Raw genomic sequence first — 139,108 nt, forward strand, 5'->3', positions numbered from 1 at the left:
ACACGGTTTGCTCAGTCCTCATCCTTCATTTCAAAACCCATCACACATGGTGCAAAGGCAACTCCAAGACTATTTCTCGGGCAAAAGGCTCAATTGCACACAATCCCTCTCTCCTCGTTTTATTCTCCCTCTTTCTTCTTCTTTTTATAGATGTGTTTTATGACATAGCGTCAAGGACAGGCCCCTCTCACAGATTTTAGCGCAGTATTGGGAATGGAGGGATATTCCTTATCATGCCAGGCTTCCCTGATGGTGGCAAAGAGATACTTTAAGGGGGAAGCAAGACCATGTGTGGGAGAACCCAAGCCTCCATCCCCAGGAACAGGCTGCACTGGAACAGAGACCAGGCTTCCCCGGCCCTTGTGGGTGATGACTCTGCCCCTCAGGTTGGTGTCACCTCATTCCCTGTGCTGAAGCCACAGTCATATGTAAAACTGCTAAAATTTACTGGAGGTCTCCTTTATATCAACCCCACAGCCTTTTCCTTTTCATTGTGTTGTCATTGCTGACCTTTCACATTTGGGATTAGGCAGAATGAAAGATAAAATCTTCATTCAGCTCAGATAAATTTTAATTTTCTTTTTACTACATGCTCTCTCTCTTTACTTTCTTTTTTTTTTTTTTTTTTTTAAATACACATATCCGCCAGAGCCATCCAAGCAGCAGCAATGCCATGAAGCAAATGCTCTCAGCAGTCATCATAGTTGTTCTGGAATGTGAAATTGTGAAATACTCACAGCTTCACACTGGAAATATCACCACAGCATTTATGGACAGATACTGCCAAGAGAGCTGGGCCAGATTTTGTCTGGGTTAGTCTCTAACCTGACTGAAGCCAGTGAAGAAAAGCCAAATTAAACCAGTGAGCACCTGAGCTGTAACTTGGTTGCTGTTTCCTCCATATTAACATTGCTACTAAGTCAGTAAATACCTATTAATTAGAAAACTAAGAAAAAGTTTCACATCCTTTTCAGACAGGCAAAGTGAATCACCAGAATGAAACAAAGTGAGTTTTTTTCTGTTGCCTAAACATCATCCTCTTCCTGGCACATACAGAGTGGATTTTGTGGCTGCTGTTCTTAGGACAGAAAATAGGGTGTCTTTAAAATGGAGATAGAGCTGCAAAGCTGTTAACCTGCAAAGCACAGATTGATACACAATAACTACATATAATGACTTCTATTCTATTCTATTCTATTCTATTCTATTCACCACCCTTGGCAGTGCTCCTTGCTATGTGTGCACTAAGTGGTGCAGCTCACATCTGTCATGCATGGCAGGTTTTCTCTCTTGCCTCCTCTCCCCAGGCCTGGAGCTGGGTTTGTGGCTCAGTGCTTTGCATTGCTAATGATCAGCTTGTTAGATTTCTAGATGCCTACACTGTTCTGCCTGTACAGGAGAGAAGAAGTTGTCTGTGACTGTGGGCTGCAGGGTGTTGAACGCTGGGGTGGTCTTGGAGAGGGTCCCTCTCACAGTGCTCTGAGAAGTGCATGAAACAGCTCACACCAAACAGATGAGCCTGTCCCTAGCTCTTAGGGGTTGCTCAGACCTTGCCAAAGCAAAGGGTGACTGGTGGTTTTAACAAAGCATTAGGGTTAAGAATGGTTATAGCTACAGAGGTTCTACAACTGGGAGTCTCAAACAGGCTGATGCAATTAAGATAAGATTCACCAGTGCAGAAAAAAAGCAGAGCTCAACTTAAGGTTTGCATGCCAGAAAAGCTTCAGCTTGGTTTTTCTTGCCTGTTTTCATATGCTGCAGTAGCTCTTGGAAGGGACCTTGAGGAAGTGGTGGGGTGACCCCAGTGCAGGCAGTGCAGCTGGCACAGGGGCTGGAGTGATGCTCAGAGTGCACAGGACAGTGTTCACCTCCTTGCAGTGTCCCCCTCCACACAGTACTCATCTCCATGTGTCACCTGACTCCTTCTGGGAGCAAGGGCTCTCCACGAATCCCCAGTTAACTGGGAGTCAGGCTGGGGAGTCTTGGCTGTCCTGGGCTCCTGCACCCCACAGCACCGGTATGAGGGGTGGCATTTTGCAAGAGAGGGTCAGAAGAAGCTCCTTGAGTTCCCTGAAGTGCCCATGGCAAGGTATAGGCCCCAGTGTTTGCTCCTTAGTACATCTCCAGCAGGGCATACCATCTCCACTATCAAGGCTGCCTTCACTGTAGTGGAATTTAGGGAGCTGGTCAATAAAATGGAGCCTGGCCAGACGTTTAGCTGTAGATGAAACTCCCTTCTCCTCTCTGCTCCTTGGAAAATACTCTTTTTTTTTTTTTCCCTTCATTTGAAGCACTTCCTGTAAACCAGAAGATATATGACTGTTTCAAAGAGTTTTAATACTTTTACCAGTAACTCCGCGGCGCTGCTATGAAGTGAGGCACTGTGGGTGAAGAAGTGCATGGCAATTTAGAAGATTTAATAGAAGTCGATTTTACACTTACACACATTAACATTCACACGGACTTGATAAGAAAAAAAGCACCGTCCAGTGTTCTCACAGCTACATGATGCTGTTTGCCAAAGTCTTTAGTTATAATTAGTCAGATTAAACTCCATCCATAGATAGCTTCAACTCCATCCAGAAAAGCTACCTCACCTTCTATTTTTACAAGCCATGCTGACAATAAGTACTCTCACATCTGACAGGATATATTGTCTTTGCCCATTGCCTCTTATAACCTGACAGTGAAAAATGTACACTTCAGCATCCAGGGAGTCGTTTGTTACCTCTCCACTTCCTTCTAATTAATGAAAACATAAGGGAAGAAACAATAACTGGGTCTACTGTTCAGGCAGAAAATGATTATTGCTCGGATGAAATAAAAAAAAAATATTTTTGGCACCTGATTGCCTCAGCAATGACATAATCAGCAGAGAATTTTACTGACTATGCAATAAAGCTGCATATAACTATAAATGCAAAATGCTTAAAGGGTTTGCCCCCTCCTTCCTTTGCATGTAGTTACACCTACCATAAAGGCTATCTTAAAGATGATAAAAATGAGGTGCTTTATAGACAAATGGTCTTTTTACAGAAAAGTGAGAGATTGGACCCAAAAAGCAGTTCAGCCTGGCTTTGCTAACAGAGATGTGTGGTTTGGCATGGAGCACTTAGATTGCTGTATTTGGGCCAGGTAGCATATTTTTCGTGTTGGTACATGGGAAAATGATTGATACAGATGAAACCTGGAATTCAGCAGAGCACTTCCCAGGCTTTTACTCCAGCATGAGTCAGTGGAGGGGCTGGGGGGCCATGGGGACTGGGGAATGCATACTCACCAACACAAAATTAGTTTCCCCAGTGGTTCTGGCATTTCTGCTGGGAAAAGTGGGGGATTCCCCAGCCTTTTTTAGAATTTTTCTGCTTTCCATGAGCATTAAAACTGGCCGGGGCATTTCTGCCTGAGATCCACCTGTAAAACATCTCTGGGATATCCGAACTTGTTTCAGAACTCTGATTTTCCCATTCATCGTCCATTCCTTGAGCTTTCTCATAGAAATGTCCTGAATATAATGACTGTCCTGACCTCCATAAATACAGGGCAGTATTTTCTCAGATGATCAAAGTTGCTGAAATACTGCTATTCCATTTCCCAGAAAGCAAGTTGCAGAGAGCTGTTGGGATGAGAACAGATGTCTTCATTACCCACCAGAAGCAAATGGAAAACCAGTGCAACTGAGGGGAAAAAAGGAGAACAGCAGTGATATGTTGATATTGCAGTTGTTGCCAAGTGGTACTTTATTGCCTGGTCTTGAATGAGGCTATGAACAGTGTAAGATGCTTTAGGACACCCAGGCACTAAACCCAAGCCTCAAGTAACCTGTGACTGTGTTTCATCTTCTCTGTAAATCCAATGTTTGGCTTGCACCAAAGTTTAAATGGCAAAGTGTCATTATTGGCTGGAGACAGTGACTTGCAAGGACAGATACATGGCTACCCAAAAGAGGATGAATGTCTTTTATCCTGTTAAGAAAAGGGTGGATACTCAAGTTAATAATTGTGATACACAGCCAGAAATAATTAGAGACTGCAAGACTGGCAATCATAAATTACTTTTCTTTTAATAACATAACGAAGGCAGAGTTGCAGAGGTAATAGAAAAGTGCAGCTCAAGCAGAGAAGTTCAAATGAAAAAATCAAGGCCAAATCCATTTCTTTAATTCCTTTCTCACACAAAGGACAATAAAATATTCACAGTTTCCAATGGACTAACTTTAACTATAGCTGATTTTTTCCGCAGCTAACTCATCTAGGGGAAAGGAAGAAATAAAATCTTAAAGGGGAGCTCTGCTGCCTATTTAAATCTGTGAAATGTGGCAATGGAAGGACTTCCTCCACATCTGCAGATGATGGTGGTTGTAGGTAGGAGTAGCCCTGGTCTAACAAGCTGGTTTTTGTTTGAAATTCCAGGAGAAATCCTGGATACCAGCCAGGGATTCTAATAGGAGCACCAAAAGCTTTATTCTCCAGTGGGATTTCCTTGGGATACATCAAAGTGATAGTTTTTCTGTTGCTGGAGTCACATTGTCAGCCTCCTGCCCAGTTTGCTGCCAGAGCTAACGCAGGAGACATCAGTAGGCTGAACACAGGTGGCTAAGCTGGCATGGGTCAAATTATCCTGCAGTGAGGCTCTGACTGACTCAGTGCCCATCTTTAGAAGCTGAATTTGGGGGAGATGGACCCTGAGAACAGCTTGTGCTGTTTTAGTTCAGTATGCAAGGGGCAGCGGAGTTTGGAGTGCTGAAAGCAAGATCATTGAAATCTGCTGAGTTGATGTTATCCATTGCAGTGATTTTCTTTAATTGCAGCAGAAGCTGAACGTCCTTTTGTCTGTACAGTGTGACAGACTTATGAAAATATAATGTAAAACTTGAAATGTAACAAAAGGAGGTGAAATGATTCCTAAATCACTGTGATTCTTTTGGAAAAGAGGAAAGGCTTTGCTTTCATGCCCAGACCTATCTTGCAGAGATAATATCAGTATGTGAATTACAGGAGTATCTTTAAGTCCTGAACTCAAGGTTTGGTTGTCTTGGGTGGCATCAAGCAAAAGAAATTATACAGCCTTTCACATGAATATAATTAAATACAGTTTAATATATTTTCCAATAAGAATGTAAACATGTCTGAGCCAAAACCAGCCTCAGTTTGAATTTTACAAATAATGTAGGCTGGAGGTTCCAGTGTGACTTTTAAGTAGGAGTCTGCAATTTGTTCTACTTTAATTTGACCCATCCATCTTGATGGGTAGTCTCATTAATGCAGCACAGTTTTACATCAGAAATATCCCCTTTGAATGATATGAAGCCTAATGCATTCCTCCCACGCTGGAATAAACATAATATGTGGTAAATATTAACACCTGATGATCCTTAACACAACTGATCGATCATCAATTTTCAAAAAGGGAAACCATCACTGGGTAGAAAACAGATCAGCTGTTGAGCCAGACAATTATCTCTCTCCTGAATGAGATACTCCCTGCCAAACCAGAAAGAAATAGATATCTGGCAGACCAGTAAATGTAACTAATACCTTTAGGACATGTTGGACAAAATTCTGTGTTCATAGTGCTCCAAGGACTGGAAAAGGCTCCAGTACCAAGGTACACGTCCCATCACTGACGTGAAAATCACTGCATGGTGGTGCAAGGCCCTGCTCTGAATAAAGAGCTGTCACTGCTAACAGTGGTACCTGTTGACTTCAAGACTTCTGGAAGGATCAGTGATGTCCTCCGGTCTTCTTTGCCTCCATCTCCGCATCTTCCTCATGGGGAAGACACCAAGACACGTTGCTCACAGTGGCTCTGGGAAGAGAGATGGGGTGGGAGGATCATGCAGAAGTGAGGCTGGGCTTGCCATCAGAAGCTTATTCCGTCTTGGCCACCTAAAGCACCAACACCACCCCACCAGGGCTGGTGCACCTCTCACACTGCCTGGATGGAGCTGTGGTGCAGGGAAATGGTGTTTTACCTCCCTGGGTCTCTTTGACCTTGCAGGAAAAACTAACCAAGTCTTCCCCGAGTTGCCTGTGACTGGCTCCAGGTGCTGTTCTCACCACTAAGAGGAGAATTAAGCAATGTTGGGTTAAATGAGCTCTGAACTGAGTGACTGGTTGACTCTCTCTGCAGGGATTTCAAAAGCAGTGATCTGCTCTGCTGCCCCATGAGATGTGGCTGGTGGGCTTGGCAACCTGCTGCTGTCTCCAGCTCCTGCTGGAGACCTCAGCCTCTAGCTAAAGGTAACATGAGAGAAGTCCTTCAACAAAATGAGATTATCAGCTGTTGCAATTCAGTTTGCTCTTTTAAAAGATGTATGTCAGTTTACATCAAACCCTTTGTTGGCTAACAAAATGTATCAAAGGGACACACATGTCAAGGGTTTTCAGGCCACAGGTTAGACCTATCCTAAAATAGCTGTTTTTAAATGGTGCAGTTCTTTAAAATCTGGAATTATTTTCTTTTTTTTGGTAAATTCAGAGTAAATTTGCCCTTGTGAATTTGGTGTCTGCAATTAAAGAAAAATGAAAAAAATAAATTCTGATTAAAAGAGAAAGAAGAGCGTTATTTACTTTGTTAGGGGACAGAAAAATAGAATAATTTCTCCTTTAGCTGCTCCCAAGCCTGGATGGCTGAAGCAGCCTGTTGCTGGAGCTGCACTGTCATTGCTGCTGAGGCTGATACACAGGCAGAGAGATTCTGGCATGAAGCTCGCTTCCATTAACATATTTTTTCTATGAATGGCACTGTTTGTCCTGCGGAGTGGAAAATCCCTCTGCTTGAAAAAATGGTCTCGAGGGACCACCTCTAAAAGGGAAGGAAGAAATTTATTCATCCAGGCTCACACGGTCTTGGTCCCTCTGCTGAGAATGACAACCAGCGTGACTCCATGTGTCAGCAGAGGTCCTGGCGCAGGAACTGGGCTGAGAAATATGGGGTAATTTGAAGTTGACATTAAAACCTGTCACCATCTAAAACAGCAGGGAGAAAAAAAAATAACAATATTTGCTAAAAGGCAGAAGATAAAATCACTAGATGAAATTACTGCTTCAGAATGACCTTCTAAAAATACCTGCGGTGATCAGTCTGGGTGGATGGAGAGCTACGAACCGGAGAGGTGGTGACTCCACTCTGAAGCCAGGTCCTCCCTAGAGAAATGTAATTTGCACCTTGCAAAAACACTGTCCCCAGATAAATTATGGCCACAATGAACCACAAATACAACAGACAAAAGGAGCCCTTTCCTTGTAAACAAAGTAGGAGGAGGGAAAGCTCCAGTTCCAGCTTCAGCCAAGAGTCTGGTCGTTATCTCTCAGCACAAAGAAGAATCCTAGACTGGGGCTGCAATTTGGGCAGACCCAGGCAGTTTGTCTTCGTTCACACTGCCAGTGTGTCTCCCACAGTCACCTTCCCCTATAAAACAGGCAATTATTCAATTGCTGCTCTACTTTTCCTGCATCCAGTGACACCTACTTGAGTTTCCTGGGGAGCTCTGTGGAGCAGGAACCTGTTTGCATTTCCCATTGCCTCCCAACAAGGGTGACATTCCTGATGGAGCCATGGCAGGGCTACACTTCCTGTTCCTTGCCTAAATCCCTTTTGATTTCACAGTCTCTTTGTTATAGGCAGGAACACTAATATGTGGCTGGGTACAGATCACCCCACGGGCCCACGTACACTCTTAATTTCCAATGCATTAACAGCACACTCCAAAACTCCATTCCAAGACACAGACAATAAAAATGAATTAACTGAACAGTCATTAGGATATAATGTTGTAGCGTTAAGGTGAGTCACAATATAATTACCATTATTTCTAATGGAGTTACCACGCCATTACAGCAGAACAACACACCTCACCCCTACCTTGGAATGGGCACACACCTCATTGCACATGCACTGTGGGGCACGCTCGATTCCAGCACAAAAATCAAGGAGAGATCCAGGGCTGGCTTGGAAAATTGCAGCCCCAAGTCAGATGTGTGCAAAAACCACACCCCAGGATCCTGGATCCGAATCTCACTGAATTAGTGATACGGGTCGGAACCAACTCACTGGGTGTGTGCATGTGGGGAAGGGCTGGGCCTGGACCTTCTCTCTTTCTTTTACCCCTTTTAATCTGTTTTCTTCTTTTACTCTTTTCCTTTTCTTCTGGATAACTTAAAACCAATGAATTGTGTTTTACTAAAGCTGGTATAGGGATTGTTTTAGTGTGTGTTTCCTGTGGAATGGGTCTTTGTGCTGAATATTTTAGTGAAATGCTTTTTTTTTGGTTGTATTTTACTCCCGTAAAAACCTTTTTCCAAAATATCTTATTTTTCTCACAAAATTAAAAAGAATTTCTCTTAGAGAAGAGTGTGTGACTCTTTCTCTGGACGTTAATTAGAGGTTATTGCATAATCCAGAGTGTAACTCACAGGTGCTCTTAGAGGCTGGACTTAGAAAATCTGGGTCTGTGTCACTGGCATCAAAATGAGCCTTTTATTGACTGCAGTGAGTTTTAGATCAGCACCCTCAGGCTTCTTGGCACGGGTTCCTAAAGAAAGGTAGATTAGGCATGCACGACCTGTGGACATTTCATTAAGTTTTGAACTTAAAAGTCAAATTCAACTGCATTCATGGGAGGAATTGCAGACAAAAGGTCTTTGACTTCTATGTATGCAGGAAAATGTGTGGCTGAGGCAAAGGCATGGATTTCTGGTGGTCCCAGGAAGGAGAAGGTTGAGGCATCTGCTCCCCACATCAACCTCCAAGGAAATATTTGTCTTTAGCAGTATCCTCCACAGGTTTTGGGTTTGCTTTTCTAGGACTCCTGGTTTACAAGGTGGTCAGTGAACTCTTCACAGCAATCATTTCGCTTCCAGTTTTGAGGCATGTTGGCTGTTTCGTGAGATATTCTCCATAAGGAGCCTGCAAAAGCAGGGAATATGGGATGTGACATAAATGTATTCTGCTAATGCTCTAAATTAGTCATCTCAAATATGTATTTAATATAATAAATTTGGAATACAGCTACTGTAGGTTAAGTGGCAAGTGGCAGCACTTATAATGAGGATTAATATACATACAGGTCCTACAGATTTGTTAAAATTCAATAAATATTTATTATAATCCACTGGTTCTTAACTTACACTTGAATAAATTGGCTAATGCTAAATAAATAGAGGAGCATGACCAAAAGGAATGGGCAAAAGCCTGTTGCCACTGTAAGCTAATGACTCACAAGATGTTTGTTCTAACAAAACCTGGTTTATTTAGGTTTGGCTCCAATGCCAGTGAGTTTGGCAAGATTTGCATTAGAGCATTTATCTCCAGATGTGTTGCAGAAGGAAATTTCTTTAGAATTTTAGATGAGATAGTCTTTTTCAATCAGAACATGTCTGAGGGTTACTTGTGTTCTTCCTAGAGAGCAGCCTTTGCTCCAATTCAAACAATCCTGAAAGGAAATTAGTTATTCTTGACTATAGAGCATCTTGATGCAGTCTGACTATGAAAAACTAACCTGACTTTTTCAGCTTCAGGAAAGAATACCATTTATGTTCCCTTATATTGGCTCCATATTTTTTTAGGGAAAAGGAACGCAGGGTATGGCTGTAAGTTTGAAATGTAGCAGGCATGAAATCGAGCTCCCATCAGGCTGTTGTGTCCCAATAGTCTGGGAAAGCTCCAGTTGGAGATATCTGACCAGGGTATAGGTGTGGTCAAGATGCCATCTAGCCATCTTTCAACCTGATATCTCTGACGTGGGTCTTCCAGAACTGGTTTGGTCACAACTATTCCAGATCCATCGTGCTTAGCTGGAGGCACATCAGTGTGCCTGGAGAGACCAGATTTCCAAAGGTACTTGGGTCTCTTATAGTGTGTGAGGAAGTTCAGTTGAATTTCAGAAGCCCTTTGCCATAAATGAGCATCTAATTCACTGCTTGTGCTTTTGGAAATCTTACCAACCACCTCTCTGTCTTCATGGGTTGGTGCCTAATCGTTGTTGAACGTTTGGCAGGGGCAGGGACTGCCTTAAAAGCTCCTCAGACATTTCAGACCAGTGTGGAAGGCTTTGCACAAGGCAGGGATGAAGAAGAGAAAATTTTTGAATTGCCTATAATGATGAATACAGAGCACCTTGTTTTGCTAAATTATTTTTGCTCATTGCTTCACCTACTTTTTTTTTAAAGTTGATCTTTTTCCTAGCTTATTAAAGAATTCTTGGATCTTTCAGGAGAACTTTTCCCCATATCTGATGATAAATTACCTTCTCCTGTAAGTGCAACATGGTGCACACTCTGCTGTCTGGCACTGCTGTTCATTACCATCTTTCATGGTTCATCCTCTTGGCTTCCTCTCCCATCATTATGTCTTTGCCCACGATAACCTCCTTGACACTGTCTCACTGATATTTTCTTAGCCTTCCTGGACCCTTTTCCTACTGCTGTCATGCACAGGTTTGCAATGAATATTTCCTCATTCCCTTGTGACAGATAATAATATTTTTCTTAATTGATAATCACGTCTATTAGTGAGTTACTTGCAGGAGAATAGTTAATTCCAGATTGCTTAGAAATTCTGCAGAAGGGCTGAGGGTACGTGCGGTGCTTCCCAGGTGACTCTCAAGCCTTGAGCCCCATGAGCTGGTGATCTCTGCACCACTGATGCTTGTCTAGAAGTTATGTGGTTTCATTCCCAGCCCTGGACAGAAGAGGAGAAGCTATTACCTGTGTGGATGAGGTTGACCCCATCCGTAACCATGCATCCAAGTCCTGTATAATGCATTTTGGGTGAGAACAGAGACCCTGTGGGAAAGGAGAACTTGTAGAGGGTTTGATCTGAGCAAGGGCTTGGCTTAGCAGAGCACCAGGCACAAAGCTGCTGGCACAGGTCCCTCAAAGAGCCTCACTGATGACCCCAGCTGTGAATGGCTTGTTTTTAACTCCCTCCACACGGTGTTGCAGGAGTTCCTTGGCTCACACATTGAGAGGAACTCAGAAACAGTCTCCTAGATTAGATAAAGGTAGTAGGGTGACCCTCAGAGCCAGGCAGTCCCAAGAACTTCAGGGAATTGAAGGGAAGGCAGAAGTAAGAGCTGAGTGAGAGCCTGAGGCATCTGCACAGCACAGGCTGACGGCGAGATAACCGCAGGGAAGAGAGAGGAAGGGAGGGGGTAAAATGAAGCAGTGAGCATTTGTAAATGGGACTCCTCGGGAACTGAACATGATTGCCTAAAAACTCCTGCACTGCCTCTGAACAGCTGCTTTCCCTGTGCTAAATAAATCATGCATCTTGTTACCTTATCCTGTACGCACGGAAAAGATGTGTTTGAGCAATAAAGCGCGGAGCCCTTCCAGCACTTTGTTTTTCCCACCAGCCTGTGCCTCTCTCGTGTCAGCTCCTGATCTGGTTTCTCTCCCATCCTTCCCCAGTTTCTCAGCTCCCAAACCAGTTTGTAAAGCCCGGGCTCTGGCCAGCCATCAGCAGAGACCCCAGGCACTCCTGGACTGAGATTTGCAGTGGAGGAGCTTGATAAGAAACCTGAGAGCAGGTTTGTGCTCAGTGGGTGGTGTCGAGGTGCTCAAAGGGACTTAGGCCATCTCCACTGGTGTGTGGTGATGTGGGCTGCAGCCCTCATCCCTCCAAGGAGGCTCTTTTTGTTCCTCACAACCCCTGTGAGGACAGTGCCCTGCATCAGGCTGCACTTGGGTTGCAAAGGACAGTGCTGCATTTTGGGAATGAGTTATTCAAGGAAGTGGGTCTCCTCAGACAAATTTTGCAGAGCTCCATGATCATCAGAAGACATTTCTGTAGCATGCACCAAGCCACAAGTGTTCTTTTTTGCTGTTAAGCACCACCAGTGTTAATCTGTGAGGGAGCGGGAGGCGTGCTCGCTCAAGAAAGATGCGGGAAACAAATTACAAGTTCTTATATAAATCCAAATGTGTCTTCCTAAATACGCCGCCTCTCAAAATGAGGCTGAGATTTAGCTTTCACAATAAGCCTGAACTGTGAACTTTTTAATTTGCACATGGTTTCAGGAAATCTAACTCATCCTATCAGAAAAAAAGCCACTTTAAAAAAAAAAAAGCAACAGTGCTCTTTTGCTTGTTTCTTTATTCCAGGAGCAGAGTAATTTATGTACTCATTTAATTTTGTTCTGCCACAAACAAAACCACAGTATATAATGCAATCCCTGTTGCTGGAACACTTATTGTTGGAAGGACACTGGAGAAGACATAAATGTCCCTGACACAAAAGAAGATCCCAGGTTTCAGAGAGATCAGACAGATTGGAAAATATGGGGGGTTTGGTTAAATTTATGAGTGGTCCTTTGTTCTTTCTTTTCGAGTATGATGGCATAATCTTTTAAAACAACAGTAAGAGCCAAATACCTGAGAGATAGGTGCTTTAAAAACAGAGCACTTCCAACAATGAAGGCAAAAACTCTCAAATAATTGAAAAAATATTTGTGTTGGGAGGTAAGGTGGTTAGTGCCTTCAGAGAAACACCTTCCAAAACAAGAGTATTGTATTCCACACCCAAACTGGAAACACAACACGCCGGGTTTGCAGAGATACCCAAAACCTCCCAGCCAGCCCGTGAAACGGCCGTATTTCATCTTTATGAGAGCGTCCGACAGCTGTATTTCACAACTTCTGAAAAGTCAAAGAAAGAACCCGACCCTTACATCTTGCTGAACAAAAAAAAAGCCCACAACATGCGAATGAACTCAAGTCAGCTGGTGGGTAATTGGCTCAGTTATCTCCCATGTCACCGTTTCATCCGCCAACAGTGAGATGCTGATAAACCCAGAGGTGTCTGAGCTCACTGGGAGGATGGAGGGAAGCAGCCCTGGCACCCCCCAGTTGTTTCCTTGCTCGTCAGGCAAAGCAATCCCTTCTCCTGCCTCAGTTTCCCAGTTAAATGAGGGAGAGCATCACACTGCTGTCTCCCACATGAGGATTTTGAGAAGAAAGGCTGCTACTACTGTGCTGTCAAGGAACATAATTTCTGTTTGCCACTGGTTTTGAAAACAATTTCATTTTCTTTTTCTTGCCAGAAATACCAAATGAAAAAAACCCAACCCATCTTTTCCTTCATACCACATGAAATGTGTGTGTCCCACAGATGTGTTATATCCATGTGCAGCAGAAAAGGCTGGAGTTGGCCTCTGGGAGAAGTTAGGAGACATGTTTTTAAGCATGGTTATGTTGTGAAATGGTGATGAAATTGCTGCTTTCATCTGGTGGGAGAGCTGCAGGCAGCATCTTCCCTCCATCCTTCCTCACCAGTGGGGCTGAGATTTTTTAATTAATGGGAAAATTTGCAATGTGCTCCATTAGTGGAGAGGTGGGACACTGCACTGCAACAAAAAAAAGGTGTTTTTAATTAAAAAAAAAAAGAACTTAAATGACCAAAGGAAAGCATTTTGCCTCAGGAAGATGAAATTGAAATAAACACTCTTCTTTACAGTCAAAATGTATATCTTAGGGTGTAATAGCCCGATCTCATGACGACTTGGGGGACTTCACAGGCAGCTCCAAAGCTCAGAATTGGTTTTTCCAATTATTAATAAAAGATAAAGCCAAGAAAAAAAGACTGTTTTTATAAAATAAAGAATAACTCATTCTTCACTAAGTGTTTGGGGTGTTTTTTGGTAGGGACATGCCAATTTGTCAAGACCTCAATTTCTTGAAAGAATTTATCTGTATTGAGACAACTGCCATTGGCAAAAGCTAATTCTACCTACTGATGGAATTTCGGGTCAAAGCAAGAAAAAAAAAGACAAAAGAGAGAGAAAGCACATCCCCAGCAACCTTATCAGCTAGGAACAGGACAGAGCCACATTCGAGTCTGTGCCAATAATAAATTAATTATTCATACAAGTTCTTACAGAGAACAGAGGAAGACCAACCACTGGGTGACCAAGCGCCTCCTCACCACCAGTGAGGTGGGAAGGTGGCTGGTCCAGCAGGTTGCCAGGAGATGCCCAGCTTTTCCAGAAGCTCCCTCAAGCTGGAGGTGTTAGGGGGTGCTGGAAAAGTGAGTGGGGTGCATGGTTCAGTCAGTTTGGCTTCATCCCAGGACAGTGCAGCATCTTCTGCAGGATGTGAAAACCTGATTGACCTGACTCATATCACAGGGTGTTGGCCAGTCTTTGGTTTGAGATCAGATTTTGGCCCAAAGAAAACCAGAAATCAATTAAAAAATTGCTCTAATTGGGCCAATAATCTGCATTTTTAGTTTTTTATTATTGGAAATAATTATATTACAGTAGCTTGGTATTTTAGAAGGTTATAAATGCATTTTTATATAATCAGCATTTTTAAAAGTCTATAAACATCCACTATATTTGCCTAATGTACTATAAAAACTTCCAAAGGAGCTGTTATTATCCAACTTGTCACCTCACACAGGCTCTGAGGAAGAATTTTTTTTCTTGTCTGCTGTTAATAAAATGAAGCAAACCATTAACAGCTTTGGAGCCGGAGGGAGAGGCAAAGGGGCTTGTAATCTTGGACTCCAAAGGAAAAGTCTGCAGCTTTGCTCCTCACCTCTTTGAGATTCCCAACACGCAACAACAATTTCAAACAGACAAAATCAGTTTAGGTTACATAAATTCAAAAGCCCGAGCCTGGTTCTTTTAAAGTAACAACTTGCATTTTGTTTGGAGTGTTGCAATCTCTCACATATCATTTTGAACTGGTTCAGTTTTACAGTCTGCTGTGCGGCTTCCTCAGGTTCCTTTGGTTAAAGGAGCTTAAATGCAGAATTATTATGTGCACACATGAATACATTATTATTAGGCATATATGTATATGCATGTGCAAATATATATATATAAAGCCTGTCAGGCTGTGGTGGTTGCACATTCAGGCCCCATCTCTCCTGGCAGTCTCTGCATGCCAAACTCCCAGTGTTATCGGTGTATGGAGCAAGCTCCAAACCAAGTCCTGATAAAAAGATGCCACACATTTTGGAGAGGAATGCAGATATTTTAGTCCCTGAGAGCTCAAGGGCGAGTGTGGTTGTAGAGCAATTAGTGAGGGGAAGAAATCAGTGTGCAAAAAGCAGGTTTGGGTTTTAAATGATCTCTTAATTCGCGTCTCAGAGGTTTGCTTTTGGTTCATCTCCGTTTATAGTTTGCTCCTGTTCCCAACATATCTTGGTGCCGGGATGGATTCTCAACCCTGGGGAACCTGTCAGGGATGTGATAACAACTCAATCCAAACAAGGGCACGACTGTGCCTGTGATAGTGAGTGGTTCTTAACAGCTCCCCTGCCGCCGGGGCAGGGTCCCGCTGGGGCACAGGCAGCTGCACACCCCGGGGACTTTGTGATTTCAGATGGGCCCCAAACCAGCATGAGAGCCTGTCGCTTCTGGCACTTGGGTTCTCAAAACCCCAAGTGTTCCCCAGAGGGTCATAGGCAATGTTATTCTGTGCTGGCTGGGCTGGTATTTTGGGTAAAGGTGTTCTCAGATGAATTTGTGGTGATCCTGGGTTGAGTCAGAGTGGAGAAGGGCTTCCACGGCTTCAGTTGTAGAAAGGGCATGGGCTGGGAAAGCATTGACAGTCCTGTCTGATATCTGAGCGGGAGCAGCTTGGACATCCCTGTAGTGATGGAAAACAGAAGGAAAAAACCCAACAGCGGTTTATGTCATTGCAGGGAAATTCCCATCTGTTCCAGAGGGAAATGAGCTGAAGGTACAGAGGGGACACTGGTGGTCACAAAGACTATGTTGGGGTAGAGAAGAGAGGAAGAGGGGTAGAGGGTTTCCTACAGGTTCTGTCGCCACTGCCAGTCCTGTGGGGAGTGGTGGGTTTGGTCCCTGGCGTCAGACAGAGCTCTGCTCTATGTTGTCAGCTGGCACCTCAGGGACACCAGATTTCATGGTTTTGCTGCCACACACCCTGTCCTGGGCTATCCGAACAGTGACAGTGGGGTACAGCCTGTCTTTGGGACCAGGAGGCGGCAGAGGGAAATCCAGGTTTCCAGAGTGGGTTCAGGAGACCCGTCGTCTGAGACAGAGAAAGAGCCAAGGCAGCCCAGGACAGAGAGCAGACGTGTCATCCGTAGTGGCTATTTCTGGCATCGTCCTCAGAGCTGGGGACCTCAGACATGAGGGCACGGGAAGCACCGCTGGGATCTCCTGGGAGCCCTCCCCACCTCGTGGCACTATGGGGTGGTTCCTGCAGGCATTTCCCATCCTTAGATGACTTGCTATCAGCTCCCAGCAAGTACAACACCCTCAGACGAGTGTTGCCTGACAGGCTCACACGGATGTCCTAAGTGGAGGTATCCGTTGGGATCACAGTGCAGCAGCGCACAGACCCTGTGGGTGGGCGTCTCTGTCACACACCACTCCACGCTCATGGGTCACTGATGGGAGCAGAGGGTCTTGGGAACCTCACTGGGGTTCATGTGAACTTCCCACTCCAATCCCACATCCAACCACCACCACCCAAACATCCATTGGCAGATGCCAGTCTCTCCAGCCCTGATCCCCCAAAGCCTGCCCACAGGAGTGGTCTGCCAGCAGCATGAGGTGCTCTTGGGGTCTGGGGAGGTGTCATGGTCCCTCTGGGTGAGCCTTGATGAGGTGCAGAGACCTGGGGTGAGCAGGGCAATGCTCCATTGGATTCAGGAGGTTGTCCTGAACAGGGATCTGCTGCAAGCAAGCAGGACGGGTTGGCTGAACGCAGCCAATGCCATGTCTGTCATCATTTATCTGCTCTCCCCGAGTGACCTCCCCAGGTCTCTGGACATCTTTATTTTGAAGCTGGGTCTAACTCAAGTTTCTATAGTTGTTCACCTGCTTCTCTGGATGCCAGCCAAGGGCAGTGCCTCCACTGCCAAAATTTTCCCTCGTTGCTGTACTGCTGGATGAAACTTTGGAGGCTGGAAAGATCCCATGACCTCAAGACCCAGGAGACACCACTGTGTTGGTGACCCACATTAACCCACTGTGACAGAGGGGTTTCCCTGGCTGGCAACGAGGCTCCCTAGTGCTCTCCATGTAGGGCAGAAAATCCAACGCCTTCCCAACCTTCAGCACCTTTGGAGACACGGAAGGACAGACGTGGCCAGACAATGAGGTGCCCAGGACCTTGTGGTGAAGGACTTGGCCCCAGCGTGAGGTCTTTTAAAGCCAGTTCTTCCCTCTGTAACATGAAAATCAGGATCCGTTGAGCTTCTTCCCCACCTTCTCACCCAGAATCCTTTCTACCATGAAGGAAGAAATACAAATGAAAGAAAGAAAAGGAGAGGAAAAGAACAAATACAGGAGAGAGCCAAAGGTTCTCCGGCATGGACAAGGTCTCCGCTCTGTGTCTCTCAACACCGGCGCTTACCAAACATAGCCAGGGCCCCGAGAAACCTCGGGCCGGTGGAGAATAGTAAGATGAGCTCCCTCTTTATTTGGCCTAGCTAAAAATAGCGGAGGGGAAAAAAAAGGCAGAGTCAGGACCCTGCAGGACCAGTAGTCAATGGGCTGCGAGGAGCGATTGAACTCCGAGCCCTGCTCGGCAGGCTCCAGCTGACGGGCTATTTTTTGCCGTGGTTGACTAAATATGGTCAGGGAGGGAAGAGCAGGAGCAGGGGCCGCTCGCCCGGGGGTGCGTGTTTGGGATGCTTCGCTGGGTATATAAGCACTGGAAAGGTGGACTCGCGTCCTGACCAGAGCTTCCCCCTCCCTCAGCCAGCCCCCCCCAGCCCTGTGTATCCCCCCGCAGCCTGACCCCCAGCCCGGGCTGACCCCCGGGGGGGGGGGGAATGTGAAAAGGAGGAGGAGGAGGAGAAGGGGTGGGGGGGGCGCAGGCACTTGTGCCGGCGCAGCCTCTCGCATCAAGGTGTGCTGCAATCCAGGCGGGCACCGTGGCTGCTCCTTAACCCCCGGCTGGCCGCGGAGCTGCCCGAGCGCGCTCCCCGCCCGCCCCGCGCAGCCCCCGCGGCACCGCGCTGCCTCCCCGCACCCCGCGGCACCGCGCTGCGATGCGGTGCAGCGGCGGGGATGGAGGGATGGAGTTGTGGCGGTGCCGGGCGGCGGGGGCGAGGTAAGGGTGGGTGGGAGGGGAGGGTTTGCCTGGCGATTTTTTTTTTTAATTTTTTTTTTTTTTCTCTCCAAGTGAGGACTAATCCCATCCCTGGGCCTGCTCTCTGTTCCCTTCCTGCATTAGAGATTGGCTATAAGGAGAAGGCTGACGGCTGCAGCATGAAGCGCATTATTACCTTGTGATTCCATGACCCTCCTCTATGCATCCCTAACTCTCGAAAGCTGATTCAGCTTTCAGCTAGTGCTCTGGTGAGTCCTCTGCTGCAACAGAAGCTCCTAACTGGTATGTCTTTTTTTTTTTTTCCCCCCTCTCTTCTGCTCCCTGCCTTGCCTTTAACTGCTACCAGCTCAGCTTGGTTTAAACACTTTTCCTGGCCAATGCAGGACTGAGTGCCCATCCAACTTACCCGGGGACTTAAATGTGGGCTTCTGCATCCGGCAAATGTATGTGTGTGTGTGTATCTGTGTGGGGTGTGCTGGATGTGTGTTTAATCTGTGGATCGGTTAGGAAACCTCCTCCCCCCCTTTTTTTTTTTGTTCTGCTGTGGCATACTCCGCATTTAAAAAAAAAAAACACCTAACAAACTGCAGAGCAAGCAGTGCACTAGAATAATCTGAGCTGAAATGTTAGAACTTTGACATGCAACCGTTCTGCAAGGTTAAACCGGCCTTTAAATGCCTAATTCAGACACAGGCTGGCTAATGACACCTGGGGGGATTGGGGCGTTATTTATTTATTTGCAACAAACTAGTGCTATGAGCTGATACCAGGCAGAGCAAAAGGGTGAAATGTGGTTAAACTTAGCCTAACTTGCAATAATCTCAATGCTGTGGTGATTAACTGTTAAAATGCCGAGAAATGAGTATTAATTACAGGCGCGTGGCTTGTGGACGATCAGAAAGGGAATATGGGGAGGAGGAGAAGTTAGGCTTTCCTGCAAGGGTTTGGAATTCAGGTTACATGAAGTGTAGCATCAATTGACTGTTATTGCTTCTGCAGCTCAGAGTTGACTGTGGTCATTATATTTTATATGATAGTGGTGATACCTAGTCACATGAATATATAGACATCAGTTTTGTGAGATGGATACTGTGGTGCATACACACATAGATTTAGGTTTGTTTTATAGCGCGCATATGGATATTTTACGCATCTTTATGCATAGGTATATAAATCCTATACATAAGCAGGTGTAACATATCATCCAGGTACAACACATCTCCAGGCTGTGTGTGGAGTATGGATACAGGTATATATGTCTGTGCCAGAGGGAGCGTGCACTCAGCAATCGTGTGTAATTGTCTAGGCAGAAATCTGTGATTTGTGCTGTCAGTTTAATTGCTGGGATCCTCTCGAGCGGGTGGTTGTGTCTGTGGCTCCCAAGGTCTGAGCTCAGCCTCTCTGCCACAGGCTGCAATGGGGCCAGCGCATGCCTCCACCTCGGCCCCGCTTGTGTCTCCCTTCTCCGGTGCCCAGCCCTAGATACAGGCTGTCCCCAAACTTTTGTGCTGCACATCTTCCATTTGACTTTGCCACTTGGACCTGAGCAGCGCCTGGAGCCTGGGGCAGTGCATGAATATAATATACAGGACCTTGCTTTCCATGCTTCTCACCAAGCTCCTTCCCCTTCCGTCTCCAGGCAATACCTCAGGCCCTTCCCTCCCCTTTTATTTGCCCCTTTGCCTCTGCATGATTCAGGTCTCCATCCATTTTTCTCCCCAGAACAGCCACAGTTTTACTGCGCATGTTTTTTGGCCAAGAGCAAGCACAGGAGCTCAGAGAACCCAGGTGGGTTGAGTATGGTGGATTATGTTCACCCACCACCACTTACTCCTGGTGGTAGCTGGAAGATGGGATCCACAGGGTGCCTCTGATGTCACATTAAAAACACCATCACACCATTTACTTGCTTCTCGACCAAAAGGCACAACCCTGGAAAGCATGAGCTTACACCCAGAACCTCAAAGCAAGTTTAAATCTCCAGGACGAACTTTGCTGCTGTGGTTGTGTCATTGTCTTCAGTTCTAGTAAGGATCTAAAAGGTCATTTTTTTAGCTCTTACATAGTACTTGCTTTAGTGGCTGGCAGTCGCTGTCCCTCTTGTCCGTAGAAGTTGGGGACTGTTCAGGACAGCCCATGTCAAATGCATTTGAAGAAATCAAATAGGGTATGAGGTGCAGGTGTTTAGTGCTCCAAGAATCCAGTAGCTGTTCTACTGCTGTTGGTCTGAAGGAAATTCAATACCATGGAGTGCCTTGGCTGGGCAACACCTCACCACGAGCACTTTGATTTTTGCTGGTTTTTTTGGGCTTCTTTTTTTTTTTAATCTGAGACACTCAGACTTTCCCTCACACTCCTCAGCTCTCCCTTTGCTTTAATTTCACTGCAGTCATGCATTACACCAGTGCCACAGCTCCATCTCTCTTCCCCTTAATCCAAACTAAAGGTTGAAATTTGCCTTTAAATGAGACAAATAATGATGGTTAAAACGGCCAACAAAGTCAGGGAATGAGGGGGAAGCTGCACAGAGCCAGGACCAAGGCATGTGCCAGTATTGCATGAGGGGTGTAAAGCCATTTTGGGGGTTGGGGCTGAGCACAGAGGATTTACACCCCGGCACCATGCGGCCTTTGCTTTTCAGTGGTGCTGGAAGTCGATGGGCAGCAGGGAAGTATTTACTCCCCAGCTGGCAGTGATATTTTAAAAAAAGCAGTGAAAAGCATCGATGCAATTAGGTATTCCAAAGTGCTTAGTTTGCCACTTGCTAAGTTTACTTAAACCCTCTTTAAAGGGTTCATTAGAAGACTGTGAGAAACGGTAAAATTCATTAACACGGAGGCAGCCATTCCCCATTTGCCTGTAAATTGGTATCGATCGTGGGCAGCGGCGGGCGAGGGGCGGCGGGCGCTGGTGAGGGACCCTGCCCGCCCTGCTGAGCGAGCAGGCAGCGCCCGGCGTGACCTCCGCCGCGCTCCTGCCTAAATCCTGCCCATTATAGTCTCCCATTCAGCCCGGGCGGCGATCGCAGCCCTGCCACTCGGCCCACATTGTTCAGGGAGCTTTAAAGCTCAGCACGGTTGCGAGGAGGCGAGGGAGAGGGGGAGAGCCAGGGCTGCGTGCGGGACCGAGCCCCACGGGTGCACAGTGCGGCGGCGTGCGGGGAGCGCAGCCCACGGGGGCTGCGGGAAGAACTCGGGAAGAACTTGGCCCGAGCTCCCAGAACCTCGCTTTGGCTGCCTTTTATGTCTGCAGGTCTTCCCAAAGCCCCTTAGCTGGCGTGGAGCTCAACCGGATGAATTATTAGGAGCAATTTTTAATTATTTTTTGTTTTTTAACGCCCTGATCTCCCCAAAAGGCATGTGATATCTTTTGGGGGTTGGTTGTCTGCGGGTAGTGTCTCACTTCCAGTGACCAGAAGAGGAAAAATCATTGGATTCACTAGGTAAGATGCTTTCTTCTTCCTATGCTTTAATTTCTACTTACTGATAAAGCAATTGCTTGTCTGGGGCTGATGAGTTCTCTTACTCTGGCAAATGGAACAGTCCTTCCCGGTGTCAGTTTGTAAATCAGTAGATGGCCATTTGATTTTGGGCTTTCTGAAAACGAACTGGCTTTTTGCTTCCAAATTATAGGATGTAGGCAACTGGGAATTCATCTGTATGTAACTTTCTCCCACATGGCTTTGTCTGAAATTATACCTGTATGCATATACAGGAAAGCCTTTCCTCTAAACCACATTTTGGTCTTTTTTAAATGCTGAAAGTTTATGATTTTGAATGAAACACCTACTTTTTAGGTGGAGTGGGAGGCTGGCTTGTACCCTGTGTCTTTTACGTTTCAAAGAGCCCCTGCCAGGGCAGCAACTGGACCTTTGCTGCTTGGTGTCCAGTGAATTACGCAGTTCCCCTTTCCCAGGATCCAAAATCCATCATCTGCTGAGGGCTCAGCCCAGCATTACCGGCCAGGATCAGGAGCTGGTGTGTGTGTGTGTGTCTGCACATGGGCTGGGCAGGAGGAAAGTCTGCTGGTTTGAACTGAGCCGTAACTCACTCTCAGGATGTAAATTGTAAATCAGCGCTATTTTTCCTCCTGTGACCATATAAATGCGCATATTGAAACTACCTGCTTGAGAGACATACTTCTTTATATGCCCATATGAACCTGGCAAGCTATGGAATGTAAAGAAGTATGTATTTCAGGTGGGAATCCTTCTCAGAGGAGCAGTGTGTGACCCCGGCCAAGGCGGGGGAGAAAGACAGACAGATTATTTTATATTATTATTTTTTTTAACTGCCTGACCCGGCAGACCGACTGGGGAGTCAATTGATGATCTTGTTCCAGCGCGTGTATTGTTCTGTCACTTTGCCTGTGTCAGCAGGTGGAAATGCTCATCAGGACATTAAATATTCAATATGCTGACTGCGGCATGGGCTTTGAAAGGCGATGCCAGAGGAAAGCTGGCTGTCCGCTCCTGGGTTTTAACAGGGATGCAGGCCAACCTCTCCTTTTTCCTGCTTCCCCATCGACCCTTTTTACCCCAGATATTAAGGCTAGATAACAAATAGAGCTGGCTGATCTTTAAATCTAGGAACAACAAAAGGAGAGGGAGGGTGGGGGGAGAAGAAGAGAGAGGAAAAGAATACAACAGTTGTGACTCGGGCGTGCGGTATTTTAGCTTTAAATTGGTGTGCAAACTCCGTTTTTCAAACCTTTCCCACATTACAACTTTTTGTGCTTAAAACTGGCGAGAAGGAGATATTCCTTTTTGTGCGATGAGCCATCCAGTCAGTGGATCACAGCTAAAGCCAAAGGAGTGCTCTGAATATAGGGATCTTATTTTCCCCAGGGAAAACAAGAAAATTAGATCCTTTCATTCTGGAAGCCTTTTCCATTTAACCTTTTCCAATGTAAAACAGTTGGCTATTTTTCCGAGATAGTACAATAATATGACAAGATGAAAGAAATTTGGTTTAACGACCAGTTTAACGTTCTGCCTAGATGGGAGCCGCATCTGAGGGTTTAAAGCTTTCATCCCCAAATTTCCTTGCGTTTCTACGATGTTCTAACGATGTACAAAGTTGAACTCCTCAGAAAGCCGCTCCCCAGCTGCCCAAAGTCCTTTTTCCATGTCCATGGGGCCGCTGAGGGCAGCGTTTTTCTTTGGAGTGGTTTCCCTGCAATTGCAACCTTGTCTTCATCTTGCTCATGGGCTCCTACGGCATCATTTGGCAGGTGTGGTGCCATGGCATGGCAGCAGAGGTTAATTAGGTCTTTCCGATCGCAGCATCCTCCCCCTGAGCACGGGGAGCAGGCAAGACTTTGAACTTGGATTTTGGGGAGTCTTTATCCATCTCCGTTCACCGTGAGCACCGTCATCACTTGTTACAGGTACGCCAAAGGGGATTTAACTGTAGTCAGATTCTCGTGAGGAGTGGGTGAGAAAAGGCAGGTTGGGCTGTGGGGGAGATTTCCTACCTGTAGGATTTGGTGGGGTTTATTGTGGCTGGTTTTTGTTTAAATTAAATACCATGGCTGATGGGGGCGTGGGCAGCGCTGACCCCTTCCCAGCAGAGGAGGAGCCTTTGCTTTGGCAGTTGGCTTTGGGAAGGCCGAGTTTGTACTGGAGAATGGCTGGTTTGCATATCATCCTATTTGCATTTTCGGATGCGCTGGTTATGCTGGGCCCTGGAAAGCTGGGGTGTTCCTGACTGGCTGCGGTGAAGTCCCTCAGGACCTGGCTGCAGCGATGCAGCAATCCCTGGGCTCGGTCCCACCAGCAGTCACCCTGAATGGGGACAATCCCTGGCCCCCATGTCCCCTCAAGGATGGGATCCTGTGGGTGTCCTGCCCCATTTTGGGGTCAGATTTAAATATGAAGCTGGTGAATGATGGGAAATCAGCTGAGCCCAAGCAGGAAAGCACCGGTGTCCAAGGAGGACTGCAGTTTCACTCCCTTCTAAATCACCAATGTTACCTTGACTCTCTGGATAAAAAAAGAGGACAATTGTCACCATTCTGGATATAACATAGCATTACAAATTATACATATTATATATAATTTATATATAAAATTTCCCTCTTTTCCTTGCTGACCCTTTGCCCCACCTCTTCTCCTTTCCTTTTCTTTCTTCTTTCCTTTTCTACCTTTTCTCTTTTTTCTCTTTTTTCCTTTTGGGTTTTTTTTCCTTTTTTTTTTTTTAAATTTTCTTTTTTCTTCTTTTTGCTTCCTTTTTTTTTCTTTCTCAGTGCAGGTTTTACTAAAACCCCTGTGGCACTGTGCATTCCTCTTGCAAAGGTGCTCGCGGTCTGATTTACAGTAGATACCTGCATTTGTAATGCAATTTTTATCTCCTTCCCCCCGCCTCTCTGAATTAATACGCTTGTTAATCACATGGAATTGCTAACTTTAGGAAGTCACTAAGTGCTCAGATTTATTTTTTATGTAAATATTTTCAAAGCTATAACTCTGAGCGCTGTCTCGCAGCATGGGAGCGGAGGTAGCAGGGGAGGCTTTGCCATGGCCTGTGTCAGCTGGGCTTGGGCAATGCTAAAAATGACTTGGGGTGTGTGTGGCCCCCCAAGAGCCATGGTAGCCCACTGCTGTTGGCATTGATGGCAGCAGGTGATGGCTGCAGGCCTTTGTCAACCAGTTTGCGCCGTTCTTCCGCTTCATGGCAGCTCTTCATCCGTTTAACGCCTTTCGGATTAAAACTGTGGCTGTTACGTTGCACTAGGTCCGCTCTATTTGATAGCTAAAAAAAAAACCACTTCTCTTACACTCTTCCTAAACTGGTGAGCATCTCCTGGCCTTGAGTGTCATGGTGGGCATGCTGCAAGGAGCATCTGTGCTGGACCCGCAGCGCTGGGATGCTCAGGTGCGCCCATCCATCCTGCAAGCCGAGGACTGCGCGGTGCCAGGCATGGAAACAGGAGCTCTGAGAATTGTAAAAGCCATAAATCCAGTGGACCAAATTAGTTAAATTTTTCTATTCTATGCCTCACAAAATCCAGCCGTTCTCGAGATGAATTCTCCGCATGTAAGCGGAACTACCGGCAGGTATAAGATGGATATTTTGCACGTGCACATGAGAGCACAGGGACAAATTTGTGCCATGCGGATTTCCCAGGCGGGTTTTTCTTTTTTTTTTTTTTTTTACTTTTGTGTGTTTGTTACATTGATGATCTATTATTACCGTTGTTACTATTACTTAATGTTGGAAGACAGGTGGTCCCATAAATTCTAGCACCCTCTTTTTTTTTAAAAAAAAAAAGGGGGGGGCATGTTTGCAATTCAAGTTTAATAGTGCATTCATCAAGAGCAATAAAGCATTTTATTGCACAAGTATTTCAAGGGATGTGCTGGCCCTGGTAAAAGCATTAGTAAAGGGGTGCATCAGCAATCTCATTTAAAACTGTCTACCCGACGTGAAAAATGTTGCGTTGAAGAATAAACTGCTATTAAGCATGATTAGATTGACCTGCAGGACAGATATTTTAGCTGCAGCAGCACAAGTCGATCAAAGTGAGCATCGCTTAGATTGCAAATTTTTTTTTTTTAATGCCCTAAATTAAAAATGAAAGAGCCTCAGAATATTTAGGACCAGAGAGTGACTTTGGGGGTGAGATTTGTGTATTCGATTCGAAGTGGTTTGGAAAAGTGGGGAAAGGGGGAAAAGGTATTAATTGCTGCCCCTTTAGCATACATTGAAAATATGTTACTCAGATCAACCAATCAAAAAAGAAATTGTGCTGACTCAGCATTCGGGCTAGTCTGCACGTCCGATTGCAGAAGAGATCAGCACTGCACTGCAGTATCTTTCCCTGCCTTTGACACCAGCTTAGCTGGGCAGGGCTTCCCTTGTGTTTCCCAGGACTAGTTTAGGCCAAGAACAAGAGAAGGCCCTGAAGAAAGGAAGAGAGTCAAGGTTGCACGAGCCTCGAGCTGCTAACGATCCTTTTTAGTCAGTAAGAAAGAGCTTCCATGCTAGGTTTGCCCTGCCAGATGCAAGCGGCATGAATTGCTTGGGAATATATCTATTTTTAAAGACTTTCACCACATCTTGCACTTAGCAGTGACTGTGGGCGAGGGGGTGGTGTGTTCCTAGCAAGAGAAATATCCTCGGCTCGGATCCCTCCCCGGAAAGCCCAGGGCTGATTTAAGTGCCGCACTGGCGATTGCCTCCCAGAGAAGATGCTGGGTTAAATGTTTGCCGCTTGACGCTGAAGTTGCTCTTGACCTCGGCCAAGCGGGCAGTGATGCTGCCAGCTGCTTTCCCGTTGGGATGCAGCGGGTCACGGTGAGAGCAGCCCGGTGTTCCAAGGATGGGAGCCGAGGACATGGGCTCTGCTGCCGGCTCGCTGGGCCTGCAGACAAGTCGTTTGGCTTGCCTGCCTCAGTTTCCCTCAGAGGCAAAGTAGGTGCTTGCTGTGGAGTCGCTGAAGCTGTACCTGCACTGCAAGGCTGAAGCTGGAGACAGCCGAGGCAGGTTGATGAAACTACCTGAGGACAAGGGGTTTGGATTTGTAAGGACTTTCCTGCTTTGGTGTTGGCTTGCACAGTGGTGCCTAGCATGTGTTTTGGGGAGATGGCACAGCTTGTCTGGACCGTGCCCCTCTGCCCTTGTGCTGTAATGAAGACTTGTCTGGGCTCCCCACACCTCTGAGCAGGCTCAAGGCACAAGGTGCAGAGGCTGGACCTCAACCAGGACCTCATGGGGCTGTGACTGCCTGGGGGATGTCCCAGCAGGAGTGAGCTGGTTGATGGGGTCTGTGGGGTGCTCCATCACTGCAGGGCTGCTCACTGGTTGCCAGTCTGGGCACAATGCTGTGCGGTGTTGCTGGGTGACTCTGCCAGCACCAGGAAGGTTGTGTGATGCCAGCCTGGCCCCTGAGCTTACCCAGCTGTGCACATGCCCAACTTTGTACACCCCGGTGGGCACTTGTATGTGCAGGTGGAGCGGTGTCCCTGTGGGCTGTCTCCTCCCCACCACTGCAGATCCCCGTGATGCTCTGAAGACATTTTTGTTTGCATTGTGTAACCAGCACCATCCCTGGGTTAGTCTGTATTTTTCCAGAGTGGTCTGTATGGAGGAGCAGAGCTGGTGGATGACACCCTTGTGTGCAAGGGGAAGGCTTTCAGGCACAGATATGTCTTGAATAAAGCAGAATTTGATAGTCAAAGATTTTAGCACTTGGAGCAGTTGCTGGTGGTGCTCAGGAGGCTCAGGGGAAGCAGGCGACTGACATCTCCAACAGATGCGGGGTTTTCCTTTTTTTTTCCTCCTTTTTCTTTTTTTTCCTGAAGCACAGGGCCGTGCCTGTAAATGCCTTGCCATGCCCAGATATGGCCTGTGCTGGGACCTGTGCCGCTATCTAAAAAAGCCCTGGGCAGACTGATGAGCCTGGGGGAACTGGGGAACAACTGCTATAAATAGTGCTCATTCTCAGCTGCCCTTCTGGGGGGACAGGATTAGGTGGCATCTGGGCAGCCAAGAGGCGTGGGACTCGTGACCACCAACCACAGAAGTCACCCAGCAGCTGTAAGGACAGGAACCATCCCTGCAAAGCCCTTACATAGGCAAGTCAACCCTGGCATTTGGGGAGTCGGATAAAGCCATGGGAGCAGGAATCCAGTGACCTAAGAGCAATCAAGAATAAAGTTCACCACAACAGTCTGGGTAATGCTTCCAATCTGAGTAGTGACCTGGCATGGGAGGCAGGACTTGGCTTTTGGCTCTTCAAGCTGCTTGGTTTAAGCAAAAGAAGGCGTCAGGAGGGAGTTGGTGACATGGGAAGTAATGTGTCACGAGGACTTGCTGAGATGAAGAGATTGGTGTCCCCTTCTGGGACACCATGGGTTAATTTGCTTGTTAATTTGCTGGCAGTGAGATTATTGGAAGCTCTGATTTAATATTTGTGTTTACTTTGGGTAAACAAATTAACAAAAAACCCTCAAGTCTTAATAATTTAAGGCACAAACTTGATTGAAGCCAGGAGAAGATAATGAATCTCATGCGGTGATTTCACTCCTAACCTTGCAGAGGGTGGGCAGTGTGTGTAGCTCATGCACATGCAGGATGACTGTTCCCTATATGTGAGGGTTGCTTTTAGCTATAGGTTGCAGGAGTGTGAACCAGCAGAGGAAAAGGACTGTGTTGTGCTTGAATTAAGCTCAGCCTTGAGTATTTGAAGGGAAAAGATGGAGCAAGGAGTGGGGATGGTTTGGCCAAGCAGAGGAGATGGCTGTGCATATGATATCTGGAGGGGAAGTCTTGAAATGTATGCAATGGGAGATTGGGGATAAAAAATATGGAGCGACACTGCAGCTTGTCCCTTAATGGGTTGGCTGCGGGAAGGGGACTGGGATGTGCAGGCAGCAAGTGCAACACAGGGTTTTATACCCAGGCTTTGTCTCTTCCACCCCTCACAGTGTCGGGGCTGTGCTGCACAGGGAGCTAAACCACGTTACTTTCTTTAAATTAAGCCAGCTTTGTCCTAAAGCCTTGTCTTTGAGACAATAAGACGCACCCACTAAAATCTATTGTGCCATTTTTGCAAAGACCAGCAAAAGTCTCCCGTGTGCCGTCCCCTCCCTGTCCTCCACGCTCATTTGGCCTATTTGAAACTGAATTTATTCCTGGGAAGGTCCCCATCAATTTGCCTTGCTCTTTTGTTGACAAGTTTATTAAAAACCTCGGCAACTACATATTAAACTTTTATCAGTGTCGAGGAAGAATACGTCCTTTGAGCGGCCACAGAAGTTATGGATTGGGGCTTAACGTTTCTTGTTCCACTGTTCGGCTGAGTCAGCGTAACAAATAAAAGCTGCCACTTCTTCTTTTTTTCCCTTTCTTGAGAGACAGTTCCCTTAACAGTGTAAGTAACTGTGTCCAATAATGTAAAAAGGTTTCAGGTCTGGGTAAACATCAGCCTTGATTTTTTTTTTTTTTTTTGTGGCCATAAGTCTGTAATAATTTGAATTATTAGTTTAAAACAAGAATAAAATATGAACCCTGGAGAAAGTTATTGCTCCTTAGCTCTGAACTGATGGTTTTGGTAAAATAACTGTTACTTTACAGGGTTTATATGAAAAAAATCACTGCAAATTAATAATTGTTGTACTGCAAGTGATGTGCTTTCATCCAGTGTGAGAGCATGAAGGGGTTGGAGCGATGCTTGGTTGGGGATGTACCTTCTGTGCTGCTGTGATAGAGGATCTTCACTCATTTTCTTTAGTCATAAGATGAAACAAAGAGGAGGCCAATATGTTGCACCAAAGATGTTAAAAATAAAGCGTTAGAATTGCATAACCTAGTTCCCGTTTCGCCGCACAGCTGAGTTTTTAGGAGTTGAAAGAAGCCTGGAAAATAATTGGTGAGAAGGAGTTTGAACTGATATAACAACAGGCAGGCAGGGAAAAAAGTGAGTATTGGTGGGACTGAGCCACAATTCTTGAACTCCGCCGGATAAATAAATAAATAACACAGCATCTTTCTCTGCCTGTCACCACGTCCAAGGATTTTTTAGTCCTTAAACAGGTTTGCTGGCATAATTTGTCAAGTCCAACAGGGAGGTTTCCATGTGACAACCGATCGTTTCTCACCACGCACAGTGGTGCACCAAAGCCGTCCTGCCAGCTCGGAGCAACTCCATAATTAGATAACAGTTAACACACGTATATGAGATGGCTCATCACTCATGCCCAGGGTATGGCAGAGCCCGCCATGGCCGATCCTGCACCGTGCTGGCAGCAGGCAGGGAGCATTCCGGACAAATACATCTTCCTCCAGGAGTTTATCTGCATCACCATTTGCTCCAATTATAACTAATTGGACACATATTGCATTTTCATAGCATCTAATTTTCTATTGATTTTAACGGGACTGCTGGTGTTTTGTACTATTAAGTGGTATCTGGTATCAGTTGCTGTTTAAAAACGCTGAGTGCACTCCCCTGTATGGAATTATGCAGTCAGCACATGTTTTAAAACCTATTTAATTGTTAGGTCCATAAAATGCACAAACTGTATTAGGGAGCGGCTTTGTTCTCTTTTGAGAGTGTGAGTAGTAGAAAAAAAAAAATCCAACTCCACAACTATTTCCATGTCCGGTTTCAGGAGCTGCAGCTCCCAGAGACCTGCTTAGAGCCTTGTGCTTCAGGAAAACAGCTTTGGAGGGACCACCTTTATCCCACAAGGAGCCAGCTCCCTCCAGGTAACGATACTCTTCATTGGCAGAACCGAGCAGGTCTGTGCTTGAAATGGGACCATTAGTTTTACAAGAGGCCTAGGACCAAAATTTGGATTAAGACGGAGATAAGGTCACTTTAGATGTTCTGTATAACTAAGGAATAAGGTGATAACTGTAGTGTTTGGGACTTCACTCCCTGTCATAGATATTGTCGTGTACCTTGGCAATATATCCAGATAAAACCAGGCTATCAAATTAGCCATTTCATTTCAGCAAGTACTCAGTGAAGCAGGGTGAAAGCAACAGTCCTTTGTTCAGCATCATTTAAAGGAGAAAAGATTTTAGAAGAGAGATTTAGGGGAGAAAGGGAGAGGTGGCCTGGTAAAGAGCATTTCCAGCAATGCGCGGTGAATCGCTGGCTTGTGGAGGTTGGATAGTGGCATTAATGGTAGAGAAGGCAGATTAAAGGAGATGGAAATAATGTTTTGGGGCAGCTGAGTTACCCCAGGGTGCTGGTGAGTTTGCCGTCAAGTTGCTGCCTTCGCTGCTCATTAGCAGGAACCACATTGTGTTTGTGGGAGACAGGTGAGTTCATGAGGGTGTATAAATTAAATAGACACTTTATTAAGTTCAGGTAATAGTTGGGGTTTGAAAGACTGAGTGGCTACTGCGATGTCAGCAACTACTTTAGTGCACAAAGGAACTGAGTGCTTTTTAATTAAGTCAAATAAAATCCAAGCGGAAGGCTCTCGAGCCTTGTCTGGAGTCTACTTTTTGGGTTGAATATCTATAATTTTAGAAATGTTAATAAAACACAGTCCACTTTTTCCCTGTAATAATATAAGTTCAATTAATATTTGATGTCTGTAAGGAAAAGGATAAAAGCAGCAAGCTTGTATTTTCTGGTTTACAAATGGCACATTGTGCAGAATCCCGTGACTGTGGCATTGATTTAAACATCCTCGCAAAGACACCATGCAATAAAGTTGAATCATCTGCAGTATAAGTATGGCTGTTTGGGGGGAAAAAATAGCAATGTGAGAGAGTAGATGTTTTCCTGTATTATCAAAAGCCACTTCATTTTGAGGAAATTTCCTCCAATTTAGTAATGTTTGGATGGAAATCAAATAACACATTAGCTGCAGGAAAGGGGAAAAAAAACCCTTGCAAAGCTAATTACGAAGGGAATGTGCACTTCATTAAGATAAAGCTGTAGGAAATCAATGTTCTGTATTGTTGTTTTTTCCTTTTGATTGGATTTTAGAATGATAAATTGTTAATGCATTTGATCTAAAAATGATTTGTTTATTCAGATGAAGAGCAACAGTACTTTGTCTCATTTGGCCTTTTAGCTTATAATGATAATGGCTTGGAGGGCTGCTCATTTTTCAAAAGGGTATCGGACTGGAATAGGCAGGAGATTTCTGGACTCGGAAGGATGGGCCCTATGCAAGGGTTCGTTGTAGGCTAATTCTATTGCATGTTGAATCTTCTGCTTCATTAGGAATATCGACAAATGCTGATAAATTCTTTGGCTTTTCTGTACTGTCTATAACACGTCTTTATTAGAATATTGAGGCTAAAGTAGAAAGATCCACAAAAGAGCAGATTCTCTTGCGTTGCCTACTACTGATCCTCCTTGCCATAGCAATGGGGCTTTTGCTCCTTTTCCTGCCTGCAATCATTGCCAACGTAGCCAAAAGCCAAGCAGAGGCACTGCACAAGGGTGGTCAGAGAGGGAAAAGTGATGCATGGGTTTGTTTTAGTAATTTGGTTTTGATTCACCTCTGGCCCATGTCTCTCACTCAGGGTGCCCATGGCTCCCCAGTGCCATCCCACAGTGCCTGTAGGCTTTTCCCAGCTCGGGATGTGCTGGAGCATTGAGCAGGGGCAGGAGCATCTGCTCCTGGCCCTGGGGGCCTTTCCAGTGCAAGACCCTATTTCACGAGGAGAAGACTAGACCTGGCTTCTCTTTGGACTGAAGCCTGAACTTGCTGGTGTTGAGTGGTTGAGGTTTTGGACCTGGATGTGGTGCTGTTGCAGACTGCACTTGCAACATTGGCACAGGCAGGAATGGAAAGCAGCACCCTGCCAGATTCTGCCTGTGGAATCTGGCAGCACTCAGCAGGCAGAGGTGAACCCTCTACCTCCTATTTCATAGAAGTGAGGGCTCACAGGCATTTGGGAATGGGCACTGCCTCACTGCAGAGATCAGGGGCTTCAACACAGCACACACCTCTATCTACACCTGTAATCCATCTTGCTTGGGTGCCTAGTGGCTGGTACAGCCCCAGAGACAAGTCTGGTAGTGCCTGCCTGTGCCCTTCCTGTTGGGAGGCTATTGCAGCTCTCTCCAGCTTGTAGCATGGGCTGCTCTTTCTCAGCTGCTGGGAAAGCCTCACCACCAGAGAGACATCATTAGTTTTGATTAATGGCATCCAGAAGAGAAAACCTAATTTTCTAAAAAGGAAAACCTCACCCATAACTCACTGCAGAGAATTTAAACAAAATGTTATAGAACATCCACGCCGACTCACATTGATTTCAAATATGTTCCAAGGCACTCCCTGAAGCAAAGCGAGGGGGGAGTGGGGACAGCACTGGTCCCCAGCAGAAGATGCTCAGTGTAACCCCACACCACTCTCCCACAGCAGTGCTTTCAAATGACTGACCCCAAATCAACGGGGCTGTAACAGAACGAGAGTACCTGAGGAGCAGAGTGTGTTTTAAGTGGTGGTGCTAAGGCAGCTTGGTGCATTCTAAACAAAAACCCATGTGCCCATCAGGGTTTAGCTCAGTACAGCCTCAGTCGCTGATGGCACTTCCACCTCCACCCAATCACCAGTAAATAATTACTTTCCTTTGCCTCCTGTAAGTCACCAATGGATGAATTTAATACTTCCAGGTCTTCACTGTCTAAGTTTCCACTTAGTTCCTTGGCTTGATTGTCTCTTGAAAAGGTACCTAGAGATAACTTGATTAAATTAATTGTGGAGCTCTTTTTAAAAGCTATTCTCTCTCTCTTTCTCCCTCCATCTCTCCCTCCATTTATTTATAGGCAGCTTAGAGTAACGGGTTTGGGCAGTTAAGTGATCTGCAGTGCTTACCGTGACAATGCGAAGCCTGTAATTCTTGGGGAGATGTAATGCTGGCCCACTTGCAGTATTTCTGTGTGCAGTGGTTCTAAGCACAGGTGCTTTTCCCCAGTATCATCTTGCAGCGTGGTGGGCTGTGAGGAAGAGGGGGGAAAAGTCACCTTTGCCTTATGACGCATATAAATTCTTTAAATAGGTTATGCACATGGCAATGTGCAATATCTGCGCGTGGCTCTGGGTTAAGAAGGAAAGGCCTGACTTTATTGGCTCCCACTGCAGAAATGATCGGAGCCGCTGTGATTTTTAAATTTGATTTACTGAGTTATTTTTAGCAGTGGGGTGTTCGTGCTGCAGGGCTCTCCAGGAGAAATCAGCTCCCCAGCTCTGCGACATGAACCGTCACGCAAGTGACTTGGACAGCGGCGACGTAGCAGGGACTTGCTTTCCTCATTTGGGGACAAATTGTCTGAGTATGGGATTGCAAGAAAGAAAAGGTTTTTTTTTCTTTTTTTTTTCCCGTTTTACCCCACCTTTCACTTCCTTTCCTTCGTTTCCCCGTTGGTTTCTGGTGATGTCAAATACAACCGTTGCTTGTCTTGAGCAGATCTTAAACCTCCTGAAAATGCTGATTTTAATGCCAGATAAGAAGACATGGGAGGCTGCATGGTAGGGAAGCAAAGTTTGCTAACCTCTAAAAAAGGATTTCAGGTGTTTCAGCCTTTTCCCTCCTGTTTGCCAAGGAGAACCCCGAGGGGAGAAGAGTTCTGCAGTTCCGAGTTCCTTGGCTGTAGGCTGGGCTGGTTGTAGGAAAGGACATCTCTGCTGCTGTGTGTCAGGTGTCATTTCAGATAACAAAACACAGGGCATGAAGGATGACAGCAGACCATAAAACACTGAGAGGAATAAGTCAGGAAATGATAATTAAAGTATCTGGATTAAAACAATAGCCTTTACTTCTGTCACGCTGTAATAGCAGCGTGGCTCTCAAGACAGACAGAGCCAAATATCAGGTTTAAAAATGCTCCAGGCTGATGGTTACTGCTGTAGATTATTCCACTGCTGTTAAACTTGCCTCTTTAATTCAGACCCGCTCTTCAGCCGTAGCCTCTAAGAAGCTTAAATAAATCCTGACTGCCTGAAAGTGAAGCCATTTGAACCAGTGCAGCATCAGGCAGCAAGTTCAGAAGAGGTCCAGGCAGCTGGGAAAGAAAAGACTCTGAAGAATTCCCCTCTCTGCTGCCACAGCCCATGAGGCCAAATGCTTTGCTAAAGCTGGTAAAATGGAACCAAATCAACTGTTCAATGGATTTGGTCCCCTTCAACCAGCTGTAGCTGTGCATTGATCTCTCAGATGCACCTTGGAGGCTGAAACACTTGAACCCGACCAGGGCGACTCAGGTAGAAGACGTGAATGCTGCTGATAAGGAAATGATGATGACTGGCATCTGCAGATCTATCACTCAGGCTCTAAACTGGTGGGCTGAGCCTGAGTCATTATGTGGTTGCCAGTCAATTCTGCCTAACGGAGACCACTCAAGATTGATAATCTCTATCATCCTCCTAATATTGATCTCAGCTGTAACTCAGGACCATGTATTTCCACTGCAAATGCTGTGCGTTTTCATATGTATTTGCTCACACCCACCCAGGAGCCCTGTGCCTCAGTGTTTCATCTGCTGCATCGAAGAATAAAGGTTTTGATCTGAAGTTCCCTCCTTGTGTTTTGTACCACGCGCCAAGCTGCTCCTTCAACAGCTCTAGTGAAGAAATGGGTTGTTACAGGGATACCAGAGCTGGGAAGGAGTTGGGAATACCAGCTTCATCGCCCCAAATGGCAAATATCCACAGCCTGTACTAGCTAACAATGGGTTTTTTTTGTTAATGAGATAAAAGATGTGCTCCTAAAAAAAGGTCCCCAGTTTGATTTTGTTGACCTAAAAGGCTTGTAAAGTCTCTATCCCGTCTGGTCCTTATAAGCACTAATGTTATGCTAATGGACTTAAAGAAAATCGCTCCCTTTCTCATGTAATAATGATTGGTGGGAAAGTAAGCTGGGAGTCATCCTTTCCTAGCCATCGTAAATCTATAGGACTCTCACAAGCTACGAATATTGCGGGCATAATGAGCCATTTGGATGCAAAAGTCTGATGGGAGATTATTCATGTCTTTACTTCTTAACGACACCTGGCCCAAGTTAACCCCTGGCATGAGAGTGTGCAGAGATTTGTCTCTTTTCACACGCCAGGAATTTGGTTCACTTGATTCCACATCTCTGTTCCTTTAGGTACCATTTACATGTTCTTACTAGGGCCAAGAGTATTCATGTGCTTCAAGAGAAGGAGTTGTTAGATGGATCTGAGGCTTAACATGCATCTAATATTTATGTCACTGGGTATTTGAAAGGCAAAGACATGAGAAGCAATGTTACTGCAGCAGCACCTTTCCTCAGCTAAAAGGAAAGCAGTGCTTACTCAATCCTGCTAGCCCTTTTTTCTGCCCCTTAACAGTGCCTAAACATCTATGTGGAAATCCTACTGAAATCTACATGTGGTTTTTTTCCCATACACTTCAAACAGATCAGGCACTTTTTCCTTCATGCCACCAGCTGATTTCTTGAAAACATGTAAAAGAAATTACTGGTTCTATTTATTCATTTATTTATCTTCACAAATGCAGCATCTTTCCAAACACTCAACAATGCATCCAAAAGGGCTTTGACCCGGCCTGATAGAAGAGACTCGAGCCTTTGCAAAATGCATTTGCTGACATTTGTGCCTGCAAATAGAGGAAAATGAGCAGCTCCAACAAATCCCTGTATTAGCACGGGGCCAGTTTGCAGTGGGTAGAGAGGGTGCTCATGGCTTTCCAGTCCCAGTCACACAGCACAGCTGTGCCCTTGGCAAAACAGCCAAGTGGCCACCACCTCTGTAGCTCCAAGTCACTTCTTGACACAGTGTCTTTCGAGGCTGATTAATTGCTTTGCAGTTGGTCCTGATGGTTTCTGAGCACTACTCAATCCCACTTCCTAATTCCCATCTCAGAAACACCGGGCAAAGGCATCTGCTGAGACAGGAATCACTGTGTGAGCAGAGCAGCAGTCGCTGAGCAAACATCAACTGAACGGTGTCGCTGCCAGTCCTGAGATTCCTGAACAAGGAAGGAAGGGGATGAAAGCACAAGGGAAGGGGAATCCTCAGCACAAGTCCCTAATTGCTGGCAGTCTGGGCTGTGAATGATGTTGGGACTCTAGAGGAAAAGGCTGAGTAAAAACAGATGCTGCCAGCAGGTTGTGGCCTGGGTTTCCAAAATACCACTCTCCTCCCGCCTGCTCCCACAATCTGGGTTGTTTTCTCTTGTTCCCCAGGGCCGCATCCAATGTAAACCACACCATTATTAAAATTCTTCCTTGGTAATGATAATTAAGTTACTAAAAAATGTCAAATGGGAAAGCTGGAGGCATTGCAACTTGAACAAAACCATGGAATATAAATGAAAATGTTTTCTCCTTAAAGAAATGTGGTCCGTATTTAAGTTCCCCCAAAGCCACCTGAGCCTCAAATATCAGGAAATCCTCCAGTTCTCTTGTAGCAAGAGAAGACACAAATGCACAAGGATCCCAAAAGTTGGGCCATGTATTTAGGTGCTTAAATGTGGATCCCACTTTCAGGCAGCCATGCTTGAAGATTGCTGCCAGTGTTTTTATTGCCTAATTATATCTTTATGGAATGAGAAATTCAATTCACTTAGCATGGAATTCCTATAACAGTACAGCCATTATGGTCTAGTCAAGGAAATATGAGGCCCAACAGAAGGCAGCAGGTAGACTTCAGGGGAGCTCTCTAGGGACTGCTACTGTATAGGGACAAACCTAAGGCGTGGGCCAAAAAGTTGTAAATATCCCTCCTAACAGCTTGTGTTTCAGCCCTGCTCATCCCCAAATACCTGTCGATGCAACAGCAGGGATTTGGAGCAAATGGAGCTCACTGATGTCTGCCCTTTGCAGCCCGGAGCTGCTCAGATCATGAACCCACCCATGGTCTGAAAATTGGATCTGCTTCAGTCGATTTCCCTTAAAGCACAGCTCTGAGGGGAAGTCTTACTGCTGACTTTGAAAACCCCAGGACCAGATCCTGGCTAAGTAATTAGAAACCTTTAGCCAACCATCCTTAACTACCTCAAATCTAATTGTCCTCCATATCCTCTAAGAGGCTGCTCTGATGGCTCACCAGACACCGCTGGTTTCCCGGAAACCCTATTAGCTTCTCAAACAAGGCAATCCTGAGGACTCAGTCCCGCAAACCTCTTGTGCAAATATTAAATAACAGGGAATAATTAGCAGGAGTAACCCTTTTTGCTTGACCCTCTTCTGTAATAAAGATCTTTGTCGGAGAACGCAAACGTTATGTTGAGGAGCAATTCATAATCTAGAGCTGCTGAACACATCAGCCTAAATACACTAATACTCTAATATCCATATTTGTACAGGACTTAAGACAGATAAAAACAGACACGTTATCTGTCCCAAATACCTGAGAGCATTCACCAGTCAAGCTTAGGAAGAGAAGGGGGCAAAAGAGTGGTAAGGAAGGGATCACTTCTGCCTTTGATACATCTGCAAGCACATCTTGAGTGGTGCGATCAGATCAGCCGGATTCTGCCATGGAGTTTTTCTGTGGATCCTTTTCCTTCATGTGCTTTTTTTTTTTTTTTTCCTGAGAGAAGAGAAAAGAAAGGACAAGCAAGCCAACAGGCAGATAATTGCTCTGTGCTGACGGTTTGTCAAGTGAAGGAAGCACAATTTTAGTCAAGAGATCAGCGCTACAGCAGCGCTTGAGCAGAAGTCCCTTCTTTTCCTCCCAGATGGCATTGACATGTAGCCTGAAGGGGCTATCAGGATACAAAGCTAAAGATGGTTAAAGACATTAAAAACTCTACCATATGAGCACTATCTACACCAGGACCATCATCTGGGAGGAAGATTCATCCTGACTTATCAGGCAGAAGTCAGACCTTCTACTGGTGTTATGTAAAGCTGTTGAGACAAAGGTATATTTGAGGTAGATGAAAAATATATATTACTGCTACTATCCATGGCTTTTCTAGTAGATCTTCATTAACTCCTGAAAAACTATGACCAATAAATGTAATGATCTGCCTTCCCTTTTCTTTCTGGGTGAAAGACAGCTCCTGTAGAGTGTTTATCAATGCAGGCAAGGAGTGGCTTGAGCCTTTCCTGTCTAACTCCACTTCCCAGCAAGGTACTGAATGCATCCTCTTCCTCACAGGGCCACCAGTGTTTCCCTGATCCTGACAGGGCTCCTGTTAATGATAAACATTGCAGTCAGGCTAGGATTATAAATCTTGCCACAGGATGGAGGGAATTTGAATTTCTGCATTCCTTGGATTTGGTATTGTGTAAGTTGCTGTAATTAACTTGCACAGAGAATGGGCTTAATAACATTTCATTATTTAATAAGCTGGACAGCCTTTTCGTAACATGGGTGCAGCTGGAGGGATAGAAAACCACAAAGAGAGGAGTCCACCTGCAGGAAAATATCCTCTGCTTCCCCCAAAAGCGATAAAAATATCAATACTATTGACACAACCCCTAATTAAAAATGACTGCCATAATCACACATATCATAGCCGTCGGACATTAGTTTGGATTAAACATATACAGTGAGATGTGCTGCATGTGTTTTCCAAGGGAAGACAGGGCTGGATGATGGTATCTCCTGTACATCCAAGCAAGAGCAGAAGAAGGATGCTTCAGCTCCTACACACGGGCTGCTTATTTGCCACCCTTCCTGGTGAACGGCGACCGCCTGCACAGCCTGAGCTATTTGCAACCACGAGATAAAACGTGTCCACGTGAACTTCTTTGGCTGAGGTTTAAAGCAGACGTCCTTTCCTTTGTGTCTGACGTGGCCAGACAGCAGGCGCGTGGCTGGTCGTAGCAGCTTGGCGGGTTCATGCATTACCTCAGCTACTGCAGCAGTGCTGAGGTGTAGTAGCACCCAGCCTGGGGTGTGGATAAGTCCTCCTTTCTCTCACAAGGAATAAAAGCCTTCGTTTTGGGGTATTCAGCAAACAGAACTACAACAGAAAACAGCTTGTCACTGCTCCATGTAAATTAACTTATGCAGTTGGTCTGCCTGGATTGGACATGGATTTAATGGTTGGACTCGATGATCTTAGAGGTCTTTTCCAACCTAAATGACTCTACAATTCTGTGACAGGCTCCCTATTTTAATGTTCAACTGCTCTTACCTTATGCTTGTTCTACCAGTGTATGCCCAGGAATCTCAGCTGGCTTATAGGCACTTGTCTTTTATTCTACAACACCAAAAATAAACACTGTGATCTTCCATATAGTCCTGGGGCTGAAAGGTAGGATTGCACCACAGAGCTGGGGCTGAGCCCACAAGCACCATCTGCTACAGGAAGGCTACAATGAGCTGAGTAACCCAGTGATGGGAGCAGAGCATGGCCAGTCTTCTCTTGAAGGTACCAGAGACTCAGCACCAAGGGCTTCTTTTCCACATCCATGTGGGATAGGTATTTCACATCTCTTAGCACCTCCCTCAGACAACATCTGCCTCCAGTTCTTTCTGCCCACCCCTCCTGTAAATTATTTTGTGCAGTACCTTACAGGTGGCTTCTGCTTTCTCCTGCATAGTGGGAGAGGGAGAGGGAAAAGAGTGAGAGTGAGAGGGGAAGAGATTTGAAACTATTTCCCAAATATGCAAGTGTCCAGCCACGAGCTGATATCCTGTCAGGGGTAAGAGATGGCCCTGTGCCACACTTGCTTCTCAGTGCTGGGAAAGCAGTTGTTTTCTATTGCCCTTTTGTGGATCACCTGGAAAGTAAAGGCATAATCCATCTTTCCATGGTGAGGACCATGGTCCTGTGAGCCAAAAAAAGCCTATGAAGGATAAAACCTGGGATAACCCTTTGTGCTGGGATATCTGTCAGTCATAGAAAGAAGCAGGAGAAGAAACAGAAAAACCAAAACTGTGCCATTTGTTCCATAGGGCAGTGTTCAACAGCCAGCACTTGCCAAATTTAATAATCCTGATCTCAAACCCATCATTGTGTAGGCTTAAGTGTTGTATCCTTTAAAGCAGATGATAGAGTGTGAAAAAAAAAAAAAGGGATTTGGAGATACCAGGAAACAGCCAGAAATTAGCCAACAGCCTGGCAGAGACTAAAAGCAACTCCAGACACTGTATCTCTTATACCTGGGAGAAAAGTTCAATCTGGAACCAGAACTTCTGCATCATGGCTCAGGTCCATTGCCGGCAACTGCAGAGGATTTATCTGGTGATTACACTCAGCCTGACTTTGCAGATTCTCCCTTGACACCCCAGGAAGCCTCACCTGCGTTGGGGCTGCTGGGGAGCCAGTGCTTGATGAAACCTCCCCGTCGATCTGCCGGCAATTCCTCCAGGATTCAGCCAATGTCCACTGCAGCAACACTGCCAGGTCTTGGGGCTGGTAATGGGGTGTCAGACCATGTAGTGCAGTTAGGAAGGTGTCTTGTCCCTTGTTTTAGACACTGTTGGTCTCCAGGACTCTCCTGCTTGCGGTTGTGAGTGCTGTTCGGAATTTCAAGTAGGGTGAGGCTGGAAGAACTCAGTGGTTTGCTGCTTATGCTGATGCTGATGGATTCAAGTACATGACTTTATGAGAAAGCTTCATCTCCTGCAAGGGAATCTGGAGCTAAGTCTGGTGTAACACCTTCACTTCACTTTGGGGATGAGCATTTCATTCTCAACCGCTTTGGAAGTGCTAAAGACTTCACAATAATACCTTTTCATCATTTTAAAACTTCAATTGTTACACGCTGTTTGCAGTGTCACACTGGAAAATTTACCGTGGGGTGTGAGGAGGTTTTTAAGTGTGGACAAGATTGATTCATAGGTGGATTAATCTGATGCATCTTTTAAATGGAAAACTGACATAATTTTCCATCAGAGACCCACTAATAAAACGCATTTACTTGGTTAATCCATTTTTTTCCTGTACTAAGTGCACTATATAAGGTATAAAAATATCAAATCAATAGCCAATGAGTATATAAAAATGAGACTGAAATTTCAGAAACCATGTGTGAACCATCCTCTCCTGGGCTTCTTGGAGGACTCTGAGTTCTGTTTCTGCTGCTGAAAGCTCCATTCCCAAAGTCTCCCTGGGACAGCGAGGCTGCAAAACCCCAAGTGTCCTTGTAAGTCCCAGAGGAGATTGGGTGCATCGAGCCATCTGCTTCCAGGGGTCTGGTGGCATCAGTTCTCTTGCAACCTTCTCTATTTTTAGAAGTTAATAGTTTGAGGGGGTTGGGTTCTTCTTTATTAGTTTTTTTATTATTATGGCAGAAGGAACTGGATAGGAGAAATGTGTTTAAAAGACAAAGGCATCTTCCAGTACATTTGTGCAAGGAGCCTGTCCCAGCCTGCCAGGGAATCTGCACAAACTCTCCATTTTTATTCTTAGGCTGGAGTAGAGCAGTGTTATTTCAAAGGAAATGCCTGCACAGTCTTCTCTCTGCAAACACTGCAACCATCATTCGATCAGTGCAATTCTCCTGTGTGAGCTAATTTAACAAGCGGTTGCTTTGCAGGCTGTGGAGAATTGCCTCTTACCTAATAATTCTGCTAATTTGCTTAACTTTCCCAGATTGCAAATGGCCCTGCTCTGTGCAAGCAGCTTTCTAAATGAACCCCCAGACAAGTTCTTGACAAGAGCCAAAGGAAAGGTGGATGGCTCAGGAGGTTGAAGCTCAGAGTCTTTTATTTTGACCTTTGGGCCAGCATTCAAATTTGCTTGTTGGGAAAACTGCATTCAGCATGTATTTTCTTCAGGGATTTATGCTACCCTTTTTCTTGTAATTATTCTCACTTGATGTCTTCCATAAATTAAAGATGCTTCTATTAGCGAGCTCCAGTCCTCTCAATTATCTTGCAAAAGTCTCCTTATTTGTGGCTGGGAGCTACACCACCAGGACTGCCATCCCTGCAAAGCTCCTGGTCGGTGGCTACAGGCAGAGAAATAAGGAATGTACATGGGTAATACAAATGTCTGAGCAATCCCAGAAAGAAATGAAAACTGCAGTAAAGGTAAATGTCAGACTATTTAAAGACAATGTTAACTATTGATTTTTTAGAGGAGACTACCTCTTCAAAGGATGGCAAGCATGCCTTCAGATACAGACGAGGCAACCTGGATGGATGGCGGAGTGAGGGAGGCGAGTGATCTGGGAAGACAGAGATTTTCTGGGAGAGCAAAATGAACCCTTGATGAAGCCTTTGGGATTAAAGAGGTGGCTTAGTTCTTTCACAGCATCCACCCTTCAACCCATTTAAGCACCATGCCTTTTCCAAGAAATGAAGGGCAAAGAAGCACTGATAAGCAATAAAGAGATAAGCAGCAAAGTACTCGTTTCACCGGTGTTTCCCAATGAAAAATGAACCCTCAAGCACACCCAGTGATTTGTTGTCTAAGTAGCAAAGCTCACCCAAGTTCCTGATTTTGCTTCCAGCAGAGATGCTCATTGCTCATTCTCACACCCTGGAGCAACTCGGACTCATTATACGGCACTCGCTCTTCCCACCTGCACCTGCCTGGGTGCAGCAAGGACCAGGTTATATATGTACATATACATTTTATATATGTATGTATATATGCTTGCCTTATGGCCCATGCTGTGATATCCCTGCCAAAGCATCCCGGAGCAGATATTCCTGGCCGCGGGCGCCTGCATCTGCAGGGAATTGTTCCTTTCAAGCTGCAGTGCAGAGATGATGCTACACACGGTGCTTTGGGGAAATAGCACGATAAGAATTTAGTGAGGGGATTTAAAGGTCTTCCAAACCTGCATTTTCAAAAAGGGGAACTTCTTAAATCGCAATGGGTGTTTTGGAACAGAAGGAATGAAAGATCTAATCCGGGGAAGTGTAATGTCAGTGAGGGCAAATTAAGTTTGCATTTGGGTACAAACCCTCTTTTAGAGGCTAATTTGGGTGTTAAAAAAAAAAAATTATGCATATCTACAAAGCAAAGGGAATTGGTGATGCTGGGGGGTCACTAATGGCTTTGGCAGGTTTTGACAGGGTACAGGAGAGGAAAAGACCCTCCCAGTGCCTTCTGTCTCTATGAATCTTTTGGGTGCTTCAGTTTGAAGATCCCCACAGGACTTGTAACTCCAGCTCCCCTTCTTTGGCAGCCGCTCGAGGTGCAGAAAACCCTGGTTCCTGGTAGATCCTAAGCACAGCACAATATTGTATTACTGCTTGGGGTAACCTTTGGTTTAGATGTATTATTTCAGTAAGGAGGTCTTCAGACAGTGTTAAATGACAGATGATACAATTTTTTGAATGCGAGATTCATCTGAATTTTATTTTCTGATGTTTTGACTCATTGACTTGATGTCTCTCTATTATGCACACACCTCTGGAGATGTTGCTGGCAATGATTATGCATAGCATTGAGTTAGTGAATAAAACCACTCCAGGAACTGTTTTACAGATCACAGTATTGTTTTCCCTATAATTGTCCCACAAATGGTGGAAGTTATATGGAGAGAGCAGCATGCTCTGACAGAGTGCATATTTTTGCAGTGTGTATCAGATCTCACTTTGGCTTCTGAGACTTATTTCTGATGGTTCTTGGGGATTTAACTTTAAGACCAATATATTTTAGTATCCATATACGCTCCACTGTTCATGTCATCCGGCAGCAACTGAGGATGAGCTGTCTCCTTAATATGGATGAGACACCAATTTATCTAAGTTATCACCACCCAATCTCTCATACATCTCTGCTGTTAACTGCTGTGTTTCTGACATCCATACCCAAACTATCTGCAACTTCTCCTTCAACTGAAACCATAAGTAATTTTTTGGCTGGAAGTTCTTCTTGTGTATATAATGGCTTCTTCATCTCCCAGCTTGAATTCAACCATGAGGTGACAGAATCAGGCTCTGGATACTGCATTTTAAACCCACAAGTCTGCATATGTCCACTCAGCACACTAAAGCACAAGTCAGAGTGTTTTTCCAGCATCTGAAAATATATGACTGAATTAACATGTCCCAGGCTCACTTTGAACAGCGCTGCAGTCCCGTTGTGTACAGCCCCAGCATTTGACTGCAGAGTCAGCAATACTTTCCCCCTTCCTGATGCATTCCCAAACCAGCAAAACTTAGCCCTACTCGTGGTATTCTCTTTATAGAAGGTCCCAGTGGTATTATGTATCAAATAAAGGTCTCATTACTTACATTCTGGTTCCTCCATGCCATTGCTCTCATTAATCATCCTGCTCTTCAAGCCAGTGCTACAAGCAATTAGAACTGTCTCCCTCCACACCCCTAAATTAGAGATTCCCTCCCCTGCAGTCCCCTGGCCCTCTGTGCTGCAGGGGCCACCAACTCACTGGGAACCACTGCTGCTGGCTGGGCCAGTGCTGGATGGCTGGGGGCCTCTTGGCCATGGACTCTGGGCTTGAGTCTTATTGTAAAGAGATGGTCTCCCTTTTCTGCCCAGCCTCATTTTGGGGCACATGGGGGTGCTCTTAGTGCTAAATACCCCAGCACTGCCAGCTTTGTGCCTTGTAGCATCTCTAGATGCAGTCTCCTCCACCAGGTGAAAAGCAAAACTCTGTGGCTGTGCCCCAAATCTGTTGATTTAATCCTTGATTTCCCTGCAAAAAATTGCTGTAAACAATTGAGACCAGGGAATCATCTCCTTCTCCCCCCTTCAAGTTCCCATTGGATTTTATTTCCAGGGAGCTCCAAGGTCAGGCACAGAGATCACCCCAAAGAGTCACACTCTGCATTTCCTGCAGACAGAAGTGCTGCAGCCCCTGCCACCCACCCCTGCTTTCACCACCCACCCCTGCCCTCGCCATGTGGCCACACTGCTCTTTGCAGGGTGGGACCCAGGGAATTTGCTACTTTCTCTGGGTAATATGTTTTTTAGGATCACAAATGACTTACTGAAAGCACTGGGATGTGATTCTCTTTGTGCTGAGGGTGAAATGCAAAAAGGCAGAAGAGCAGGGGAGAGCAGACCCCCCCCTTCCCCTCAGCTCTATGAATTCACCAAATCTGATGGTTTATTCATTTTAATTAGCCTCAGAATTCATATATAAGTGTATATATTTATACATATGAATTCATATAATGACACATAATTAATTTAGAGTTTGGCATTTCCGAACAGGTAATTAAAATAGTTCATTGTTGATTAATCACTTGCAAAATAAATTATTAGCAATATCACTGTTAGCATTATGTTTATTACTACAATTTAGAGAAATTAAGGCAGTTCACTTACATTAAATTAAACATGAAAGCACAGATGTAATATACCCTAGGCAATATCTACTTACTTGGAGAACAAATGTGATGTGTGCATTACAGTACATTTGCTAGGTCATACATCTTGGATGGCCTCTTCATGTCACCACCAGAAACCTAATACCGACACAGAGACGATTCCCATCCCTTTCTGTAAATATAAAAATAGGACCTGCTGGACTTTAGCACTGGCTCTGCACTGCAGTGTGCTCCAGGCAGCTCAGGCAGAACTGGGGATGCTGAAGGCAGCTCGGACCTGCGTGGGATGGAGGGAGACTCTGCAGGAACCTCTGGACCAGGGGAGTGGGGAGATAATGGGGGGCATAAAGAGCCACATCAAATTCATAGAAACACAGAAATGGTTTGTGTTGGAAGAGACCTTAAAGATCATCTAGTCCAATCCCACCCCAAAACCACTAGTGGGAAAGAAAATCAAATTCTTCGTTCCTCAGCAGGACCCTGGGCCACAATTATGAGCCAGATTATAGCCAAACTGCACAGAAATGGGATAAATCTCAGCCTGACTCTATGAGGTGCTAAAGGCTTTAACAGATCATTTCAGTAAAAGTTGAATTTCATTTTAAGCAGCTCTCTGCTGGGGCGAGGAGACATTTCCCTTTCCTGTAGGGAAATAGGTAACCCTAGCTTTTGACAAGTGTTTTGTCTGGAGGGCATTCAGCTTGGACTTTAAGGAAGCAATAGGGAGAAGCCAGTAGAGATGAAGAGGACACAGATCACCTCATGACATATTTTCTGGATCTGTCTCTCTGTGGTTTTATAGCTATGGGAAATAATCTATAATTAGGTGTATAAAATAGCTCTCTGATCTCTTTGCTTCTGGCCCAAAAGAGCACAAAATTGATAACTCAATTATCGCTGCTGGAAATACAAATAAATTAAAAGCACCTGGTGGGGGGAACTCTAAGGGAGGGACACCCGTGCAGCAGAGAGGATGCTGCTCTTTAATTTGAGCTCAGAGGCAATTAAAGCCCTGGGGCTGGAGCAGGGGTGGGGGAGACTGAGCTCTTAGTTCTCAGATACACGGGATAGTCACAGCCAGTGTGAGGGTGATACCACCTTCTCAACCCAGGGGCAAAGTCAGGGGGAAGCTTTGGAAGTGGTGACATTCTTCTGGAAGAGAGTGACTTGTTGAATGACCAGTGAGCTTAACAAAGTTATGGGGTGAGGAAAAGCAGGGTTGGGTTTTAACAGCTTTCGGCATAAGAAAATAATTAGTCCCTAATCCTGTCGCCAGCAAATTCCTGGCAGTTTTTGTTCTGAATTTACAAGCTGAGCAATGTAGGATATTGAGGGTCTTCTTCACTTTTTGCCAAGTCATCTAGCATTGACAAAAACTCCTCTCTCCACTGAGGCTTGTTTTTAATGACTCCTGTGCTGAATTAACAGTCTACACCGGTGTGACAATGACAACAGTCACTAATGACCATTCTGTTTGTCTAAGCCACATGCTGAGCACTGATTTCAGTCCCTGCCACAGACTCTTTTTGCAAAAAGGCTTCTGGGTCTTTTTAAGCAATTTAAAATGTGTAGGATGAGCTGGCCTGTCCATCCCTGCTCTGTTGATATTCTGCTGCCTGGAAGTGTCCTTGAGTCAACAATGAGCACCTGTAGGGAGGTGTGACCTGGAATGATGTGAGGAGCAGGAAGAGAAAAACCTTTGAAATTACATATATCCAGTTCTGATGACCCACACAGTAACCAGTGAAATTATATTTAAACAATCTGCCCTTTGATGCATCCTCTGCCAGACCAGAAGGGCAAGTGCAGTTTTGCGGAAAGGTCTGGTTTTATTAGGCAACACACTTTGTGACCCCATGGAGAGTGTGTGATGGTGCTGACACATGGAATACGTGCAGGTACTATTTTAAAAAGAAAAGGAAAAGGACTCCAGACGATTCCCAAACTTTGTGTCAAAATCATTCCACTGTATTACATTGAATGGGACGTTTTTATCCATGAAATTGTTTCTTCGATGAGGGAGGACATTGTTTAGCTTTGTGTAGTGCTATTGCACGGTCCAAATGATGCAAACCCCAGCTCTTCTCATCCCAGGCACTGTTCCTTCTGCTCACCCTCCCCATAGGCATGTGCTGCTTTTCTGCCAGAGCAAACCAGGGCACCAGAATAATATTCACTTTGTGAATGTGACAGGTTTTTATTTAGGCAGCAGTGCAGCCCCCGAAGAAGCCGGGTGCACATCATCCTTCCTGTGCCCGTTGCATGAGGCAGGTGTTAGAGTAATTCCATCTGAAAGCTTTTAGTTCCCGTAACTGATGATTTATATTTGTGCTGTAATGACCAGATACGGCAATAATAGTAAGGATTTAATTGTTTTAATGAAAGTAGCTTTTTCTGCGTTCAAATCAATTTGCTAAGTTTGGATGATGGAATATAAGGCTGCATTTGGCTGTGCTTTTCGTGTGCCCTGAACAAAAAGGTGCAAGCCATTTCAAAAGAGCTAGCTTGGCATAGTGAAACTTTTAATATCTGCAAAACGGCAATAGGAACAGCCCAACCTGAAGAAAACAGATTTTACAGGAATTACAGTCTCACTGTCACATTTGTAAAAGGGACACATGCATTTTTCAGATCTTTGCACATTAATGGCTGTATTTGATTCAAAATACAGTCAGTGAACCCTCAGTAAATGGAATTAAATGGTATGTGTCTGATTTGAGGGTGACAATCCAGCAATTGTTTCTTGTTTGAATTACTACCTGCGTGGCTGGGCACAGCGGTAATTGAAACTATAATGTTTCATTCCTCTTTAGGTATAATTTATCTGAAAAGTTCATTCACTGCTATTCTATTCCCCTTCCTGAAACCTCTCCCCTTAACATTACTGTGCTCTTGGGGTCTGCATCCTTGCTGTGTGCCCAGATTTTGATCTGTTTTGGGCTTGACAATTCAAGCACGTGAGATATCCGTGTTTCCCTGGACCAGCCCCATCTGCCCCCTCTTGCTTTGGCCATGAGTGACTGACTGGGGGCTTGGCTGCTGCACAGGGCTCCACTTATCCAGCCCCAGATCTCTGCTTTGCCTTTGGCTCAGAGTTCAGGTCAGCATATCCTTACAGGGTTCTTCAAATTCCCCTTCAAAGCCAAGAATTTGCAGTGGCTTTGAGAACATCTTATTTTGTGTGACCACGATTATTGGCTGCAGGATCTGGACCTGCTTGTACAGTGATAGCTGTAAATGGAGAGGTAGCAAGGGCTGCTCTTCCTTCCATCTGTGCCTGGTTTTATGGCTTTATGTGGTTCTTACACACTGTACTGAGGTGGCTGTGGCAGTGCTGTGCATCTGCAAGGGGTAACAAATAGATTGCCTTTCTCTCGACACTCCCCATTTATAAGCAATTTCTAGTCTGTTTTCATCCAATATTGATAAACAGAAGAAAGTGGAACGTATTTGATTCATCCATAAAGTCTGACATTTCCAAAGATGGAATCAAATTATCCTCCTCATCTGTCTGCAGATCTCTGGATTACTCGCTAGGTACAACTTTATGCCCGCAGAGTAATGACACCCAGTAATGACATCTGATTTCAGAGATTCCACAACGAGCCGGTCTAAGACAAACGGGGTTATTTTGCTCAGAAATAATACGTAACACAAAGCCAGAGTCTGTGTCCCAGGATGATAGCACTTCTTTCTTCCATGGGAAACCTCTGGGAAGCCCTTGTCAGGACTGGGGCATGTTCTTGGCATAGGCACTTCTACAAAGGCATTTGCATCTTCTTGAGTTGCTGTCACTGCCTGTAGTCTGGTTGTGATTCAGGGTGGCGAACCTTGGATTTTATCCTAGATTTTGGGGTGATTTAGATGAAAATTCCATGTGCATATTGTCTGGGAACATGATGGTGCTGTGAGGAATTGCAGGGAGAGGCAGAGCTCTCCACTGCCCGCAGACACAGAGGGGTGGAAGGAAGAACAAAGAAGAGATCATAGGAAAGAAGATAATGAGGTTTAAAGGATAATTAAGGCTGCTGGTTCCCAAACACCACAGTGCTCATAGCTGGGCTGGTGAGCCCAGGGGAAAACCAAGTGCTGGAGCAAAGCTGGCTGCTGGGGGGAGGCTGCAAACCTGTAAATGCCACTGCAGGGAGGGTCCTCAGCTCCTCCAAGCCCCAGAGCTGCTCCCTGTCTCTGGGCACAAGATGCACAGAGATGCTCATCCTCTGGGATGCATTCATGGCATTGATCTGCCAACCTTCACCTCCACCAGGGAATCCTGGCACCTTGACAAAGTATTTGTGTTTGAAACTAGGCTGAGCTAAGATGGGTGGGGAATAGCAATGAGCAAGGACAGACTGGCATCTAAATGTGAAAGGAGCCTGGCAGCCCACAAAGAGAAAGATGGGGAAGGGAAGGGGTGGGGATGGAATGAGATGAAGCACCTGGAGGACAAGAGAAGGGAACATGTCACCCAAAGGTAGAGGAGGACAGGTCCTCCCTGAGGAATTCTCTTGAGTTTCCATACCAGCACCAGGAGGACTCCTTGGTCCCTGTGGTGATGGCAGATCAGCAGAAGGAAAGTTTTCTTCCATCCTCTTCTGGACCCAAAGGCTCTTGAGTTTCCCCTTCCTAAGTCAGTGATGTCACATCCACCAGCACAGGGAATCACAGGGCTCTCAGTGGGCTGGAATGTAGTAACTGTGTTGGGCAGAGGGAGAAATTCCCACCCTGGCTCTGGCACTATTTTCTCTGTCCAAACCCCCAGCAGCAAAAGCAATACCAGCCGCCTCCAATGGGAATTTCACCCAAAATGAGACCTCCAGAGTCAGTCTACAATGCTCTCCCACTCCTTCCATACTTTCCTACACAAACATACAGACTTTGTTAGGGGTTTTACTTCCCCAGGCCCAGAGTCACAACCATGCCAATTAAAACCAACCCCTTGCATTTTCAAGTTTACCTACTAAATTTTTTTTTTTTTTTGCTTGCCTTAGAGTACAGGACAAATAATTAGAGCTAGTGGCTTCATTTCTCAAAATAAAACTAGGATTTGTGAGTGCCAGGGGACGTTAGCAGTGCTGGAAGGGAAAGTAATTGACATTCTCTTAGGGAAACCTCTTCAAAAATTTGGACCCTGGTTGCTTTGAATTTATTGTCAGTGGTACAATACAAGCAGGGAAGATGATAATCCCTGCAAGCAAACAAACAGCACAACCAAAAGCAGCCAAAGCAGAAGTTCATCCCTGTGTGTCTGATGGCTGTGACCTGCTGATCTTCCAGCTCTTTTATACAAACCATGATGTTAAAGGCATTACAATTCAAAAAGAAAAAGCCAATAAAATTCTTCTAAATGGAACTGGAAGGTCTCATCAGCAAACCCAGGACCCTCAGGTGAAGCCCAGGAGGGGTTGAGTGCTCGGCCATCCCTGGGGTGCTGTGGGGGACGTAGTTGCCTGAGTGAAGGCTGCCCCAGGGTGTCCCAAAACACTGCAGAGAACTCCCTCAGTGGTACACAGTGCTGATCAACTGCAGGCTCCCCTGGGCTTGCCAGGATTTCCAGAGAAATGATAAAGAGAATTTGTGTGGCATTCCACACCCCAGCATGGTGAGAGGAGAGCCTGTCTGCTCCCCAGCCCGCATGCCATAGATAAATAAATATCTATATATGATATATATAGATAGATATGCACCCACTCTGCTGCAAATGTGGTGTATATGTGCCAGGTGCACAGCACAGCCTTGATTAACCCTTGCCTGGGTCACCCTCTTCTTGCAACAAAATGTGCATTAAATGATACCCTCAGGAGAGGATTTTGCACCAGCCTCTCGGCAGCTCCTGCTTAAAGGGCAGCTCTCATGTCCTGCAGTTGGGATATTTCCAAAAGGGAATAAATTGTTGTTTCTTATTCCAGTTCCCCTGTTACAAACTGCCCAGTTTTTCTGAGATGGACATTCAGTGTCAGCTCTTGCACCAGGGCTTTGCAGTCCCTGCAGTCCAGCCTTCCTGGGATGTTCTGCTGCTAGTTGGGTTGAAGCAAAGACTCAACCCAACTAGCTCATTCATCTGGATTTACAGAAGCACTTGCAGTGCCCTGAGGACCAAACTGTTGCAAAATTAATAAAAAAAAAATTAAAAAAAAATCTAGATCAAAACAGGGCAGCCCACAATAACACAGCCCCCAAACCCCTGTGGTATCAGATCCTCCAATCCCGCAGCAGCAGGGGCTGGGGAAGGCATTTGCTGAGTCCTGGGGCGCAGTGACCTTCGGACAGGCTGGGCAGGGAGCAGTGCTCAGGGCTGTGAGACCTTGTAACAACTCTAGCTCCCCCTTCCCCACCTACAAAGGCTTTTGGGGAGCTTTCCAGTGACTCCCCTTCATCTGCTCATTTACGAGGGGCAGAGAACAGCCTCTTCCCTGTCCTGCTCCCTGCCCCAGACTGCACAAGCCTTTTGACATTGCCACGTCTTCACCACTCACAACCTGAAGGACCACACACTTCTTTTCCACCCCGCAGCTCTCTTTTCCCTTCCGGTGATTCTGTAAAAGGACGTCTCCTACCCTCCCCTCGTTGTACCTCCTGCTTCCAAATCGCAATTGTGTGTCTTGTGGTTTAGCTGCCGCCCAGAGCGCAGCGGCTATGGTGCATTTAAATAGCTGATTTTTTCAGGATCTGATTCAGGTCTTGCCTCCAGTGATATCAGCCTGGCTGCTGCAGTGGGAACACTGTGTTAAATGTGTTGAAGTGAAGGAGAAGAACACTTGGGAGCATCAGGTGCGGCACAGGGACGGGGCTGGCAGGCGGCACCTTGGTTCCCTTCCACCCGCGCTGCCCTGGCCTGCCTAAATTTGGTGCGTGCCCTGAACCCAAAGCAATGTCTGCCCTCCTGGGCTGCCGAGCTTCTCCCTGGAGAGAAGGAGTTCGTCTCATCCCCGGTGGTGTCACGAACACCCCCTTCTGCCTCCGGCTCAAATGCCAAGGTGCTGCCGTGATATCGTGCCCATAATCCCTGGATGTTTTTTCCTGCTCCCAAGGCACACATGCACTTGTGACCTCTCCATGCCCTGTCCCCTTGGCCTGAGGATATGAAGCGCTAAGAATTTTGGGTGTAGTTAAATGTCTCCACAAGGCTTAGCAGGGGAGGGCAGACAGAGGGGTTATCCATGGCTATCAGTGCCAAGGAGCTGGTTGTATCCTGATGCTTTCCACTGACCTGAGAGGGAGACATGGAAGAGAGGGGGAGCCTGGCATTTCAGATGCAGCTGGTCCCCGTGACCCTGCACAACGTGCACACTGGGGAGAGGGTGTACCACCATTCTCCATCTGACTGGAGCTCCAGGTGTGCTTTGGAAATTCAGTGAAATTATGATTCAGAAAGTAAATTAAAATCTAAACTAAAATTGGAAATTTTGAATTTTAAATGAAAAAAAATCTAGAAAGAGCCTGGGAGGCACTTTATTTCTGGTTATCTGAAGCTCTTATGCCATGGAAAAGTGTCTGTGGGGAGCCAGGCATAGGGCAGGACGTCTCCAGCAACATTTAGCTCCAGTTACAAAGATTGCTTGAGACCCTCAGCATGCTGCTGGCACCACAGGCTCCTGCTCCAGGCTGTGAGCAGGAAGGGGCTGATCCTGCAGTGCAAACCCTGTCGAAATCATTGGGAAGGTCATGCTGTGGAGCTGGGCTGTGCCCAGGGAAGGAGCAGAGCATCCCGTGATGGGGCAGAGCTACGGTGCCCCTTGCCCACCTGCAGCCAGGACACGCAGGGCACAGCTGCCCGTGGAGCCACCACTGCTGTCACCAGAGGCCACACAGGTCCCGTGGTGGCTGTGCTGGCTGGGGTCTGGCCACCACATGCTCACACATAATTCCCGACCCCAAGTCGAAAGTATAATTCTTTCTGCCACATCTGACATTTAGCTGTGCACAGATCCTTGCCAGGAAATTGCCATCGTTTCAGTTCTGCTCCCAGCTACCTTTCTGATTTATATTTTTGTTTTTATCCAATTTTTCTGACTTGTTTTGGTAGGGTGGACAAAATGTTCTCACTCAAGACAGATGACAGTTTGCCGATAAGAGGAGCAACTTATCACCAACAGCTCCAATTCTTTCTCAAATGCTTAGTCTGTTGGAACAGCTTTAAAGTCTAATGTGATATCACAGGTTAGCCCCAAATCTGCTTCCCCTTCTGTATTTCATACTATATGTCTCAGAGCATCACTCCTTTTAAAACAAAACATTTCAATCTTTTTCAGATCATTTTTGGTTTCTTCACTTTTTTTTCCCTCTTCTTAATTTAACTATTTCAAAAATTCTTTTGGTATGGCAAATAAAATAAACACCATAGATGAGTGACCTCTTGGAAGCTTGGTGTCCTTGAGTCTAACTTTAGAAATCATTTGTCACAGGCACAGAAATGTGCACTGCAATCAGAATTAGCTGCCAGAATTTTTTTTTCAAACAATGATATTGTAATTTGAGTGGCATTCTTGATAATAGTTCAGGTACTCCATCCTTCTCCTCATCCCCAGCAAACCATACACTAAAAAAATAAAATTTCGTTCTTATTCTGATTTTAATTTTTTTTTTTTTTTTTTTTTTTTTTTTTTTTTTTTTTTTTGTTATTTATCATCTGGAAAATAAATGAGAGGGAAAAGAGAGACAAGGAAGTTTAACAGCTTTCAGATCTGGAGATAAGCCCAGTAGGCTAAGAGGGTATTATACAGCTGGGTTTAGTTCAGCAAAAAGAGGACATTCTATGAGAACTGGGTGAATAATTTGCAATTAGTAATTTGGAACAGAAATATCCAGGTTATTTTGACACTTTTAGCTTTATGGAGTGAAATGCCCTCTTCTGCTCGTGGTTTGTATGCTACCAAAATACAACATGCTCTGATCGGTGCTTTCACTGCTTGAAATTGTAGATTTTGTAGCAGAATTACTTTTGATCTGCAGATGTTTTATTTCCATCTGACCATTTATGGCTGATGCTCAGGATGCATTGGTGCTTTGCACGGGACACAGGATGCACTGGAGTCTGTGAAGGGATAAGCCCCTGGGCACAGGTCCTGTATCGATCCGTGAGGAGCTCCATTGGATTGCTCCCTCTGCCCTCCATTAAATAGATACTTTCAATTTTTATACATCAGCACAACCCCCAGTCACTGAAACCGCCCTGTGAGTCTGCAAGTACCAGAGTGACGGAGTAACCACGCTCCAGAGATCCCAGCTGGGTGCACATCAGCTGCAGGACAGCACAGGGGGATGGGGAACATCATCTTCCGTGGGTGCAGGGTCAGTCATTGCACCGCAGAAAGATCCTGAAATCCTTTTGGGAGCTCCTCCCCTTGTTCAGAGTGACTGTGGGTGGGTTTGCATCACCCCAGGGTACAGGGGTGGGAAGAGCACATTCCTGAACACTGGATTTGGATCATGGGTGAGAACTGTACAGAGAACTCACTTGAATTGATACATCTTTTCTGAAAAGCCTCTGGATTTGTAGTATATCTGAGAGCAGGAGAGAGAGTTGCTGAAATTAGGGTTGCTGAAGCAGCTGCACGGTGGTTGCTCAGGGGTCAGGTCTCTTGGAGGATTTTGGCAGCCCATTTTGAAATCTTGAAAGATCTTTTTGGGACTCAAAATACAACTGCCAGCCTTCCTGGATAATCAGATCACTGCAGACACCTCTCATATGTATTTGGAAGGAAGGTGTTCAGTGAAAAGCAAAGCTGCCTGACCCCACTGGCCGCACAGGGCCAGGGGAGGGTTCATTTCTCAGACGTGTCAGGGCATTGCTCCAAGGTGTGTCTGGAAAGCAGCTGCTCCTGAGCAGTACTAACCTCTCCCAGAGGGGATTCCACAGCTGCTCCCTGGATGATGCAAAGGGGGGCTGAGCATCCTGGAAGGCACAAAATCTGTGGATCCTGCCATGGCAGGGACCTTGTGAGCCCCAGCCCACAGCTGTCCTGCACAGCATCACAAACCTCTCCCAAGGTCAAATCCCCTCGGGCAGCATGATGGAGCCTCCTGGGACTCCTAAGACTAACAAAGCTTGAAATTCAGGTCTAAACACGTGTATAGCCAACAAGGTGCCTCTTTCACACCCGACTTGGACCCAGAAATGGGGCACATGATGTCTTGTAAGAGCACAAGCTTCATTTTCCCTGTGATTGAAACCCCCCCCAGCACTGGCAGCTCCCCCTGTGACTTCCCAGGCCCCATGTGTGCAGAGGGAATTGAAGGAGACACTTTCACATCTCTGTGTGATGGAGTTATCCTCCTTCCAGTAAATAAATGTCTGTGTGTGCACTTCTAGCCTGTATCTGAAGAGGAGATACCATGTGCCTGGCTCTTACAATATTTCATCCTCCTGGAGGGAAAATATGATAGGAAAAGCCTAAAAATTAAAAAAAGACAAAGTGAACAGCCATACCTAACATCTTTTTCAGCACAATCCACCCAATTATTTTTCTTTCTCTAGCTATTTTAATTTTAAAGCTTCCTCCCAATGTAGGTCCCAGGTCACTGGGGCATTAGTGTGCTCCTGAAGTCCCTCAACTTTAAAACATATCCCACGGAAAGGACACTAATCATCTCTTGCATCTTCAACAGAAGATACAGTATTTTATCTGGGATCCTGAGTGTGCCTATAAATATCAGCCAGGGAAGCACTCAATCCATTACAGAAATGGGTAACCTAAATTATGGAGCTGACCGGGGCTCAGCCACGGTTAATCTTTGTAGTGGGAGGGAGCTGGAGCAAAATCTGTGTATAGGTGAGATGGCAGGAGGTCCAGAGGATATGTGCAGTGCAGACACCAGGGAAAGGTGTTCCCATAAAAATGTCCAGAATAATCCCATTTTCTCCAGGTTGTCTCACAGCCCCATGGGCACCTCAGGAGAGAGATACCTGCACAAGCAAGCGGTGATGGCTGTTCCAGAGGTGTGAGGGTAGAGGACACATCTGGAGGAGACCCTTCAGAAAATTAGACGACCAAAAGCCTATTTCTCAGCCCTTCTGATGGTGGTGGGTGCTGGATGGGTGACCTCAGCAAAGAGAAAGCAGGTGATCTGCTTGCTGTTGCACTGTGTCTAGATCACGGGTGTAGACCTCCTGAAATACAACTAAATTCAAAACATAATGGCGTTTCCAATACTTTGATTTTCATTACCCTAAAAAGAATGTTTTCAAGGCACTGCTTCTCAGAGAGGGCAAACCTGTGCAACAGTCCAAAACCTTTTTTGAAGCGGAGTGGTCTGTGGGTCAGGCTGAAGAGGTCTCTCTTCTTCCCCAAAACCAGTCTGGGGTCCCTCTGCAAACCCCAGGGCAGATGCTCACCTGCAAACACTGTTCCCAGGTATGTGCTGGGAGGGCTGATGCTGGCCCATACAGCACGGTACGCTGCTCCATGGGTTATTACAGTCATTTGTTGTGGTTAGTGAGCAAAACCACCCGAGCTCATTTCTGTTCTATTAGAGGAAGGAAAAAAAGGGAGTAGAATAACTCATTTTGAAATAATTTGCTGGGGATTTTGCGTATGATCAAAAGGTCTGTAAAAAGTGAGAATACTGTAATATGGCTCTTCAGAGAAAAGCATCCCAAAGTTATGAAACATCAACAACGTGAGACCCAAACGGGTGGTTTCAATGCATTTTGCCTGTCTGCTTATCACAAACTGCCCCACTATGGTCTGCCCAGCCCAGAAGCTGCTTTTTTATTTAGTCTGATGGATTTTTGGTCAAATCTCAGGGGAATGTCACTGCACTGGCCGGCAGCTCCTTGGCCAGGATTCGATCCTGGGGTTTGGCACATGCAGGGTGTGATCCCTCCCTGATCAGCTGCCTCATGGAACACTGGTGCATGTCCTGATTCTCTTCTCTGTTCCCCACATCTCCGGGGGAGTGCGAGGAGATCTGGGGTGGGCAAGGTCCCCTTCCCATGGGACACAGAGCACAAGGGTCCCTCCAAACATGGGCATAAACATCCAAACCACCACCGAAAGACAGCCGTGTCACAGAAATCGCTGGCTGCTCTTAGGAGCGAACTAGAGATTTCTCCTGCTAATTATAAAAATGGCAGACTAAACCCTGCATGATATGATTCCTTACATTAAACAAATTTTATGGCGGAGAAGACTTTTAGTGGCACTATTTGCAGACCTGGCCTTTCGCCAGCCCGTTGTCATTAAATCCGCCGATCTTAAGTATCAGCTGCACTTATTCCAAGGGGCTATAAATAAACCCCTGAAGCCTATTAAAGGAGCCGGCTTGCTCAGGCTGTTTGTCAAGCCTGGACAGACTGACATCGCCGGTGTTGTGGCTCTGGTCAGTGTTGGGCATGTCTCTGGACGGGTCTTTCACATGCTCACAGATTTATCTTTCACGCTGCTGGACACGCGTGACTTTTTTGATTAAAAGGAAACCTCAGTTTGCTCTGGCAACAAATAGTTCTGGTTCTGTTAGGGATGGGTGAGTCCTTGACCACATGCCTGGAGCACGAAACTGTTTAACCTTTGCTAGATGGAAGGGTTAAAAATGAACAGGAGACTGGGAGAGGATAAGAAATGGAGATGATATTTTATAAGACAAGGAAGTGTTTTAATATAAAATACAGAGAAGTCACCACTCCCGGGATATTTATCAGTCACACTCGCACTCAGGGTTACCACCATTCTGGCTCTCCTCTGGGATTTGCCTGGTGAAAATCGAGGCTATGGGTGCCTCCCACCACCCTGAGAAGCCCACGGGCCACAAGCTGGATGCTCCAGGATGCAGCAGCCACGCTCCGTGTCGCTGGTGCAGCTCCTATGAAAAATGGGTGGCAGCACTAATGTGTGGTTAATGACCCGTGGTTCAGAAATGACTAAGATGCAGGAATTAAATTTACAATCAACTTCCCCTTATTTTTTTTTTTCCCCCTGAAACCTTGAAACCAAAGTTCCTAATCAGAAAAGTCCATGAAAGTTCCTCTCCCCTCCCAGGCAGGGCAGGTGACTGCAGGCAGCTGCAGTTTTGAAGCTGGATGCTGTCACTGTGCCAGGCGTGACACGGGGCTGCTTCAGCAGCAGGGTAAATTGATGACACAATCTAAGGAGAGCTCACTACTTGATGCCAGGTTTATTTTTGTAAGTGCAAACTAATGAAATTTAGAGATTTTAACGGGGGGGGGGGGGAAGAAAAAGAAAGAAAGAAAGAAAAGTAGAAGCTACAATTTATAAATGAAATTCATTACGGACCTGAGCACCAACCGCATTAAGAAAATGAGCAGCTCAGGGTTTTACTCAGAACAGCTTCAACGTTTTTTGGCAGGAGGCAGGGAAGCCCACTTTGTCCCAGGGAAGCTTCTGGCTCTGCACAAATGATGGACCAGGGCTGTGAGGAAGAGGGGACTGTGCAGGGTCCCTCCAGACACCACACTGTCCATCTGCCCTGGGCTCAAACGGGGAAACCACCCCGAGGGGTTTGGGGTGATGCTTGTCCTGCAGAAGGCACTGACCTCTACTACAGACCAGATATCCCTTTCCCATTCCTACATCGCACAGCCAAGGGTGGACCTCGCTCGTCATGTCCTGAATTTTAAGAGGCAGCAAAGAAATCGTTCGAAAGGCAATGAAAGGGAAAGAAAAAAAACCATAAACCCACAGCAGAGGCATCCCAGAAAAGGAAGGCGAGTATCCAGGAGGAGAGAAAAAGACAACCTTGAACATCTCCCAACAGGAAGGATGTGTAATTCAGAGCAACCAGGAGGCATTTTGTAGCTTTTTTTATTTTACAGACTTTCTGTTCTCCTGTACTTCACCACTTCTCCACTTACAGATTTGCCCCTAAATACTCTGACAGATTAAAGAAGATGGAAGGGCTATTTTCAAGAGCAGGAATAGGCTCATCCTCAGGCACCGAGCGCAGCTGCAGCCACATCTAGAGGACTCCTGGGGTTTGGTCTTTTCCTACATGAATGATTCTATGATCCTATGATTCTATGGCTCTGTGATTCTATGATTCTGTGTTATGGGGTCAGCACAGCTTGTCCTGAGCTAGACACTTGCACTGGGTGAGCAGAAACAGGCACTGGAGAGTGTGAAGAAGAAGCACAGAAATCTTTCAGCATCCATCCCCATCCCTTGCCCAAATAAGAAATGAAGCTGCTGAGAAAAGAACTAATGAACACACTTAAGGAAGTGAGGAGAGGGACATTAATTGCCTGTATAGCAGTGCAGAGTCTGAGCAACACAAAAAACTGGGAGTGACTAATTTATGAGTACAAATTCTATCTGGAGAGCATGACTTAAACTTAGGGAGAAAAATCCATGTGCCTGGAATATTAAAATCAATAATTTTAACCTATTTAGAAAGAATTGAGTGGGCAAAGAAGGTGCAGGAGGGACAATCAATATCAGAAGTGACATTGCTGCGTTCCAAGCACCACTAGAAACTGAAGGGAAAGTGACTTCAAATATAAATAAAGCCAAAAGAAGGTGTTTCTCCAGACAATCAGCCCTCGCTAGAAAACAGGGACTACTAGCTCCTTAGTCACATATCATATTCAAGAAAATTTCCCTCTGCTCTCCAGGGGAACCTCAACTCGAATGATGTGAGCTGCAGTGCTCATGCTGCTGCTTTAGGGATTTTCTAAACGTTGTAAAAAGTATTTTCTAACCAAAACCAGGAGGATCCTCGACAGGATCATCTTGACAGCTGGAGAACTGTTCACAGATCCAAAAACCAGCTAGAGCCAGCACAGAGGTGACCCTGTTTCAATCATACATGCTGGGCACAGACAGAAGAAAGCCTGAACTGACAGTAGGTCCCTTTGCTTTTCAGTGTTGTAAGCCAGGTCACCTGGAGGATTTTAAAGAGAAAATGTGAATGATATTTAACAACTCCTGGTTTAAAGGCACTCTGGCTTCTAGGAAATCTAGTAAAATCTCAACGTTGGGAAAGAGAAGGTTATTCTGGCTAAAAAGTGAAGCTGAAAGGGGAGTGAGAGTAGGTAAACTCACAGAAAGGAAGGAAGGGAAAGCGAGTGATAATGAACATAAACCAGCCCCAAGCAGAAGGCTGTTAGGTGAAACCTGTGGCTAGCAGGGCTGAGGGCAATAGGGAAGTGCTCTTTAGATGTAAGAGACTAAAAGTAGTTGTCTAGACAGAACAGCAGACATTAAAAAAAGAATGCATAAAAGGCAGACACCGACTATTTAATTTCTCTATTTTGGGGGGAAAAAATGCTAAGTGAAATAGCCATGTAATATGATGATGTGGAATATCTTCTGTTCCAACTCAGGATGTTAAACAGCTGCTGCTGCAGCAAGAGGATTTTTTCTGATCAGCAGCTCTCAATATTCAGTGCTGTGAGTTTTAAAATCCGTCCCAGGAGCGCCCCAGACTGGCACAGAGTTTTCCAGAAGACCTAAGCAGTGTTGACTTTGTGCCAATGCATAAATGTCGATGAGGAGGATGACTTGCGTAATTATAAATCTGATTGTTTGATGTTGATTCTGTGAAAAAAATAATGGAAGAGCTGATAAGGGACTTGATTAATAACAATTTAAGGAGAATAACTAATTACAATCAACACGAGTTAATGGAAAATAGATCTTATTAAACGAAATTGATATAATTTTTCAAGAATGTGATTATAGATTTGATTGATTTAGTACATTTCATCAACACTGTTACGTTTGACTTCTGCGAGGCATTTAACTTAATGTTGTCTGATTTATTAGGAAGCTAAAACAATGTAAAATCAACACGGCACACGCTAAACGGATGAAAACCCTGCTGATGTGTTTAAACATATCAGAGGAGCATCCCGAGTGGCTGCGTTTCGGTTCATCATTTTTAGCAAACGGTAGAAAATCAAAACTCATTACAGTCAAAGTTTGCTGATGAGATTTGGAGCCGGACCACAGCTGGCACGTTGGATGCGCTTTCCGTGAACCAGATGGAAGCGAACTCCAGTCTGTTTAACGTGGGCACACACAAAGCCACACTTCTAGGAACCAGGATTTCACTGCAGGGAGGAGGGATCCTCTTACCCAGTGCTGGAAACTTGATAAAATAGTGGAGTGAAATATCTCTGGTGTAACATCTAGGGGGACACTGCAGCTATTTCCTGCTGCCTGCGACTCAAGAAGGATGGTGATGAATGGGAGAGGGCACACAAGAATGACTGAAGCGTTGCAAAACAAGCCTTATAGTGACAGATTCAAGGACCCCAATACGCTTAGCTTAACAAAGAGAAGGTTAAGGGATGGCTTAATGACAATCCAGATGTATTCAGACAGGGTACAGGAATGCAGAAAGGGAGTGCTCCTCAATCTAACAGACAGAGCGATAAAAAGAGCTGTGACTGGAAGCTGACGCTGTTAAATTCGAACTGGGAAGGGGCTGTGCTTTATAACTGGGAGAAGTAACATCAGAAAAACTTCCCAACAGATGGTTTCATCATCACTGGACATTTCAAATTCATGTTGGGTGTTTTTTGGTTTTTTTTTAAGCCATATCCTGGATGCACAAAAGATCACTGTGAATTGACATACAAACACCAACACCACAAGGATGGAGTGGTCCTTTCTGGGTTTTTAATTTTCTTAATAATGAGTATGTAAGCTGTCATCCTCAAGCACTGACTGGGACCATTCCCTTTTCCCAGAGTTATTGGTCTGGCCTTGGTCGAGAGTCACACAGACACCTCTGTGTTATTGGTACTTCATCTTTTCAAGTGGAAAGGCTGGAAAAGTACCATGAAACCCAATAAAACAAACCCAGCCTGCATCCCTCTGCTATAAAAAACCCCAAAATGCAGTGCCAAAGAGAGCAGCTCAAAGCAAGTACATGAAGGACCTGCGTTCCAGTGGTTCAGTTAAATCCTGCTGATCCCCATCTGCTGCTGTAGTTTGATAGACTTTTCAGGGAAATGACACATCCATATTCCTTAAAGGTTGATAAAACTGTGAGTAAAAATGTGTGGTTTGATAACAGACTCACCTACTCCCAGGAAATCACAGAATGAGAGAGAGCCACAGTCTTGTGGGATTTTCTTCAGAAGCTCCATCACATCTCTGCTCTCTGCTTTGGAAGCTGAAATTTCTCCTTTCACAGAAATTCTTCAGCAGGAGTCCTGCCTGCAGACTCCTTGCTCAGGAAGCTCCAGGAGCCATCTGGGACTAGTCTGCAAGGCTCAGCTGATGTGTTACTGTGTATCCAGATGTACTTCGGGACCAAAAAGGTGTGTATATATATATATACACACACATACAGAATTTATTTCTTATTTTTCGTTGGGTACTGTGACATTATTTCTGGGTTGTAAAGCTCTGAAAACAGTGTCATAAAAAAAATTTCCTTCCAAAGAAATACTGTGACTGTGGGAGGTGATTAGATAAGAACTTATATCCAAAAGCTAGACAACTAAAGTTGCTTCATAATTGATTTATATATATAAGGGACTTTAGCTCCTACTGAGGTCTTCACCTTTAAAAGCAGGTCTTTCCCTTATATAAAGGATATAAAAGAGAGGCCATTTGTTATCTTAACTTGTAATGAGATCAGCAAAGAGAGACTTTTAAGCCCCTCCACAGTTTATTCGTGATATCACAGTGATTCTTCAATAGCAAAATACATCCAGCTGTAAACTGGGAGTCTGGGACCATGTCTCATCTCTGCTGCCCACATCACAGAGCTGCTTGGGAGTCTGGGACCACGTCTCATCCCTTCTGCCCGCACTAAGGAGCTGTCTGCACACAAAAGCACCACCAAAGACTTTGAGTCCTCAGCTGTGCTGGGTTTACCTCTGGCATGATTCAAGCCATTGCTGCTGTCCCCACCACCTGCCACCTCTCTGCTGCTGTCACCAGCACCCAAGAACCACATCTGATAATCCAGGTTACCAATGAGCGGGGAGGAGGCAGCACTGCAGGATGCTGACCTCTGCACCTCCAGCTCAGGGCAGAGGGCATCACCCAGCAAATTCTTCAGTAGTTCCAATTCAGCCTGCAAGAGCCCTCTGCTCCAAATGCCACTTAATCCAGCTCCACGTTAGCCAGCCAACAAGATTTCCATTGATTTCGGGTTTTGGCCCAGGAACCGCGCAGATGCTTTTGAACTGAACATCTTAAGCACAACACTTCTGTTTTGTCAGAAAAAGCCTGAACCAGCAGAAACTCCTTTAAAGCAACATCATTACCATAGAGGCAAACACTAATTTAATGTGGTTCACAGTAACAACAGACCATTTATTTAAATACTTCACCATTTAATTTATTCAGCATTTTATATTGAAGAGTATTTTCATTAGGATTCCACTGCAAAACTGAAGAAGGCATTAAATCATTTAATATACTGACAGCTCACTTAATCTATTTAAGCACAGGACTCTAATTCAAAGAAGCAGACCTTATACAGAGCCCTGTCTTTACAGACCTGGCATATAAGGGCCTATTAATTTCAGGGTAGGATGTTACATGTTTTTATTTTGAAATCCCACTACGTGTTCTCTTTTGGTCAGCAGCCTGCTGTGGTGCTGCACCTGCCAGAGCTACATTTAGGAATCCCTCCTGGTGCACACCAGAGCAACTCCATGCCTTTTGCTTCTGCTAATGCTGGTGAACATCCAGTCCTTTGCATTTGTCATCTGGCTTGGTTTGGAGTTTGATGGACCACAGAGCAACCAGCATGGCTGGAGTAGCAGATCAGCAGGGAAACAGGGACAAATGCAGTGAGCCCTGAGGCCATCAGTGGTGTCTTCAGTTTAACTCTCCTTAGTTGGTATTCCTGGCTCTGGAGCACGTGATAAAGTCTGTGAGATCCACTGCAGTGCACTCCTGTCTCAGTTGGTGTTGAATTAACTTGAGACACTCAGTTCACCAGCTCTGGGGCAATGTGTAGTGAGGCTCCCCCAGCCCTGCCCTGGGAGGTGCTGAGCAGCATCAGGACTGTTCATAATTGTCACATCAAAGCTCCCACGTCCCGCCTGAAGCAAATCCTCCACTTGTTATTCAGGGTGCTCAGCTCCTTGGGCAACCAAGCCCTTGTGGCTTATTACTGATGTTCCCAGATCTACCATAATAAATGGGGGAGAAGAAAATTGTCCCCTATGACAAAGCTCTGGGTGATATTGGGGTCTCTAGTGGCTCCTGGTTTGGCTGCTTTCCGAGATTGGTGTTGAAGCAGAACCTCAGAAACAATAGCACGTTGTCAGTAGGATGCACAGGACATCATTAATAAACATTAGGGAGCTTGATATGATCAGGCAAAAGCAGTACAATGAAATGAGGTACCAAAAGCAGGACGGAGAGGAGGGGAAAGGACCTGAACAGGGTGTTTAATGACTCACCCGACTGTGAAATGCAGCAGAGAGCAAGGCTAGGATAGAAAACCTTTTAATGAATTCAACATGTGTGCACCCTTTGAAGGCTTAGCTCCCCATTCCCCAGTGGTGTTTGACCCACCTGAAGATACAGATCATGCAGAAAATAATAACCAGTAAGTAATAATAATAGTAATAATAGGAAGAGCAGGACCCTCATCTCCAATTCATATTTATAATCCAGCAAATATCTCACCTAAAGCCAGGAGATTTATGGGTTTGCATCTATAATTAATATCCTTCCTTAAGCAGGAAAGGGCATGTGTTCATACAAATAAATCTGCTGCTCTAGGCCTGGATTTTGAAGACTAATATTTAAATCCCCAGCAAGACACAGTTTATTGATTGTATAGATGCATACAACAGAAACACACCACGCACATTTATAGACATAACATTGTACAGCTATTTTTAAAATAAATAGATAGAGTTTCTCTTTTAAATGCAAGAGACAAAGCTTAATCAGGGAAAAGGAGGAAGATGGGGAGGTTGGCTTGGTGTCTGCTCCGAACTGTCCCTGTTGCCCAAAGATTGCCTTTGCATTAGGCCCTTTGCTAACAGCAGGGCTGCTCCTGGGCGCCAAGACACATAAAGGGCTTTGAGATGGAGGTAATCGATTTGGTTTAGTTTTATGAGGAAAATAAACAGTTAGGCTGATATAACAGTAAAAGGGTCAAACGGGGTCAGGGCTAATGAACTGACTCAAAGCAAGTTAGAATTAAAACACCCTTCCCTTTTCTTCTGTCCTCCCCTTCATACCTCTTCTCCACAAGTAACCCCTGTGTTTGCCCAAAATCACACCCATGGACAACAGCAAAGCACCAGCCAAGGTGGGTCAACCCACCTTATTTGGGGCTGGGCACAGGACTTGCCTTGGCTGAAGGTTTCCATCTCCAGCAGTGTTTGCTGAGCAATTGAAAACTCCAACCAAGGTAAACCCTGTCCTTCAGCCCCTTGTCATGACCACGGCATGGACCACAACCACTGCACACTGCCATGGAGGCTCAAAGGTGCCCAAAATCACCGTTCTAGGGCTGCACTGGCCACTGGTGGCTGGAGGATCCCTTTAAGGATCTGTGTTGTAGGCTTGGAGCTTGCTAGCCCACCATGGGTCAAGACCAGCTTGCTCAGCATCTTTTGGCTCTGGCTTTACTCAGAGGATCTCCTCATTCTCTGAATATTCTCTACAACCAGGTTTCAGAAGGTTTATTTGTTCTTTTTATTTTCTTGGGGGTTTCTTTTCACTTTTGTGAGCTGTAATGAACAAAGTGGGAATGTGCTGGATAAGCAGTTGAACCAAACCTAGGAAAGGACAGCTTCTCTGGAGCAAGCAGGGATTTATCTGAAAAATATTGAGAATTACTGGAAATATAAATGTAGGCAGTGTTCCAAGGTCAAGGGTGTAAGGATCACCTCACTTAGCAGTGAACTTAACAACAGGGGTAAAGTACTTCTGCTGTTCTGTATCCAAAAAGCACAGACATGAACAGAACCCAGAAACTTTTATTTATACTGTCCTAAGCTGTATAATACCCTCACTTAACAGAGATTTTAGTTAGTCATATTTAAATACTATTGCTCAAAAAAGAAAAAAAAAAGCCTTTATGCACTCAGTCTTTCAAGGAGCTCATCAGTGACTGAGTGTGAGAACTGTTCAAAGCTTGGGGCACCAGCTACCACGAGTGGGGGACGAGCTTCTTCCCCCCATATTATGGGGTCCCAGGAGAGCAATTATACCCATGGCAAGGAGGAGGGAAATGGCAACAAAGGGATGGTGAGCCCCCAGGCAGACTGGTTGCACCCTGTTTTGGGGAGTCAGCTCCATCACCGACCAGCTTCATGGACTGGAGAGCATTCTTCCTCCAAATGTTACTTTCCAGTGTCAGGAAGTGGTTTTGGAAGGAGGGAAAAGAAGCATCAAAGGAAACCTTATGACAACTGTTGTGCTGCTCCAAGTCCCATGCACCAAGACCTCAGCTTTCCCTACAGACATGCTGCTCAATGCACTCCTTTATGATTTTTACCCCCCTTAACAACATGGGCTGTGGGTGCCCAGACACTGCTCTTCTCTGTGGCTGTGAAAGGGGGAAAAAAATCAAGGCTGTTGCTCTGCAAGGACAAGCACAAGTAGCACAGGGGCTCTGGAAGCTGCAACCAGTGTGGGGTACTCAGCCAAGGCAGAGCTTTGCTGCAACTTTGTTTTCATGATTTAGCATTTCTGCTGTAAATAATTGATACTAATGTAAGGGAGATAAGAGACAGACTGTCTGTGGGCCGGGAGGAAGTGGATCCTGGTGACATCCACCTGGAAATGTGCTTGCGGATTTATCTGAAATAAAAACGTTGAAGAGCCAAACACAAAATCTGAGAGGTGGGGAGGGAAGAGGGATAAGAAAGGCAACCTGTGATCAGCTCTGAGCTTTCTCATCTCTCTAAGAAAAAGCTACCAATAATAATTTCCTTAACAGGAAAATTCCTGCACTAACTAGCACTTTCTCCCTAAAAATTGCTCTCACACTAGTCCATAAGCTGCGTTCCTGCATTGCCAGAGAGCTGGGTGGGTGTTAGCACAGTTTAAGGAATTAAAATGCAATTAAGGGGGTGCATGGAGCACACCCCTCCTCGTTGGACACCATGCTGGCAGGAAAATGCCAGGGAGCTCAGTATATTTGATGCCTTTGGCTTAGGTTATCTGCAAGCAGCTGAGTACCAGGAAGGAGCTTTCCTTCATCTTAGTCTTTGAAATTGGAGAAGGAAAAATTAAATCTCTGGTCCTGCAAGGGCAGCCGTGAGACAGGCAACGGAGACAATGTTGCTGGGTGGAGAAGGGGAGGTTTCCCCACTGGGAGCCTTGGAATCCAGCGTATCCCAGGGGCCATTACGCCGTATCCATTTCTAAATCCTGGTTTTGAGGCTGCTATTGGCATATCACATCCTCTGAGGAGTCTGTGCCCGGCAGCAAACTGGCACTCACTTCTCCCGGCCTGATGTAATGCCTGTTTTCATCCTGTCTAGTAAATAAAAAACGATAATGTCAGCTGAAAAAAATGACATCACTGTTGAGCCTTGCAGCTCTCTAGTTCTCTCTCCTGTGTCTCCACCTTCACACCTCACTTATGTTACCTGTCGCTCATCAGCTCAAGGATGTTCCTGTACCCACTGTACAAGGTAAGTGTGCCTGGGGGGTTTAAATCGCTGGGGGCTTCAAGTGCCAAAGTGAAAAGAAACTGCAGTGGAAATTCCTTCATTTTCTTGTAAACCTAGCAGAGGGTCACTCAGATCTGGGGTCTCCCAGGCAGGTTGTTGAAGGCCATGACTTTACATGTTACTCTGGTAAGCACATATTCAGAGCTCTAAGTTTGTTTTAAAATATACTTCTTAACTTATAGATTTCATGTAGGAAGGCAGATGAAAAGAGCTGCTTTGGAAATGTTAGGAAAGAGCAGCACTGACTTGTCAGTGATATGAATGGGGAAAGCCAGAGAGACTTTCTCATCTCTAATGTGATTTCATGATTCAGTGAATAATGCATATTAGCATAATTCTAACTAAAAAAATCCATACTCATCATAGAATCACAGTTATCAACATTATCCTATTATTAATTATTAACATTTACACTATCAATCAGCCCCTGGCTGACCGATAGCTTAAAATCTTGCATAAAGATTGTTACAACAACAGCCACAGTACATCACGTAATGTGCTTCACAGTCAGGTTGTCATATCCTCATCTATAAAGCTTTTTACTAATGCACTTTACAACATATCTTACAGTACATGGATGAAGAATGTGGCTGCACCCAGTAATAATTCCATTAATTATGAATAAAGCATTTACAAATGACATCCTTATTTAAAACTGGTGATGAACACATTTTGTTTTAATGCAGATGCACTGTGTAATTTGTAATTGGATAAAAAGCAATGCTGGCAGCGCGGGGCAGGGAAAGGGGGCCAAGATCTTATGATCCTTGCAACAGAAAGGGGGGAAAAAAAACAGTGGAGAAAATGACTGACAAACAACAAAACACTGGGATAAAGCTGAGCAAACTCCAAGGTGATGGTTGAAAGGAGTGATTAAAGGCACCCTGCAAAGCTGAAAGGCAAAATTCCTTACCCAGTGCCCTCGCATTGCGGTCGTGTTAATAAAACTCTCCCCTATATTAATAAAGTGTATATTTTCATTGCTTTCTCTCATTTGCAGTGTTTTCAGCTGGCTGGCAGCTCACCAAGACTCGTTAGCCACATACAGTTTGCCTTTGCAGTACCTTGGTACCGCTTTGTCCTATAGGCTCTCTGAGATGGCAGAATATTTATTACATACAATATTTCACTGAGGCTACTTACGTCAAGAGGCTATAAATACATTACTCTTCCTAGTTTACTTAAGGGATAAAAAGTGAGTAGCTGAGTTTACAGAGCAGGCTCAAGCTCTATTAATGTGTGGTCTGTTCATTTTCATATGGCTCTCAATTGTTTGAAATTATTTTCCAAATTAATCCTATGAGTGATTCTTGCCTTGCTGATCATTTCCGAGCACTGCTGGCCTACATGTGCGGTGGTGATATTCAGGTTATTTCATGTATTACAGAAAAAAAAGTTAATTTAAACTCGTGATTTTTTTGGTTATAAAGCTGTGAATATTTATGTGGTTGTAGTTTTCAGCTGAGAGCCTTGAGCCAAGAACTTCTTATACTGAGGTTCAACTATTTAAATAGGTGCTAACTGGGGATGCAAAAATCCCAGCAACTCAGTTCTGGCCACACTGGTGGGTGGACAAGAGCTTTGGTGTTCAGCAGAAAGTCAGCAAACTCCTCCTGATTACTTTTTTCCTGAGTTTTCCCAGTGTTTACAGCAGTCTGGACCAACAAGGTGCCTGGACAATGCACAGACCATGGTGTCATCTGTCTGCTAGCACAGAGCCAGAGCTGTGCATGGCAGTGAGTGCTGAGGGTGGTGCAAGATTCTGAAGACTCAGAGAATCCACAGAAAAGAATCCTGGATGTACCATGTAAAGTTAAGAAAAAAGATTGCCTTGGGAGGGACCTAGTTTTGGGCTCAGGCAGACCTTTTTGCAGGTTTTCCAAGGAGATGAGGCTGCAAATTAGAGCCAAGCCAGGCCGGAATTTTTGCTGAATTATTTTCACATTCCCTTTCAGTGTCCCATTTGTGGGCCATACCTAGTGCAAAGCATGACACCTGACATGGCCCTTCCCCAAATTTTCAAGTTAATAAACATAGTGAAAAATTCATATATAGTGTTTATTGCCAGCACTGTCAAAGATGACACTGCATTCCCCTTCTCCTCTCAAACTCAGGCAGTGTAGGAGATGCTGCTGTAATTACAGGTCTCCTTGTGCAAGACTGCTTTGAAATTCCCAATATTTCTTGAAACCACCAGCAAGTTGGTTTTCCAAGCCAGCTGACAGAGGATTTATTTATTAAGGTTTTGGCTGTTTGCAGCAGTGGCTGGGCAGCAGCAGTTCCGCAGAGTTATCAAAAATCTATTTCCTCTCAGAGTCACAAGTAAAATATCAAACCCCCTCTGAAAAGCCGAGTGCAACATTTACATTTTAATCTCCCGAAGCACTTTCATTTCTGACAAACTGGGTTTCTTGGTCTGTGTGTTATGGAGAGGAAAGGCAGCAGGGTTGCAGAGGAAGGTTTATAGCTCTGGGAGTGAGCGTGGGCTGCTTTGTGTGTGTGGCACAGCTAGAGTGGCACAGTGACCTCCCTGTCCACAATGACAGCAAGGACTGTCACCCTGCAGCACTGCTGGGGTCAGGTGAAAAATAAAAGCACTCTGGCCCCAAAATCTACCAGTGTGCGGGCATCAATAATTGAGCTTGTTTAGAGATCACATGTGCATGTGGGAAAAAAGGTTATTACTCCAGGGCTGGAGTAATAACAGCCCTTTTCTGGGCTGGGCACAGCTCTGCTGGCTACAAACAGAGCCCAGACAGGGGTCATGTGGGCTTGGCAGTGGCTGTTTGCAGCCACTTATATATAAGGGCAAACCCTTATTTCACTGTCTATTCACATCTTTGCCCACAGGTTAATTGGGATAAAGTGGAGTGTCTGGCTGGACCCAAGCTCTACAGTTTGCAGTCTGGCAACAAAAAGCAACTCTCTCTTTCCCTTGTTATCACCGAGGCTGAGGTCCTGTGCTGCCTCTGTAGAGTCGCTGCAGCAAAACATGAATTATGGATGAAATGAAAAATCCCAGCCCAGTGCACAGAGGGAATATGCAAAGTGCAGAGCAATCACCTCTGTGCCTGAGCCTCGCTGTGTGCCACCTTCACATGCATAATGCCCAAAATACTCCGCTCAGCTTCAGCCTGCCACTCCCTCATCCCACAGGGCTCAGGATTCCCTCCTCCGAAGGGATTTGGGTTTTAAAATGATGACATTCACTAATTTGAAAAGCGTGCCCTTGTGCTTTGTGGGATCTCTGTGGGAGGTACTAAGGGTGCTGTATGTCTGGATAAGCTCTTTGGAATTCACACACAGAGCACCTCCAGCGGTGCAGGCATCAGGAAGGACGGGTGTCTGCTCCCAGCGTGGGAAGGGCTTGCCCTGGGGAAATTTGGCATGTTGCAGATTGCCCACTCTGAGCCTGGCACGGCCTCACTACGCGCAGAGGAGCTCCCAAGGGATCTGCAGAGGTGATGGCTGGTTCCCACCGGAGCTCCCTTCTCCTGAAGCAAAGTGAAGTGTTGGACAAATGCTTCAAGTTAGTCACAGACTCTGGCTTTAAGGATCTGTGATTTGGGGAAGCTCAGTCTCTCTACTCATAACTTCTCTTTCACAGAAAAAAATGCCTTTCAGGAGTCATTTCTAAAATGTCTTTTAATTTTCAAATGCTTTAATTCCTCCCTTGCAAGTGCAGCTCTTTGCTTTCGTGCACCATCTAATAACACACTGCAAATGTGCTTCCAAACAGCCATTTCTGAGTGTGCAATATCAACATCTGTACTAAAAACAAGCAGAAATCTTTCCCTGAAGCAATATTTTGCTCAGTATTATTGTTACTTTTTTTTTTTATTTAATGGTTTGCTACCATGGGAGCTCTTCAGCCTCTCGATTTTGGGAAATGAAGGCTCTCTGCTTCTCCCTCCTTGTCGAAGACACCCTGGCAGGTGAGCCCATCATCACCCTTGTCCCACCTGCTAAAAAAGCTTTACTGAGTGTTCACTAAAACTATGTTGCACTGAAGCACCTCACTGAACTGGGGGCCTGATATGCAGCAGGTTGGCAAAATTAGTTAATTAGTGTTTGTACAGGATTTTGAACTTCTCCTGTTAAGTAGATGTGAATAATAAAAATAATATTAATGTATTATTATTGTTATTGTTATTCTGACTCTCTCTCATACCAGTGATGAACATTTCCCTGTGCATGTATTTAAGCTATCCAATGTGGGATGCTTTGTTCTTAATTTTGATTATTTTAAGAGTCCTTCAGCACATCAAATAGTCTCCCTAGATAAGGATTTATAGGAAGGTCTTGAGAGCTGTCAGAGTAATGTTTTTCTAGCAGCAAAAACTTAACCTCCTCTTAGATCTTCATTTCTGCTTTGTCCTGGGTGTAGCTGCAGCGGGTGTTCAGTCACAGCCATCAGGATGAAGATGTGTTGTCAGTTGTTTTATTTTTGATCCCATTTGAATGTGTCAGTCAACTGCCTCGAATCAAAGAAAGTGAGAAGGAGCCTTTAACAGTTGTGATTGGAAACTTCAGACTTACCTTTTTTTTTTCATTTTTATAGACACTAACTAAATACTTGGCAGGTTCTTGTGAATCATAACATTTCTAAATATATCAAAGAGGCTCTTTGCCAAGCTGCTGGTGAAGGTGGTGTCTATTCCTATTGACTCCTTTTTCCCCTTCAGATTACTTTATCATTTAATAATTTCAAATCTTAATGCAAAAAAAACCAGGGACTCTTAACTAGGCTGGCTAACATCGTGATTAATGAAAGTGTAATGTGAGCTACTGTACAGCCATTAGAAACCAGTTAGCTAATTAGTGTAATCACAGGGGTGGAAATAATTAAAAGACCATAAAATAGAGGTAACCTAATAACAACATTTTCCTCTGACCCAGAACTGGTGAGAAGAGGGTGGTTTGCTGGGTTAGAAGCAGAGAGGAGTGGAGATGGACGGTTCTGTGAGTAATCACTGTCAAGGAGGTCTCGGGGCACAGACAGGTAGAACAGAGCAGATTTTACACCAGCATAATACAGACTGCAGCAGCACTTCACACCACTGCACCCCTCTCCCATCTTATGCTTTGTCACAAGTTTAGTGACAAACTAATCAAGACATGGGTGAGGCAGGATCCACCTGGTTTGGTCTTTTTTACTTTTTGGTTCCCTTTCCTCCTTACCAGGTTATTAACAAATATAGTATTAAAACTTCCTTCACATTCCCTGAGTCCACCAGGTTTGGTTTCAGGAAAGGAGGAAATCAGTGTCCTAAGGTGCTTAAGAAGAAAATCCTGTTAGAGGATTCCCTATATTTATAGAGCTTCTAATGTATTTATGTATGTTATTCACTGTAAGTTTCACAAAACTCTACAGCTTGTTCAAAAATCTCTTGCTAAGAGGAAAGAGCCTTTCTGGGCAGAGGGGAGTGGTGCAGTGACTGATGAGGGTGACAGTCACTGCCAGAGCTGCTCCCAGGAGCTGGTGCCAAGCAGATGTGCCCCCCCCACTCAACCCTCACCTGCAGCCTTTGCACTCAGGTTGGTGCAGACAGCCCCAAGCCCTTTGGGCAGTACCAGCACGCTATTGTGGTGGTGAATCCGAAACAACCCCCAAAATGTGTGCCCTGGTGCTTCTCTAAGGGGTCTCCTATGCAGGACTGTTCAGGTTCATCTCTTGTTAATGAGAGATGGGGGACGGTGTGATGGGCTGGATCTCACCCCTGCTGATTAGAAGTGACCTACCTCTGGCTGTTAGGTGAAATAGCTCCACGTAACAGGCAATAAAAAATCCTAACTGGTAATTTTCCACTTGGGATGGGTCACCACTATGGCCATCTCCATCGGTTCTTATCATTTCTGCCACGGTTTGTGTGTGTTTCATTTGACCTGGGTCTAATGAGCAGAGAAGACTGAACAGTAGCTGCAGACACACAATCAAGGATCAGCCGCCGGAGCTGATGAGTCTGCCGAGACTGCTAAGTGGGTCTTCATTAGCTATTCACATGCAAAGAGCAATCCTTATTTATTCTTCTTTCCTAGGTGAATCTATTTTTGAATATCTTTTGTGCTGATCTTGTCTGGGGGGTGGGAGGTTGGATGGAGGGTACCACCACTGCCGGTTAACCAGATGATTGTCCTGAAAAAATAGAGTGTGACACCAAGTTGGCAGCAAGTTGAAAAGAAGAAACAATGTGATGCCATTTAGAGAAGGAAGGAATCATTTTCCCCTGTGACTTCTCTGGTGGGAGGCAGAACTTTATCTTCTCTTTGCAGCTCAAATGAAGCATCACAGCAGTAGCATTAACTGTGCTTTCACGCTCCCAACTTGTCTTTTCATTAACCTTATGTGTTTTTTTATTGCTGTAGCAGGGAACACGCTTTCCAGGGAGGGTTTGCAGGGGAGTCACTGGAGCTGCAAGCCTGGGATGTCCCAGGCAGGTCCCCAGGTTGCACATGTGATGTTATTGCAGCCAAGGGGATGAGCTGGTGGTCTGTGCTGCTGTACGTGAGCTTGCAGTGAAGAAGGGAAACCTGACGTGTGTCTACAAGTCTGCTGGAGAGGGGGTTTTGGAGCAGCAGGTCATGGTGAGCCTTGCTCCAGGTGCACTTTTGTCCCGCCAGCTCAGCCGCGTGAATCACATCCTGGGACATCCTCGAGGATGCAGACGGGTCAGTCCTTAGCCCTTGGCAGAACCAGCGGCTTCTTGAGAGAAAGGTGCCTTTCATCTGCACAACCCCTTTTTCCACACTGGGCATTACTTAAATGTTCTCATTTAAGCATTTTCTAAAAGCCATGTTCCCGCGGTGCTGGGCCGCTTGGGTGCGGATCCTCTCGCCCTCCCGGCCGCATCCGCCCGTGGCGAAGGCTGCCCTCTCCCGACACGCCGAGTATCCGAGGGATGCGGTGGCCGAGCCGGGGCCCAGCACCCTCCGCCAGCACCAGCCCTGTCCCCGCTGCACCGTGCACAGAGCAGCGATGTCCCGTCCCAGGGGGCACAGATGATCCCCCGAGGTGGCCTGGTCCCATCACCAGCTGCCTCTGATGCTGGATCCAACCTGCATCCCCCTCGGGCAGCAGGAGAGTCCTGCTTGAGGAACCACCCAGAGCACTGCACTCCTGCAGATTTCCATTTTACCAGACCAATCCCTGCCCTTCCAAACCTGCCCAGTACCTTTTTCTTCACGTTTAGTTTTTTATGATCTGGTAGTGTAGGCGCGAGTACCGTACTCCTCTGAGTTGTCTTTTCCCAGCTGAGTCTATTTGTGCTGCAGACTGTGTGGGTGCCACCCTAGGAAAGCCACGCTTAGCAGCGTGTTGCTCCAGGAAAGCACTTTTATATGAACAGGGATGTGAGACAACCACTTGCACCTCTGGGCTTGGCAAACAGCTGATCCATGAGAGATTACTTTTTTTTTTCCCCTTGTGATTTTGACCTTATTTGCTGAAAGTGAAACATCATTCAGCCTTCCAGGAAATACCACAAGTCTTCAATCTGACATGAGAACATAAATCTTCTGTAAGAGTTCATCCATTCTGCATCTCAGGTCTCTGGAACTGGGTTGTGGACATGGGAGTGGGAATCTCAGCATCCTGAATCCAGGGCTGCAGAACCTGAGCCCCTGCACCTCCCCAGCCTAGGGAAAAACATCCCCATAGGGTCAGGCCCTTACTGAGCTGGTTCTGCAGCAGTTCCTCATGGAAAAATTGGGATTTTTTTGGCCTTAATCACCTTAAGCGTGTTAATTTTTTGTAGGACAGGTGAAACCCTTTCCCTCCAGTTCTGTGGATCTGGCTGAAATAAAACACAGTTTTACAGCTCAGAGTAACCCAGCTCTCCATGCTTCAGACTCCCCTAATCCCCTCCTAGAAGAGAGCTCAAAGGCTGTAGCATTGCTGAAGTCTCAGGCTCTGCACACCACGCTCAGCAGTGCAGCCCCAGCTCACACCTCTGACAGCACATTTCCTGAGCACAGTGCCTGCATGTCCCTGACCTTACTGTGCAACCAACTTTTGTGGGTTATGCCTCCCCCTGCTATTTTGGGGGACCACAGAGGCCTTTCCGGGAAGGCTGTGGGGCAGCCGTGGGGCTCGTGTGCATTTCATTGAAGGTAAGAGGTTATTTGTGGGATATTGTGGCTCTACATCTTTCCACCTCCCACCCACCATGAGGGGTTTAACAGACGTCATTTTGCTCATGAAGTTCATGCTTTTACATCCACACTGTTCTGCCTGGGGTGTATTCATCAGTGCAAAACTCTTTACTTCGCAGGTCATTCCCAGAGCAGGGCCCCTCAAGCCTCACTGGACCCAGGGAAGGACTCACCCTCCTTTGCACTTTGCTGTGTTTCCCTCGGGATCAGTTCAGTGACATTCCCAATCCCCATTGTGCTGGGGATTATGCATTTAACTGAACTCACAAAGATACCCCTTCAAAAGCCCCAGAAAACTTAAATTTCCTTTTTTTTCTGCCTGGACCACCTTTCCTTGTTTTACCACTAGATGGGAGAGTGAGACTGAGCTAACTGAGGTGTTCCCATCCTTATCCCGGTAGGAATTCCGAGGGGAGAAGACTACTGAAAGATGCCTGCGGGTCATCCTGCAAATCCTCTGACCTCGGGAAGGGAGCAGGTAGCCCCCAAAATGCCTGGTTGTCTCCTAATCCTAAAAGTGCATGGTTAGGGGGGACTAATGCTTGCCTGGTGCTTTCACAAAATACCAGGATGCCAGTGGGTCCCACTCTGGAAGGGGGATTCACTTACACAAAGACTGGGTATATTCTCGGGGTGAAATATTTCATATTTTTTCTCCTATCCACCTGTCCTGGAGCAGAGGGAGATAGGGGAAACACTTGCAATTCATTCCTCTCATCCACACCCCAAATTCTGTTTCCCAGGAATCCGAGTGATCCCAAAAAATTGTTTGGGGAGGTAAAGAATCACAGAAACACAGAATCACAAAATGGTTAGTGTTGGAAGGGACCTCCAGAGATCATCTAGCCCAACACCCAACAGGTAAATGTAAATAAAGCAGCATTTTCTCCTCCTTTCCTTCTACAGGAATTTCTTCCTCCTATAGGATTGTTGTGTAATGATACTCCCAGTGAGAAAATAAAACTGGTCTATTGCAATGATTGTACTTGCAGGAGGAGAATTCATGCCCTGGTCCAACACCACTCGCCTCAGGAGCTGCTTTGGGTGAAGGAGGGGATGGCACCCAGTTCATTAATATCTTAATAAATTTACTTTCACTGCAGCACTTCCCATCCCCTGAGACCTCCCAAGGTTTTGCTGAGACTGGGTATATTCAGGAATTATACAGCTGTAGAAGCAGTTTCTCAGCCAAATCCAATTGTCTAGTTTGACTATTTTTACTATTACTAGGTTTGGGACTTTAAAGAGGAACATTTCTACTTGCTTCCTGAGATTTCACAGATTCCGGAAGAAATTTCACAGGAGACAAATTTTCTGACTGCCTGTGTGACTACATCAGAACACGTAATCCCTGCAGAGTGGAAATAATCTTTTTGGGGGGTTTTGCTTTTTGCCCAAACTTCCTAATTTGCAAACTCTTTAGAGAAGTGACTCAACTGATTTGCTCAATGCCTGGCACAGTTTGGTAATGAGACGAAATAATTCTAATAACTTCCCTAACTGCAGTGCCCTTGTTGCCTCTTTTGTGGTCTCTTGGCTTTGCCTGCACAGAAAATATCTGTCATTATCCTGCTAGACATAAATAACAGCTTCTTTGGAGGACAGAGATTGTATTTTTTACTGGACCTATCTACTCTTATTTTCCATAAGCAACAGCCACCCCACCCTGTGTGTGCAATGAGGCCACTGAGTCACCAGCATGAAGCAGTGACCAGCTCATACATCTCACCAGGGAGGACCCAAAATCCCCTCCAAAGAAGAGAAGAGGCATCTTTCTTCAGATGATAATTAGAGGTTAAAAAATGTAGCCTGGAAGCAATTTAAAAAAAAAAAAAAAGTAGACATTCCAGACCTGGCAGGTCCAGGGCACATCTCCTTGTGCAAAGGTTTGCTTGCTCAAGCCCTGGCACGGGCCACCCAGGGCAGAGGAGGAGTCCCATCCCTGGAGGGATTTAAAAGACATGTAGATGTGTCACTTGGGGACATGGTTTAGTGGTGGGCTTGGCAGTGTTGGGGGAATGGTTGCACTTGATGATCTTAGGTGGCTTTTCCAGCCTATGGTTCTAAATGATTCTGTGATTCTGCCTCCTCCTGAGGGGCATTTTGAGCTCCCAGCTGAGCTCAGAGTGGGGCACGTGCTGGTGAAGTACATGGGAAGTGCTCCATGGGGCTGAGACATCTTTGGAGGGGCAAGAGGCAGCTGTGTGATGGTAAGCACAGAGCACAGATTAACAAAAAGCTATTACCAGGGTGAACATCAGCCCCAGGACACCAAGGCATCCCCAGACGGAGGACTCTTCACAGTAGGAGATGTTGGCACCCTCCCTGATGGTATCCATGGTGAAATCCAGCCCTGATGAAATCCAGCAGGCCAACCTCTCCTGTAGACCTTGATCCTGCAAGAGGAACTACGGGGATGGATTTTCAAAGTCAGCCAGAACCAGTTGGATTGAGACCTTATCTGAGATAGCAATAGAATTAGCCACGTGATTTCTTTTCCATGTTTACAGGGGCAATATTTTTCCAAAGTTCAAAGTCTTCCTCTGCAGGAAGCATGTGATATGCTTTGCAGTCACACCATATTTTGGCGCTATGAACAATTAAAAAAATCAATTTCCGGAGCAATATTTTCTATGTTTGTAATCTCTGAACTAATTACAGGGCTGGAAAATCAATAGCTATCTGGAAATCTTTCCAATACAGCTAACTAAGCATGCTGCATATCATGCTGGAATATATTCTTCACAAACACATGCTGCTCATGACCATCTCCCAGATCACACAGGCAGATGATATCACTGTTAATAAGCCCCTGTGCTTCACTGCACTGCAATGGCAGCATTTACCAAAATCTGCAGGGGGGATTGGGCAGAGCAAATAGCACAGTACATGAGAGCTGGAGCAATGCTTGTGCCAGCATTTTAAGCCAACGACAAAAACAGTTGAAAGACTCATTTAGTTCAACAGGAACCTACAAAAAGATTATGAAATAAAGTCATTAAAAGTTCATGGCTTAGTTATAATGTTGGGTTTTTTGTCATGCTGTATTAAAATAAGAAGTAAAACCTTTGGTGACTGAAAATAACCTCTTTGTCTAGTTTCCTAGTAGGAGAGAAGTGGTGTTAAATGGGTAGTTTGATGGTGATTATACATCAAAAACACACGTGAAGAGGAAGGGTGTTGCTCTGATGGATGGATCTCCTCTTGCTGTACAAACACACTCTGTTGACCATGGCAGCTCAGTTGGAGCCAAAGCTCAAACCTTTGTGCTGATGCTCTTCACTGCTTCCCACACACACTGCAGGCATTGCTGGGATCTTCTCCAAGATGCTGCCGCCTCCCTCGTGCCCTGCAAGAGCTCAGTGTGCTCTTCCTTGGTATGCTGGAGTTTGTGCTGCTGCTAAATGAAGAGGAAATATTCCCACTGGACACGGTGCCAGCAGCACAGCAAGTGGATAAGAAGCACAGACCACAGTACAGGGGATTTTCCCCAGGCTCCCATTTGCACTCCTGCTTGGTACAAGAAAGCAATGAATTCTGAGCTGTCACCAGGCCACAAAATATTTGCTCTCATTCTATATGTTTTTCTCTGATTATTCTTCATAGCTGTTTTCCCCCCAATGAATTGAAATCTCTGCCCTCACTCCCTCCCCAAGTCGGGAGATTCCTGCAGTTCTCCAAGTTGGTGATTCTCATCCTGCAGTGGAACTTTGGGTCTAGCAGCCCATGAGTTAAGGTGCAGCATGTACCTTGTCCCAGCCCTCATCTCAGGAGATAGGCCATGATTTATAGTCCCTCCTAAATAATTTGGCAGGTTAGTTATACCCAAAGAATTTAAATTTTGGAGCTGGACATGATGCATGTAGTGATCTGGATTGGAACTATTGTCATTATTAATTTCTGTTTGCATTTCTATAGCACTCCCATGTGCAGATGAGGATTTCCTGTGCCTGGTGCAGCACACTGGCACAGAGAAAGGAGCCCTTTCTGTCAGCTCCATGCTGACAGCCTGCCTGGAACAGCAAGCCCAAACCTGAGAGGGGCTGGGGGTGTTGATGGCAACAGCATCCAAAACACACACTCCAATGGTGTGGCTCTGCTAATCTGGGCTGTTTCCTGCCAAGAAGCAACAACTACAAATATATTGTGCTTATCATTACCACAGTAAAAGTTTCTCTTTTAACTTCCTAGGCTGAAATGACCCTGATGGTGACGCAGAGCTGTGGGTGCCACACATTGCTCAGACTCTGCAGGACCAGACCTACAGCTGCTGCACTAAATTTCAATGTCTTCTCTTCAGATGATGATGTCTTTGGACTTTCCTGTTTTTCTTGCCAATCTAATGTCATATTTCCTTCAAATAAAACTCGGTGTGTGAGAACTCACTTCTGTTTCTCTCTTAGGAAAGGAAGGCTGCGCTGTCTGTGCATCACCTAACAGGAAAGACCTCAGGACAAAGAGCTCAGACTCTTCAGAAATCTTTCAAAGAGAAGCTCCAGCTCTCCCTTATCTCTTTTAAAGTTAACACATCACACTTTGTACACGCTCAGTAACAAAGTTCCCAATGTTGTTTCCCGATAACCCAGAGGCCCGGGACAGCAATGCTGTTGCTGTTTCATAGAGGGCGAGAGCGGGACACTTGCTCCCCTGGCTGCCGACAATCAGCACTTTGGGAACATCCCACACTAGAGGTTTGCACAGAGGTTATTGGGTTTCACAGCCACCAAAGCATGTGTCACCCATGAATTTGTATAATTATTCCTCAAATACAGTTACACTTTTGGCTCTGCAATGCCTCCAGCATCAGTTGTTGCTGTTTAATCAGGAGCTGCTTTAAACCTCCTACCTCATCCTTTCATTTACAGGATCCTTTGCTCTAGTAATAACAAACGCATTCTGCTCACAGAGTTGAGTAGAATGGATTCTGATGCTCCAGCTTGCAAAGCCAAAGGGTCTTACAGAGGCAGGATAACACAAAGTCTGGTAAAAACCCAAGGAAGTACTTTCAGAAGTTCATTTCCCACTGCAAGCCAGCAACCAGCCACCACTCTTGAAAAATCCCATCTTTGTTTGTTGTTTACTGCGTTTCCTGTGAATGAATTTCTGGCTCAAATCAGAGTTGTAATAAAACTCTAAAAAAATATTATTTTAGAAAAAAACTTAGATCTGTCCTTCCGTCCTGGGGATTTGTTGCTTGTTCTGCAACAGGAGATGTAATTCAGGGAAGTATCTATAACAGCAATATTAGGAAATGACCATTCAGGCACCAGAGATCTGTATCAGACATTATGCCTTTAAATAAATTGTCTGTTACTATGTTAATCTAATCTTGTAAATACATGCACACTTAACCATATTAAAAATGTAAATGCTCCCAGAACTGGACTTCACATGATGAACGTGAACTCCCCTTTTTTCCTTGCCAGCTCTGCAGATCTTGGAAAAACAAGGATTGTTCAGTTTGATGGGCATTAATAAGGTTGATGTCTGCACAGATTTAGCCAAAAGATTGTCACGATCATCTCAGGCCCCACGTGGCTTACGGGCCTGAACTCGAAGAAACATCTTTCAACAGCCGCTGGTGACGGAGCGATTCCAGCTCTGGGAGCACCTCCAGCCAACTGACTTCCCTTCTGTGGCACTGAATTTGCATTCATTAAAACCAGAGTTTTAATGAGTTATGGAGATTTATAAAAAATGGCAGCCCAGAGCTGCTGACACTCCCAAAGCTTCTGACAGAAGTACAACACACCATAAACCCTGGTGTGAAATATTGAATGAAAACCAGTGCAGGTATATCTGCAAGTGTTAACATGACCCATAAAATCAGGGATTCAGGGAAACTAAAATTATTGGTGCACCCCAAACTCAAGGAGATAGTAATACATATAATGACAATAATATAAGAATGTTAGTAATAACACTGCTAATATGATTACCAGTCTCCTTGTCATTGTTTATTACCATCACTGCCCTGACAATTCTCAGCTCTAAGAATGGACAGAGGCAGAGATTCCCCCACGCTTTCAGAAACAATCTCTGTGCTTTGGGAAACAAATTCCAGCTTCTCCTATTCCTTAGAACAGCTACCAAGATCCTTAGGATGAGGCCAGTCTGGGAAGACTCTGGAGGAACCTTCTGCCACTCAAACAGCAAGGCGTGCATTGGCTCACACTGAGCTCCGGGGGCTGTAAAACCTGAGTTTAAAACAAACGTCCCCCTGGGATAGGCTCCTTGTTCATTTACAAGTGAATCAGCAGAGATGGCAAGGTTGATTTGCCATGCCACTGCCCAGCTCTTTTAAAGATTTTGTAGGAGACAGGTTGCTTCCAGGCGACCTCTGTGCTGCCTTGCCACACCTTGTTCCTTGGATACCTTATCACAGTTGTTATTAGCTCATGCAAATCCACAGCACGAGCTCCTTATCTTTACATCTCTCTCACCCAAGAGGTAACCTATTTGGAGATGCTGTATGAGGAATCACCAATAACTAAGTAAAAAAACTGCTCTGCACCTCTGAGGGCAACTTCACCCAAGGCAGGTGGACCAAAATACATGTGGAGAAGTGAGGTGAGCTGAGGAGCAGGGATGCATCCCCCTGCAGCCAGAGCAAATGATGACTTCAGCTCTGCACAGCTGAACAGGAAATGTGGGGGGATTCCCCAGCTCGGACACTTTTGACGCATTGCTTCACCTTTGTGCATTTGTTTTCCTTTCCACTCCGTTTATTTAAAATATAAATGGTTTGAAACAGGGCCTTACTCATCAGTGATTATACAGCACCAGCCAAAACAGCGCCCTACCCTTATTGTGGGGGAAATGATCTGTATATAATAAAGCAACATGAGTGTGTGTATGTGGAGCAAATGCTTCCTGGTTTTCCTGACCACACCACGCACACAGCGGACTCTCCTACACTTCATTTTGCAGCTCTCAATTTAACCCAAACAAACAAGAATCCCATTCACTCTCAGCTCCAAGGGGCACAGCAAGGATGGGACAAAAAGACAGCACCTTTCAGCTCTATCCTGAAGCCACTGCTTCAGAGGAGGAGGCAGTGATGTGAGCAGCATCACCACAGCCCTGGATGAGCCTTGGTGAGCTGCTGAGTCTGCTTCTGCTTCGGCTTCTGCCCCAGCTCTCAGTTCCTTGTGTGTCCCTGAGCTTCAGCAGCAGCTGTGGGAAAGGTACAACACTGCTGCCCCTGCACTGAGCAGAGAGGGGACTGCAGGGCTCAGCATGGTGGCTGGATGTCAGATGTCTGCCCACGCCTTTGCCCTCCTCCCTGCCTCACAGTGTTAGCTGGGCTTTTCCATTACCCAGGTTATCCTGCGCACTCCGGGAAATGGAGCACTGATTGCACTTTAAAAGCTAAACATACAGTGCCTGAATTATTTATCTCTGAACATGCAGAAACGGGCCAAATTCCCAAGTGGTGCGGAACAGCTCCTGTAAAAAATGCAAAGGGGGTTGCAAAGGCTTCACGGGTGGGCAATGCAGGAGCTGCACAGTCAGAACCTCACACGTGCACGTGTCACATGTGCTGAGATTCTTCCTGACAAGGTGGCTTGTGTGCTGGAGGGGGTGGAGTGCTCAGCTGCAGGTGCTGGTCTGGAGACTCATCTGTGGAACTGCGCAAGGGCCCTCTCTGTACCTCAAACCAACCACTGTGACAGCAGGTCCCCAAAGAGCAAACAAAAAGGCTCAAACAAATGCATTAATGCAAATATAAGGGGTTCGGGGCGTCCCACAACGTTCCTGCTCAGCCCCCTCAGCTCCGGAGGGGTTGTGCCTCCTCTACAATCATTAACTGAGCCATGCCCAGCCTGACAGTGCCTGGCACAATATCATAACCGCACAGATAGCGCCGTGATAGCCGTGTTTGTGCTCCAGGTTCAATAATGGCCCTGCATCTGTCCCTGCACTTTCCCTTCCTTTTACTCTAGCTCAGCTCCAGCAATAGCTGGAGGAAAGATGAAAATCCTGCCTTTGCTCTCTGTCACCACAGACACAGATGCAGCTCTTTCAGCACTGTTGCATGGATGTACCCCAGAATTTCTCCATGAGCATCCCGGGGTTGCAGGGAGGCTGGTATAGCCCCGGGACGAGGATGGGCAGCCCGAGCCCTGTCCGGGGGCTGCATGTGCCGGGGGACATCGGGCGGGTTTGATATGATGCAGAAGCTCTTAGCAGGGCTAAGGGTACCTGCTCCTACCCCTGCTCCTACCTTACCCTTACCCCTACCCATAACCCTACTCCTAACCCCAACCCTATCACTGTTCCCTCCTTACCCATCTTCCTCTCGCTCCCCTATCCCTCTCCCCATCCACCCCTTGCTATCCCTCTGCCCTTTTACTCCCCTCCCGCGCAGGACCCTCTCCTTGCCCTTCCTCTCCCATCCCCGTCCCTCTCCCCCATCTCCTCCCGTCCCCCCCTCCTCTCTCTCACCCCCTGCCTTATCCCCACTTTCGCTTCGGCCTCAGTTTCCCCACCATTGGCCCGGTCGCCGCCCGCGTCCGTCGCCGATTGGAGAAGGTGCCCGTCCGTCAGGATCGAGGTGCCCGCCCCGGGGAGCGCGGGGGCGGCCGAGCGAGAGCGGCGGCGGCGGGAGCGGCAGCGGCAGGTACCGGGCACCGCACCGGGCACCGCACCGGGCACCGCACCGGGCACCGCACCGGGCATCGCACCGGCCGGGGGGCACGGGGAGGGATGAGGGGCGGGGGGCTGCCCGGGAGACCCTCCTCGCCACGGCAGGACCTGCCGGGAGGTGCCACACGCGTCTGCGGGAGCGGCGCGGGGGAGCCCCGAGGAGACGGGGATGGGCGCGGGGCATCCTTGGGGCGGTGAGAAGCCCCGCGGGGGGATGAGAAGCCCCGCGGGGGGATGAGAAGCCCCGCGGGGGGATGAGGAGCCCCGCGGTGGGGCGGGGGGGGGCTCGGGGCTGGGATGAGCTGTGCGGGGAGGCAGCTCTTATCCCCGGCGTGCGGGCTTTTGTGTGCGCTCGGTGGGTCGGGGAGCAGAGCTCGGGGTCCGTGCCGGCAACAGCCCGGTTGATGCCATGGAGGGGGGAGAGAGTCACCGAAATGGCCCAACTCATTGAGATTTTCCGCTTGCGATGGTCCCCGAGGATGCTTCAAGCCTGTAACTGAAATTTGTTCGAACTGATTCACTGCGGTTTGGGCTTTTCCTTTTAGCGAAACCGTGTCTTTCTATGGTAAATTAAAAAGATGCCGAGAAAAGGCGGAAAGTAAGGAAAGGTAGTAAAGTGGCATGGCAAAAGAATCCTTGCAACAAGAAAAAAATGTTATGTTAATGATAAAATAATCCCTGTTTCACAGGGGCAGTAACTGAAGTTAGAGAAGGAAGTACCAGGCAGGATGCTGAGCAGAACTGGAGCACTTTAGTCACTTGCCCTATATTACTTTTATAACCCATTTGTTCAGATGATAATAATCAAAAGCTGTTATAATAAAACCATGGTTTTCAGTTATGAGAGCTTAAAAGGCACAAGTGGACCTTAATCACGTGTTTGTTGCATTAACATTTTATTACCATTTTATAGGCTGTTTGGTTTTACTAGGCAACATGCTACAAAACTGAAGTTATCCTAGTCTGGCACCTCTTTTTTTTTAATATATATATTTCTGGGCTCCTACTTTCTGTAGTGCCACTTGGTTGTAAAAATACACATTAAAATAGCATTTGAGGCAGAATGAACACAAAGGAGATCTTTAGAAAAGTATGTCAGGGCTCTTGTAAACGTGCGAGAAAGGATGAAACTGCGGGGAGAGAGGGTTAGTCAAATAATGAAAAGGGAAAAAAATAGTAGCTATTTATATGCAAAGAGGTCTGGCCTGCAAGCTGCCAGAAATGATCAGAAACTGAAGCAGCAGCCCTGTGCACTGGGTGGGCTGCGAGGGACAGACCACAGCCACCTGCCCGGACACGACTCTGCCGGAGCTCTGCAGTGTGAGATGAGCATGGTCAGGTGTGACAAGTGCCACTTGAAGCCCTGGGAAGTAGCCACTCCACTGACATTGCCTTAATTTGTCCTGCACACGGGGGAAACCCACTAAGTGGCAGTGGCAGAAACATGAAATGTGACCGTGGGGTGAGAGGTGAGGCAGGAAGCAGCAAATCCTGTCAGGGTTGGATATTCTTGGCCAGTGAAACCAAGAACTACCTGAGCAAGTACTTGCTAGAAGTCTTTACAGAGATTAGAGATTTGCAGGCAAGGGGGAAGATGGGATCAGCCACTAACAAAAGAAATACCCAGAGGCTTAGGGAGATCAGCATCCAGCTGCTCAGTGCCTCATGATTTCCAACTCCAAACTCCTCCAGGCAGCTTTAATCTTTTTTCTGTGTGTGTCTTTGCAGCACAGAGTATGCTGGGGAGGATTCTGCCCTCTGATTTGGGGCTTTACATCCTGTGGTAGCACAAAAAGTGAATCATGGCTCTGTTTTATGCTGCTCATTTTGTTCAGTCCACCCCAAAAAGCATCACTGAGCGCTTGTTTTACTTTCCTTTATTTTGAGCGTACCAAGCCCAGAAACCTGCCTTTGCTGATGAGCTTGATCACATCTTGCTTGTATGCAAGATTACCATACAGTTTGCTTTACCATTTGGGGTTTTTGTCCTCCTCATGTGTTCCCTTGAGCTGCTGCCCACAAGTTGATTATTCAGAGCCTGGGACGTTCACACCTTGCAGAATCCCATTAATGCAACAGCGAATGGTGGAAAAGCTCTGCAGGACTCTGCACCCATGGAGCAGAGCTGGCAGCTGGTTGCTGGTGGGTTAGTGAGGTAAGGAGTATGATTTCAGGGGAAAGGTTCCCCCTTTGGATTTTGTGCTTAATGAGTTGAGGTCACTGTATTAAGGAAATGTGTAGGAGTTACTAACCACAGGCTGTTACGGATGCAAGCAGCCCTGAAATGCGTCGGTCTGGATTTCAGTAGCCACCCTGAAGTGCCCTGTGCTTCCCAAGGACACTTAAAAAACACATCATCTTGGTCTGATGAGGGGCTGATCCTTGTGCAAGGGAGCAGAATTTGGAAGCTGTAGTAATCCAGAGCACCCCGCAGGCAGAATCGGGGGCTTTGACTGTGGGGTTGGTGGCAACATGGCTCTCCCTGCACATGTCCCTTATCCCAGCCTCTATAGCTGTGGGATCTCCAGATGCAAGAGCTGTTCCTCTTCTGGAGCCACTCTCCTTTCCCTTTTCAAAACTGATTTATTGCTAGACCTCCCTGTGATATAATTAGTTTTGTTCCGTCTTGGCCTTGAGTGACCTCCTGGCGTGCGAGTGGGGATGCTGAGCGGCAGGATTTGAGAACAAAGAGTTTCTGCAAATACGTTCTGGGAAAAATGCTCTGAGAGAGGTCAAGGACTCAACTGGTTTATGAATCCCAGACAAAAGCATCCATCCTACTTCAGTAGCTGGGATGAGTGATTGTAGACAAGTACTCAGAGTGGGCCACTAACTTTAGTAGATTTTGTGTCAGACCTCTCGTTAGTACAGTAGAGAGCATGTGATGAGGCAGCAAAGTCTTTAATATTAACAGGGTAGAGTTATTCTGACCTTAAATCTCTCCTCAGCCAGAAGTACCTCTAAATCTGGGATTCTACAATGTTGCTGCTGCCAAAAATAATGTCATCCCACCTCTATTTGTAAATGAGCTTGAGCAATGGGAATATGTTAGTGCTGGGAAATGCTCCGTTTATTCTGGTTCATCTTGTTCAGCAAAGTGTGGAGCCTTTCCAGCAGTTCTTGAAATTCTTGGAGCAGTGAAGACACTGTTTCCATTTCTTCCCTTGTGCTATTTCACTGACATATGTAAAGTTACACTAAAACTAAATTTAATTGCTATTGTTAATGGATATAATCTATTGCTGTATGGCATCTATGATCTTCAGTTGTTTGAATTCCCAGAGCTTGGCTTGATTTCTTCAAGAAAGAAAATGAAATGCTGACAAGCTTTGTTTAACCGTGGCTGCTGATTTGAAGGAAGTCGTTTTCATGTTGAGAAGGCAAGATCAAACACTTTTTTTTCCCTAAGAAATACTTTGACTTTGCAATGTTCTGACTGAAAAAAAAAAATCCAAGAAAAAGTACTTTTTGACATTTTTATGGCTTCATATTTGTGGATTCAAGTGCTTTGGGTATGATGTGTGATAGGAGTTTATTTTTCTAAATGGAATTAAGAGATAAAAAAATATGTTAAGATTCTATTTGATAAATGGTACCAACCCATGACACAGAAATAAAAAGTCCCCAAAACATCAGAAGGACATGGGCTCTTTTAGATTTTTCTGTTCTCTCAGAGCCTCCCCTTGAAAAACTGCATCAATCTTTTTAGCCTGCCAGACTCCAAATAAATGAGATTTGAACATTTAATTCAAGATTTCTTTTGCTTTAAAAGCCCCATAGGGAACAGAATCTCAGCCCTTGCTGCAAGCTGGAGCAGCAGCAAAGCTGCTGTACCTTGCCTTGGCTGGAAGGGTTTTGCCCAGGCCTTCCCTCCATTACTGACCTGATCCTGCACTACTTCAGCATAATCAGGACAGGGCAGATGCCACGGGGCTTTGTGTTAGCATAAGAATTCCCAGAAAAAAGGGATTTCCTTGCAGTGCTTTCAAAGTAACTTTAAGGTCTCCTTTGTATTTCTGGAGCGGATTCAGTCTCATGGAGGATTTAAGTCTTTGAGCCAGATGTGGGTCTTGGTTACAGCAGAATCAGCCTTTTCTGGAGTCCCCATATAACCCTGACATATAACCTGTGATCCTGTTAGTGTTGCATATTCCCTCTATTTGGCAAAAAACCTTGAAAAGGATATTTTAACATTGGAGTGAAAAGTAGGTAACCAGGCTGTGATACACTGATTATGTCTCCAATATTTTAAAATGATTTAAAATTTGAAATATTGCCTTTTTTCAAGAGGCAATAAAAAGACTTCCTTACCTACCACCACAAACCAGCCAATTTTTATTCCCTTGAATTCCCTTTTACTGTCTTTGAGTGATCTCGAGGACCCTGCTTGGATGCCTTGTGTGAACAAACACCACCATGGGTAAGCAGCGATGGCAGGATCAAGCCCATCACTTCTGATTAAACTCAGTCTTCAGTGACTCCCTTCAAGCTGATGACCAAGGAAAAGGTTGTGTCCATTTCTCTTGGCACTTCAGTAGGGACTGTAGGTTGTAAGCAGGTCCATACCAAGGAAAATTAAAAATTCCTGACCCAGAAATGGGTCAGCACTATGTTGCTGCGTGGAAGCAGGAATCCCTTGAAGGCAGTTTCCAGATTTCCAAGTAAATCCATCCTCCAACAGCTGCTTGTCTAAGGCTGTGATTCCTCACGCGTGAGAAAAGGGAGGGTACAAAGTAGAACATGTCTCCACACTGTGCATGGACAGCAAACCCCTCTGAATCCCAGCAGATGTTTTGGGTTGATGCTGGGAACATTATATTCCTGTTTATTCCTTTATCTCAGGAAGAAACACCATTTGGCACCAGTTTCTCCCTGGCAGTCTGAAGGAATTAGTGACCTGGTTGAGCGTTGTCAGATGAAGGACATGCCAGCCTGCAGGAGGGGAGGCTTGCAGGGCCTGTGGTGCTTGCAGAGAGTGTGCACTCACCTCTGTGCACCTCCTTCTCCATATATTAGATGTATATTGATGTATGTGTCTGTGGAATTGCTGTTTCATACTGAGCTGTGGCTCTTGGAGAGGCCTGTTCATGCTGAACCTCTTCTCACCCTTTCTGATCAGGGGTGATTTTTGTTTATTTATTTAGAGGCAGCCAGCCATGGAAGACACCTGCAGCCAAGGACAACCCAGCCAGGGTTTACCTGCCCCTTGTGCAGGTAAACCCTTACTTGCAACTTGTGCTTTGTGGCCATGCTTGAGGCTTTCAGTGCTTCCTACAGTAGATGTTTGCTGTAGTCACTGTAGGAACTTGCAGTGCAAGGAATCGCCTTTGGAATGTATCTGAGGTTTCTAAGGAAAGCATCATTTCAGGTTGGCTTCTTCTTACCACCCCTAGTGGCAGTGGTCAGCAGCCCTGCACGCTGCCAGCATGCTGATCTCATGCTCTGTCCCACTCCCCTGTGGGTTCCTGCCCTTCATCTCATACTTGCTGTAGTTTGTGGTTATGGTACTGGTTTGGGATTTTAAATCAGGGAATGAAGAGAGGTCATCCCTTTGAAAGTGGTCATCACTTCCTCTCAATTACACAAGGATCTGCCCTCTTCCAAGAAATCCCCCAATATACCACAGTGTGTCAAGATCTAGGGTACTGCATGATCAAATGAAAATTTCCTGCAAGCTGACACTGTGTTTATTTAAGTGGATGAAATATGATGAAGTATAATGCTTGTTTAGCTCATCTTTGCAGGGTGGATGGGGAGTATTTGGTGTCAGGAAACTTAGAGGCTGCAGATGCCATGTCAGAAGTCATACAGACCTATGAGCCTGTGCACTGATCTGGACCAAATTCCCTGTGCCACGCCAGATTTGTGCTGAAGGGGTTAATTTTGCACCATCTGGCTTTATGCTAGATCAAATATTGTTTGTGTTGTGGTAGCCAACATGAGGCCAGAATAAGCTCAGGGTAATATGCTTGGCTAATCCAACAGAAATATGATTATCTGCCTGTTCCTACTCCAGATCATATCTGCAGTAATGGGTGATTTAGCAACACAAAATAGTGATTGTGGAAACAGGGGAGAGGGCTGAGGGCTGGAGCACCTCTGCTGTGAACACAGGCTGAGAGAGCTGGGGTTGTTCAGCCTAAGGAAAAGATGGCTCCAGGGGGATCTTGGAGCCCCTTGCAGCACCTAAAGGAAGGTGAAGGACTTTTTATGAGGGCATGTAGTGATAGGACAACTGGGAATGGTTTCAAACTGAAAGAGAGTATGTTTAGGTTAGGTATGAGGAAGAAATTCTTCCCTATGAGGGTGGTGAGGCATTGGAACAAATTGACCAGAGAAGCTGTGGCTGCCCCATCCCTGGAACTGTTCAAGGCCAGGTTGGATGGGCTTTGGGCAACCTGGTCTAGTGGAAGCTGTCCCTGCCCATGGCAGGAGTGTTGAAAGTAGATGGTCTTTAAGTGGTCTTCCAACCCAAACCATTCTGTGATTCTCTGGTGTGAGGGCTGTAGATGTGATGATCTCCTTGCAACGGGCAACAGAGAGACAATAGGAATGTCTAACTCAGATTAGGTACTTAGCTTTAAACAAGTCATTAAAGGAGAAAAATTGCAGCTCTAGCACAGAATGACTTCCTAGGGAGTTACCTGAGAGGCAGAAATCGAGGTGATTTAATTTTGCATTTTTCATGCCAGAGTGACTTCCCAGGTGCTAATCTGAGGTTAACCAAAACGGAACAGCTGGAGTTCTACTGTATTTTGAAGTATTGTACATTTCAAGCAGTGAGTTCATTTAAGTGCTGTCTGGGAGGCTCTGCTGTTCCTGTGCTTGGCAGGAATCTCAAGACTAATACCTAAGAGGATTAGAGAGCATCTCTGAATGTTAAACAAGATCCAGGCTAAGCGGTGTGCACCAGTGAGCTTGTGCTCCAGGGGCTGTTTGGGGAAGCTATTACTTGCTGATCTGGAAAAAAAAAAGTGGGCTTGTGTGGGAAATACTCTTCTCTCAGCTGAATCCTTCCTGTAGATTCTGTGTCTCCACGTGCCCATGTCATGGACTCCTGTGCTCACTGCCAGTGTGAGTGTTGCAGGGGATCAGATCATCAGCAAGTTTCTTTTTCTGTGACGCTTTTAGTTCTTCTCACGTGCTCCCTTCAGCTCTGTGTTGTCTGGCTTGAGTGAAGAATGGGTGGGCATCCAGCCCACCAACATAGGGTTGAGCAGGAGAACTTGTCATAGGAAGCTCAAGATAAAGACTGTCTTTGCCTGGAAGAGCAGTATGACCTTGTGGTACATGATTTTCCCTGTAAAGTCCACTTAGTACAAAGGAGGGTTGGAAGGCAATCATGACTTAGGAAAAAATGAGTTCTAGGTAGTTTCATGGTATCATTTCATCTGGTTTTCCCTTTTTTTTCTTTTTCTTTACCTTCATACTGATCAAGCCATAAGGATGAACAAGAGTAAGTTTATGTAAACCATGGTAGTTGACAAAATTATTCAAATATATCTATTCTGAACACAGCATCCTTGTGTTGTGTCACACAGGATGTTGCATTTTTTTGCATTTTTATTGCTTCTATCTTTAGAAACACCAAAGAATCACGTGTCTCACATTCTTCATTTGGGTTTGGCTCATTTTGTTTAATTTCTCGTATCGTAAAGGATTTGCCTGAATCTGCACCTTCTGCATGGAAACAAAGAAGGGACAGGTATGGGAACTCCTGGTAAGAGCTGACTAACTGCTCATGCAGAAACAATACCCTGAATATTGAACATTCTTAAATGGGTTGTAAGAATCTAAATGATGGAAAATAACACCATACAGTGGGCAGGGCTAGGTGTTGGGAAGATGCTCCATGGACAGTGACGGTGGTGGAAAGTGCAGGGCTGTGCCAGCATGGAAACCTTCTCAGCATTGGTCAAACTTATGGGTAGAAAAAAGATATTAAAGCAAGAGTGGCATTAGGGAGAGGGAGTGAGGCATTATAGCATAAAAGACTTTTTTTGTCTGGCTAATCTTTGCTATGGCAAAACGTAGTGTCCCAGTTAAATCTCCTTCGTATGTTGGCACTGCAAGTTTTTAAAGATGGTCTGAGGCAGCTGCCTCCAATTGTACTTGCACAGATAAGCTGGAACAAATAAGCAGGCTCAGAAAATCTGGCTAGATTTATCTTCAAAGCATTTTTGAGTGGCTAATTGAAAATTATCCAAGCCACCTTCTTGATTTCTTATGTATTATTGCATTAATTTGCCAGCGAATGGAAAGCGCTTGGAAACATGCGAAGGATTTGTGAGTGCTAAGCTTTACTATTTGGAATTTATTTAATTATAAGTATATCCTTGGTCATGTGATAATTGAAAGCCAGTTTCAACTGCTCTCTTCCATGCTTCAGACTCTGGCAGGAGTTTTACTCGTGTAAAAACACATCTCTGACATGAGGGGTGGGCCAGGGTATTCCTATCGTCCTCTGCCTCTAGGAGCTTTGTCCCCCGTCCTCCAGCTGTCCCTGCAGCACTGATGGTGAGCACAGCATTGGGTATACAGTCAGCTGGCTGCTCTCTAGGTGTGTTTCTCATTTCTGAAACTTTCCCATGTGTGAATGGCCACACTGTTCCCGTAGGAATTGCTTACAAAGGGCTCCAGGCTGGTCCCCATCCTGCTCCCGGCAGTAGCAGCATCCTCTGTATTGCTGAACCAAAGTGATGATTTTTGAAAGCGTGCTCAAAAATGTGAGGTTCACACTTGGTGTGAGCTGGGTAAAGTTCCTCAGCTGCCAGGAAAACAATTCAGTGTTGCATGGGAACAACTCACTCATCTCATGCTTACTTTTATCTCCTTTTAACTGAACCAGTGCCCTATTCACAGAACTGAGATGTGGATTTATCTCACTTCTGGGAGGCTTCCCCGTTCCTAAAGCAGTCAGTGGATTACACTTGATCCATATGGTGTTTATCAGCCGTGAGAGAATAATACTGCTAATCCTCTGAGGCCAAACTATCTGAGAAGAATTCAGTGTGTGTTACCAAGAGAAGTTAAATGTACAAACCCAGATGACTTTGTCCCTTTCTGAAGTAATATGAGCTTGGTACTTGGGTGTAGACTTTCCCAAATTCAAAGTACTTGTTCAGTAAGGTCAGTCTCTCTCACAAATTGAGGAAAATAAAGGAAACCCGTGGCAGCCACTGAACATCACCTGAGGCTGCTCCTCCCCAGTTTCCAGTACACTTTCTAATAATTTTTAATTCCCTATACCTGTTTCAATCTCAATGTATGCCATAGAATTGAAAAAATTATTAAGTCTGCTCATAAACTGTGCTCAGCTATGGAAAGCTGAAGTTATGAATAGATGTTATTTGCCACAATAATACCATATAAAAGTCGAAAACCATAGCGTGAGAGGGAAGATTAACTATTATTGGGCATGTTTCAGCAAATGGGATTATTTTGCATGTCAGTTATGAGTTAATTTGTAACATTAATCTAATAGCAGTCTTTGGCAGAAATGCAGAATGTTTTTAATTGGTCCTGTGACTTTTTAAATGATCACCTGATGAAAAGCTTGTAAATTTTACTATTGATTTAATGCTAAATATTGGGGGGAGGCTTTACAGATTTCATCAGGAAATACAAATCATATGCTTTCATTGCCTTGCTACTTGTGCTGCGTTGACTCTGTAATGTTGGCACTCTGGAACCAGCTGTACAGTGAGAAAAAAAAGAGAGTTGAAATCTTGCAGCAAAATGAGGAAATCTATGGCGGGGAGATAATAGCATTGGGACTGATTCAATGTAAGCAAGAAATCACAAGCTGAGTCATTAAAAACAGAAATGAATGGGAGGCAATAAATGGATGGCTTGGATGAATAAGAATGATTAGGAAGTGCGTGGAGTTGCTTGGTTTTTTTTTTCCCTAAAGATTATATTTTGTCCTCTAAAGTGGCATATGGCTCCTGTGAAAGCCAATAACCCACAGTGAATGTGTCACAGCCAGTTTATAAATACTTTAAGAGATGACAAGCAGCTCGGTGGACAGCACGGAGCAGGAGTGGGCTCCCTGCCCACAGCACCTGGGCACAAGTCATTAGCTCAGATCCACAGGGAGATATCCAGGAGGTGGGTGTTGGGGCTGAGAAGGGTTTTGGGTGGGGGGAAACATCTGCTGCTTGGAAGTGTTTCACCCTGTTTGCTGTTGACTAGGACTAGCAGTGACTGAAGTTGAAGGGGAGGGTGATGTGGTCACCTGGGTCAGGTGGCCCAAACTCCTGCCACCAAGGGAATAAAACCTTTACTCTTCCCTGACTCATGAAATATCAAAATATCAACATAAATTCATGAAGTATAAAAGGACATATCCCAGTGCTGGTGAAGAGATGGTAAGACTGTTTCCTCCAGAAGGAAGGTGGGCCAGTTTGGGATCTCATGGCTCCTGGTTGCATCTGGTAATAACAGAGATGTGCTTTATCTATCTACTGAAATTGGTGAGAGTACAATCAGTACCCAGCCAGGAAACCTTCTTTACGAGTGCAGTCAAATGTAGCATCAGACATGAGTCTGATACACATTTGATAGGGGCAGTGTGCAGCTGCAGTCAGTGGCTGCTGTGCAGGAGGCATGTTTGATTTACATGAACACAAGCTGTTCCTCCCCTTAGAGCCTGATTCAGCACCTCATAATCACTCCTGACTTTAACAGAGTGCTAAAGCAGTCTTATTTATTACTTCCAATATTGCATCCAAAGATGAGAAACAGATTTAGAGCTGCAAGAGTCATAAGAACATTGGAGAGGCAAAAAAAGTGAAAAAATAGAGCCTTGCACCAAGGCATTATTATTTTGTGCCAACATGTTACAACAATCTGTCTCTGCAGCAGGATTTCAATGCCTGCAGTTAGTTTTTGCATTTAAATGTTGCACATCAAAGTTACCTGCACTGCACTCAGCCAACTAAGGCAGGAGTTACCTGGAGGAGTCCAGCGTGGAGCTGCAAAGCCATGCCTTCCTTTCTGCCAGGCTCACCCACTCTGCATCAAATCCATGCTGAAATCTGAACCCTGAAATAGTCCATGCACTCTGCTCCTCAGACTGGGTAATTAAGATAAAATTTTGCAAGTGAAAGGTGGATCTCATTTGTTTAACTTACCTTAAGGACCAGACCTGTTGTAGCTCTACTGACCTGAATGTTTAATATTTGGTAGCACATGTGATCTGCCCTTCTGGGGTGGGAACAGGACCTTGGTGCTGTTCTGAGCATCACCTTCTGCCAAATCCTCTTGTTCCAGTGCCTGCAAGACCTGCCAGTACAGGAAAGCACATCAGTGCTTGTGCACACCATTATCTACTCAGCAAATGTCAGTATTTTTTCCAGCAACCTACAGATAAGTACTAACATCACCAAAGGCTGCAATATTCCCAGGTTACAGCCATCTGAATGTGGGACATTTTGTCAGGGAAACAAATGCCCTTTCCCCCATTCCCTGCTGACGAGGCTGATTGCCATCTCAGGGGAAACGTTTTTATAGGAACATCTCAAACAGATGCTGGCAAAAAATATTGGGAAATACAGGATGCTTTGAAGATGCTCTCTAACAAAACACTTCTCGTATTTAAGACCAGTATTCAAGGGAGAACCTTATTAATTTCATCATTTATAGTTCAGCCAAGGTATTTAAGGAGAAATACTCTTGGTTGCTGGCACAGTCAGGTGCTGCAATGCACAGGAACTGGTTGAAAGAAGGCAGTCTGCATCAGTAATCAGGTTAGAGTCAGCTGCCTCTGCCCTCCAGCTCCCTCTGAAATGGCATGTAGTCTAATTAGTTGTAGAAAGGATTTTACTGAATAGTTGTAAACAGATCTGAGGGCTTGGAATAAAATCAATCTGACTGTGGAAACTTTTCAGGATAATTATAAACTGTTATTGGCAGAGTGTGAGAGAGACCAAAGGACTTTAAGCAGTGGGAAATGTGTAGCTGTGCGGGCTGCTCTCTGCAGGGGGAAGGAGAGGGATGGAGGTTGTGGGGGTTTAACCAGGCCTTTACCAGAGGAGAGATGGGGGGCTTATGCTGCTGGGGAGACTTCCTCAGAGGTGCTTTTTTTTTAATGCTCCTGAATATTTTGTTCTTTTCGGTAATGTTAATGACACCTGAGGTACCAACACACCTCATGGCGGAGGGTACACGACCAGGTGAACTGCACAGGGAAATGCTTATACTTATTAAAAAAAAAAAAGGAAGAAAAGGAAAAATATTAGGGGTTTAAGCATGGTTTTATATAAAGGTATGTAAAAATTCTCTTTCCAGAGATCAGAATGCTCTTGGCTCAGACCTTCACCATTTCCCTACTGATGTAAGCTCTGAAAATTGCATCTCCTGGACAGGCCAGTCCTCTCTGCCCTGTGAAGTTGCCCTGGCCATCAGCCCACCTTGACCTGCTGCTCAACTCTGTGTTCCTGTTCATGGCAATGCCCCAGAATTCCACCAGAGAAAATGGCTTTTGTTTCACTCAGACTCTTGACTTCTCCCACCCGTCTCCTCGTCCTGGCGATGCCGGCCGGACTTTCAGTGCTGTGAGCAGGCTGGATGCCTGTGACACCCCAGTGAGCAATGGCATCACCTCCCCCGCTGTGCCCAGCCCCTCTGACTCGTGTGCTGAACCCCTCTGCTCCACCACCCCGGGAGAGGAGGAGACCAGGTTCGAGGAAGGGATTAAATACGTGTCGGCTGAAGGGGAGGAACTGGCCTGTGGCTGGGGGGGTTTCACCCCCGGGTGCTTACAGCTCTGCAACACGTCCAAGGGCGTCTTGTTCTTCCTCTGCGTGGCCTCCTTCCTGCAAGGCATGACCGTGAACGGCTTCATCAACACCGTCATCACCTCCATCGAGCGCCGCTTCGACCTCCGCAGCTACCAGAGCGGGCTGATCGCCAGCTCCTACGACATCGCGGCCTGTGTCTGCCTGACCTTCGTCAGCTACTTTGGGGGGAACGGCCACAAACCACGCTGGCTGGGCTGGGGGGTGCTGGTCATGGGCTTGGGCTCCCTGCTCTTCGCCTTGCCCCACTTCACCACGGGGCAGTACGAGGCACGCTCGGCGGCCGAGGTGGGTGTCTGCGGGGGCAACCAGAGCCTGCCGTGCTCCCAGGCTGCCTCCAGCCTCTCTGGCTACAGGTTTGTCTTCATGCTGGGCCAGTTCCTGCACGGGATGGGAGCCACGCCGCTCTACACGCTCGGCGTCACCTATTTAGATGAAAACGTCAAGACTAACTACTCCCCTGTGTACATTGGTGAGTGGGGCTGGAGGGGCAGCTCGAACCCATGGGCGGGGTGGTGGGAGGGAGAAGTGGTTCCTCTGCCTCAGCACCCAACAGCCCACAGTGGGAACACCTCTCCTGGCACTGCTCAGTCTTTTGTTCCCGATAACGGGCGAGGTGGAAATGAGAGGGACGTGGCAGCTGCTGGGGAGGTTTGGATTATTTACTGGGATGAACTGTAAGCACAGCTGGGTATTTTTCCCCCTGCAGCGCATGCCTGGAGGATCAGGAGGTACCTCCTGCTCCTGGCATGGGGCCAGCTGGGGAGAGTCCTCTGGCCATGCCCTGGTGTGTGTATGGCATTAGCATCTCTGGCAGGCAGCCACGAGGCCATACCCCATCTGTGCATGGGGACATAGAACCACATAGTTTGGGTTCGAAGGGACCTTTAAAGGTCATCTAGTCCAACCCCCTGCAACAAGCAGGGACACCTTCAACTTGTTCAGGTTGTTCAGAGCCCTGTCCAATCTGACCTTGAATGTTTCCAGGGATGGAGCATCTGCCACCTGTCTAGGCAGCCTGTGCCAGTGTTTTACCACCCTCATTGTAAAAAACTCCTTTCCTATATCTAATCTAAATCTTTAGATCATCACCCCTTTAGTGCCACAGCAGAGCAGGGATGGTCACTGGGCTTTGGTCACTGCTGGTGCAAAGCACAGCCAAGAACAGAGGCTCAGCTCACTCCTCTGTATCGCTGCTCACTTAGCAGCTGCCAGATGCCCATACTCCTGTTTGGTGAAATTGCTAAAAGGGTGATCTTTTGGCAATTCCAAAATTTATGAGTCTGTCCATGTCATTGTATCAGAAGGCTGTGTAGTGTGGGAAGGAGATCACAAGGAGATCATCAGCAATTTGATGATCTTTCCATATGTTGTTGTTTAAACAGCAAACCAAAATAAGTGCCAGTGGTGCCATGTTTAGTGTAGACATTGCGTGTCATCAGTGGGGAGAGAACAGTGCTGCTCATCCTGCCAGCAGCTGGGATGTGGCAGCAGGGTCAGATGCATCCCTGCTAAATAAGCTTTTCCACTGAACCAAATTTGCCTGCCCCTTGCTATAAACATTCCCAGGTTGAATGCAAAAGTTTCCCTGGGACAAAAGCATGAGATGAAAACTTGTTAGAACTATCTGTGTTTGTGTCTCAGTGGTTTAGGGAGAGGGGTGTGATGTGGCCAGGGGCTGAGCATCCTGCATCCAGGAGGGAATTGGGCTGGGGATGCTGGGCACCAGCAGTGCTCTGCAGCATCCCTGGCTGACAGGCTGCTGGTTGTCTAACACAGCTTGTTTTCCCTTTCAGCTGTTTTCTACACTGCTGCAATCCTTGGGCCTGCAGCGGGTTATCTGGTAGGAGGAATGTTTCTAAATATTTATACTGAAATTGGCAGAGAGTAAGTCGTTAAAAAAAAATCTTGTTCCTTTCCCTTTATGCTCTAAGTTTCCTTTGGGGTAAAAAAAAAAAAAAAACAATGATATGAAACAATGACCTGATGGCTGGGTGGAGGCGTGCCTGGGGTGTTCAGTGATGTGTCTGCAGGGGGGAGAGGCTGGAAGAGTGGTTTGCATTAGTGCTGCTACTGGAGGGAAATTGCTGACAAACCTGTCAGCTTAAATCCTCCTTCACGCTGCACTGCCTGTGCTAATGAGGCTATGAGCAGCAGGTGAATTTTTTGAATGAGTTCCCTGATGAGCAGTGCTACCAGCAGTGCTGATGGTCCTCCCAGTCACCTCACCAGGATGCTTAGTCCCTCCTTGCTTTGTAGTGTTTGTAATTTATTCTTGTTTCCTTACAGATTCTTTGGCAGATCACAGAATCATAGAATGGTTTGGGTTGGAAGGGACCTTAACGATTATCTAGTTCCAACCCCTCTGCCATAGGCAGGGACACCTTCCACTAGACCAGATGAATGGATTAAAAAGGGGAAATGGGTTTCCAGGGGAAGGAATGGGTTATTTGCACCAGTTTTATTGCAAAGTGTGGTTTTAGGGTGGAGCAAGGATCTTAGCAGCCCCCAAAGCACAAATGAAAAGGGGTGAGGTGAATGTATAAGCCAGAGATGAAATGAGAATTAAATGATACAATTTCCTGGGCTCATTAAGTGGTCAGACAGGCAGGAGGCAGGGTGGCAGGAGGGATGGTGGATGTGGCATCCCCATCAGATCACCACAGGGGAGCCAGAGCTCGGTTTCCTTCCCTGTCACCCCCACCCTGTGTTCCCCCAGCCCCTGCCAGCCTCAACAAGAGGCACACCGAGCTGTCCTGCTCTGTTTCCAACCACCACCTCTCTCCCTTGTGCCCTTTTGGCTTCGCTTCCCACAGGATCGGCATCTCCCCGGAGAACACGCTGTGGGTGGGGGCCTGGTGGATTGGCTTCCTCGGGGCCGGAGCAGCCTCCCTCCTCATCTCCATCCCCATCCTGGGGTACCCCCAGCGCCTCCCAGGTACGTGGCTCCCCCAGGGCTGGAGCTGGGACTGCACTGCTCACACCTGCCTTGGGGCTTGCATCCTCATGCACGTGTGTAGCTGGGGCCACAGGGATAAAGGAAGACCTTCCAGTGCTTAAGTTGTAATTCCCAAAATGATTTCACCGCCTCGGCTTTCCATCTGCCTCTTTTACTGCTTCTCCCTTGCAGCTGTTGGTGGAGGGAGGATGTCACGTTGCATTTTCCCTCTGCAAATCCTCTGCTTCAGTAGCATCCACATCCCGTGTCTGACACGCTCCCTGTTCCTGTTTACCTCTCATTTGCAGGATCTCAGCGATATATTGTTATGAGGGTGTCAGAGGCTCATCAGATAAAGGATGGGAGCCACAAAAAAGCATCGGATCCAGACTTCGGGAAAACAGTTAAAGATCTGCCTCGGTGAGAAAACTACCTCATGCCTGAGGTTTGGGGAGCCCTCTCCAGAGGAGAGAGAGTAATGGGCCCAGGTTGAGCTTGCTTTCAGCCCTGCCAGCTCGAAGGTTTTGCCCATCTCAAGCGATGACACTTTCTTACAGAGGAGGTGCCAGAATGCCTGGTCCCGTCAGCGTCTGGGGGCTCTCGGTGAAGGGGCTGAACTAGAACTGGTGCTGGGGATCCCATGGGAGAGGAGGGGACAAGGGGCTGGTCCCATCTGGGGTTTTCAGAAGGTCACATCCATGTGTGCAGATCCACCTGCAGTCCTCTGCCACACACTGAGTTTCACTGAGAGTATCTTGATGCCAAGCTTTAGGTGACGGGAGGTGCCCAGGCATTACCAGCTCATTCCCTCTCCCCAGCAGCATTTTTTCTGCCTGTTTGCTTATGCCTGGCCTCACCTGGCCCAGTTGCGTGTTTTCCAACGTCTCCTCCTCCCCAGCCCCTTGGGGCTTTTTTCTTTTCCTCTATTTTTACTTAAGTTAGATCCCTGTTTGGCCTTTTAATGAGAAACAAGATGAAACAAGGCCCCCTGATTCTCACAGCTCCATTCCAAATCCAGGGAACAAGATATGCCTCACTGTAGCTTTCAGTTCCCTTTCTCTTTTATTCTTAGTTTCCTTTTTTTTTCCCGTTTGCCTTCACATCTTCCAGCCACCTTTTATGTGTTACTACTTCTTATCTCTCCAGCAAGGCAGTGACACAGCAACTTGCTTAATCCCTGAGCTGCTGCTTGGCTGAGTGGTGCAGGCGAGCAGGCTTGGACCCAGCGAGGTCTGATAGGAGGTGCTTTTAAGGAGTCCTGACTGGGAACAAGCCAGTGGCCAAAATAAAACGTGGTCTTTTAACCTGGAAACTTCTGCGATAAATCTTTAAAATCTTTTGTGATTTTTTTTTTTTTCTGTGTTGAGTTGTATTTAAGTGGAGGGCAGGGGGAGAGGTGCTGCTTTATTTACAGCTTGGGGTTAGCTGGCATTCAGGCTCTGGATGTTACAGAGACACCTGGGTATCAATTCCTTTTGGAGCTTGCAGTCAATAAAGGGCTTTTTCTTTTTTGTATTTCTCCCAGGACCATTTTTAGGGAGGAGATTGTATCCGTGTGTGACGGCTGCTCCGTGCAAAGGCAAACACTCAGTGTTGCCAAACCCCAGGCCGCTGCCAACAATTATTTCTGAGCTGTAGTTGTGGTGTTGCTGTTGTGCTGGCAGAGGAGGGTGGAAGCAGGTGCTCAGTACCAGTTTTCAACAGCAATCGATCTGTGTTGTGTCAACACAGTGACTCACATCGGTCTGGAATTCTTGGAGACTTCGTAGGAAGTTTACCAGGGGTTAAGACAGTTTTATGAAGAATATTACATTGAACAGATTTCAATACTGTTATTAAATGGCATTCTTGACTGGGTGCCATTTTCCAAGGTCATGGCTTATTCTCCGCACGGAAATTAAATTCAGAACCTGCATTTAAATAATGATAAGGTTATGACTAAACCCAACACAAACAGAGAGGGTAGCAGGGAGGGATGAAATTCAGTGGTTGATGCTTTTCTTGCTTCTCTGGAACAAAGCTCCCGCTGTTTCTTGGTGAAGGCTGTCTGACAGCAGGAAAGGAGATAGTCCTCCTTCGGGAGCAACTTCTTTCACCCTTCATTCCTGAAGATCAAATAGCTGAAGGTGGGCAGCCTTTATCAAACAATTTAGATCAGTCCAGACCTTTTCATTTGAAAGCAAAAACCCAACAGAGTTTTATGGTCCCTGGTTTTGATTAATAAAAGGGAAGTGCCTTAAAGGCTTGCTATTCTGGAAACTTGTATTAAAAAGATCACATCTGTGCAGGCAGCTCTTGGGGACACGTGGACCAGGCTGGAGAGTGAGGCCAAAGGAACATTCACTGTTCCTTTTGTTTTAGTAAGGGATCATGTGCTACACATTTTCTTACAGCATGGACAGGAACAGTTTCACAAAGATAAGCAGAAATACTGATGAAATAAAATGCTGTTCCGTGCCATCAGGTCCTTTCTAAGCGAGGTTAATGAGTTGCTGTGCTGCCTAAGAGCAGGAGCTTACAGGAATGTAGCCCATACAGTTTAATCCTCTGCCCTGAAGAGACTTCTGTCTTAACTCTTGGGTTGAAAAGCCCTGATAAAATAGCATTTTCCTTTCTCTGGTTCCATATGATTGCTCTCCTGGAATAACCCCTCCTGTCAGAGCAGAGGGACACAAGCAGAAGGCGTGTAGAGCTGTGCCAGGAGAGGAGGTGAGGGACGGGGTTTGTGAGGATCACTCACTTGTCTGTCAAGCTCTGATCTTCAACATGAGAAGCTGTGGTCAATATTTCACTCATCACTCTTGGATTAGGTGCAGGATGGGACTTTGTTTTGTCTCATGGCTTTACTGCAGCTTCCCTGCCCTCTGTTCCCTTGGTGGTGGTGAGAGTAGGTGTCATTTTATGCTGGAAATGACCCCACTGATGTGCTATGAATAAATTGCATAAATATCCATCTATTAATGACTCATTAGGTTGTGTCTGTACTCTGTTACAGTCTGAGGTGTCCTGGGCATGCCAGGGTTTCTCAGAGGAGCAGGTTCTGGTTATACAGGTGGTGCCAACCTACTCAGGAGAACCATTAAGTGATGAAAGAGTTCCTATGTGTGCCCATATCAGTAAAGATTTGGAGAGTCAGCTTTTATACATGATGGGATTCTCCTCTGTGAGGTGCTGAGCCTCCTGCAATCCCTGTGGCTGCAAAAACTGAGGACAATCAAGGCTGTTCAAGAGTTGTGTGGTTTCTGGGTGTGTTTAAAGTCCTATTGATAGCGATGAAGAGGTCTGTGTTGACTTTAGTAAAGTTTTATGTGCCATAGCTGCTCACAACTACGTCTTTTGTCTTCAAACAGATTAAATTACATCAGTAAATTCTTACTCAAGTGCTGAAAGGAGTTCCCTTGCATTTTTTTACCTGCAAGTCTAACCTGGCAAAGGGCACAAAGTCACACTAGTGCCAGGGAATGACTCTTTTCTGTAAAAAGGGGAAGGCACTGTCCATTTTCTGCATCAGCCACAAGGTCCACAAGTGTTTTTTCACTAAAAGATTAGGCTTTGTGCTTCCCAATTAAGCACAGTTGAAAAGATCTGGAAAATAATTTAGTAAATTAAACTAATCCCAAGAGCTACACAATGTTTAGTATTCAGCTCCACGTAATCAAAGTGTAGGAATGTGTGGTATTCCTGTGTTTCAGCTTATTTGTTCTTTTGATGTAACGAAATTCTCCGTTTGATGTGAGCAAAGTTGCACAAATCTGAGGCTGAGCCTCAGCACATCTCTCAGTCACTTGTTCTGCAGTAGGTTTTCTCTGATCTCACACCTCCTCTGGAGCAGGAGTGGTAAGTGACTGTTCCTTTCTGTTCAGTGAGCATCCCTGTTGCTGCCATTGTTGCAGGATGACCAGGTTTGTGCCCATCCCAGAAATGGGATAACCTGTGGCACCGGTCTGAGCTTGGCTTGGGGAAAAGTCATGCAGCAGAATTTCAAGCTCGTTACAAAACGTCCCCTGCAAAGCAGTGTCAGCCCTCTTAGTCCAATATCCGAGATAGAGAGAGATAATTGAGACCATCCCATGTGCCTGAGGGCCTTTCTGTGTCTCAGAGATGGAATTGTTGCTGGATCTGCATATAAATTACACATGGCAATTTTTCAGGCATATCTATGGCATATCTACTAAATCCTGGTGGGTCAAAGTAAAATGTATTTACTCAACTTACACATTAAGCTTCAAGTAAAACTGTGCTTAGATTGTGGAATAAAGATTGCTTTCCACTTTTTAGTGGATATAAGGTGTCTTGGAGGTGTTTCCTCCATATAGAAAGGCTTGCTTGGTATTTCCCCCAAGGTTATAATTCTTATGAGGATGTGGGTACATGAGTAATATGTGTATGTGAGGATGTAGCACTACTTTGTTCCCTGCTCTTTCTTGAGTCAGGAGTCCCAAGATACCTGCCATCAGGGCCTAATAAAACCTTGAAATGGTTGAGATTTAGTGAGGAGTAATGTCCTTTCACTATTGCCTCGTTTAGGAATAGAAAATACTCAGCCTGACCCTAAAAGCTGGAAAATTACTGCTGAAATCATCCTTTTGGAAGTCGTGGATGCCCTGGGTGTGAATTATATCACACACTGTGACATCTACTCGGTGCAGGTACATAGGAACAGGTGAGGGTACCCTCAGCATCCTTCCTGGGCTGGTAGGACTCAATAAGCATAAGTGGAGAAGATCCCTGCTCTTCCAACCCCCAATTAGCTCCCTTTTGGTATTTTTTCTTTCAAAGAGATGCAGCACGATGGGATGCTGCCTCATCTTACATGTGATCCTTCTGACTTAAAGATAGGGACAGACCTGAAGTCAAAATGTGCCACAGTGATTCAATTCCAATATATTTGTCCTTCCCAGATCAGTGCTGCTACTTCTGAAGAACCCCACCTTCATCTTCCTCTGCTTAGCAGGAGCAACCGAAGCCACCCTCATTGCTGGGATGTCCACCTTTGGACCCAAATTCCTGGAGTCTCAGTTTAGTTTAAGTGCCTCTGAAGCTGCTACATTTTTTGGTAAGGAAACCACGTTTTTGCAGTGTTTTCCCATTTTGCCAACAAATACAAGAGCACTTTAGCCCATTTAGAGTGGAGACAGGTGCTTTGCAGTTCATTTACAGAGCTGTTATCCTCTTCAGCTGTTAGATAGGATTATTTTCATCAGCACATCTCCACCAAGTGCATTTCCAGAGCTGTATCTACTGACATCAGGAAGAAATGTGGTCACTTCTGTAGCCGTCTGTTACCCTCTAGAGGAAGGCAAAATAATTGTAGTGTGTTCCTCCTAGTGCATTACCAGGAAACATTGACTAAACATTTCCTGTAATGAGGGATGTCTGAGCTGGGGGACATATTTTGTCAGCACCCAAAAACTGGGAGGATCCTCGTATAGCTGCTGTAACACAGACCAAGGAAGTGGTCTCCAACAAGCATCAAGACTCATGATGTGCTCCTGAAAGAGTCAGTTTTAAGATTTCTGGGTAGGAAGAGCTCTTTACCAGGCTCAAGCCACGTTACCTGAGCTGTTACAGAGGACCACCTACTATAGCAACGTCCACTGAACTCCCACCAAAAAGCCACACAGCAACCAAGGGGTCCTTTATATGCAAGACACACTGCAAGTAATGTATTCAAACATGAAAACTCCTTGCTGACATTTCTAAACTTGCTTGTGGGTTTTTTCCCCCTTTTTTCCAGGTTATCTGGTCGTGCCAGCCGGAGGGGGAGGCACATTCCTGGGAGGATTCCTTGTGAATAAATTCAAACTCCGCTGTTCAGGAATCATCAAATTGTGTTTACTTTGCACAGTGACAAGTCTGCTGGCGATATTGATTTTTTTTATCCACTGCCCTAACATGCCAATGGCAGGAGTAACCCAGATGTACGACGGAAGGTAACAACAACCATCCCAACTGTCTGTGCAGTGGGGCCCTGGTCAGAATAGAAGGATAACTCCAAACACACAGTGCTGGTGGCAGTCTCATGTGAATGTGTTGGGGATGAAAGCTGGTGTCTAGTCAGTCCTACAGACAGATATTGAGGGTGAGACACAGAAAATAGATGTCCTAATTTTTGCAACTGGATGGAGTTTATAGAAGAGACTCCCTAGTTAGTAAGGGAGGGGAGATCAGCAGCACCAGAATGTAAGATACTCCACTCTTCAGTTGCCTTCACAGTGTCCTCCATCTCTAGCCAGTGGGATAAACTGGACCAAAACTTGGAATATCCTCTCCAAATGGAAGTGTCACCCTAAGAGCTGGTCATTTAAACTCCCTTGGTAGCTGTGGGAAAGAGACAGCTCCAGGGCACAGTTTAAATTGGGTGAGATGAAACCCTTCCCAAGCCTGGCTTTATGCTCCTTGGGTATCCATTGCAACTGCTACTGTCTCCCCTTCTCTTTCTCTTCCTCTACTCATCTCCTCCTGGAAAATGCTGTTCACTGACTGCTCCTGTGTTTCCCTTAGTGCTTTGCCTGGTGGGCACCTCAACCTGACAGCAGCCTGCAACGCCAAGTGTGGCTGTTTGCAGGACACCTACAGCCCTGTCTGCGGGAGTGATGACATTATGTATTACTCTCCCTGCCACGCCGGGTGCAGGAAAGTGTCTGAAAAACTCAGGAATGGCAAGAAGGTATGTCTGAAAGCACTGTGTATTAACAAGGTGGTGGCACATCTTTGGAGTGATTTGGCTGGCTTTGCAAAACTGTCCACAGGTTTGAGCTTTGCTACAGATTATTGTAAAAGCCTGGGGCAGGATGGATGCTCTCCGGTACAAAAGGTACCCAGAGGTCACCCTGCTTTGCTTCTCTCATTATATCCAGTCATCTTTGCCTCATTCTGGGTCAAACTGTGCTGAAATCCAGGGTAAATCACCCAGGCAGGCAGGGAACTTTGTAGGCACTTAATTCCTGTTCTAATGCTTATTTTGGGTCTTCAATGAACATGATGTACCTCCTCATCCTTCCAGCATGTTGCTCACAGAGCCAGACAGAGGCTTAAAAAGGGTAGAGATGATATTCTGCATTCAAAGGCTGCCTGGAAGAGTTAATTTCTCTTACTTAATGACCTGCTTTGAAACAGAAGTGTGTCAAGAATTCAGCTTGATTTCTACTTCCCTCCATTCCGGGAGTGAAACCAGCTGTTTTCTGCCCTCCCCAAATTTCATGATTTTTAAAGCTTTGACTATCACTGTGCTCTCCTTGGCAAAACACCCACCAACCTTTTTTTTCTCCAGGTCTATCGTGAGTGTAGCTGTGTCAACAGAACCCTCCTGCCTGGCCCTGGCAATGCAGAGGCAGGGAAATGCACCTCGTCCTGTGCGAAAAAGCCCTTGCTCCTGTGCTTCATGTTCGTGGTCATCCTCTTCACCTTCCTGAGCAGCATTCCTGCCCTGACTGCCACTCTGCGGTAAGCACGGGATGGCCTCAGCCTCTGCCAGTGCTGCAAGAAGCCTCAGCATCCACCTCTCCACTTTATCCTGCTTAAGCCATGGGGAAGGTGTGATGGAAACCACCTCACCTCCAGGCTGGCAGCCTGGAGACATCAGGACTAATCCCTCCCCAGTCTAGCTGGGAAAGCAGATTTTAGCATTGGAAGCTTTATCCTCTGCCATGTTTACAGCAGTGGTGGGGGCACATTGCACTGGGGTGATCCTCAGCCTCCAGAGGGGTTGGAGGTCCCAGGTGTGTGGGATGTGGTGTTGTGGGGCAGGGAGGTGCCAGGCAGCCTGGCAGCATTTTTAAACAAACCCCTTGTGTTCCCCAGGTGTGTTTCCGACAGGCAAAGGTCCTTTGCACTTGGGATCCAGTGGATTGTGGTGCGGACACTAGGTATGGAGCAGAGTGAATCTGAGCACTGGTATGGTCTGCTGGTTTTGTGGAGTGTGTACCAAGCTGTCATCTAAGAATAAAACACGTCGGGTTGGAAAAGAAGGGAGTAGAACATGTACTGATAAAAGGAGGATGCTTTCTTTTGTTTACTGTAATTCAGAAATACCTAATTCCCTTTGCATGTGATTTGCAAACTGAATGGAGGGTTCTGTGACACACCACAGGTGGAAGAGGAGCAATGTCCTGGCAACGTGTCCTTATTTTAAGAAAAGGAGCAGATGTATTGAAGCTCCCGTTTGTGTCTTTTGGCTCTTGTGCAACACGTAGGTCAGGATGGTCAAAGGACCTGCTGGACTCTCAGATCTGGAAATCCAGTGTATTTTTGATACCTTGTGGCTCTGGGTGCTGCAGGATGAATTTTCCCAATCATGGTAACAGCAGAGCCTGATGCTTTTCTGGAAAAACCTTGTGAGTTGCAGGACTGGTGTGTAGGTGCTGCCCAGACTGAAGATCCACTCTCTCTTCCCACAGGAGGCATCCCTGGCCCCATTGCCTTTGGATCCATGATTGATAAATCCTGCCTGCTCTGGCAGGACCAGTGTGGTGAGCAGGGCTCTTGCTACGTTTACCAGAACTCAGCCATGAGCAGATACACCCTCATCGCTGGACTGGTCTACAAGGTGATAAAACAAGCAGGTCTTTAGGAGACAACATTTTTCTCTGGGTGAGAATTCCACAAAATTGGGTTGCCCTGATCTGGCCTCCCCCAGACGAAATTAAATTTTTACATGAGAAATGTTCTCAGGGAAGTCAAAAGCCCCGTTTCCTGCTCACCAGGTAATGGTGCTCCAGACACCATCATTCTCTTAAATTCCCATTATTTTCTAGGTTTACAGCTTGTTTTGCGCCATATGAAATATCTCCTGCAAACAGTAACCAAAGTGATTTTTGCTAGAAATGGAGTAAAAGACATAACTGCAGTGTGTTAGTGAGAGTGAGGAATGGCTTTTTGGGCAGGTTGTAAATAACCATTCCCCGACCACTGCTAGAAAATAAGAGCTTATGTGGGTTTTATTTATTAGCAGAAAACCATCATTTTAACTGCTCCCAAACAAGCAGTTGCCCTAGATAGTAGTGTTTAGCAGTTGCTGTGATAAAGAGGCTCTCAAAAGCCTTGCAGCAAATGCCTCGTGCAGCACTGTGCTCCAGATGTCTATGTGGGGTAAATTCTCATTGTCCCATTGCTATGGGGCTGGCTAATTTCAGATTTTTACCCCCTCTGGCTCTGTGCGCTGCTCTGCTGCCCAGGCTGGCCCCCAGCATCACCTCCTCCCCAAAGCTTGGTCAGCAAATCTCATTCCAGGTGTGGGATAGGCACCAGGTTTTGTGGGGAGCAGAGAGTAACGGGGTGTCTTTGTGGCTGCAGGTGCTTGGGACAACCTTCTTTATAGTCGCCTGTTTACTCTACAAACCCCCGCCACCGGAGTCGGCTCCAGGCAGCTCGGATGCATCCGAAAATGGCAACGGTGACCTCCAGGAGCACAAGCCTTCACTGCCAGCTGAAGAGGATATATAGTGCTGTACTCGTGCAAGTGACTTTCTCAGCCTCAAAAATACAATGAGAAGATGTTATGCGGTCCCCAGGGGTTTTTAAATTAACAGTAATATTATAACTTTTTTTTTTTTAGTCGAAGAGAAATAATTTAATTAACCACTGGTGTGCTTTGCTGTTTCCTTGATGGCAGAAGCACATTGAAAATCGTGCGCTGGTGCCATATGCAGTTATTTAATTTTATTTAAAGAAAGGGCTACCATAGCTTTATTCTGTGTCTGTGACAAGCGAGGACCGTGTTCTCCACTCGTGGAAATAAGCACCAGTAACTCCAATGGAGCATGTGGGGTTTAAACCACCAGAGGATCTGGGCCCTAATATCTCAATTGTAAAGCCAACTGTAGCAAAACTTCTGTTGGGACTTCCCAAGCCTGGAAAGAGCACTGCTGTCCTGCAGTCTGCATTGCAGCCAGGACAACTGGCCCTTAAACTGCTGTATGCAAAGCAGACAGCCCTGGCAGTGTCCTCCTCCTTCCTGTGACACACAGCATTCTCTGTTTGTCCAGGAGCAGGTTCTCTTATTATGCAAGTTCCCATTACCATGTGATGGGAGATAGGTTTGAGAGGAGATTTGATTAGCAAATCCATCAGGACACTACGGGCAGCCTTCCCCAGAGCTGCCGAGCACTGTACACTCACTGCCTCACTCATTGCAGGGTTTACACCGTGGTGACACTTCATTTTCTTTCTTGTATTGTTTCAAAGTGATGCCTTTTGTAATGTACTGTGCAAAACTTGAACTTCTTGTTGTTTGCTGGGCGTGGGAAGACATGAGATACAGATCTATGCAATGCTTCTCTTTGGTTGTTCTGAAAAGACATTGGGGTTGGGTAAATGGAAAAGTTAGAGTGAATTTAGTTTGCCTCTAGACCACTACCTTAAGGGATAGGACTGCCTCGTGGGAAGGGGATGCTGACTTGTAACTGGCCTACTTGCAAGTAGAGAGGGCAGCGTTCCCAAAGTGACCTTTGAATGTGCACTTGCAATAGTGACCAGGAGCTTTCTGTGGGGCAAAAGTAGAATTTGGGCATCTTTACGTCTGGCTTCCCAAGGTTAGTGCTTGGTCTGCCTGTATTTGCACGGCCACATGATCTGGGTACATCTCCAGAGGAGGCTGTGGCCAGGTTCACAGGAGACCAGACCTACAGTACCGAGCTGCAAAACTGGTGCTTTTTTTTTTTTGTGCCAGCTCCTACTTAGAATTACTTTGTAGATGTTTTTGTATATTTTGTGTATTTATGCTTTCATAAACAGACACAGGATGGGCATTTTCTTCCTTTGTTAGCAAAGGACTGGCTCTCAGAGCAGCGGTGAAGCTGTTCCCGTTGCAGACAGGGATGGCAGCTCTGGGAGTGTGGTCCATCTTCAGGTCGATGGTGGTCAAGAAAATAGCTTCTTCCATTCCAAGATTCCTTTCCACCCAAGCCAGGTAGTGACATTCCCACTTCCAAACCATCCCCTGAGCATCCCTGCCCCATCCTTGTAAGTGCTCAAGGCCAGGTTAAACAGCGCTTGGAACAACCTGGTCTAGTGGAAGGTGTCCCTGCCCCCAGCAGGGGGTTGGAACAAGATCTTTAAGGTCCCTTCCAACCCAAACCATTCTGTGATTCCATGATGTTATCACCTCCAGTAACTGCTGGAAAAACTGAAAGTGCTAAGGGCGAGATGGAAGGTGGCTTTTGGCAGCTGGTGCAGCTTTGATGGGGCACAGTGTGCAGGGGAGCCCTGTTTTACCAGGGAGGCAGGATTAGACCCACTGATGCAGGAGTTAACCCCAACCTCACCCAAACACCACAGGCTTCTTTACAACCTCCACCTGGGTTTGGAGCCACCTGCAAACACGAGCCTCTCTCCAGGCCTTGCCCTTTCCACCTTAGACACTTTGGGTACAAGCAGGGACCTTAGATGGGGGAAATGCATGAATGTATTTTGGGAACATATTTTGTGTATGATGTATTTATGAAAGGTAGAAGGTTTTCTTAATATATATGTACGGATATTGCAATGCAATTTTAGTGTTTATAAAATGAGCTTTATCTGAGTGTGTTGTTTCCAGAGCAAAACAAAAGCTTGTGGGATTCTGGGCATTTATTATGTTGCTGTGGGACTAGTAAGTCATGAATTTTAGTAAGCAGCAACAAGGCAGCAACCATAAACAGGTTGTTTAGGTGTACAGGTAACTTAAAAAATTTGGAAGTATGTTTCCCAGTTCATTTGAAGTATTATGTTGCTATAAAAGCATAGAAATACAATCAGTATTTCACAGGTATTTGTGTGTGTGTGTTTTTCATCAGCTGTCACCCTTTCCCAGCTGCTGTTCTTGGCAGGGGTGTATCTATGGTGCCAGGCTTTGCTGCAGGTCATCATGGTGCCTGCAAGGAGAAGAGTTTGAACTCAGGTTTGTGTTTAAATCATAGTGTTAATAAAACCCCTCATGGATGCAGAAGCTGCAGGCACCAGGTGACATTGAGACCCTGTGGGTTGGTGTCTGTCTCTGACTTACCCTCTTCTCCTGAGAACAGAAGATAATTGCTTTGGAGGGCAAAAGGAATTTTGTGGTTGCGGGGGAAGAAGAACCTTCATTTCCCTCCTTCATCCACTGATCGACCCCATTAAAGCCATGGAGTTTCTGCCAGACCTGCACTGGGTAAATGAGGTCAAAGTTCTGTGTCACCTGTGGTTTGCTGAGGGCAATTCACACAGTTAGAGAACACAAACAAACAGTGGTTGGTGTTGAGGAGACACTGCGGGGAAGTAAAACAAATGAGTGCCCAGAGGGAGGGAAAACAGGAGCAACTGATCATTATTTATTGTAGACTAAATCTCAGGCAGTCAATGAGCCGGTCTTCCCTGGTGAGGAGTTTGTTTGGAAGCTTCCTGGAGGTTTTAAAATGCCAGCAAATTAAAGCTTTGAATTATATGTAGATGGTTCTGCAGAGCTTCCTACCCTTCTCCTGCTGCCGTGGTCTCTCCTATGCCCGGGTGTGCAGAGGAGCCTTGATGCCCCCCTGTCCCATCAGCTGCACCCTTCAGCTTCCCTTACCCCCAGCCCTGCAGACAGGAACGGGAGCAAATACTGATAATTCGCTTTTTATAGTTAGTTTAATATAATACAAGAAGCAAAAACAAACAAAAAAACCCCAAACAAAACCTGATTGGCACAGTTTGATTTCATCGAAAGAACGAACCTTTTTTCCAGGGGCCCAGACCCTGTTCCTGACCTCAGCCCATGGCTGTGGGTCAGGGCTTTGTGCAGGGCCGGGTGGGACTGGGGATGGTGCCACTAGATGGCAATGGAGACAGCAGCACGATGGCATGTCCAGAACCTCAGAGTGCTGGTGAGAGCAAGTCCTTGGTGCTTTATAGAAAGGACAAAAAAGTCAAATCACTGCACTGGATTCCAGGTTTGCGACAGCAAAGCCACAAATATGTTTTATAAGATCCAAATAAGGTCCAAACTAAACTTTTAGTATCGTTTTTCTAGGGAAAGTAGGCACCATTTGTGATCACAAAGCTATGCAACAGGTGAGGGTTAAACAGAGCAGCTGCATTATTTCTACAAAAGCTGCTAATTTGATGCATTCCCTTCCCAAGCAGGGGTGGAGGACTCTGAGCTGTCACGCAAAAGGCAGTTTCTCTTACCCAAATGTGATAATTTGGGTTGCTATTAGCCTGATCCTTTCACCTCAGTCTGTGAAAAGCCTACCTGTGTTCTCCTTAAGTTATGAAGAATGCTTGCTTTGGGGCACAGGAATAACCCCAGGTGCTCTGGCCCAGCTGAACTCAGTGGAAAACCTTATACTGAGCCCAATGGGCTCTGAGTCAGGCTCATAATTAATAACTTCTCTGGCTTGCTTTAAAATCAAATAGCAAAAATAGAAGAGTGGCAGGTTAAGGGAAAGGTGTGTGTTTTACCAACCTGAGCAGCCTCACCTCAGTGAACTTGGGGGTCAGGAGGTGTGTGTGGAGTGGCTGTGGCTCTGCTGCAGGAGAAGAACTGGATTTCTATCAAACAGTTCTAGGGGATTTGAGGGAGCAGAATGTGATGGCATTTTCTGTGGCCAAAATAATTTCCTCTGGAACAGAATAAATGCTAAAATTTTCTTGTCTTCCCTCAAGTGTTCATATTGACCTGCAAGCAGCAATTTTAGAAGATGAAAATGAGACCATTCTGCCCCTTCTAATGAGGTTCTGCATGTCTGCTCCAGCCAGGGACCTGCTGTCCAATTTCCCAGAGACACACAGAAGAACAAATCTCACACTAAATTAAAATTTTCAGTTGTATTACATCTCTCCTGCTTCATTACCTGGTAACACTGTGTCAGTTAAGAGAGTCCTGAGAAAGCTCTTAAAAGTACATACAGTGGGATGAACTCACCCAAAATTCCCTTTACAAACCTCCCTTTCTAGTAAGGGGAAAGCAGAGCTGCTATAAAATGAATATTGCAGTAGTTCAGTGAAACATTGATGCATTAGTAACTATAGAAACTGTAGCTCTAGACACGAGTGTTCAACATACTAATGTGTCCTGGTTCAAACTAATAAGAAAAATGTGATCTCTTACTATTCTAGCTATCTGGTTCAAAAATATAAAATCTGTTCCAAGTGGAGCAATGCTCTGAAAGTTGATGAAATCACAGATAAAGCCTTCCACCTCGGCAGGGGTAAGAATTAAAAATTATGAGCTATCCAAGCCTCTATGGCATTACAGATAAAATCTGCCCAGTAGTTCATAGAATGGAACCATGGAATGGTTTGTGTTTGAAGGAACCTTAAAGATCACCCAGTTCCAATCCCTCTTCCATAGGCAGGGACACTTTCCACTATCCCAGGTTGTTCCAAGCCTCGTCCAACCTGGCCTTGGACACTTCCAGGGATGGGGCAGCCACAGCTTCTCTGGGCAACCTGTGACAGTTCCAACTGCTTAGTTATCCCCTAAGCAGCAGCTATGAAAAATATTTTTAATAGAAAAAGTGCCCGTCATCTTTGCATGCCTTCATTCCCAAGGATGGGTTGGCAGTGGTTTTTTTGTTGGGACATGCAGACATTGCTTTTTGTTTTATTCTGGGAGAAAAAAAAAATAAAAATGCAATAGGGTGTAGCTTGATGCACCAAGAAAAAAAGATGGATTTGTGCTTTTTAACATCGGACAGGATCAATTGGGGGTTGTCCATCTAACTTACTTCTTAAACACTTTCTGCTCCCTGTGCTTCTTCTGAGAAACAGCCCAAGCTGCTAAAGAAGCTCAGTCTGGGGCCTTCTGAGGTATGGTTCATCTTCCTTTAACAATATGTTAAAACTTTATTTCCCCCCCCTTTTTTTTTTTCACATGATAATTCCAATTCCCCACCAGCAAGGTGGGAAGATCATTTAGTTTCACACAATCCTTTTAACACTTCATTTGGATCTGCTCTAAGAATATTCCCTCATTAATACATTTCAGTGCCTGTCTTTCATTTTTTTTGTGCTGGGAGCTGAGCAGTGCGTTACCTGCATTTGCATAAATCAGATAACCAGGAGGAAAATTGATGAACACTCAGGACAGTTTATCAGTGTTTTTCAGGAATCTCACACTTTGCAGGTCAGGGGACCTGTGAGTGTTTCTGTCATCTTATCTGCTTCTTGTCTTGCTCTAAATCTTATGATGCTCTTCTCTCAGAGATAAGGCTCATCTCATTTTTCCATAGCTCTCTTATTTTGTTATCATGGAGATCCCGATAGCTCCACGTGGGAGGGCTCACGGGAATGCCCAGTTGGGTTTTAGATTCTCTGTGAGTCCTGTGAACACAGGAGAGCATCTGGTCCTCCCTGAGCTCCACTGAACAACGTGCTCCAGCTCCGTGTGTTCTGGGGCTCGGGGACTTGGGGGTTCCCTGCTGCAGCCCAGAGCAGACGGAAGAGCTGCTAAACCTCTGCATTCAGCTTCAAAAAATATAAAAGCTGTAGGGAGAACTAGAAATCTTCCAACATCATTCCCACGATGCTCTTCTGCCCGTCCCCGGGGTGGGCACGGGGAGCTGTGGGCATAGGCAGGACTCAGCTGCTCCCTTTTCCTGCGGTGCCTGGGGAAATACCTCCCTGCAGAGCATCCCGGAGCCAGATGGGTGGTGCTCCTTGGGAGCACAAGTCGGAGAGCTGGAAGGGAAAAAACGAAGTGGCTGTACTCGTGTTTTGCTAATCTAATTAGGCAAAAGAACATCATTAATACTCTGTGTGTCTGATTGATTAACATTCCCGCTAAGCACAAGGTTGTTCTCATTAGCAGAGGTTCAGAACCCGAATGCCTCTTCGCCTAAAGTTGCAAATATGTTGTGTTATCTCGAAGGCACATCTCCTTTCTCTCTTTGTGCAATACTTTGCATATTTACAGGACTATTAGTGATGAGGGGAGAGGCAGGAGATAGGGGAAAAGCACCAAGTGCAGAATAGCAAAGGGTCTTGCACAGTGAAGGTTTGTTATTTTTTTGTGCCTCATTAACAGTGAAAGGGAGAAAGATATTTTTTTTCCAATCTCATAACAATAACATTCTTTTTTTTCATATCCCATAACATAACAACAGGATTTTACATTCTGCATAGGAAAAAAATATTAATTGGGGCCCCAGTCAGCTGAAAAATTGGAACTGCACAACTCATTTTCATCCAAATGAATTAGATGTCTAAATTTTCATTTTGCATTCCTTTCTTTTTTTTTTTTTTTCTTTTGGTCTCATAAATATTTAAATGAATTTTTTTTTTTTTTTGCTTATACCAGGAACTTACAGTTCTTAAAAGGACAAATGTGAGATGATTTATGCAAAATAACCCCAGTCATTTCACAAGTGCCTTTTCTACCTTGGAATGGAGAGCAGTGATGTTATTCTATCCCATCCTGACCCATCCCATCCCAAGTGCCAGCAGACAGCAGAAGCAGCAGCCACGTCCATCCCTGTTTGCCCATCTCCTTGTCCTCAGGCACAGCTGAGCCCCTCTGGACAGGTAGGCTGTTAATAGCAGATTAATCAGACTGATGGCCTTGCTATCTGCTAATAACAACAGTTTTTCTTCCTTGATGTCTTTTACACCATCATTTTCATGGATGCCAAGTGCACAATCAATGAGAATTTGCAGCAAGTTTCCTCAGTGCTCTGCCAGCTCGTTCCAGGGTTGTGTTATCCCATAAAACCTTTTCCTCAGCCCAGATGCCCCTCCAAGGGCCAGACTCAAGCCGACCAGAGTGATTTCCCAGGCTCCAGCAGCTGATCTTGGTGTAGGAATAGACAAAACTTTATGTCATCAAATTATTCCTTTTGCAAGCAACAAAATGCAAATTCTGGTCTTATTTTCCCTTTTCCTTGTCCTACCAGAAGGATAAAAGATGTTATAAAAGTATTAAGAGCTCAAGACTTTTTTAGTGAACTTACCTATAAATAAGTGTAATACAGGATGGGTCTGAACTTGCAGGTGGGCAGCGTGAGAGGCTGTTTTTTAGGACCACTGTGCCCTGTTTCCCAGGGGGAAAACTGTTTCCCAGCTGTTTTTCCGAGCTGTATTTACCTGGCCCAATTTCCCCCAGCAGCAGAAAACAGTCTGCAAGTTACACATGGCCCATCTGAGCCCTGTCAGGGCAAATAAAAGCCCAGAGCGAGGCCAGTGATACAAAACCTCAATAAACATGGATCAGCCATTGCCTCCCCTGGTCGTGTTTGGTCTCATTCCCCAGAGTGATGACAAATCCCATGTGAATCTGGGTCACATCAGGACAGTGACAAAGGAGCAGCACAGACTGTGTGTGCTGCAGCTTCTGCTCGTAGCCTGCCCATCTCCAGTTGGGAAAAATGCATTTATTCTTCAGGAATGTACATTAGAAAAATTGTAAAGCAGATTAATGCAATCGAGTTTCATGCTCACTTCCTATAGAATCATTGTGGAATTTTTTTTCCTGTTTATTTCAGAGGGAAAAAAAAGTGCTTCCAAGAAGCATTGGCAAATAATTGTATTTACAGAATTATTTTTGTGCTCACAGGCTCTCGGAGGAAGCAGTGGGAAAGGCATCAGAGCTGTGCACGTTGTGATCTGACTCACAGATAAACTGCTCAATGGATCCACTTTCCAGACTGCTGCTATTTTAGTTTGGCATTTGTTTGTTTTTTCTTTCGTTTTGCTCATTTCCTCTCCAACACCCGCCCAGCATCGCCCACACCTCCCATTTCAGCAGGGCAAAGCATCTGAAAGCTCCACAGGTTAAGGAAACACCCCATCAGAAATGCTGCCCTCTGTCAGGAGGCAGCTGCAGGTTATTAAAGTTTATTCTTGTATTTTTCTGGCTTCTCATTTCCAAAGTGACAGAGCTCGCTGCAGTGAGCCCAGAGCTGGGAAAACAGTTTTCCTACCCGGATAAGGAGTTCTGTTAGTGCACCAGGAGATGGAGACAGGTGGGCAGCAGCTTTGGGAGGTGCTTTATCAATCCTTGTCCTCTGAACAGCTGCCCTGGGGGGTCTCTCCCATCCATGTTCCCTCCTGCTACCTCTCCATAGCCACAAGGCTCAGCCTGCCAGGGAGCTTTCCCAAATTTATTAAAACAAATAAATTCCTTTTTTGTCTCAGCAACTTGGGAAAAAGTACCCGTCCTATATCTGGAGTCCTAGGTCTTTTAAAACACATCTTTGAGTGTTTTCAGCCTATAATAGAGCTTCTGTGGATCTGGGGGCTCCTGCCTGCTTCTATGACACACTAGATTGTTAAAGAAATACCATCTTAGCTTATCCCACCCAGGATCACAGCAAATCCTCTACCTCTTGAGAGCTTTAGTTACCAGCTTTCACGGAATTCTTATACAAATCCTGTTGGTTGATTAAAAGCAGGTCTGAGCAGCTTATACACCACCCCCAGGGCTGCAAGGGCCAGTGCCCCTGGTTCCTCTTGTCAGCCCAAAGTAGCTCCAGGCATCTGCCCCCTCACACTGCAAAGGAGGCTGATGGCTCTCACCCTCACCTTCCTGAAACCCCTGAAAGAATTAAGTCAGACAGGAGGTTTTCATCATTCCCCAGGGTTTCCTCAACATCAGGAGTAATTGCTGTGACACTGATTTTCTCTCTGCTCTATTAAGTCAACCTTGGGGAGCACGGTCCCCACGAGGACATGGTGTCCCAAAGGTTTGCTGTCACATCTTCCAGCCCTTCTGGGGAAGCCTCATGTACCATGGCGGGGAGGGGGGGGGGGTCCAAAGCAGCACAGGCTGTATGTTCAAGCACCTGAATCCTTCCTCAAATGCCAGCTTCCTTTGGAAATTTCACACTGCAAAAATTCCCCTCACTTTCCCTCTGGCATTAGGTTTTTGTTTTATATTGTGTATTGCAAGAGCCGTGAACAGGAATAGGCACACACAGGGGCAGAGGAAAAAAGAAACACTTTAAACAAAAGACCAAGTTATGAATTAAAGATAAAGGAAATGTGTTTACTGTAGAAACCAACTGAGAGCAGGCAAATGCTGAGGTGGATTAAGGAGGAAGTGCTCAATGAGCATTGCCACATTTGCTTCCGTAATATCCTGTTTTTAGAGATAAATCCAAGAACAATAAGTAGTTTGAAAAGAGCAACATTTAACCTCCCACATGCCAAGTGTTTTGATTTAGGCTTCTCTAGATGTGCAGGGTGTAATTAAAACTCCTAAACAGCTGCAGAAATAGTGGAAATACATCCTTTTCTACCTGCAGCAAATTGAAGGTTGTCGTTGGAAGGGGGTGGTTAATAGGGCACCGGAGAGAGATCATTCACCTTAACCTTTTCTCTGACAACTGTAATGCTGGGGCTTCCCTGGCTCTGCTCTGCAGCATTTCCCATCTCACTGCCTGAAGCCTTTTCCCTTTGCACACACACAGGCATGGAGTGAGGCCGTGCACCCGTGGGTGTCTGTGGGGAAATTCATCCTGTGCAGCCTCCTGTCAGCAGAGCCACTGACAACATACAGAGCCCAAAACTGCATCCTCTTGCTGTCCTGCTGGCTAATTAGGTTTTACATACCTGGGTAATGACATTAAATGGGCCCAGACTGAAAAGTACCTTGAAAAAGATTTTAAAAAGCTAAATTTTGACTCAATATAACATGAAGACCATGTAAATTAACTTAAAAGTCTGTACCAGACCCAAACAGTGCCAGCCAGGTTCAGTTTTCAATTCAGATAAGATAATGCACACACTGGTACAAATACTTGATTATAGGAGCTTTAGGTCTGAATCAAAACCCAAGGAGGGGTAGATCTTACATCTCATTGCTCAGCTGAGTTCCATCCCTGTGGGATCTTGGTCTTGGTCCTCAGCTCCATCTCTGACCCCCTCCTAAGCTGCAGTCTCTGCACAAATCTCCAGGAAACTAAGAAATTTTACTTGACTTTTTAAAAATTCTCATGAGAGAAACAGAGTTAAAACAAATCATGCCTCCCAGCCAACAGCACATATTTGGAAAACAGGCTTCATTTCACTAACTTCGTTTTTTTAAGCACTATCCCTGCTGAAGAAGGTTCCAGATACCCAAAAAAACATGGTAAAACCAGTAGCTGACAGAGAAGTGCTCTTATCTCATTCTTACTCATTTATACCCTTAGGTTCATATTGATCCGATGTCCATCAGCTACTTTTCTCCTAATTAATCCCCTTTGGTGGGTAAATCTTCCTTCCACTGCCTTCCCCACACAGGTGCTCTGAATTCTAAACTGCAATTAGATTGTGATCCACAAAGACTAAATAAACAAAGAAAAGCCTATCTGAGGAACCTTGTAGCTTCAGAGAACAAAGGGAATTCCCCAAACCCTGTGTGTTTTCTCCTCCTGGCTGAGACAGCTCCTTCCCAGGCCTCAGTGTCACTTATCTCACTGCCATCACACCTGATCCTGAAAGGATTTCTGTGTGTTTCCCTGTGAGCTGTGTTCTCAGCTGCTAATTTGGATAATAGCATCACTGTAATTAGGAGAGGAATCAAAAACCAGGGAAAGAAAAGAAGTCCTGTGGTGTGTAGGGAAAACAAGGAGGCTTCTTTGTGATTCCTCATTGCTTTCGTGATCTGATCAGTGGTTGCAGTAAATAAACACACACGTACATAAATTTGCATAGTCTGGCTTTTTCCAAAGCTTACTCTCCACAGACAGAAGATAAAAACCATCATCATTTGATACTATAAGTGGCATAAAACTACTAGACGTTTTTCATTGTGAATATCAAGATTGTTTTCCTGCCACTGCAAATCCCTGCAGATGCATTATGCCTGGTTATCTCAGTTCAACACATTTCACGGGGGGACATGTTAGAAGAGAGGCAAGATTGACAAAAATAAAAATTCACTTGAGTGTAGAAGGCAAATCTATTTCTTGTTTGGCAGGCTCTGGCAACTGGTACTTAAACAGCTCCTCGTGCATATCAGATGCACACACAGCACTTCAGCTGAGAAATCACTGCCTCCCAGTCTGGAGGAGAGACAGGCACTTTGCATTACCTGTCTGATCGTGGAGCACCAGAGCTGAAGCTGCACAAAAGCTGCTTAAGCGCATTTCAGTCTGAGGAATTCGCAGCTGCCTTTGTGAACCGGCTACTTGGTTTGTATCGAAGAAAATTGGTTTAAACATCACCCCTGTCTGGGGTGTGAGCAGAGCAAGGGTTGCTGGAGTTCCTGCTGCCCCAACAAAGTAAAGCCAATGGACATTTTTGAACCATTTTGAGGCAGAGTTGCTGCCATGGGGGCTGTGAAAGCTAAAACCCGCTGTAGGACTCAAAATATTTCAAATTGTTTTGCCCAGCACTTCATTCTGGTGGAGACTTGCCTTCAGCAGAAAACAAAAACCTAACAGGAGTTAGATAAGAAGAAATAGCTGGTGGGACAGGCTGAATGCCTCCAGGCTGACCAGTGGGATTTTGGTTTTGTATTCTCTTTGGATATTTCACTGGTCACCTGAACTCCTGAGCTGATCATGAAGCCCAGAGATGTGGGAGCAAAGGTTGGGGTCCCATCCCACAGCCCAAGCCAGCTGTGGATGGCACTGGAGTGGCAGCCACAGACACTCACTGACTGGTATCCAGATTTATTGAAAATAGGCAGACCTGGCTGACTCCCCTGGGTCTGGTGAGCAATAATTCCACTGCTTTGCACTGAGTGAAACTCAGGAACAGAGTGTGCTTCATTAGAAGAGCACCTCATAAGTTATTCATTATTATTTAGACTCAATACCAGGCAGCAAAATTTAATCAGCCAGCATTGTGAAATAGCAGTGAGGGAAAACTAGTGAGCAGCTACACATTTCCAGAGGCATTAGGAAATGGTCCCTGTGGCTTTAGCTACTCATTTTGCCATATGTGTTAGCACTCCTGCTCTTCCTGTTTTGTTCCTGCTAAGGAGAGGCCTTAGGCATTGCTCCTCTCCATCATTCCCCCACTGCAGCCAGAAAGGGTCCTTGCTGACCTGCTGTGCCTCCGGACAGGACCTGGTGGATGAGACCTTGTGGTTGGTGGCTCATGGGCAGGAGAAGAGTGATGCAGACCTTTTGATGAAGGATGTATGGACTACACCGAGTTCACATTCAAAGCCAGCTCACCTGGTCCTTGAACACTTAAAAAGAGAGTGACTTGCAAAGTAACCTGCTCAAAACCACCATTACATGAGTTATAACGCGAGAATGAATTATAATGCAAGAATATTCACAGTCCTTCTTTCTTTTCATTATGCCAGCTCAAACTGGCAGCAGAACCTGACTGCCATGAAGAAGATGTATCTTTCCTCTTTTTCCATCTTCTTCTGTGTGTCAAGTCTGTTAGCCTGTTCTCAAGGCTTCATTGACTTGACAATAGCTTTGCATTAAGATCACCATCCGCAGCTTTTAGGTTTTTCCTTTTTTCCCTCTTCGGCTGTCATGGGTGAACAGAGAGTCCTTTAAAGCGACATGGTGATTAATTACCACCGTGACTGAGAGGTGCTGAATTTCCAAGTTGTGACTTGATGACTAATTTGGTTTGTGAGAACAGCAGGAAGGACCACTGGGCTCCTTTCAGTTGCTTTTGGAAGGCGACCTTTTAATTAAAGTTAAAGGCACCAAAGAGGATTACCCTGTCTGCAATGCCAGCTCTGAAGGGTGAGCACAGCAGATGAATGGGCAGGGGGATAAGCAGGAGCTCTCTGTTAAACTGGGGGCAGAGAACACTGAGGGGTCTGCAGGGAAGGAAACAACCCAACCTGCCCAAAAAGGGGCTTTGCAGCCAGACCTTTCCTACTGCAATCCTTGCTCAAGCAAATCTAGGAGAAATCATGGAATAAACTCAGCTTCTGGATTTCCCCTGGAGCTCATAGGGGTTGGAATTGCTTGGGAAAAGCTTGTCTTGTGTTCAGCAAAAGTGAGGCCCTGAGAACTGTGTTCAAACTTCCCGTGCTATTAATGCCAATGGAAGAGGTCCCCAGTGCTGCCAGGACTCACCTGAATCCACACCAAGAAGGGAAGGAAAAGGTTCTAGTAATTGCCATCACTGGCTTGTGGCTATTCCCAGCACCCTGAGAGGCAGCATGCCCTGTCAGAGCACTTTGTGATCCTTTATCCAAGTCCCCTTCAGTTAAAGTTGGAGACATTCCTTTTATCATTTGCCTGATGTTCTGGGCAGACAGCAAAGCCATATACTTTTTAATACCTGTTGGTAATCGTGATAACAGAATTTCCAAGTCCCCCAGGATTCTGTTATTTTCAAGTATTTTTTTTTTAAATGTAGGGACATAGTAACTAATTCCAGGACTCAGGAAAAGCTACTTGCACAATCTCAGGGTTGGTTCTCAATATCCATATCATGTTGCATCTCTGTGAAACAAGGAAAAGGAGGGTAGTAAAACCTCCCAAGCCTCGTAGACTGATGCATTAGCTTATTGCCTCTCCTACCCTCACTAATGCCATAATCTGATGGAATTAGGAGAGATGATCCAAAAACCAGGAGAGTGGAATTATTCCCTCCAAAGCCATAGGTGCCTGTGAACTGCTACAGCACATCTCCGTCTTTGCTGAGCATCTTGTGTGAGAACTGCTGCTGCCGTGTCGGAGCAGATGTGGAGGAGCAGAGCCATATGTTTCGATGGCTTATGGTTCCCGGGGGGGATTGCTGCAGTCACTGTCCTGTGGACAGCAGCCTTTGTTCGGAAGGATAACATCGAGGCTGAGGCAAAGCATGTGTCCTGACAGGAGATGGTTTCACAGATGTAAGCAAGGAGTGTTTAAGGGCTCTGTGAGTGCCTGGAAGAGGTGCCAGGGTTTTCTCACCGGCTTGGCCCATCTTCCTTTCTCCTATCAGCACTTGGAGGGGCTCCATCCCGCAGCTTCATCAGCTTGGCTTCCTTCAGCGAGAGCTCCGCTGCTTGTTCACAGCCAGCCTTCTGCTCTGCTTGCTGCTAATGAAGTAATACAGCGTCTCTGCCAGCCACCTGGTGCCTTTGTTAAAAGGGGAGTAAACGTCAAACTGTTCTCGTTTCATTTCTAAGGGTACAAACTGACAACTTTTCTCGTGTGTAGAGTCATAAATATGTAGGAAAATCACAGGCCACATCAAATGCCCGATCCTAACTTAAAGCTGACCCTCAAAGAAAAACATGTCTGCTCAGAAATCGTTTGTCCTGGACCTTAACTATTATGCAGTCCCTGCCCTCTCCCCTGATCTTTACTGTGTTCTGACTTGAGTTCTCACCAAATGAATGAATTCATACCTGTTAGTGCAAACTGGGTAAGGAACCCTATACCAAATGGAAGAAAGATTTTGTGAATATTTAGGGATATATTTTGTGAATATTCAAATGGAAAAATAATGAAAAGTCACAAAACATACACTGTTTCAAGGTGATGAAAAGCAGGTGTGAGAGGCTCTGCTGGTGGCTGGACTTGGGTTGGTACAAAGGATTCCATGGTGGGCCATCCGTGATGCAACAGTCTGGGGGGAAAGAAGTGGTGGAGAAAAGCTGGACCACTCCATCCATCAGGATGCAGAAGCAGTTCTATGTACCATGAGTCTCATGCGTGCTCATGTGTCTTCCCACACATCTTGTGTTATTCATGGCTTGAAGCTACAGATATTTGGCAGTAACACCCTGCAGACAATGGTGTTACTCTATTGTCTTCACATGAGTAAGAGACATCTGAATGTGGGCACTGTGTTTTGCATATCTGTGCTTTGTGATTCGTTGGCTTTGGGGGAAAATGTTATATCTAAAAACCTGCAGGACCTCTTGAACCACCAGGACTTTCATTAAAACGTGAAGGGATTCCAGCTTTCCTTTATCTCCGTTTCAGGAGCTTCTTCAAAGTCTAAGATTATGTTTGTAGATCTACTTGGAATTTAGTACCTAATAAATAAAGGCAAAGAAACCAAAAAGAAATGAGTTATTAATCGCATTACATTCCCAGGCTAGCCCCTTTTGCTAGACATACGGAGAAATCGGGTGGGTACAGATTAATTAAGCTTGATCTTCTGGTTGCCAGAGAAATATAAATTTGCCATGCCAAGTTATAATTTTGTTGCCACTCTTTCTTTTTTTTTTTCCTTAGTTTTTATTTTCATTCGCCTTTAACAGAGTTTTAAATACTGATTCCAAATGTAATATGCTTCCAAAGCAGCATTAGTGCTGAGTCTAAACCAAACATTATCTGATTAAATCTTGACCCAGATGAGTTTGTCTACTTTCTGTGCTTCTAAATACATATTTACCATATGTTGTCTCATATGCTGCTTTTCTTTTTTACTGATACTTTGGTCCAAATGTTGTAGTAATCATATGTTCCTTTTAGTCATGAGTCAAACGAAGTTTCAAGTTTGTAACCACTTTTGCAAGTCTGAAAATTAAATAGTATCACCAACCATGGTCAACCAACATCCTGTTCAATTCTGATGTTTTCACATCTTCCCATCTCTAGAATCAGTGGACAAACCCTCAGTGGACATTAGAGAATGTCCCTGTGCTGAGTCTTCCCAAGTTCCCAGCACCTCACAGCCACCCCAGGACCCCTTTTATGCTGCAAAATCCTGTATGGGTTAAATTCATCTAATTTTTAAATGAGAAGCAGCCCATGGGGTCCAAGCAGTCCTTGCTGCCCTGTGCTGGGTTTAGCTGATCTGCACATCCTCTGCACAGGACAAGTGTTCAGGAAAGACCAGGTCTCCAGGCTGGGTGACAGCACTGCCACCACAGCCCAGGGCAGACTTGAGCCACTGAAATCAGAGCACAAACCGTGGAATCACAGAATATCCATGGGGGTCATCGAGTCCAACTCCTGGCCTTGCACAGGACAGCCCCAAGAATCCACCACGTGCCTGAGAGTGTTGAACCTTTGCTTTCCTGGGTTCCTTATGCACATGTGCCCCTGGGTGAGGATGATGCCTGCTCCTGCTCCTTGGACATCTTCCCTTGAGGTTTCATCTCCTTCCAGCCTTGGGAAGGGCAGGGACAAAGCTGAGCAGCTCCTGAAGGATGGAGTCTACAGCTCAGGAGACCCCCATGGGCAGCTTTCAACGCCCTCCAGCTGCATGGTCACAACATCACAAGCCTTTTAGCAGCTGCTGTCCCTCCAGCCCCAGGTCACAGTTGAATTCTCACAGGAATCAACACAGAAATGTGTCAGATTGGAGGGAGGGCTTTGTTTGGGCCTGGCTGGTCCTCAGCTCCTGTTCTCCACCCTCTTGCAAGGAAAACGTGTCTTATCTGCTGGGAAAGGCTGTGTTCTCCCACTGCTGCTTCAGCACAGGTTATACCTCCCTGCACATTCCCATGCAGCTTCTCTTTTTTGTCCCTATTTTCGGAACAATCATGAGAAGACTGTATAAATCCCATTTCTAGTCTGCTGCTTAAAAATATCTTGCCTTTTAGGCTGGACACAAGGCTTACTAAGCTGTATATGCATACATAGTATTCAGACTTCACCCACTTCAACCAGATTTGGCAGTGCCTACAAAACCCTTGAGTATCTAGAAAATCTAAATCTTTTTTAATGTATTTAAGTATTTGCACTGTTGAAGTGAAAGTGAACATAAATGCTAGCTTAATATTTATCCCAATTTGTTGGTGGATTTATTTTCAGGGTTCTCCTTTCTGCCACAGTAACACAAATGTAAGTTATTGGTGGCACATATTCACACTTAATTCCTCTTTTCCAAACCTCTTTATACTCATGCTAGTTGTTCTTGCTTGAGCTCTTCCTTTTTTTAACCTGTTTCCTAGCAAATTATAGTTAAAGCTGAAGCACTTTCTTGTTCAAGTCAGCTTCTAAAATTATTCGAGCATTTAATTTAAAAAGAAGCAGGTAATTATAGCAAAGTACTTCAGAAAATTTTAATCCCTAACTAAGAAGCTGCCCTGGAGTTTCTGGGTGTTGATACAAGTCACCTCACCACAGGCTGAACTGGGACCCCACAACAAAACCCACGAGCCAACACACTCCAACTTCATCCCCGTGGTCGTGTCGTAGCAGCCTCAGCGTTGATTTTGGCTGCTACAGAGCTGGTCCCATTAAAAACACCCACGAAAAAGCATCTCAAGGGAGTGGGTTTCTGTCTGAATAGCAGAAGTTGCCGTGTTTAATTTAAACATTTAACATCCTCTCACCCCACGCTTAGAATTTATTATAAACGTGGGGATTTATGTCTTCTTTCTGTGAAAGAAAATCTTCAGCGGGCAGAAATGGGGAGGGGAAGGGAAGGAAAGTCTACTGCTGTGATCATGGAGCCAAATTCACATATGCTGGCCAAACCATGTTATGTATAGTATTTACATATATTATGAATCCCATCCATCATGTTATGCCTTATTGCACTGCTGGTGCTGAGCCTGACACTCCGAGCAGTAATAGCAGGTTTCCTACAGGTTTATTGCAACCTCTGCCACTAGATCTTTCCTTGCTTTATTCCAGAGCAAGAGCATTTCTCTGCATATTATCACACAAATTTAATTTCACTCATCTGTGCCAGGGTAGAAATTACACTCTAAAATGGGAGTTGCTGTTGGAGCCATGGAAAAGCCATCATAAAATCAGTGGTGCCATTTAAGCCATACAGGAACAAATCTCACTGCCACGATGCCCTGGGCTGCAGGAACCAGACAATTTCAAGGGAGGTTTGTTTGAGGTGTTTGCTCAGCATCAAAACCAAGCATGAGGATTGGCTGCTATTTTATAAGTTGGCAAAAAGTCCCACATAAACACAAGCTGTAATAATTAGCTTAAGATGGTAAGATACAAGTACACTGACTTAGAGGAAGGGGATGGATTTTGGCCCCTGCTATTTCTCCACTTATTTTGATTTAGGTGGTGGCATAGAAACATCAAGGTTGGAAAAGGCCTCCAAGATCATCAAGTCCAATCTTAATGGAAAGATTAAAACATGTTGGTGGTGATATCTAAACCCAGCCTGTTAGTTAGCTCCCAGGCAGCTGGGATGTGGCAAAAATCAGAAATTCCTGATTTCTGGAGCAGGTCTGGGCAGTCAGGAAGGCAGGATTGGAGCCCTGCCACTAATCCCAGATACAGGGAAGAAAAGGAGCTCAGTGAGACTGTGTCTTCATCCTCTCTCTGACAACATTCAAATTTAATTTGCCTTGTAATGAGTTCCATTTAATGTTTTTCAGAAACAACAGCAAAACTTGTGATTTCATGAAGAGAAAATCGAAGATTCCTACAGGGGGATCCTCTTATTATCAGCACATTTTGGGCTCTATCTGTGTGATCAAATAAAGCAACAAGAATGATGATGATTATTGTTGTAGTTTGAAGCTCCTCTCGAGCACAGTCTGATCATGATCAATACCAGTGTTTCTGTACAACAGTGCTCCTGCTGAGCTCAGGTCAGCCCATCCCCTGGGACAGCAGGACAAGGTGTTGCAGCAGGTCTGGATCTGCTCCAGCTTCCTCCTGCTGGTGAGACAACATGGGTGAGACATTGCAGGCTGCTGTGCTTTGATTTTGCGTTGTTGTGCATTGATTTCGGCAGAGGACAGAGGACAGGAGTGCTTTATTCACCAGACACTGGTGGGAAGTCCTCATTTTTGGGGGAATGCCCCCCTGATCCAGCTGGAGATGATTAAGACAAGGGCACTTCTATTTGTGGGGAAAAATTCATAGCCCAGAACCACCACTTCAGATCCCCCTGCATGTCCTGGATAGTTGATTCCCAGGAATTTGTGGGTACATTTATTTGTATACAGCTTTATCAGCTCCTATGGCTCTCTGGGGTGTGAGCAGTTGAAGCCCCACATGAGGATACCCTGTCTGGAAGGGTCATCTGCAGCAGCAGCTGCTGTTTGCCATGAAGCTGAGCAGAGCAGCTCCCTACCAGGTAGGAGAGGAAGAAAATAATTGTCTCCATGAAATAAATGGTTCCTGGAGGAGTTATAATAGTAGGCTATCACATGGTGAGGCAGGTGGGAAGGTGGGCAGAGCCCTGTCAGTGAAGAGTGATTCACTGGATAACTGTTTTACAGGAGAACTTGCAGCACTAATCACAACTTCTCAGTTGCTAATGGCTGAGAAGAATTAAATGAAGAGTAAAAATAGCTTCACGTCTTCTGAGTCCTCTGTGGGCACTGCTCTTGTGAGGAAGTCTGCAATTAGGCAAACTAAGAATCTATAGAGAAATATTCCTTCAACTTCTCTTGCTGACTTTTGGCACTATAAGAAGAAACTCAACCTGTCAGGAAATGAACATGAGACTATTGCACCTCTCCTGGATTAGGAGCATCGCTTTCTCCCAGATCCTTTGTGATTAAATTCAGAAGCCAAACAGGATTAGGATTCATCCCTTGAGCAAAAGTACCCACTTGGACTCCCTGTCCCTTCCATTCTTTGAGGCTGGAGCCAGCTGAGCTAGAGCTGTGAGCTGCCATTGCTGAAGCAGAGTCATGAGCTGAATGACCTGGGTCACTTCTCATCCTGGGCTGCAGGAGGGAAGGGGCCAGCTGTGACATGACCCTGTGGTTGGATTGGGTTGGTTGGTTGGTGAGGGTGGGATTTGCATATTTGCTGTCTCTATCTGCTGCCAAAATCTGTTCTAAACCAATTTTGCTTGAATTTATAAAATTGCTCCTTAGCACAATTCCTTTTACATCTCTAAGTAAGCTTGCATTTGATCAAAATGTTTCTTTTTATACTACTCAGAGCTCAGCCTTGTGACATGTCACGCAGCTAACTCAATACCTACACATGCCCTTTTATTCCAATAAAAGATGAACAGATGATGTGATCTCCTCATATTGTAACAGGAGATGTATTTTATTTCTCACAAGTCTGCCCTTTTCCAAGCAGACCTCTTTATACAGAAAACTATCAATTTGTTTTTCTATCTGGTGTATAAGATTGGTAATAAAACGTGTTTGCATTCTTATCAAGGAAAGCAGAGACTCTTGTAGGGGGTAGGGGCATATTTCTAAGCTCCTTGGAGGGGCTTCTGGAAAGTGAAGATCTCCATTAAGATACAGATACAAGCAAGTGGGAACTACAAATCTTCCTAATGCATTCTCACAAAGATAAATTTAGAACTTCCTGCTTGCTCATCTCATTTGCCAGTGGTTTCAGAGGCTCATCAATGCTGTTAGTTTGTTATTCTCCCAGCTATGATCCACCACCGAGGTATCTCAAGTTCCTCTGTTCCTCTAGTGAGACACTCAGTTGGGACACCCCTCAAGCTATTTGGATACAAAAGATGAAGAACTCCTAAGAGTATTTAAAAATAACTCTTGATATTTGTGGTCAAACCCCCTCATTTTGGGATATGCCACATATTATTGTATACCCCAACTACTAGAAAAACAGTTCCAAGTGTTTGCCCTGCTGTGCAAATTGAACTGTAGAGGTGACAGAAAATGTTAACTTCTATCTTCTACAAGTATTACTCGTGAAAAAAAAAAAAATGGGGCAGATCTGCCACCCTGACTTCAGCTTGACTTTTGGCTTTTAATTCTTGAATTCCATAGGTCTGTTTCTCCTTGTGCCTCCTTGGCAGAGGAACATTTATCCTTGCACTGAGGTCAGCCTGTTCATCTTGTCAGCGTAGCTCCAGGAAAGGAAAAGGCTTTAAGCCTCTCTCTGCACCTCCACCTTACACAATATCTGTGCCAAGCTGACCTGTGGCTGAAAAATTTGCTGAAGGATCAGAGCAAACTCTGGAGAATCAAGTCACTTAAAGAAATCTTTTGTTAATTGACCTCTGTTCAGCTGTCTGCCAGTTCATCTCACAGCTACTTTTGTGGCAGTTACTGTCATTATTACCTCTGCTTGCCATGTGGTGAAGTATGATTTTCTTGATGGCATGATTGTTACTGAGGAAGAAGGACTCCATCTAATTTTTCTAACCTATTTCACATCCTTGTCACCAGTGTGGCTTTGCTGATGTTTAGCAATTTCCTGTATGAATGCACCCTTCTACCCAAATCATTCTCTAGACAGTTTTTCCTCCAGCATTCAGACGTGGATTCAAGGCTGGGTGGGCAGCTTTTTCTGTTTTGCTGTAAAATCATGTACTGCACTAAAAGTGAACTTGCTTTGGTTTCAAAGTATGTACATGGGCTTTGTAAACAAAAGAGAAAAACTGCAGCCTGAGCCTGGAAAAGAGAAGGTTTTGGGGTGACCTAATTGTGTCTTTCCAATACTTGAAGGCAGATGACAAGAAAAAAGGAGGGAGACTTTTTATAAGAGCATGTAGTGACAGGACAAGGGGGAATGGCTTCAAACTGAAAGAGGGTAGGTTTAGGTGAAATATTAGGAAAAAATTCTTTACTGTGAGGGTGGTGAGGTGCTGGCACAGGTTGCCCAGAGAAGCTGTTAATGTACCATCCCTGGAAGTGTTCAAGGCCAGGTGGGATGGAGCTCTGAGCAACCTGGGATAGTGCAAAGTGTCCCTGCCCATGGCAGGGGACTGGTACCAGATGATCTCTAAGATCCCTTCCAGCCCAACCTATTCTATGATTCTTGCATAGATACATGAGCTGGAATATACCTTGTGTACACATCTGTTGTGTGCCTCATTGTAACATCCACTTGACATTCACTCAGTTATAACCCTACCTGCTATGCTGCCCTTTAAAATCTCTCCCAGCGTGTGTGAAATCTCCATATTTCCATGTGTCTGGAGAAATACAAACACAGTAATTAATTACTGTTAAGGGAGTATATTTTAGGATGAAATACATTCATGTATTCCCCTCCCTCCCAAGAAAGCCTGTGCACTGCATTGAGCCAAACCCCCTCCGTGGCTTTTCAGTGGTATTAGACTGTGCAAGACCACAGGTTGGAGAAGGCTCCTCGTGAAAACTTTTTAGATACTGCAAAGTCTGAGCTGGAAGCCAGCTGGTAGTTTAAATGGTCTTTGCACCATTGAAAGACTCTTTATTTCAAGACGAGGGTGGGACTGTCTTCTTTAGCAGGTATTCTAGAAGAACCTGAAAAAAAGCTTGTACGATATTTTCTTTGCCCCCCCCGAACAGCCTGTCCCAAGGGAAGCCTTCCCTCATCTCACAGCTAGAGCAGCAAATTATCAATTCCAGCAAAGATACCACAGGATCACCTCCTTGCTTTGACATTAGGCTTTGGAAAGATACTCACAGTTTAGACAGGACAAGAAGCAGAAGGGGAAGTCTCTAGAAGCAAAAAGGAGAGGATGCTGCAAGAGCAGACATTGTTTTCTGCAAGATGCAAAAAAATCACTTATTTTTTAATAACAAAACAGTTGGAAATATTTGTCTTTGGAGTCAGAACAGTTTATGATTTATGAGAATGTTTCCACTAAATGAACCAAAGATTTATTTCACACAAGCTGAGCTTATTTCCCCTCCCCACATTTCTTCAGTACCTGCAGTTATCCAAACAGCTCTGATAAGACTTCCAAGAAAAATTCTCAGGCACTGAATGCAGCTACAATCAAGCCTCAGTATCACACTGACAGGCACTGAATGAGCTCTTTCTCTAATGTAGGTTGAAATGAATGAAACTCCCTGGCCATTTTTTTGTAGTTTTTTTCTTTATCTCCTGTTTCCTTTCTTTGTTTTCTTACAGTTTAACTTTGAGCAGTCCCAGGGCTGCTCTACATGGGCTCTTACCTGAGCAAGGGAGCTCTTCCCCTCAGGTTGGCTGCAACAACCACTGAGCCACAAGTCATTCTGGAAGGAAAAGAAAGTGAAGAAGGAAAGAAAAATCCCTCTCCAGGGACTCTCTGACCATTCTAAGAGCGTTCAAGCTATTTTTGTCATCTCTGGGTCAAGATGCTCTAGCTGAGAAACCACCCAGGTAAGTCTGGCCACGATGAGGAAGGCAAAGCCTGAAGTGTGAGATTTGGTTGGGGTATGTTAGGGTGGGCACAGGGCTGTGAGCTGGTGCCTCTGCAGATCTGCTGGGGTCAGTGGGACAGCTCAGCAAGTGCCTCCAGGTGAGCCCACAGACAAGTGATCCTGAAAGTTTCCTGGCCACAGGAGCGCAAATAAACCCTTCCTCTGAGTCTCACATTCACCATCAGAGCAGCAGGTCCTGCAGCAGCATTAGTGAGGAAGCAGCAGGGCAGAAACTGGAGTTCTCTGAGCTGAGGTCAGGCTGTGGCCAGGTAGCTGCAGGGCAGGGATGGAGCTCAGGAGCCTCAGCAGCCTTTTGCTCTTCCTCCTGGTGATAATCAGGAGGGACCTTCTCATTACTCTCAGAAGCCACAGAACAGCATTAGCATTGCACAGGGAGAGGGATTCCAGCATGGACTCAGGAACAGTTCAGGCTCAAGCAAATCCAGGGTGTCAGTGCTGCTAAAAATGGGAGGATATGGGCTCTTAAAGGGAAGAACAGGAGGAACAAGCCAGATTGCAGAGTACAAATAATATGCAGCAGGTCACAGTGTGCTTTGGAAGACATGAAGTGGCAAGTTTTTGAGTATGTTGAAGTGGCACAGAATGACTCGAAGCCAGTGTAGGGTGTCCCAGGAAAATTTCCACTGGGAACATTTCTGGTGCTGCCCCTGCTGCATCCTGCAGGCCTGGTCTCCCTGGAAAAGGAAAGGGACTTTCTGGGTGTAAGGGACCAAGGGAAAAGGGTGTCTGAACAAATGTTGTGTTTTCAGTGACACAGCCAAGGAGAAAGCCCTACCAGCCCATGGCATTTCCAGCATTTAATAAAAAGACTCACACCAGGAAAGAGAACAAAGCATGCTCAGTTCTTTGTCTGTTTCCTGAAATCCAAGGCATTTAGTAAGGATTTGGGAGCATTTCAAACCTATGGGAAGGTTACTGGTAAAAGACAGTAAAGAGCATTTGGCTGCCAGGGATTTTTGCTATGCTGCTTTTCCATTTGCATTTTACAATTTCCAGGCACATTGAAAATTTGGAAAGTGGTGTAAATTACCGGGAGGAGGGGTGAGAAAACCAAGTTAATGTGTGACTCCTGAGATTTCCTGAAAAATGTTGGTGTGGTGTATGAGGAGAAGGGATGGAGATGAGCTGGAGCTGGAGTATTCCTGGCAGCGAGGACTGTGCTCTGAGCCGGCACCGCTGCGCGGAGCTGTTGGAAGCACAGCTGACAGAGCTGCTGCCAGGGCTGCAAAAGCAGATTAAATCCCTTAGGAATAGAGTAACAGCCCATCTGCATGTGCTGTGCTTGGGGCTTGGAGGGAAGGTCCCAGCCACAGCAAGCACAGACTCTCCCTTTGGACTCCTCTGTCCCTTCTCTTTATATTTGTTCCTGGAATAAAACAGAGGATTTCTAAAGGAAAATCCTGCCTGCAGTGTGTGAGCATGAATGTTGGTGTGTTGAGCACTTATACTGCATATATGAAGATAAAATGCATTTATTGCCATGGGGAATCAAATTTGGGCTTGTTGCAGCAACAACTCGAGGGACCCAAAACTCCTTTATCTCTAAGCTAAAGCTGTTGATATCTCCTGTGTGTGTCCAGTTAATGCACCAGTCTTTGATGTCTGAGACAAATATTACAGGGTATGTCAGCCAGTACATCTATTATCTTTTAAGGAGTTTTGTCGAAGGACTGAATTTGTCCCTGCAGCACACAGAAGACATGACCTGTAGAAGGTGCCTGGACACCTCATTTCCCAGTTGTCCCTTCCCAGAGACTTCAGGGTAACTCTCTTACCGATAGCACCACACACATCCTGGTGTGTTCTGGTTTTTGGGTTGTCTTTTTTTTTTTTTTTTAAGTTGCCCAGGGACACATGTGCTGGGGTGTGTGATCATTGCCTTGCTCGGGGTCTATCTGTTCCACACACCAACGTGCTCACACTGCGGAGTCTCAGCAGGTGCCTTTGCTATGAAAATGAGAGGTAATAAATATCCCATGTATCAACAGTTTTGATTTAAAATACTCTCCTGAAATCAGTTCAGCCAAAGGCAGTAACTATCTTTTATTGCTCAGCCAAACTAATAACACTTTATTTTGCAATAAGTTGAGGGTAGGAGGGGATGCATTCCCATGCCTGTAATTAATGATACAGTCAATATTGTCATCAACAAGGCTGATCGATGCCCCTTTTTCTGTCACTCCTTTCTCCCTTACTTCCTTGCTGTTCAAGCACAGCATGATTCAAAAAAGCCCTACACACCCCAGGATTTTACCTTCCTAACCCATCTTAAAAGCTCCTGACTTTTAGGGAGACCCTGACTGCAGTGAGTCCACTGGGAGCTGATTTTAAAGGCTTGAATCAATCCACCATTACCTGACCCAGGAACCTGCTCTAACAGGTATTTGGGGCAGGGTGCTAGATGGGAAAAAGGTTGGTGCTGTCTCTTAGCAGCAACCTCTTGCAGAGCTTTCTCTCTGCTGCTTTCCTTGCCCTTCAGAAAAATCCCACCCAATGAAATCAGACAGGAAAAAGATTAACATGAAAAATTCCTAGTGACTCCCAATTGCACCTGGAAAAAGCAAAGATGAAAAACACTTAGGTCAACATAAAAGGGAGTGAGGCATCCTGTGGGCCTTGCATCTCAGGCACTGTGGGACTCTCAGCTCAAAGTCCAGGCAGTTCTAATAGATGAGGTCTTTGGGTGACATTTTCCTGCAAGATTTTAAGTAAATGCCTTGCTGTAACATTTGAGATCAGGCATCTCTCAGTTTCCATGATTCTTTTCCTTTTTAAGCCACAGGCACACACACACAAAATATATTAAAACGAGCCCAGATTAGTTAAAGGTCGGCGAGTTCCGAAACAAACAGCAGGGATTTATGGTGGAGGCTTTGGGGCACAAGAGGAGAGTGGTTCAACTCCAGCTCTGCTTTGGCTGGAAGGGGAATATGGATTAAAACCTTACAGGGAGCAGAAGTGAAGGTGAGAAGAGATACTTTTGCCATTCTTTTTGTTATCCCACACGTGGAAAGAGACTTCACAGATCCCCCAGGCCAAGCACCAGCAGTGGGGAGGGAAAAGAGGTGCTACATGGAGAGGCAGGAAGGGGGTGGATGTCTAGGGTGCCTTCCTTTGGCAGGGTAAGCCTCTGCCTTCTTGGAGACCAGGGTTGGCAGGGGCTCAGGCATGGGCCAGCTGTAGGTGTCCAGCTCTGTAAAAGTGATGGGAGGACAGAAGGTAGAACCTGCCTGGAAAAAAAACTTTCTGAAAAGGTGGAGAGGTTGATCCCTGCATGGGGAATGCAAGGCTGAATCCCAGGAGACGAGGTCTTTGCTCAACACCCTGTCTGTGAGAAACAGAACAGAGCTGTCTGTCTGTGAGAGTGTGAATTCTTCACATGTGGCTGAGACAGATTTGCCAAGGAATTAATGTAATTTATTAAATTTATTAATTAGCTCAGAGAAATACACTGCTGAGACCTTCCCTTTTTTGAGGTAGTCTCGCCCAATTTTTGAGGTGGTACCCAACCATTTTTGGGGTAGTACCCTACGAATGCACTTTTAGGAAAAGAGAGATTTGGCTGGTACAAACTGCACCAGCCTGTTGAAATGCTGATTGTAAATCAACACCACATTATTTCCGGGTACCTGCTATTTCAGTGTGTAATTAGAATTATTTTTAAACTATGTCTCTTGATATTCCCTGCCAGTACTTGGCATGGAGGGAAGGTGGAGGAGGCAGCACATGGAGCACTCAGGAACAGCTGCTGGGGTAGAACAGAGAGGCAATGCTCTCCTTGTTAGCAGCCGTGCCTGTACATCGCCTGTGTGCAGAAACATGAGGCAACAAAATCCAAACCAGAGCATTCTGCAGACAGTTATTGATATAAACGTGCACATCCACACTGCAAAATTAGACCAGCAGATGGGTATCTTGTTTGTGGGGATAGCAATTGCTTTTCACAAGGCCAAAATGAAGTTACAGCACCAGAAGGGACAATATATCTTGGTTACAGACAAAGATCCCAAAGGAACTCACTGGCTGTGTCTGTGAGAGAGGTGCTTAGTCCAGAAGTGTGGGTTTGTGCTTGGATCATGGGGCTATAAGCTCCCCCCAAACTGGGAGTTGAGGGATAGGGGCAGTGGGCAGCCAGGAGAAGGCTTGTATCCCAGCTGCAGCTCCCTTCACACATCAGTACACCCCACCAACTTCATGTTCCACTTTCCTTCTTCAGGATAAGTACTCTTGATCCATCCCAAGAACTTGTCCAAGGGCCAGGAACAATGGGTGAGAGGAGCTGGGCAAACCTACTCTGACAAACTCCTCTCGACTAATAGAAATTTCATAACAGAAGAGCTCAAATGAAAGGAACATTGGTGTTAAGAGCTTATTAGTCATTTTCTAAACTAGTGTGGGATGAGAGCTGGAAAATATTTCTCTCCAAATTTGTATGAATAAGATGACTAAATAAATCTGATTTTGGTTATTCTTCCATGGTGATCCTATTGGATGAATGTAAGAGGAGCAAAGTTGGGGGTATTATTGGCTCTTGGTGGATGGCTGTGGAAAGTTTGGTATTCGTATAAAAGAGATGATTTGATTGACTGAAGGATTAGGTATCTTTTTGCATCAGCTAGGTAAGGAGTCTGGGTGAACACAGAGCCCACTGGCTGTTGGAAACTCAGTGATGCATGGGACACGTTATGGCTGTCTTTGGATAAACCAGTGATGCCCTGAATGAGATTTTCCTTGATACTCTGCATTTGTGAAAATTTTATCATAAAGACAACTGAGTGGACAAACAGCTCACTGGAGTTTTACAGAGTGGCTGAAAGGGTAACCCCAGCACAGACTGTTCAGCCCTTGGGGGTCCTTCCCTGTGGGGGATCCCCCTGTCACCTTCAACATCACCGTGACACCCCCACAGCCTCTGCCCCTGCAACAAGGCAGCTCAGAGAGGACTCCACATCCCCAGACCTCAGGATATGGGATAAAGTGAAAAGTCACTGATAGGGACCAAAGCAAAGCTGTCGCTGCTGTGCCATGGCACTGAGGGTGCCCCGGGCAGGTCAGGGCACAGGTAGGTATTTTTAGGTGGGCTTTCCCTTCTTTTAAATGCGTTTCTCCTAGCAGCAGCAGCAGGCGAGTGGGTATTTGGGGACCAGTGGGACATATGGATGTACAAGTGTGCTGGAGCACCCCTGGTGCCTCTCCTCTCCCTGTGGGAGAGGAACAGGGAAGTTGGACCCACTACCAGCCCCTTACCAGCCCTCAGCTTTCAGCCGTGCCTCTGTGACTGTGAGGGATGGACAAGAAGTGGGGTCCCAGTGGTGAGGAGCTCTGCAGCCCAGCCCGGGACCTGCTCCCTCCCTCCTTCTCTCCCTCCCTCCCTCCACGGGCCACATTTTGGGGACGCAGCTGAGGTTGCAAAGCCCCCGGGTCCGGGGGAGGCAGCGGCGGGGCGGGCAGGGGGTGCGCGGTCACCGGTGGGGCGGCGGCTGCCGGCGCGGCTGTGCGGGGCGGGCGGGCGTGTGTGCGGGTGTGCGTGTGTGTGTGTGCGGGTCTGTG

At 45.7% G+C, this 139,108-nt stretch overlaps 1 protein-coding gene and 1 long non-coding RNA gene across 4 annotated transcripts; both read left to right on the forward strand.

The window, feature by feature from the left end:
• Positions 1-17,789: 17,789 nt before the first annotated feature.
• Positions 17,790-80,765, forward strand: LOC108497590. Of its 3 annotated transcripts, none has more exons than XR_001874894.1 (5): positions 17,790-17,837; positions 18,114-18,323; positions 76,730-76,858; positions 77,124-77,241; positions 80,572-80,765. It is a non-coding gene; the product is annotated as an uncharacterized LOC108497590 (long non-coding RNA). The 3 variants fall into 3 exon arrangements; XR_001874895.1 differs by lacking the exons at positions 76,730-76,858; positions 77,124-77,241; positions 80,572-80,765 and adding exons at positions 21,397-21,483; positions 41,428-41,551; positions 42,488-42,989; XR_001874893.1 differs by lacking the exons at positions 76,730-76,858; positions 77,124-77,241; positions 80,572-80,765 and adding an exon at positions 42,488-42,989.
• Positions 80,766-84,954: 4,189 nt separating this feature from the next.
• Positions 84,955-111,423, forward strand: SLCO4A1 (solute carrier organic anion transporter family member 4A1). Its single transcript, XM_017815187.1, has 12 exons — positions 84,955-85,003; positions 97,321-98,301; positions 99,626-99,716; positions 100,646-100,767; positions 101,076-101,187; positions 105,669-105,823; positions 106,505-106,700; positions 107,272-107,437; positions 108,041-108,213; positions 108,571-108,635; positions 109,167-109,315; positions 110,062-111,423. The coding sequence occupies exons 2-12, from the start codon at positions 97,476-97,478 to the stop codon at positions 110,209-110,211; spliced, it is 2,205 nt and encodes a 734-aa protein (XP_017670676.1). The 5' UTR covers positions 84,955-85,003; positions 97,321-97,475; the 3' UTR covers positions 110,212-111,423.
• Positions 111,424-139,108: the final 27,685 nt, after the last annotated feature.

The sequence above is a fragment of the Lepidothrix coronata genome, unplaced genomic scaffold (assembly GCF_001604755.1).
Source record: "Lepidothrix coronata isolate B3197 unplaced genomic scaffold, Lepidothrix_coronata-1.0 Scaffold49, whole genome shotgun sequence".
Lineage (NCBI taxonomy): Eukaryota > Metazoa > Chordata > Aves > Passeriformes > Pipridae > Lepidothrix > Lepidothrix coronata.

Bases quoted from the DNA above. Each gene is read 5' to 3' on its own strand.
- SLCO4A1 (XM_017815187.1), top strand. From the start codon at position 97,476: ATGGCAATGCCCCAGAATTCCACCAGAGAAAATGGCTTTTGTTTCACT. The intron at 98,302-99,625 runs GTGAGTGGGGCT...TTTCCCTTTCAG, and splicing joins CTACTCCCCTGTGTACATTG to CTGTTTTCTACACTGCTGCA. The intron at 109,316-110,061 runs GTGATAAAACAA...TTGTGGCTGCAG, and splicing joins TCGCTGGACTGGTCTACAAG to GTGCTTGGGACAACCTTCTT.